General features: G+C 41.8%; 20 non-coding genes across 20 annotated transcripts; all 20 read right to left on the reverse strand.

Annotated features, from left to right (window-relative positions):
• Window positions 1–23,235: 23,235 nt before the first annotated feature.
• LOC143729996 (small nucleolar RNA U3) lies at window positions 23,236–23,448 on the reverse strand. Its single transcript, XR_013200239.1, has one exon. It is a non-coding gene; the product is annotated as a small nucleolar RNA U3 (small nucleolar RNA).
• A 978-nt stretch (window positions 23,449–24,426) lies between these two features.
• On the reverse strand, window positions 24,427–24,640 carry LOC143729954 (small nucleolar RNA U3). The gene has a single exon (XR_013200201.1). It is a non-coding gene; the product is annotated as a small nucleolar RNA U3 (small nucleolar RNA).
• A 1,469-nt stretch (window positions 24,641–26,109) lies between these two features.
• LOC143729915 (small nucleolar RNA U3) lies at window positions 26,110–26,323 on the reverse strand. Its single transcript, XR_013200166.1, has one exon. It is a non-coding gene; the product is annotated as a small nucleolar RNA U3 (small nucleolar RNA).
• A 1,466-nt stretch (window positions 26,324–27,789) lies between these two features.
• Window positions 27,790–28,003, reverse strand: LOC143730362 (small nucleolar RNA U3). Its single transcript, XR_013200566.1, has one exon. It is a non-coding gene; the product is annotated as a small nucleolar RNA U3 (small nucleolar RNA).
• A 1,456-nt stretch (window positions 28,004–29,459) lies between these two features.
• LOC143729913 (small nucleolar RNA U3) lies at window positions 29,460–29,673 on the reverse strand. Its single transcript, XR_013200164.1, has one exon. It is a non-coding gene; the product is annotated as a small nucleolar RNA U3 (small nucleolar RNA).
• Window positions 29,674–35,401: 5,728 nt separating this feature from the next.
• Window positions 35,402–35,613, reverse strand: LOC143729907 (small nucleolar RNA U3). The gene has a single exon (XR_013200159.1). It is a non-coding gene; the product is annotated as a small nucleolar RNA U3 (small nucleolar RNA).
• A 7,352-nt stretch (window positions 35,614–42,965) lies between these two features.
• LOC143730021 (small nucleolar RNA U3) lies at window positions 42,966–43,177 on the reverse strand. Its single transcript, XR_013200260.1, has one exon. It is a non-coding gene; the product is annotated as a small nucleolar RNA U3 (small nucleolar RNA).
• A 154-nt stretch (window positions 43,178–43,331) lies between these two features.
• On the reverse strand, window positions 43,332–43,546 carry LOC143729959 (small nucleolar RNA U3). Its single transcript, XR_013200205.1, has one exon. It is a non-coding gene; the product is annotated as a small nucleolar RNA U3 (small nucleolar RNA).
• Window positions 43,547–56,484: 12,938 nt separating this feature from the next.
• Window positions 56,485–56,696, reverse strand: LOC143730028 (small nucleolar RNA U3). Its single transcript, XR_013200266.1, has one exon. It is a non-coding gene; the product is annotated as a small nucleolar RNA U3 (small nucleolar RNA).
• Window positions 56,697–57,681: 985 nt separating this feature from the next.
• Window positions 57,682–57,895, reverse strand: LOC143729976 (small nucleolar RNA U3). The gene has a single exon (XR_013200221.1). It is a non-coding gene; the product is annotated as a small nucleolar RNA U3 (small nucleolar RNA).
• A 1,364-nt stretch (window positions 57,896–59,259) lies between these two features.
• Window positions 59,260–59,473, reverse strand: LOC143729878 (small nucleolar RNA U3). Its single transcript, XR_013200133.1, has one exon. It is a non-coding gene; the product is annotated as a small nucleolar RNA U3 (small nucleolar RNA).
• Window positions 59,474–60,943: 1,470 nt separating this feature from the next.
• On the reverse strand, window positions 60,944–61,157 carry LOC143729893 (small nucleolar RNA U3). The gene has a single exon (XR_013200146.1). It is a non-coding gene; the product is annotated as a small nucleolar RNA U3 (small nucleolar RNA).
• A 10,393-nt stretch (window positions 61,158–71,550) lies between these two features.
• On the reverse strand, window positions 71,551–71,766 carry LOC143730037 (small nucleolar RNA U3). Its single transcript, XR_013200273.1, has one exon. It is a non-coding gene; the product is annotated as a small nucleolar RNA U3 (small nucleolar RNA).
• Window positions 71,767–73,236: 1,470 nt separating this feature from the next.
• Window positions 73,237–73,448, reverse strand: LOC143729988 (small nucleolar RNA U3). Its single transcript, XR_013200232.1, has one exon. It is a non-coding gene; the product is annotated as a small nucleolar RNA U3 (small nucleolar RNA).
• Window positions 73,449–74,407: 959 nt separating this feature from the next.
• On the reverse strand, window positions 74,408–74,620 carry LOC143729949 (small nucleolar RNA U3). Its single transcript, XR_013200196.1, has one exon. It is a non-coding gene; the product is annotated as a small nucleolar RNA U3 (small nucleolar RNA).
• Window positions 74,621–84,941: 10,321 nt separating this feature from the next.
• On the reverse strand, window positions 84,942–85,155 carry LOC143729994 (small nucleolar RNA U3). Its single transcript, XR_013200237.1, has one exon. It is a non-coding gene; the product is annotated as a small nucleolar RNA U3 (small nucleolar RNA).
• A 985-nt stretch (window positions 85,156–86,140) lies between these two features.
• On the reverse strand, window positions 86,141–86,354 carry LOC143729920 (small nucleolar RNA U3). Its single transcript, XR_013200171.1, has one exon. It is a non-coding gene; the product is annotated as a small nucleolar RNA U3 (small nucleolar RNA).
• A 1,469-nt stretch (window positions 86,355–87,823) lies between these two features.
• Window positions 87,824–88,035, reverse strand: LOC143730017 (small nucleolar RNA U3). Its single transcript, XR_013200256.1, has one exon. It is a non-coding gene; the product is annotated as a small nucleolar RNA U3 (small nucleolar RNA).
• Window positions 88,036–88,188: 153 nt separating this feature from the next.
• Window positions 88,189–88,402, reverse strand: LOC143730168 (small nucleolar RNA U3). Its single transcript, XR_013200390.1, has one exon. It is a non-coding gene; the product is annotated as a small nucleolar RNA U3 (small nucleolar RNA).
• Window positions 88,403–107,807: 19,405 nt separating this feature from the next.
• On the reverse strand, window positions 107,808–108,019 carry LOC143729999 (small nucleolar RNA U3). Its single transcript, XR_013200242.1, has one exon. It is a non-coding gene; the product is annotated as a small nucleolar RNA U3 (small nucleolar RNA).
• Between the last annotated feature and the right edge of the window lie 16,621 nt (window positions 108,020–124,640).

The following is a 124,640-nucleotide window of genomic DNA, read 5'->3' on the forward strand; positions in this document are numbered from 1 at the left end:
TGTCGCGTTGCGCGCGCTCTCGCTTCAGTCCGCGGGAGGTCTGAGCGGAGCGAGGTATGTAATGTGTGCACTCCTGTTCAAAAGAGTGTTATAAGTGAAAATAATCCCTAATTAAGTGATTTGATTTTGTTAAAATGTAAAGGAGTATGTACAAGTATGTGATTTTCCCTTTTGAAGCTGTTTTCCCTGCATAAGTGAAAGTTTAACCGAGTGAATGCAGTATCACGTTGTTAGTATGTTAGTGTGAAAGTAGGCCTGTGAAGCGTGTCTGTTGATATCTTTTCTATGTTCAAATGTTTGACAGGAGAAGGCTGATTAAAACCACACTACATTGAATGCAACAAATAATTACTGCATTTTTCAATTCATGCAGGTATGGTTATAAATTGTTTTTGTGATTTCTTTGTGTTCAACCGTATTGGTTATATAAAATGCTGGAATGTGGGTGATTTAAAGATGTATATTTTATGAGTTTGATTAGTGTCAATGTATATTCAGAGAAATATATATATATATATATATATATATATATATATATATATATTGTATATTGTTGATACACCTGATGTTATATTAATTATTACTATTTTCTTTATATTGTTTATTACTGTAAATGAGATTGTACATTGTGAGCTCGCTTCAGTCCGCGGGAGGTCTGAGCGGAGCGAGGAGAAGGCTGATTAAAACCACACTATATTGAATGCAACAAATAATTACTGCATTTTTCAATTCATGCCGATAAAGAACCTCTGAACCAGCGTTTCGACTTCAGTCTTTATTCATCACACAACACAACACAACGCATAGGGGTAGCCGAGTCGTAATAGCAGAGACACGCGAGCCCGAACCGGCTACATTGGTGCCGTGACCCGGATATCCAGGAGGATCGAGGTCAGATTGACCGCCGGATGTTTTATGAGTACCGCATACTTTGTTCTATGGACTGGTTTGAATTCTTTTCCGGTCTAATCTGCTGGAGAGAGAGGTACAAAGACTGAGTATTATAATACACCGAAAAAAAAAAAAAAAAAAAAAACTTCTGTCATATTGTTGTAATTCTTTTTTTTTTGTGACAATGTCTTATACTTATGTTGTGGAAGATATGCAAGATGAAGTATACATTGGTGGGGGGAGAGGGCAGTTATTTAGGGATATGGCTCACACTCCTGGAGCTGCAGGTATCGCTGACTCTCCAGTGTTTTGCTCCACACGCATACAAACTGATAGACAGGCTCCATAGCCAGAAACAACTTCCGCTGATTTAAGCAACCTCATTACACAGTTAGCACATGAAATAGGACAGTCCATTTCAGCACAGTTAAAGAAGGGAAGTGAGAATGAGGAGAGAATGACTAGCAGCCAAAATGTAGGTTTAGAACCACTTTCTACTGATCCTCATTCACTAACTATGACTGGTGTAAAATTGGTGAAGCAATCTGATGTGAGAGAGCCACCAAGCTTTCGTGGCGATAGCACAGATAAACTTTCTATCCACGAGTGGGAAGAGCAGATTGACCTCTATTTAAGAAAGAGAGGTGTGCCGACAGGAGAACAGGCTCAGGAGATTATGTCAAGACTTGGAGCGAGAGCGAGAGACATAATCAAAATCACATTACGCAGTAACCCATCATTAAAATCTGGTGAAGACCCAAGATTTATTATTGATATACTAAAGCAACACTTTAGTGAACTGACGTATTCTTCAATGCCACTCGCTGATTTCTACAGCACCCTACCCACAGTGGGAGAAAACGCGATGGATTACTGGATTCGCTTGAATAAAGCTGTTGACGTGGCAGAGGAGTGTTTGAAGAGGCAGGGACGCAACCTTGAAGATCCAAGTAAAGAGGTAACCATGATGTTCGTTAAGCACTGCCCTGACCCAGCTGTTTCTGCAGTGCTCAAGTTCAAAACTGCTGACAAGTGGAAAGCTAGTGAAATTCAGGAACACCTCGATGATCACCAGACACAACTGAAGATTCAGCAGCAGCGAGCCAGACCGAAACGTTCAGGTGCTGAGAGATATGTTTCTGCAAACGTCCAGGCTGCTGCAATTGATGAATCAACTCTGGTGGGAGATTCAATGAGACCACAAAGACAAATGGACGCTGTGAGTGATGTTGGCATATCGTCTGATGATGTCAGCATTCAGAGTCTCATAGCTCAACTTGATCGTGTGTTAAAGCAGAACCATCAAGCAGCACTTAAGGCACCATACATGTCAAGCGGATTCCAGTCTTTCAAAAGCCATGCAAAGTTTGCAAAGCGACTGACCACTCTACTACCATGCATTGCAGGCGAGATGGGTTGTGTTTGTATTGCTTCAAAGCAGGACATTGGAAGAGAGAGTGTCGTAAGGCAGGATCTGGAGCCAGTGGTCCCGGTATGCATTCAAGCCAGGAACAACCACCGTTAAACTAACAAGCCTGCATATGGAAGAGGGAATGTGCGGGTGAACAAAATCAAACCCTCAACAAAAAATATGATGATGATTGGGAGCAATGGTATGAGCACACATCTCAATCAGAAGGGATTCAAGTAGTTCTGCAGAATTCACAAAGAATTTAACTATTTAGTGAATTATTCTATGCTCCAGTAATCGTGAATAAGACATTCAGAGTCAAGGGAATGTTAGACTCCGGCTCCATGGCTTGTACAGTAAACGAAGCAACAGTATCTAAGGTTATTGAAGAAAATGTAATCACTACAGGCAAGCAGTTAAAGGAGCAAGTCATTCTGATTGGCTGTGGGGGTCATCAGACTCACCCTAAATGTGTGTATGAGGTGGAGATAGAAGTGTACGGTGTACAGTGTTTCGTTCCTATTCTTGTGGTCCCAGGGCAGAAAGATGACCTCATTTTCGGATCTAACGTCATAAAGTATCTCATGCATGAAATGAAGAGCAGTGACGACTATTGGAAGGTGACCACTCAGGCCTGTGATATGTCGTTGTCTCCTGACGCTTCTCAATTTCTTGATATGATGGCAGGGTTGACAAGATGGCAGGGTGTCGATACTCCTAACAAGATCGGGACTGTGAAGTTGACACAAGCTGTAACACTCTTGGCTAGACATGAACATCTTGTATGGGGCAGACTGCCGATCAACACCCCTATGTCCCCCGGAAGTACAGTGGTTGTTGAACCTACATCTTCAAGATCCGTGCCGCGAAATATTCTGGTTGGTCGGGTGGTTACACCCATGTGGGGTGACAGATACGTCCCCATGAAGATAGTGAATCTTTCTGATCGCCCTGTGACTTTGAAGAGGAATTGCAAGTTAGCTGATGTGTCGCCCTGTATCGCTGCTGAGGATTTTAGAGTTTTCCAGAACTCCAGTCATGTTGAGGCTAGTGAACAAGTAATCAGTTATCTAGAAGCAGACAGTGAAGATTTTGGGAAGCAACTTGCAGAAGTTGGCTTGAAAGATATAGACCTCAGTTCGTGCCCAATCAGTCATTCTACCAAAAGAGAGTTAGTTCAGCTTTTAGTTAGCTATAATGACGTTTTTTCAAAACATGCATTAGATTGTGGTGAGGCGAAGGGCTTCTCTCATCATATCCGTCTGATGGATGAACGACCATTCCGCCTTCCTTACCGGAGAGTTCCACCAGCTCATTACCAAAACCTGAGGCAGGTCTTGACGGAGATGGAGAATCAAGGCATAATAAGGAAATCCATCAGTAAATTTGCATCACCATTGGTCATGGTATGGAAAAAGGATGGCAGTCTGAGAATTTGCACTGACTTTAGGTTGCTTAATGCCAGGACTCTAAAAGACACACACCCACTCCCGCATCAATCAGATTGTCTTGCAGCTCTGGGCGGAAATGTCTATTTTAGCACTATGGACTTGACCTCCGGCTTCTATAACATTCCCATGCATGAGGAGGATAAAAAATACACAGCATTCACCACCCCACTTGGATTACATGAGTACAATCTTATGCCACAAGGTCTGTGCAATAGTCCGGCTTCATGTATGCGAATGACGATGAGTAGGCTTGACGTGGTATTCCAGAGACTCCGCCAACATAATTTGAAGCTGAGTCCGAAAAAGTGTCACCTTATGCGCACCTCTGTGAGATTTTTGGGCCATATCATCGAAGGGGGTGGGGTTGCTGTAGACCCAGAAAAGGTGGATGTGATTTCTCGCATGACCAAAGATGATCTTATGGAGGAAGACGGAGTAACTCCTTCAGTAAAAAGAGTTAAATCTTTTCTGGGGATGGTCTTTTATTATCAAAATTTTATATCGTGTTGTTCCGCCATTGCCAGACCATTGTTTGCCCTCACTGCTGGTCAGAAGAGGAAGGGAAGAGGAAATGTCACAAGGAAAGCTGGTACTTTCAGAAAACTAAAGCCCTCTGACTGGACAGTGGAGTGTGATGCAAGTTTCAGTGCTTTAAAGGAGAAGCTGTTGAACTGCGCAGTCCTGGCGCATCCTGATTTTTCAAGACCCTTGATTCTGTCCATAGATGATTCTCTAGATGGTTTAGGGGCGGTATTGTCTCAAATACCTCTGGGAGAGGACAAAGCAAGGCCCATCGCTTTTGCGAGTAAAACGCTTAGTGCTTCACAGAGGCGATATCCAGCTCACCGTCTAGAATTCCTGTCCCCTAAAGTGGAGTGTCTGCGAGAAGTTTAGTCATTGGCTTAAAGGACACACATTCTCCGTCTGGATGGATAATAATCCTTTAACCTATATAATGACTAAACCGAAGCTTGATGCCTGCGAACAACGCTGGGTCGCGAAGTTAGCCCCTTATACCTTTGAGATAAGTCACATAGCGGGCAACAAGAACATTGTGGCTGATGCTCTTAGTCGAGACCCTTTTTCAAAGACAATCGGTCATAGGCTACTAAATGAACAGTATGAGAGGTTGTTGTCTGAAGCTGAGGGATTTAGTGAGGAAGGGATCCAGGATACTTTCCGACTGAAAGTTCAATGTCAGCAGCAGGGGTCGAAGACTGACACAGGAGAGATCTTTCCAGTGGCTAGCTCGGGTACTTGCTGTGTTGGCGACATTCATGCCATTTGTGAAGCTCATGACAACTGGGAGCTGGCAGTGGAGTCTAGGGCAGTGCAGTTGATCCAGTCTGTTCAGCAGTTTGTACCATCAAGTCTGGACACATTACCTGAACTCTCGCTACTAGAACTTCAACAAAGACAGGAACAGGATCCTAACATATCTGTGGTTGTTCCTTTTGTGACTCGCGGGAGAAGACCTTCCAGACGTGACAAAGCAAACCTCAACCCAAGTGCACTTTCTCTCAGCAAACAATGGGAGAGACTTACCTTCCTGGATGGCATACTCTATCGAGTGAGCAAAGACCCGTTGAGTAAGCACAGAAGACATCAATTTGTGCTCCCTCAGAGTCTTAGAGCCAAATCGTTGAGTGGTATTCATGACCTTGCTGGACATCAAGGGCAGGCAAGAACGCTTCATTTAGCGAGGCAACGATTTTACTGGCCTAAGATGGAGCAAGACATCAAGTCTTATGTTAAATGTTGTCAAAGATGCATCCTCGCTAAAACGCCTGAGCCATCCGCTAGAGCCCCGTTGGAGAGTATCAGAACTTCAGCGCCCATGGAATTGGTATGTTTGGATTTCTGGAGTGCAGAATACTCTAGGCAGAACTCTGTTGACGTGCTGGTGGTCACGGACCATTTTACAAAATTAGCTCATGCATTCCCATGTGCAAATCAGACGGCTAAGCAAGTGGCCAGAAAGCTGTGGGATCACGTTTTCTGTGTCTATGGCTTTCCTGAGCGTATACACACCGATCAGGGCGCTAATTTTGAGAGTAGTTTAATCGCAGAGCTACTTAAATTGGCAGGAGTTGCTAAGTCACATACCACAGCTTATCATCCAATGGGCAATGGAGGAACTGAACGATTTAACAGGACTTTAGGAGGTATGTTGCGTTCCTTGCCCCTCAAAGCTAAACATCAGTGGCCTCAACAAATTCAGACTCTTACATTTGCTTATAATGCCACTGTGCATGAAACAACAGGTTTCCCACCGTTTTATCTCATGTTCGGCCGTGTACCACGACTTCCAGTAGACGTGATGTTCAAACAGGTACTCCGAGATCCTGTGGTGGTTGATTATGGTAGTCACGCCAAGATGCTACTCTCTCATCTCCATGAAGCAGCAACTATCGCGCAGCAGCATGCTGTCAAAGAACAGAAAAAACAAGCTTGGGGATATAACAAAAGAGTTAAAGGCACTCACCTAAGCGTTGGAGATCGTGTGCTGATTGCTAATAAGGGAGAGCGAGGGAAGAGAAAACTTTCTGACAAGTGGGAGTCAACGGTTTATGTTGTCATCAATCGGAATCCCCAGACACATACCTATGTAGTGCAGGATGAAAAAGGATCTAAAAGGGTTGTACATCGCAATCTCTTGTTGAACATCAGTTTCTTACCTGTTCAGACAGAACTTGGAGGAGTCAGTAATCCATTTCTCGATGACTGTGATGATGGAGGGTCAGGTTTTCATCAGAAGCCCCAGGATTTTGCAGATTGGTTGGAAAGTGAAAGTTCAGAGAGACGAACAAGTCTCTGGGTGTTAGACGAAACAGAACATTCCCTGGGTCAAAGCTCACAAAGCGAAACTGGATCTGTGCAGTTCCATGCTGCGGGAGCACAGCAGAGTGAAGATGGTTATTGTTCTAAGAAGTCCTGTGATGCGGACAATCATATTACAGAGCCTTTTAATGATCAGACGGACTGTTTTAGTCTTGATTGTGAAAGAGTCAATCCCATAGTGGAGGAAAGAGTCAATCCCATAGTGGAGGAAGGAGTCAATCTCATAGTGGAGGAAAGAGACAATCCCATAGTGGAGGAAAGGGACAATCCCATAGTGGAGGAAAGGGACATGCCCAATACAGAACAGCCTAGTTCAGAGACTAGAGACCGAGACAGTCAGGGTGTAGAGAATCCTCAAGAACGAGTTACACGTGCTGGAAGAGTGGTTAAGAAGGTCAATCGTCTTATTGAATCTATGGCACAAAAACAGTTGAAGATTAAATCACTTACAAGCACATTGGGTAGAAAATCCCAGTCACTACTTACCTTGTTTTAAGAGTTATTCCATAGTCTAAGTTCATATTTTCTGATGCACTTGAGCATTATCCTTGTGGCTGTAAAGCAATTAATTTGATGTAACATAGATGTTATACATTTGACTTGAAGATTTGTTTGTTAAAACCCGGTATGGTGTAAAAGGCATCATTTTATTCTGGGAGTTTTTTAAGGCCTGATCACCCTTGAATTTCTCTCAACCTTTTAAGAAGGTAGCATTTTCAGGCTGAAATGGGTAGAGACATTTTGGAGACCCCAGTCAAGTGTATGAGTGAAGTTGGTTGAGTCTTTGGGATTTTGGTGAATTCAGAAGGGGGAGAATGTAATGGGTTGTAAGGACTGGGCTAAGTGGGTGAATCTGAATAACTAAATACATCCGGCTAAAGACCAAAAATCTCTGAATGTAAATTAACCCAAACACACACACACACAAACACACACACATTCCCCCACCAGTGAAGACCACACTCAGGACAGAGCGTGGTGTCCGATTACAAGACATTTTATGACTGATCGGAATGTCCCAAAGGAAGTGGATTCCAAAGCGAAAAGAAACTTCTTTTCTTTAAAAGACATTTAACCAGATATATTCAATGTGTTTTTATGTGTGTCCATTTGCCCATGTCACATTGGAATGACTATGATTTTATCGTAGCTTAAAGTGAATTATAAATACCTTCATTATGCATTTTAAATATAACTGTCTATTCCCATAACTTGTACACATAGTTCTGGACACCTCCAGAATGCTTTCGGTGTGATCAATCAGAATACGTACAGTAATATCCAGTAAAATATAGTTTACTATGTTTTCCATCTTTGGAGTGAAAAGAGACCAAAACTAACATCACTGGTGTTCTTAGATAACGGCGTTTACGACCCAAAGGAATGTTCACAGAACTGTGGCCCTCTCTGAATTCTAACCAAGGAGGAGAAATTAATCCTGTATTCATATATATATATATATATGCTATTATATATCCACTTGAGAATTGTATGAACAATGTATCTAAGTTCCCTATTTCATGAGTTGCCTTTTTGTGTTTTGGTCTATGTTTCTCGACAACTCTAATGCGATAATGTTTTAAACTTTGCCAACTAATGTTTAACCAAATCCATTTGTGGCAAGTTTGGTCTCGATAAACTCCAATCTTCATTCCCCATTTGTTAATTGACATTACATTTTGCTAAACTTGTGACACATTAGTATTATAAGAATTGTGAAGATTCTGCTCTTAAACACCCTAATTTCGTCGGTTTCAAATGTCTCTCTCTTATACCCCTTTTCCACCAAAAAAGAACGGGTTCGGAACTGGTGCTGGTTCAAAGTTGGTTCGGAGTTGGTTCAACTTGCGAACCTCCTCAGAACCTGTTTGTTTTTCCACTTCTAGAGCGCCCAGCGAACGACGTCGTTACGTCACTGTGTACGTCGCTTTACGTCTCAGCTAGAAACGCTTGCAAGTACAACATTACTTTGGGATTATCTCTAACTCGTGAACCAAGAAGGCTTTAAAAACAATTGAAATATGTAAGTCTTTTAATCTTTTCCTTTGATATGTAATCTTTTCTGAATAGTTATGTACACTGTCTTGTCTTTTTTTTCTCTCCGTTTATTTGTTCTATTTTGTGACTGTTTTCTTCTTTGCTTACATAATGTTTTCAATAATTTTTTTTTAAAAAAAGCTAGAAACGCTTGCGCCAACTTCAAGCATAACAATTACAATGGCGGACTACATCGTGTTTCTGCAAATGTTTCTCCTGGCTTTGCGGTCAGAAAAGATGTTTAGGACACATCTAAACCCGCCCCCAGCCCCCGACGTAAGCATGACGTGCTAAAAGAACGGTTCTCTGGTTCTAGTCCAGCAAAGAGTTGGTGCCGCTTTGGAACCAGTTTTCCTGGTCGAGAACCGGTTCTTTGGCTGTCGAAACACAAAGAACTGGTTCGCGCGCAGGCACCGGCTCCGAACCGGCTCTCAAAACGCTTTGGTGGAAAAGGGGTATTAGACAAAGAGCAATAAAAACCAAAGTCCCGCCTGTGAAATTCCAACCCTCTAATTGGCCAAGTCAACAGGAAGAGGCCGGATTTCTCCAAGGTGATAAATGACGCTTCCCCCCTCCGCTCGCTCTGTTACTTCGCCTGTCTTTGTGTCATAATGTAAGGTCTCGCCTCCGGGCGAGCTCTTCGCCTTTCTTTTATTTGTTTCTAGTTTAGTTTGTATTTTTCAGTCTTAGATAAGTCTCCGTGTTTAATTCCAATCGACGAGTGAAAAGAACACCGCATGACATATCTCTTCAGCAAATCCATCTACAAGGGACCTTTAAACGAGCGCGCGCTCGTTTTGAAGGAGAAACGCGCACGTGACCACGTGGCGAGAGACGCACACACGCTTCTTCACCAGCCATGCGAAGATGTGACGTTAACTCCGCGTGATTTCCCCGTAGAGATCTTTATTTCTTTTCTTTGTTAGTCAAAGTTTGTTTTCCGTAGTCGACTCTGTTCACTTCCACAAAGTGAAACGAACTTAGCCAAACTATTTTCCTTTGGTAATGTTACCCCAAACACTCGGAAACTCCGTTCAACACGCGCGCCAAGCAGCACCCAGTGACGCTTCCTAAATGACTCCGCTCACGCACGCGCAGGAATGCCGCTACACAGAGAGACCCAGAAACTTAAGTATATCTCTTTATAGAGCTTCTAAGAAGCATTAAGATGATGTTTTCGTGTTGTTACAGACAGGGGACTGTCAGGGGGAATGTTGCCAATGCCAATGTTGCCAATGCTCTCTCTCTCTCTCTCTCTCTCTCTCTTCCTCTTCCCCTCTCACACTTGTTTCCATTGTCCACACTCTATGCATTTCTCGTTCATCAATGCCTTATCGTGTATTGTTGTTTATTATGTTTGTAAATACATATATCCCATGTAACCGTAGTAAATACATAAGTAGTTCTGCCTTATTAAATTCATTATATTCATCTGATTGATGTACTGCTTTTTTGCTCATTTTCAAGTCCCTTAAGTGCCAAAAGATCTTATAGCAACAAGCTTGCAAATTAAAGATACTTTAAAGAGTATGTGTTTATAGGGCAGGAAACCCAATTCTTGCGGCCACAGAATTGCTTTTCCTGAAATCCTATAAAGTAAGATGATATTGTGGAGTCCCACAAATATTAGTCTGACAATTGAGCTAATTAATTTAGCCTGTTTTGTAAGACGTGGTCCGTGTAGTTAATTGCAATCAACTTGTGGTTAAGTGCAAGGATACACAGACATGCATGCAGGTAAAATGACATATCATCCCTTATCGGGAGTTTTATTAACATGTAAGACTGATCTAATCCAAACATGTATGAATAATTATTAATTACCAATTATTAATTATGATATGCAAATTCCCCACGGATTAGATCCGCCCCAGAGTCTTTACATAATTGGTGGAGAATAATGCGGGCACATTTTAAACTTGTTTTTGAGCAATTCAGAACGCAACGCGAACTCACTGGCTGACTGATTAAAGGCACAAAGCCAGGTCCATTTCAGCACATTAACAGCTGCAAAATAATGTCTAACATTCCTTTTGCCATTGTTAATAGCTAAAAGTAAAACTACAGTTTCATAGTATTAAATTTGTCCAACAAAAGACGAAGAAACCTCTTTTGAATTGTGACATTTTAATGTTAAACTCCCCTGTCCGAACGAGATTCTTCTGTCAGGGTGAAGACTAGATTTAGTGAAACGATGCTCTTTCACTATTCTTAAGAAAGGCCTGATATTATAATCGTTAGATTAACGATAAACTCCTGGTTAAACATTGACGTAGCTACTCAATTATAAAAAACCTAAAGCATATTTAATCATAAGTGCTATTTGATAATATGTCATGGGAGTCGAAAAAACAGACGAATATTTCCTGTTTTATTTTGCACGACGCAGCGAAGCAATCCCGACAGACGTGCTTGTTAAAATATAGCACCAAAAAAATCCAAAACCTAAAAACATTTTTAATCATAAGTGCTATTTGATAAATGTTATTTGGATCCGAACGACAGACGTATAATTCCTGTTGTCCATATTAGTGTGTGGACGCGAAGAAATCCTTCTGTGCACACGTGTGTCGAATAGAAAAAACCCGCCGAGGTTTAAAATTCATAAGCGAACACGTGTGAATCATAGCGCTAATTGTTGTATGTGGGAATCGAAAAACCGATGCCTAATTCCTGTTGTCCCTATGTGTGTGTGTAGAAAAAAAATCCTGCCACGCCGTTTTGTGAAATATAGCCGAAAAAAAAAAAAACCCGCTGAGATTTTATTTTGGATAAGTGTGATCTTACAAAAAACAAAGCGTCTGCACGCTCAAATTTGAATCACACATGGAAGCAGGCTGGTTGTTATTCCGCTGACAAACACTAGAGGGCAGCACTTAGGCCTAAGTGCTTGACAGTTCTCGAATTACGCACCGCCCCCTGACTTTACCCTCCATGAGCGAAATAGCGCCATCTCGTGGACACTAGTAACGAGGTCGTCTTTTCCTAAACAATCTCTCTCATCGAAATTTCAGATTTTTCCAGTGAATTTCTGAAATTGTGTTTCTAACTTTCAATGCATGTGTAGGTTCCAGTTTTACTAACATGATTTCACTCCCGACTGTGTACACTTATTTTGAATTTGGTTCAAACCACAGTTGAATTTAAAATTTAAAAGTAAGCAGTAGCAGTTTCTGATGACCACTTAGGAGGAATGCGCCCCTTGTGGCCTCCCCCCTCTACGTCAGCTCATCACTTAGTTCCTAACATCATTCTTTTCTGAAGTGGCTTTCTCCCAGTTGGTTTTATTTTGGTTATTATCATTGATACCTCACTGTAGTCGTGATCATCATCAAATATAATGCCAACCTTTAATTTCCTACACTTATTCAAATTTGGTTTGAAACAAACAAATGTCAAGATCAATTTGAATTAAGTCTCCTTTCCTGTTGGGAATGGTTTTATGGCTTTATTTCTATATTTCCTTTTTCAAATTATTTTTAATAATTTTGATTTGATACGTTACGTACTGTATTTGATATGTTATGACAACTGTATCCTTACTATTCTAGAAGTTACTTAACATCTATGCATACACTTGATTTGAATTGTATTTAAACCAGTTTGAATGCAATTTAAATCAAGTTCTCTGTCAGCCAGGTTGACCACTAAGAGGAAGTGGCCCAAGACCACTAAGGGGAAGTGGCTTCCTGCTGCACTTAATCTCTTCTCTGAATGGAGGCTAGGTTGTTCTGATAATTAACATTGTCATAATTCCCTTTTTGTTTGTACCATAATTTTAGTAAAGCCGTTGCCTTTGATTTTTCGACAAAAAATAGACACTCAATTTGATTTAGATAGAGAGAGCTTTAATTCACGTTGAGGTTCACTTGTCCTTCATCCTGTTTTGTGTTTGTAGGTAGAAATTTCTCTCGGGCTGTGGTGATTTGACAGTCATCTCTGCTTGGGGTCCAGCAAGATGGTTCGTCTGACCTGCGTCACCAGCGCTGACTGAGCACGAGTCTCGGACTTTCCTGTATTTCTCCGTTGGTGCAGCCCGCAACACGACATCACCAATTTGGCACTGCCGGTTGCGTTCAAGGTTGGGTTGCGTGAGGGCACACATCAGTACAGATATGCGGAAGGGCCCGGGACACTGCTGTCAAGTGTTTGGGGACGACAGAAAGACCAACCACAATGCTGACTCCAACCCGAATGACCTCAGTTCACCCCAGGGAAACTAGAAAAGGTATTAAATCCATCACTTAGTATTGGCCACAGAATCTAGAGATTCCCCCGGTCATTGAAGTGTTGGCTCCCTCCTACTCTCCGAGCCACAAAGCGCAGGCTTAGGCCTCCTCTTCCCCTGTAACACTTCCTGTGTACTATTAACGCCATTTCATTACAGACCTTTCCATCTTGGATGGTTGCATGTTACTTCAAACTTTGCTATCTTGCCATTGCTGTTTTCTGTTGTGCTCTGTTCCTTTCAGTTCACCTAGAGACAGAACCTATCTGAGACAACAAGGAACGCTGAATAATAGTTTGACAACCAAGCCGTTAGCATCAACAGGTGACCCCTAAGTTACCGCCCCGTTAAAAATCTTTATTCAGGCCCATGCTGACCTACCCAAATTGTCCCACCAAATGATTTAACTGTCGGCATCAGTTAACCAAATTTTCATACGCGGCATAGCCCGTATTATAGCTTGTTAAACGTAGAACGAACTGGGATTTGTCTCTCTGTGTGTGTGTTGTGTTCCTCTCGCCCACAGTGAAGCCAGTATGTTCCGGTCCTACAGTCCCACAACCCGCTGGGACAACCTGGAGACATGGCTGAGATTCATGACACCTCCATTCCTGACCAAGGTCGCCAGTGACTCAGAGCCGCCGAGCCAAGAGCATCGCAGACGTGGACAGGCTGATGGCGCACAAACCAAGCCAAAGCTCCCACAACAAAGACCGGTCAGACACGTCAACCTCACTTGCCAGCTCATCGCACAAGCACGTCTCCACGAAAGGAGCCGCATCGCCCTGGAGCACGAAGTTGCAACGCTAAGGATGCAAGCCGAGGATGACAACGACCCCGAGCTACAGAAGGAAGTGGAAAGACTTCAAACTGCCCTATCTGATCTTCATCTGCACATAGACCAAAGAGTGCAGTCAGAGAAAAGAACCAGAGAGGAACTCAACGAGAAACTCCGACAAAAGTGAAGCCCCTTGCAAAGAGCAGAGACTGAACTTAAAGAGACTCGAAAGCCACGGCCTGCGAAAGAAACTCGCAAGAGGCCCGTGCTACCATCCACAAGCTCGTTCAGCAGAGACAAGATCTCGAACACGAACTTGACACCGTTCACACAGAGTTGAAGCCCTCTTATAGACTGCAGAAGGACCGGGAAGGGGAAACGCACACCACAAAGTTTCCCTGACCAGCCAGTCCGCACCTTTCAGCCAAGAACCCAGAGCTGTACAAGGGGGTGAAAGCCCACTGTTCAAAACATCACCAGCCAGCCCACAAGAACCCCCGTCAGCAGCGAGGGGGGAAGAGCATTTCCAGGAGAGCCCCGGCCACTAACCACGGCATGGCTCCCAAAAGACTTAACAAGCTGGCCAGAAACATCCCTATGTCCACTCCGAACCATGCAGGAGGCAACAACGTGCACGGCACCCGCAGGACATTGACTTTCACTTACAAACTGTTACCAACGTCACCGCGTGGGACAGATTGTACCTGCTCAGAATCACGTCCAGTCGTGATGCGCGCAGCTTCCTCGACCGTCAACCAGAGACAGTCAAGTCGGACTACCAGCCGCTGCGGCAGGCCTTCACTAAAGAATTCTCTGATCCAGAATCAGACCAAAGACTTATCACAGCCATGGACCTCAATCAGTCTGGCATGGAGGATGATTTCAACTTCAGAACTTTGTCTCTCCGAAATCTGCAACCCACAGTGAGTCATCATCTAGACATCCTGGCCTGACCACATAGCATGACTACTCAACAGCTAAAAGAAGCTTACACAAAGCAAAAGACTGTGTCCGAAAAGACTTTGAAAAACCCCACAATCTACTCTGTCTCTGAGCCCTACTCAGAGCTGCCTCTAGAGGGCGCCCCACAACACCATAGCCCTGTTTACAGAGAGTCAAGACCGTTCCAGGCCAACAGAGGGCAGCACTACTGCGATGGTGCTCGTCCAAGACACCAGAGCGAGGGCTTTGACAGATTCTGGGACCTGCAACAACCACCCGACCACCCAAAAGGTGGAGCCACATGGGAAACCGACCAATGGCCCAGAAAGAGCCGAGCCCCATCGACCAGACCATCAAGCCCAGACAGCCCAGAGCGGAACCCCTCTTGACATGCCACTGGTAAGCACAAGTCTGAACCCACATCAGAAAAAAAAAAGTGCCGCCACATCTGAGACAGCTGAGACCCTGAAGTCGCTGAAAGAGCTTCTTCACAAAAGACTTTCCAAAGGAGACAAGAGGGACGAGACGGACATCCTATGTCTAAGCGTAAGACCTGAACCAGGCAACCAGAACACTGCTCGTCAGCCTCAGAGCACAGAGCTAACTGTCACATCACAAAATGACACCATCAGCCAGTCACCACAGCTGACAGCTGCCCAGCCTGAGCAGGACGGCACAAGTTCCCATGTTTTGGCTACCTGCCTCCGCAGCAAACCACATGAGACCGGCCCTAACCGCCCATCGATCACCACACCAGCCCCTACGCTAAGACTCCTGGGGAACCTGATCGAAAAGGGGGGTGGCCCGGAAACTCTACCTAGCCATCACTTTGGAAAATGAGGTGAGCCTGGAAGCCCTGGTAGACACCGGCTCAGACCTCACTTTAATGTCAGCTCAGCCCTTTGAAAGACTCGGCACTAAAGCTAAGAGCAAAGATCGAACTCTTATACCCCAAACGTGACAGCTGAACGTGCAGTCGTACAGCCAGACTCCAAGGTCACAGAGTTCCCAGGAACTCCAGCAGCCATCCATGGGTACACAGCCTCAGCACCAAGTCAAGATTCAAGTTCGCTACCCTGCACCTTCCAGCTCGCCAAAGACCAAGAAATGCTGCTCAACGATGCGTGAACTGAATACAGAAGGCCTCTAACACAGAAGGCCTCCTCAGAAAGGGTCCCTAAGATCCCATTGATTCCGAACTGCAAAACCAGAAGGCACACAGAATGAACACAATGCAAGACTCTGTAAAAGGGTCCCTGATCAGCATAGAACATAGAACTTGTAAAAGTTGATGAAAATGTGTGCTCAAAGAGTTGCAAAACTCTGCATTCGTAAAATTAGAATTTTACTGATTTAAAAATCTTAAATGGACGTGTAAATCTCAACGGCCAACAGACTATGAACGACTCTTTTGAAACAAACAGTTTCTAGATGCTGGTTGAATTGGCACTGCTAAACATTTCCATGACAATGAAAGGTTACAGGAAACACTAGCTCCAAATAAGGCATACGTCACCTTGACGCCATAGTGTAGGAAAACCACCTGAGTTTAAACTACTGTAAACCTACAGGTGTGCATTTGATCATTGCGATCCAAACGGAACACAACATGCGATAAGCATTTTGATCACTGGTTGCTGGCTTGTCTAAATGCAGATAAAACAATAGCTGGAATTGACATCTCTACTGTAAGTGAAAGAGTCTTAGATTTCCAACTAATATAAGTAAGTTCAGCAGTAAAGCGTAAGTCTGTTTGACAAAAAAAAAAAATCTCATCTCAGCAGCTTGTAAACTGTACCGATATCTATCCTGCTTTGGTTAAAGAAATCCAAATTGGAGTATTGCTAAACCTGTTTCTGACAAAGAAAGCTCAGGACAGTGTTATATATACGTAGACCTGGGTGATGCTCCCCTTTCTACAATGTAAAGGCCTTACAAATTATTGTTAGATTGATGTAATTCACCTAAAAATTTTAGCTGCATCTACAATCAGAGAGCTACCTAGCGATCAAAACTGTTCACTCGCTGAAGAGCCAGCGTTTATGCATGAGGGACGTAACTACATAGGCTTAGACAAGCTTTGACTTACAGCAAATCTATTTCCTTACTCTGTAAACAAATAGAATAAGTTGTGTAAAGTAAAGAGAAGAGTTCCATGAGTAAAATTAGCAAATGTCAAAACACATTTGCATTTTACTAAATGTAACATCAAGTTCTTGAAAGACTTAAAGTATAGGCGCCCCCTTTTAACCCGTTTAAACATGCATAACTCATTAAAAAGGTGCAGACATTCTTCAGGTACTGTCGAATTGTTCTGACATGCTCTGGTTCCCATGACAACGACTTGTCACAGGAAGTGCTAACTCGTGATGTCACTTTGTAAACAATCCAGCCTAGGTGGCTAAGCTAACCTAACCTAGCGACCATCCAGCTTAGGCTAAGCTAACCTAACCTAGCATCCATCCATCCAGCTTAGGCTAAGCTAACCTAACCTAGGATCCATCTAGCTTAGGCTAGGCTAACCTAACCTAACATCCATCCAGCTTAGGCTAAGCTAAATAATAACTTCTACAGTTAGCAGTTAGCATTATTTACTTGAAGCCTTAATTACAGCTGCTGTTTATACAGCCCAAAGTATTCTAGAATACTTTCTTTAACCCCAGTTAGGGTTTGTAATTCTTCACTTTCCGTACTTTCAATTCTGCTCAGTTAAAGTTCACCTTCACTAGTTTAGGCATAGTCCTTGCTGAGCACTGTAGGCTAAATCGCCAATTAAACTTAAGCTTAAGTACATGTAAAATGTGTAGCTAAAGAAGAATCTGTATAGTAATGAGAATTTTCATCAGCATGTTGACTAAACCTTTGAAGGGACACACAGAGTGGTCGTGAACACGCAACCGCTGTAACCCACCATGGAGTGTTGGTCCAAGCGAATTCAAAGTTTAGTCACTAGTGCTACTGACTATTCTCACATTCAGATCATTCCCGCTGTTTTGACCACTCACCTACGTTTTATTTTTATTTTTACTTTAATAATAATAGCAGTCAGCTATTACCTTGTCTTTTCGGTCATCTATATGATCCAATTCCATTTCCTCTCTTGTTGGAATGTGGTTCCATTTCCCATAGGGCCCAGAAAGGAAACAGAGACACCTTTATTTGTGATATTGTTTATTTTCAACAAGTGCACTCATTTTTATGACCCTGCAACACAAGTAATTTCAACGATTACTAGGGCATAACTATAGTCCTGAGGATTGATAATAAGCATAATTTGAATAGGAAAGCTGTCCTTTTTCCCCCCTATCATTCACTTCGTCAAGCCGTAGTGAACCACTACAAAAGTCCAGAGAAATAATTTAGTCATAAGAACCATCTTAAGTCATTTATTTAATCTCGGATAGGCCCTTTCCAGGAAATACTATCGGAACCAACATAAGTCTTAGCCTCCTAACATCCACAGCTAAGATAAGGATACAAGACACACTTCACTAGCTAGATACACGTGAAACGCATAGCTTTATGCTACATTCCTAGCGAACCCATTAAACCTTGGTTCTGAACTTTTAGGGTCATGCATTAGTCTCACCACAAGTGCGACAAAATGTCACAGAGCCTCTGCTTAACCTGACCTTAACGTTCCAGCTTACCAAAGACTATGACAAACAATGGACACTATGAGAAACCACCTCTCATACCCCTCCAACCACCCACGAACGCCGTCTGCACCCACCGACAACCAATGCCCCAGACAACCGACGTCAACCGGCACATGCTGCGTGCACAAGACAACATTCAGCGTTCTGCACCTGATGCCATCTCTGCGCCACAGCTTGTGGTGCCACAGTGCAAAAGGGGGGTCATGCCAATGTATGACCATGACGCACCATGTGCTGCACACCGCAGCACCAGAGACACTTGCAAGACACCGAACCAAGTGGCATACCGGCGTCCTCAAAAGCGGAAAGACTGTCCTAGCCAACCAAGGACGACACTCGCTGAAATTTTTCCTCTCTTTCTCTCTCCCTTTCACTTTTACCAGGATGCTGCTGTGCCTCAAGCCAACCAGAGGGCAGCCGCAATCGGACATCTCACCAGGTCCGGCATCAGGCATCGTCCTAACGGAACAACCAGGACTCCTTTTCTGCCGGACCCGCACTCAGAAAGTGTATGTGCCACCTGATCCTCGCAACGCCTACAGAACACAATACAGCTGGGTAGGGGCCGATGGACAGAAGACACCCTCACTCACGCTGAGGCCGATGTCGAGCACATGCTCAACGAACTTGAGAAAATGACTATCACACAAGCGGAGTTAGGTGGACACAACCACCGCTCCAAACAGTTCCGGGGAGCTTTGCCCGGAGCCGCCGCCACTCTGTTTAACACTTGTATGTCCAGTGTGAATACAGTGAACCTAGCCACCGTGAGGTGGCATGCAGCCGAAATCCAGACAGAGATTCCACAGATAAAAGAGCAACTCGCAACACAGAGTGCATCCCTGCAGACCATCGACAAGACACTAAAGGGGATTGTGGTAATTTTCAACACTCACAGCGTTCTGCTGACCCAGAGAGTGAACTCCATGAAACAGCTGTTTACTGTCTTCCAGAATGACTTTGCTCAAACTCAGCTGGTAACAGCCCTGATAATAGACACGCTGCTGGAGGTGAACTCCTCCACTGACAGCCTAGCCATGGGTAGAATTCCACCGCACCGGATACCCTTAAGCCTTGTGCAAACCGTGCTGGCTTCCGCCATCACCACGCCAGCTGTCTCTCTACAAATACACCTTGCCTACTCGCTGGGTAGTGCCAGCCCACTCTGCGTCGACCCCAAGCAGAGAGAAGTGGGTTTTGCTCCGGAACTTACCCATCATAGAGCCAAGCCGAATCTACCGCCTCAAGAACATTGTCAATGTCAGCGAATTGACATGTATCCTATCGACACAGCCCTCCAAGCTTGGTCTCAACTGCCCTACTTAACCACCACACCTGCTGTCCAATCCTGGATTGCGGCCGACCCTACGCTGGGTACCTCTATCAACCACACCCAGACGCTCGACAGTCATCCTGCGCAAAAGGCTCAACGAGGTGCGAACATCTACAGCCAAGCCCACGGGACCCTCAGGAAGAGGGTACCACGCTGGAGGCTGCGTCGAACTTGATCAAGCTGAGCCCTCAGCCTCAGCCTGAGAGCACCTGCTACCCGATCATCATGATTCACCTGTCATCCGTCCATTGTGATGATTGTTGTCCGATTAAGTCCACACAGGGACTTCATCAGACAAAAAGGGGGACTGTAAGGACTGGGCTAAGTGGGTGAATCTGAATAACTAAATACATCCGGCTAAAGACCAAAAATCTCTGAATGTAAATTAACCCAAGCACACACACACAAACACACACACATTCCCCCACCAGTGAAGACCACACTCAGGACAGAGCGTGGTGTCCGATTACAAGACATTTTATGACTGATCGGAATGTCCCAAAGGAAGTGGATTCCAAAGCGAAAAGAAACTTCTTTTCTTTAAAAGACATTTAACCAGATATATTCAATGTGTTTTTATTTGTGTCCATTTGCCCATGTCACATTGGAATGACTATGATTTTATCGCAGCTTAAAGTGAATTATAAATACCTTCATTAATCATTTTAAATATAACTGTCTATTCCCATAACTTGTACACATAGTTCTGGACACCTCCAGAATGCTTTCGGTGTGATCAATCAGAATACGTACAGTAATATCCAGTAAAATATAGTTTACTATGTTTTCCATCTTTGAAGGGAAAAGAGACCAAAACTAACATCACTGGTGTTCTTAGATAACGGCGTTTACGACCCAAAGGAATGTTCACAGAACTGTGGCCCTCTCTGAATTCTAACCAAGGAGGAGAAATGAATCCTGTATTCATATATATATATATGCTATTATATATCCACTTGAGAATTGTATGAACAATGTATCTAAGTTCCCTATTTCATGAGTTGCCTTTTTGTGGTTTGGTCTATGTTTCTCGACAACTCTAATGCGATAATGTTTTAAACTTTGCCAACTAATGTTTAACCAAATCCATTTGTGGCAAGTTTGGTCTCGATAAACTCCAATCTTCATTCCCCATTTGTTAATTGACATTACATTTTGCTAAACTTGTGACACATTAGTATTATAAGAATTGTGAAGATTCTGCTCTTAAACACCCTAATTTCGTCGGTTTCAAATGTCTCTCTCTTAGACAAAGAGCAATAAAAACCAAAGTCCCGCCTGTGAAATTCCAACCCTCTAATTGGCCAAGTCAACAGGAAGAGGCCGGATTTCTCCAAGGTGATAAATGACGCTTCCCCCCTCCGCTCGCTCTGTTACTTCGCCTGTCTTTGTGTCATAATGTAAGGTCTCGCCTCCGGGCGAGCTCTTCGCCTTTCTTTTATTTGTTTCTAGTTTAGTTTGTGTTTTTCAGTCTTAGATAAGTCTCTGTGTTTAATTCCAATCGACGAGTGAAAAGAACACCGCGTGACATATCTCTTCAGCAAATCCATCTACAAGGGACCTTTAAACGAGCGCGCGCTCGTTTTGAAGGAGAAACACGCGCACGTGACCACGTGGCGAGAGACGCACACACGCTTCTTCACCAGCCATGCGAAGATGTGACGTTAACTCCGCGTGATTTCCCCGTAGAGATCTTTATTTCTTTTCTTTGTTAGTCAAAGTTTTGTTTTCCGTAGTTGACTCTGTTCACTTCCACAAAGTGAAACGAACTTAGCCGAACTATTTTCCTTTGGTAATGTCACCCCAAAGACTTGGAAACTCAGCACCCAGTGACGCTTCCTAAAGGACTCCGCTCACGCACGCGCAGGAATGCCGCGACACAGAGAGACCCAGAAACTTAAGTATATCTCTTTATAGAGCTTCTAAGAAGCATTAAGATGATGTTTTCGTGTTGTTACAGACAGGGGACTGTCAGGGGGAATGTTGCCAATGCTCTCTCTCTCTCTCTCTCTCTTCCTCTTCCGCTCTCACACGTGTTTCCATTGTCCACACTCTATGCATTTCTCGTTCATCGATGCCTTATCGTGTATTGTTGTTTATTATGTTTGTAAATACATATATCCCATGTAACCGTAGTAAATACATAAGTAGTTCTGCCTTATTAAATTCATTATATTCATCTGATTGATGTACTGCCTTTTTGCTCATTTTCAAGTCCCTTAAGTGCCAAAAGATCTTATAGCAACAAGCTTACAAATTAAAGATACTTTAAAGAGTATGTGTTTATAGGGCAGGAAACCCAATTCTTGTGGCCACAGAATTGCTTTTCCTGAAATCCTATAAAGTAAGATGATATTGTGGAGTCTCACAAATATTAGTCTGACAATTGAGCTAATTAATTTAGCCTGTTTTGTAAGACGTGGTCCGTGTAGTTAATTGCAATCAACTTGTGGTTAAGTGCAAGGATACACAGACATGCATGCAGGTAAAACGACATATCATCCCTTATCGGGAGTTTTATTAACATGTAAGACTGATCTAATCCAAACATGTATGAATAATTATTAATTAACCAATTATTAATTATGATATGCAAATTCCCCACGGATTAGATCCGCCCCAGAGTCTTTACAAGGTATTAATTATAACTTGTGTTTTAAATTTAAATTCACACAAAATCCTAATTGTCCTGTTACATATGTATGTAAGAGAAGAAAATAATTAATTTTCTATATATATCTGAGTTTTGCGTTCGTCGCAGTTGTGACGTCATTGTCGCGTTGCGCGCGCTCTCGCTTCAGTCCGCGGGATGTCTGAGCGGAGCGAGGTATGTAATGTGTGCACTCCTGTTCAAAAGAGTGTTATAAGTGAAAATAATCCCTAATTAAGTGATTTGATTTTCTTAAAATGTAAAGGAGTATGTACAAGTATGTGATTTTCCCTTTTGAAGCTGTTTTCCCTGCATGAGTGAAAGTTTAACCCAGTGAATGCAGTATCACGTTGTTAGTATGTTAGTGTGAAAGTAGGCCTGTGAAGCGTGTCTGTTGATATCTTTTCTATGTTCAAATGTTTGAGAGGAGAAGGCTGATTAAAACCACACTACATTGAATGCAACAAATAATTACTGCATTTTTCAATTCATGCAGGTATGGTTATAAATTGTTTTTGTGATTTCTTTGTGTTCAACCGTATTGTTATATAAAATGCTGGAATGTGGGTGATTTAAAGATGTATATTTTATGAGTTTGATTGGTGTCAATGTATATTCAGAGAAATATATATATATATATATATATATATATATATATATATATATGTAAATATATATATATATATATATATAGTATATTGTTGATACACCTGATGTTATATTAATTATTACTATTTTCTTTATATTTTTTATTACTGTAAATGAGATTGTACATTGTGAGCTCGCTTCAGTCCGCGGGAGGTCTGAGCGGAGCGAGGAGAAGGCTGATTAAAACCACACTACATTGAATGCAACAAATAATTACTGCATTTTTCAATTCATGCAGATAAAGAACCTCTGAACCAGCGTTTCGACTTCAGTCTTTATTCATCACACAACACAACACAACACAACGCAGAGGGGTAGCCGAGTCGTAATAGCAGAGACACGCAAGCCCGAACCGGCTACACAAACACCACTCAGAACATACTCCTTTCTTCAATATTGCAAAAAGCAATACAGAACACTCATCAACGACACAGAGCTCACAACCAAAGTCACTGCTTTGTGCCCAATTCATGCTCAGAAACGAGCATCATGACTCTTCTTAAGAGGTTGGGAGACAAGCATTTCGGAACACATTTCCAAACAAGGAACTATAGAAATGATCCCTGAAAATATACTCTTAACAGTTTATAGAAACTCAATTGGCATTCCATTCTGCTGCGCTTCTCCTCTAAAATGGTTTTGCATAGTTGAATTTTGTAGGCGCTAAAGTTTACATGACATTTTAGCAGACACATCGAGGCCAAAAGCAGAAAGGACTTCCACAATCTCTTTGAAGCCGACTGTTAAGATATGTGAAATACAAACAACAATCCATAATGTCTTACTTTTTTGCAGCATAGCTACCCGTTTCATGCTTTGTAGTTCATTCGTTGAAGCCAAATTTAGAAAACCTTTAATAGAAGTCACACACACACATTAACAATTCTTTATGTAGACATTTAACTCTTCAGCTGGTTTCTCTCTTGGCCAACGTGTGCTTCAGCACCTCATACTGAAGAATTCTGTCCTTCAAACCATCTAACCTTGAGTGTAGCAGAGTTCTCAATTTTATGGTGACCTCCATTAGGCCATCATTGCCTACAGCTGTGGGTGGTTCCAGGTTCGGAGTGTGAGTAGGTGGAAATGTTCATGATTGATTTCTTTTCCTAGCCGTGAGCTTCTCCATTGGTCCTGGGCTCCTCTTTCCAATATTGGACTGCCACAAAGCATTCCAGAAAAGCTTCTAAAACAATCCACTTTCTCAAAAGGCACAAATGTCAAACAACGCTCAGATCATACCCCTTTCTTCAACTTCGACAACAGCAACACAGAAACTTCATCAACGACACAGAGCTGACGTCCAACGAAAAAGTAAAAAACCTACCAACAATTGCTAACTTATGCATTTCAGAAACTTGACATTGATTGCATTCTTAGAAAACTTGCAATGGCTGACCTTGAATTGGGCACGTATCCAAAGCACTCTTTACTCTAAAACCCACTTTTTGCAACTGCTGTCATAGACAACACACAGTTCCGCATTTCAACAAAGTTTGCTACATAGGACCTACAGATGCAAAAACAAAACAATTACAAAATGAGACTTAAATACCAAACACCACTCAGAACATACTCCTTTCTTCAATATTGCAAAAAGCAATAAAGAACGCTCATCAACGACACAGAGCTCACAGCCAAAGTCACTGCTCTGCACCCAATTCATGTTCAGAAAGGAGCATCATGACTCTTCATCGTGGGTTGGGAGACAAACACTTTCGAAACACATTTCCATGCAAAGAACTATAGAAATGATCCCTGAAAATATAATCTTATCGGTTTATAGAAACTCAATTGGTATTCCATTCTGCTGCGCTTCTCCTCTAAAATGGTTTTGCGTAGTTGAATTTTGTAGGCGCTAAAGTTTACGTGACATTTTAGCGCACACATCGGAGCCAAAAGTAGAAAGGACTTCCACAATATCTTTGAAGCCGACTGTTAAGATAAGTGGAATACAAACAACAATCCATAATGTCATACTTTTTTGCAGCATAGCTACCCGTTTCATGCTTTGTAGTTCATTCGTTGAAGCTAAATTTAGAAAATCTTTTAATAGATGTCACACACACATTAACAATTCTTTATGTAGACATTTCAGAAACCTGACGTAATTTGAGCACTTAGAAAACATGCTATGACTGACATCGAAATGTGAAATGAACCCGTGTCAGGCCCGTTTTTTCAATAACACCTGATTTTCATATCTGCTGTCTTATCCGAGATGCAATACCACATCGCTGGAAACATTTCAAGTTTTTGCAGTGATATTGTATTGTATCTTGGATGAGACAACGTATGCCTTATACAAAGGATAATGTGATTCGGGCCCCAAGACGAGGAGAGGTTTAAACTGCCGCAAAACACAACCACAAGAGAGATGGGAGCCGGGTTAACAGAAATGATCTTTCATTTAGCCAAGAACTTAGGAATTTAAACTGGTACTTAGGTTCCTCCCGGGCTGTGGTATGAACAAACCGGGCTTTGTTCCACACATCTGTTACAACGCTAGGCCACTTTAAAAGGGGAAGACAGAACTGAAGAAAGGCAACATCATTTAAGAAGATTTTGCAAGTCTAACTCTGTCTTCTTACTCTTCAGCTGGTTTCTCTCTTGGCCAACGTGTGCTTCAGCACCTCATACTGAAGAATTCTGTCCTTCAAACCATCTAACCTTGAGTGTAGCAGAGTTCTCAATTTTATGGTGACCTCCATTAGGCCATCATTGCCTACAGCTGTGGGTGGTTCCAAGTTTGGAGTGTGAGTAGGTGGAAATGTTCATGATTGATGTCTTTTCCTAGCCGTGAGCTTCTCCATTGGTCCTGGGCTCCTCTTTCCAATATTGGACTGCCACAAAGCGTTCCAGAAAAGCTTCTAAAACAATCCACTTTCTCAAAAGGCACAAATGTCAAACAGCGCTCAGATCATACCCATTTCTTCAACATCGACAACAGCAACACAGAAACTTCATCAACGACACAGAGCTGACGTCCAACGAAAAAGTCAAAAACCTACCAACAATTGCTAACTTAAGCATTTCAGAAACTTGACATTGATTGCATTCTTAGAAAACTTGCAATGGCTGACCTTGAATTGGGCACGTATCCAAAGCACTCTTTACTCTAAAACCCACTTTTTGCAACTGCTGTCATAGACAACACACAGTTCCACATTTCAACAAAGTTTGCTGCATAGGACCTACAGATGCAAAACAAAACAATTCCAAAATGAGACTTAAATACCAAACACCCCTCAGAACATACTCCTTTCTTCAATATTGCAAAAAGCAATAAAGAACGCTCATCAACGACACAGAGCTCACAACCAAAGTCACTGCTCTGTGCCCAATTCATGCTCAGAAAGGAGCATCATGACTCTTCATCGTGGGTTGGGAGAAAAGCACTTTCAAAACACATTTCCAAGCAAAGAACTATAGAAATGATCCCTGAAAATATAGTCTTGTTGGTTTATAGAAACTCAATTGGCATTCCATTCTGCTGCGCTTCTCCTCTCAAATGGTTTTGCGTAGTTGAATTTTGTAGGCGCTAAAGTTTATGTGACATTTTAGCGCACACATCGGAGCCAAAAGCAGAAAGGACTTCCGAAATCTCTTTGAAGCCGACTGTTAAGATATGTGGAATACAAACAACAATCCATAATGTCATACTTTTTTGCAGCATAGCTACCCGTTTCATGGTTTGTAGTTCATTCGTTGAAGCTAAATTTAGAAAATCTTTTAATAGAAGTCACACACACATTAACAATTCTTTATGTAGACATTTCAGAAACCTGACGTCATTTGAGCACTTAGAAAACATGCTATGACTGACATCGAAATGTGAAATGAACCCGTGTCAGGCCCGTTTTTTCAATAACATCTGATGTTCATATCTGCTGTCTTATCCGAGATGCAATACCACATCGCTGGAAACATTTCAAGTTTTTGCAGTGATATTGTATTGTATCTTGGATGAGACAACGTTTGCTTTATACAAAGGATGCTGTGACACGGGCCCCAAGACGAGGAGAGGTTTAAGCTGCAACAAAACACAACCACAAGAGAGACGGGAGCCGGGTTAACAGAAATTATCTTTTATTTAGCCAAGAACTTAGGAATTTAAACTGGTACTTAGGTTCCTCACGGGCTGCGGTATCAACAAACCGGGCTTTGTTCCACACATCTGTTACAACGCTAGGCCACCTTAAAAGGGGAAGACAGAACTGAAGAAAGGCAACATCATTAAAGAAGATTTTGCAAGTCTAACTCTGTCTTCTTACTCTTCAGCTGGTTTCTCTCTTGGCCAACGTGTGCTTCAGCACCTCTGAAGGATTCTGTCCTTCGAACCATCTAACCTTGAGTGTAGCAGAGTTCTCAATTTTATGGTGACCTCCATTAGGCCATCATTGCCTACAGCTGTGGGTGGTTCCATGTTTGGAGTGTGAGTAGGTGGAAATGTTCATGATTGATTTCTTTTCCTAGCCGTGAACTTCTCCATTGGTCCTGGGCTCCTCTTTCCAATATTGGACTGCCACAAAGCATTCCAGAAAAGCTTCTAAAACAATCCACTTTCTCAAAAGGCACAAATGTCAAACAACGCTCAGATCATACCCCTTTCTTCAACTTCGACAACAGCAACACAGAAACTTCATCAACGACACAGAGCTGACGTCCAACGAAAAAGTCATAAACCTACCAACAATTGCTAACTTATGCACTTCAGAAACTTGACATTGATTGCATTCTTAGAAAACTTGCAATGGCTGACCTTGAATTGGGCACGTATCCAAAGCACTCTTTACTCTAAAACCCACTTTTTGCAACTGCTGTCATAGACAACACACAGTTCCACATTTCAACAAAGTTTGCTGCATATGACCTACAGATGCAAAAACAAAACAATTACAAAATTAGACTTAAATACCAAACACCACTCAGAACATACTCCTTTCTTCAATATTGCAAAAAGCAATAAAGAACGCTCATCAACGACACAGAGCTCACAACCAAAGTCACTGCTCTGTGCCCAATTCATGCTCAGAAAGGAGCATCATGACTCTTCATCGTGGGTTGGGAGACAAGCACTTTCAAAACACATTTCCAAGCAAAGAACTATAGAAATGATCCCTGAAAATATAGTCTTGTTGGTTTATAGAAACTCAATTGGCATTCCATTCTTCTGCGCTTCTCCTCTAAAATGGTTTTGCGTAGTTGAATTTTGTAGGCGCTAAAGTTTATGTGACATTTTAGCGCACACATCGGAGCCAAAAGCAGAAAGGACTTCCGAAATCTCTTTGAAGCCGACTGTTAAGATATGTGGAATACAAACAACAATCCATAATGTCATACTTCTTTGCAGCATAGCTACCCGTTTCATGCTTTGTAGTTCATTCGTTGAAGCTAAATTTAGAAAATCTTTTAATAGAAGTCACACACACATTAACAATTCTTTATGTAGACATTTCAGAAACCTGACGTCATTTGAGCACTTAGAAAACATGCTATGACTGACATCGAAATGTGAAATGAACCCGTGTCAGGCCCGTTTTTTCAATAACATCTGATTTTCATATCTGCTGTCTTATCCGAGATGCAATACCACATCGCTGGAAACATTTCAAGTTTTTGCAGTGATATTGTATTGTATCTTGGATGAGACAACGTTTGCTTTATACAAAGGATGCTGTGACACGGGCCCCAAGACGAGGAGAGGTTTAAGCTGCAACAAAACACAACCACAAGAGAGACGGGAGCCGGGTTAACAGAAATGATCTTTTATTTAGCCAAGAACTTAGGAATTTAAACTGGTACTTAGGTTCCTCCCGGGCTGCGGTATCAACAAACCGGGCTTTGTTCCACACATCTTTTACAACGCTAGGCCACCTTAAAAGGGGAAGACAGAACTGAAGAAAGGCAACATCATTAAAGAAGATTTTGCAAGCCTAACTCTGTCTTCTTACTCTTCAGCTGGTTTCTCTCTTGGCCAACGTGTGCTTCAGCACCTCTGAAGGATTCTGTCCTTCGAACCATCTAACCTTGAGTGTAGCAGAGTTCTCAATTTTATGGTGACCTCCATTAGGCCATCATTGCCTACAGCTGTGGGTGGTTCCATGTTTGGAGTGTGAGTAGGTGGAAATTTTCATGATTGATGTCTTTTCCTAGCCGTGAGCTGCTCCATTGGTCTGGGCTCCTCTTTCCAATATTGGATTGCCAGAAAGCGTTCCAGAAAAGCTTCTAAAACAATCCACTTTCTCAAAAGGCACAAATGTCAAACAACGCTCAGATCGTACCCCTTTCTTCAACAGCAACACAGAAACTTCTTCAACTGCAGAGAGCTGACGTCCAACGAAAAAGTCACAAACCTACCAACAATTGCTAACTTAGGCATTTCAGAAACTTGACATTGATAGTATTTAAAGAAAATTTGCAAAGGCTGACCTCGAACTGGGCACATATCCGAAGCACTCTTTACTCTAAAATCCACTTTTTGCAACCTCTGTCTTAGACAACACACAGTTCCACATTTCAATAACGTTTGCTGCATATGACCTACAGATGCAAAAACAAAACAATTCCAAAATGAGACTTAAATACCAAACACCACTCAGAACATACTCCTTTCTTCCATATTGCGAAAAGCAATACAGAACGCTCATCAACGACACAGAGCTCACAACCAAAGTCACTGCTCTGCACCAAATTCATACTCAGAAAGGAGCATCATGTCTCTTCATCGTGGGTTGGGAGACAAGCACTTTCAAAGCACATTTCCAAGCAAAGAACTATAGAAATGATCCCTGAAAATATAGTCTTAAGGGTTTATAGAAACTCAATCGCCATTCCATTCTGCTGCGCTTCTCCTCTAAAATGGTTTTGCGTAGTTTAATTTTGTAGGCGCTAAAGTTTCCGTGAAATTTTAGCGCACACATCGGAGCCAAAAGCAGAAAGGGCTTCCACAATCTCTTTGAAGCCATATTGTTAAGATATGTGGAATACAAACAACAATCCATAATGTCATACTTTTTTGCAGCATAGCTACCCGTTTCATGCTTTGTAATTCATTCGTTGAAGCCAAATTTAGAAAATCTTTTAACACTAGAACTACCGGAATTCCATAACTACTAGAACGACCATTGCGGTCAATCTGACCGCTCATACTTTGACGTTCATATTGCCGTACTAAACGTCATTTTCGTCATGCCACAACTACATTTGAACCTTCTCTTTAAGTTTTCCGTTTGTGGCAGGATGGGTTAGCACCCCTCCCACTTGTTTTAGGTTTGACCAATGGCCAGGGTTCCGGTGCGTATAAGAGCATGAGCTACTAGTTCCTTGGCATGCGTCATTATCCGGGGTCGTGACATCATCTATGCGCCCTGCTGCTTTCTGCTGGGTTCAGCGTAACGTGCTGCTCGTAAAATTTGCCAAAGCTGTTTATCCACTGTCGGTGCTGTTGGCAGGTCTATGGGCTTGGTTGGAGGGTTGAATGTGGACATTTGAGACAGTGTACGATTTATCGGTGCTTCATGCCAACGAGCATGTCGGAGACATTCGCCTCCATCTATCACATAGTCTGGGGATGGTGATTCTGGGACAGCGTGCTTGGTTGCATGCGACAAGGACGATACCTACTTTCTGTATGAGTATTATCTGCCCTGTGTTTCGCTATACGACTTTGTTTGCGCTGTGCCTCATCAACTGCTGTTCTGTTTGGGTTCTGTTTTGTGTGTGTTGTTTTGTTGCGAGTGAGTCGTCTCGAGTGGCCGATCAAGTGAACCATTCATGTGAACCATTTCAAGTGAACCGTCCTAAGCGGGCCATTCAAGTGAGCCATTTCAAGTGAATCGTTCTAAGTGAGCCAATCAATGAGCCATTTCAAGTGAACGGTTTTCAGCGAGGGATGACTCTGTATTTGTGATATGTTTTGAGTTTGTTTCTTTTTTTTGGTTTATTTCTTTAACTAGTCGAGACCGAGTATTTTTGAAAATGATTGTATCAGTGAATTTTTATATTTTTTTGGGGGTTGAATTGTATTGCTGAATTTATGTGATTTTTTGTTATTTTTTTGTATAACACTGCTCTTTAATGTCCTTTTTTTTCTGTTGTTTGTTGTCAGGGCATGGGCATCCGGGGGCAGATGAGGGGGCAATTAGGTGGTAGGGTCCTCACTGTGTGTCGTGGTCTTTTCTGACCTGAGTCGTGGAGTGTGTGCTGTGCTGGTGTGTGTGCACTGAATAGAATATTCTTCATAGATGTGATACCTCGAGACTGCCCTAGGGTATGCCCAGGTTTCCCTGTCGCCCACTCTAGAACCTAGTGAATTGAAGAGAGTGATTGCTGGTCAACGCCTTTTATAGGAAAAGAACTGTCTTTTAACAATTAATAAAATATATATGTTTTCAATCACCTATGTCTCTGACTCCAACTGTGGTTAGGATCCGTGCGTGCCTTAGCTTAGATGTCATATTAAATTCTTGGGGCGAAATTCCCCAAGTGGCGTAGTCGGAAATAATAAACTGAATTGAGCGTGGGTATAAATTGTTGTTACGCCCAATGTCATATAGAACAGAGCTGCCGCTCCCACACCACTCTGCAACACGATGAAACATTTAATTCCTGTCATCATGTTATGACGTCATCGCCATTAAAACCGCTTAAAACAAACACGAAAGAAAGATTGTCCCGACACGTGCTGCCTCTCTATGTGAGGAATGTTTTGCGTCAAAAAATGTTTTTTTCACCGCACTTACCACATGAGTAGACATGCAAAAATTTAGGAAACGTCAAAGCTGTTTAGTACAGCCCTGTTTGTAAATAAGTTCAATAATCAATAATAAATCTAAAACTAAATGGATTTACAATGTTACGATAGGTAATAATAAAGATCAGGACACAACATTTAAATTCAAATGAATGTGAACATTTAATTTCCAGCCTAATTGATAAATATTTTCTTATTTTCTTAGTACAATAAAAACAAATCTTATGATACAATAACTTATAACATATATACAATAACAAAAACACTACCTACATTTGAAAACACTGTAAAAAACTTTCATGGACAGTATGCAGCACAATACAGTACACAAAAACAGGTTAAGAAAAAATGAACATTCGCTAAAAAAGAAAACTGCTTTAGAACTATTAGTTTCAGTAAACAAAAAAAATAAATAAAAAACTTAACGAACAAAATCAGGTTGAAAAGTTTTCCCCAAAGCTCATTTGAACGGCGCAAACACCCCGCATCATTCACTGATGCTTATGCACAGTCCACACAGGTAAACACCGCCTTTCGTGTGCAGCTCCCACACACCACTTTGCGACATTTGGCACATGTCTCTTTGGTTTTATTTTGTTTGCAGTACCTCCTTACTTGGCACTGCCGCCTTTTCTCCATCTGCTGCTGCTCCTGCCCGGGTCCTGGCTCTCGCACTACCAGTTGTGAGGTTTTTGATCCCATGTGGTCGGAGCGAAGTTCGCTCGCCAGTCGCATGATGAAGTCCCTCCGTGAAACTTGCTCATTTGTGCACTACTTGAACAATATGTGTGCGTTGATTGCAGCCAGGTCGAGGATGTTGTAGAAAACAGCTACTGGTCATCTACGGGAGGGAGCTTTTACTGAATATTTTCTAGCCATTTGATCTACAATGTCTACTCCTACCTTGGTCTTGTTGTAGTATGTTACCGTCTCTGGCTTTCTTTTCTGGCCACTTGTGATGCCAACAGCTGTGTGGACAGTGCTGAGGATGCAGACATTCTTTTTTTTTGCCCTGATACACGGTTAGTGTTGCATCGCCACTTTTCAGCACCTCTGTGCTGAACAGCGGCATTTGCGCCTTTATGCACGGGGGGAGCTCTCGTCTGCTCTTGTTTACCGTGCCAACCAAGCTGGTTTTCTTGGCCTGAAGTGCCTTTGCCAATTCAAAAGAAGTAAAAAATTGTCGGTGGTGACGTTTCTTCCCTTCCCCAGGTATGGCTCGACCATTTTCAGCACCACACTGTCTGCAAGTCGTTGACCTGGCCTCCTCGTCTTGTCTTTGCCCAGATAAGGCGCACCGTTTACCATATATTTGGTGTCGACATCGGCAGCAAGCCAGAATTTGATTCCGAATTTGTCCGGTTTGTTTGCAATATACTGTTTGAAACTGCACCTTGATTTTGTAGGGAATAGCTGCTCATCCACAGTGATGTCGGCACCAGGCTTGTAGCAGGCGATGCCGTTTTGGACAAATTTATCCCAAACATCACTCATAAGGGCAAACTTGTTGTCTCGCAGGCGTGTGCGTCGGGTTTCCCTTCTGTCGAAACGAAGGATTTGCATTATTTCCTGAAACCTGTTTCAGGACATGGTCTCCTTGAAAAAAGCGCAGCCCCACTCGGCTGACCAAAAAGTAGCCAAATCCATTCCTTTTTCACCTTGCGCACCACAAAACTAAATTAAACTAATGAAGGCTTTTAGCTCTTCAACTGTCATGTCCCATAGGTTGTCCTCCTTGACTCGATGGGCCTCAGCCACAGTGCAGTCCCTGATGTGTTTCAGCATGCCATCATCCACCAAACACAAAAAGGCTGTAAGGGCACCTTCAATATTGCGCTTGGCGTGCGCTGTGGGGCCTGCCGCTTCTGTTATTACATTTTGGCATTGTCGCCTTCCTCTGTCTTCACCCAACTTTACATAGGTCCACACTGTGCCGTCTTTCGCCGTTTCATGCCTTTGGGCTGAAAATGGGTTTATTGGGCCAGGCTCGTCATCTTGTGGCGGACTGCATTGTCTTGGCACAGAAGGCACATTTGATGGATCAGGATTTTGCACTATTGCCAAAAAAAAAAAAGATAAAGAAAAAAAAAAAGAACAGAACAGACTAATTATTTTTTAGTTCATGAAATCATAATCTTGATAGGACTAATTAGCCCATATGATTTCTAATAGCTTAACAAATAATAATAGCAATAGAATAATAATAATGAAAAGGTGTGTGTGCTGGTGGAGGTGTGTGCTGGACTGGATCGGTCATCAGGAAAGTTTCGTGTTTGCGTTGGTAACAGTGGTGGGTGTGTGAGGGGAAAATGAATATGATAACCGGTCCGATCGGTAAAGCTATAGCCTACATTAGGTAGTTAGAGATGGATAACTTTACTTTGAAGTTACGTTACAACGATTATTGAGCTAGTCTGCCTCGCAAAGTATAAAAAGATAGCGAAGAGAAATATACCTGGAATATTATCCGATGGAACAAGGTCAGTTCCAGGATCAGAGATGTCCAGCCGGCTCTTTTTTCGACGGAGAATGAATTCATTATCTGAATCACTCTCAGCGCTGGATGAACTGTCCAGGGACCAAGAGACGAGCCCGTTCTCATCCTTTGGCGGCATATGTGACGCCATATGACAAAACGGCGAAATACTACGCACATGGCACCCTTTAGCGTGAATATAACACGCGAACCCAAGGCGTCATAAAGTTGACTGGCATCCTTTAGCGTGAATATGAGACGCAGACCCTACCCCACACCTAAACCTACCCATCACAGTGCGTGTTATATTGACGATAAAGGGTGCCATGTGCGTAGTATTTCGCCGTTTTGTCATATGGCGTCACATATGCCGCCAAAGGATGAGAATGCGTTGAAGAGACATCGCTGTCCCTATCCGTATCTGCTCCTCCATCCGACTCCTCATCGTCAAGCATTCTAAGCATGGCTTAAACCTCTGTGGCTGTCATTGTTCTTTTTGATGACATTTTGTTAGCTCAATTGTATAATATTTATTAGCGTCGGAATAGCGTGAACAAAAAAAGCCAAATCGTTGCTATGCAACGGGGACACTCATTACAGAGGCGGGAAATGTAGCGGAAGTTTATGATATCTAATGCGTGCGGTCAAAGTGACCGCCATGGCCATTCTAGGTAGAAATACTCAGAACTGTTTTGTGTTTTCTGATTTTAATAAAATAACAGTGTCAGAATAAAATATACATATATTTAGGAAAAGTCAGAGTCATACAGCCACATGTATTTTATTTTAACAAAGTTATTACACTGTACAATTCAAAAACGGTCAAAATGACCGCCTTGGTAGTTCTAGTGTTAATATAAGTCACACACACATTAACAATTCTTTATGTATTACAATTCTTCTGGGCTCCTCTTTCCAATATTGGACTGCCACAAAGCGTTCCAGAAAAGCTTCTAAAACAATCCACTTTCTCAAAAGGCACAAATGTCAAACAACGCTCAGATCATACCCCTTTCTTCAACATCGACAACAGCAACACAGAAACTTCATCAACGACACAGAGCTGACGTCCAACAAAAAAGTCAAAAACCTACCAACAATTGCTAACTTAGGCATTTCAGAAACTTGACGTTGATTGCATTCTTAAAAAACTTGCGATGTCTGACCTCGAACTGGGGACATATCCAAAGCTCTCTTTACTCTAAAACCCACTTTTTGCAACTGCTGTCTTAGACAAAGTTTGCTGCATAGGACCTACAGATGCAAAAACAAAACAATACCAAAATGAGACTTAAATACCAAACACCACTCAGAACATACTCCTTTCTTCAATATTGCAAAAAGCAATACAGAACACTCATCAACGACAGAGCTCACAACCAAAGCCACTGCTCTGCGCCCAATTCATGCTCAGAAAGGAGCATCATGACTCTTCATCGTGGTTTGGGAGACAAGCACTTTCGAAACACATTTCCAAGCAAAGAACTATAGAAATGATCCCTGCAAATATAGTCTTAACAGTTTATAGAAACTCAATCGGCATTCCTTTCTGCTGCGCTTCTCCTCTAAAATGGTTTTGCGTAGTTGAATTTTGTAGGCGCTAAAGTTTACGTGACATTTTAGCGGACACATCGAGGCCAAAAGCAGAAAGGACTTCCACAATCTCTTTGAAGCCTACTGTTAGGATATGTGGAATCCAAACAACAATCCATTATGTCTTACTTTTTTGCAGCATACCTACCCGTTTCATGCTTTGTAGTTCATTCGTTGAAGCCAAATTTAGAAAATCTTTTAATAGAAGTCACACACACATTAAAAATTCTTTATGTAGACATTTCAGAAACCTGACATCATTTGAGCACTTAGGCCGTGTGTCCACCAAAGCGTTTTCAGCCGTCTAAAAACGCTAGGCGCTCTGCTGAAAACGCCCAGCTGTGGGCGCTTGAGAGCGTTTTGGCAGCGCAGCGTTTTTTTCAGTTGAGACGCTTCGTTGCTATGATACAGAATATCCGCGGCACAGTTAACTTGTAACTGATTTCACGGATAATTTGTTTCACACTTAAAATGTCGACACAAAGTAGAGTACTTGCTCTGGCCCTTGCTTTGGATGAACCACGTAGAAGGAGAGGACGGACACGCCGGTCTATGTGGGTTCATGAGATTTTGAGAGCGAGAAAACATCTCGGCGAGTACCATCGTTTGGTTCAAGAACTAAAGTTGGACGGTAGTCGGTTCAATGAGTATTTTCGGATGAGCAGGACACAGTTTGAAATGTTGTTCCGTAGAATTGGACCGTCTATTTCGAAGAGAGACACAAACTACCGGGAGGCCATCAGCTCGGAAGAACGTCTCTGCATTTGTCTGAGGTATAGTGCATTGGTAAATGTAGGCTATTCCGAATTTATTTAAGTGATATTTTGTGTTATTAAGTTGAAAATGCAAAGTATTTTGTAAGTAAATGCAGTGAAGTAAAAAAAATCAGTATTTGTCTCTTTCATTTAGTGAATTAGAAATAAAGTTGTCAGAAAATAAAAAAAGCTCAAATAAAGCAACGTTACAAGTGCCTCAAAATTGTATTCTAGTAGGCTACATGTAGCCTACTTAGTTACATTCATCACTGCATATGAGGTACAACGTAGCTTATTTTACTTTTTGTTACCTTATTTTAAGGTATTTATGATTCAGTGATAGCTACTGAAGATATTTTACACATCTAAACACATTTATAATTTAATATACTTTTATATAATTAAAGCATAATATAAATAGGCTAGATGTCTTATTGCATTTATACCTGATGAAAGTATGATTTAAATAGATGTTTTATTTAACTTATAACTAATGGCCCTTTGCAACTTTTTCTGTATTTATTTCAGGTATCTGTCAACAGGAGACTCGTTCAGGTCAATAGCTTTTAGCTACAGGGTGGGTTACTGCACAGTGGCAAGGGTGGTAAAAGAAGTGTGTGAGGCAATATGGTCTCTCATGGTCCAGGAATACATGCCCTTCCCTAAACAACACCACTGGACGAGGATCGCTGAAGACTTCCATAGGCTGTGGAACTTCCCCAACTGTCTAGGAGCAATCGATGGGAAGCATGTTACAATACAGGCCCCATCTTCAACAGGGTCCATGTATTTTAACTACAAAGGGAGCTTCTCCATCGTCCTCCTAGCAGTGGTTGATGCCCGGTACCTTTTCCGGATGGTGGATGTGGGGGCATACGGGAAAAGCAGTGACGGTGGGACCCTCTGTGCCTCCAACTTTGGCAAGGCCCTCCACCAGGGAACCCTCGACCTGCCAGAGGATGCACCTTTACCAGGAGCAGAAGACCTCCAGCCTCTGCCACATGTGTTTGTGGGTGACGAGGCTTTTCCTCTGAAGAGGCACCTTCTCCGTCCCTACCCAGGAAAACACCTCGACAGAGAGAAGCGTGTGTTTAATTACCGTCTTTCCCGTGCAAGGCGGATGGTGGAGTGTACATTTGGGATACTTGCTGCCCAATGGAGACTCTACCACAGAGTGCTTGGTGTCTCACCAAAAGTGGCAGATGCAGTGGTGAAGGCCACTTGCATCCTTCACAATTTCCTACGTTATGAGGATGCTGATGAAGAGGAAGGAAGTTGTGTCCCCCTGCCATCAGAGCCACAGTTTGCCATGCAGCCCATCCAGCGAGCAGGTAGCAACAATGCCTCTAGGGAAGCACTGGAAATAAGGCAAAGGTACACCACCTACTTTTCCTCTCCAGCAGGTGAAGTTGCATGGCAGCAATCTGTCATCTAAGGCCTCATAATTACTCCCATCACCATCAGGACCACTGCCATCAGTACCATCCAGGACCACCACCAATTTAAAATAAAAAAAGGCTCTTTTAAGAGCCACCCATAACCTTAGAAAATGAGCATATTTCCTTTCACTAACAAGCTACACATTACGAATAAAATAAAATAGTAGTCTAAAAATCAAAAGAGGAAAATAAATGACTGGAAAAGATGAATGCTTTTAATAATTATTTTAATGATCACTTTGTAGTACAGATTCATAAATGCATAAAACTGCCAAATAAAAAATAAAATTATTGATTGTTACATGTAGTAATTTGGTGAGTCTATTAGGCCATGTTTGTGTGTGTCTTGTCTGTATGTTTGTTTATGTGTGCATGGTAGTGTTTTATTGATTGTTAAATTCTGCTTCATGTAATATTTGTTGAAATTTGATTTTAACTTCAGATCGACTGCGTAGAGGAAGGCGTCTCAAAGCACCAACTAAACTTAAAAGAAAATGCTCTTCCTCATCTGGTTTGTTACTGATGGCGTTCAGCACACAGCGCTGATAGTCAGTTATATCTTGCTCAGCCCTTCTCTTTGGAGCAAGAGTACGGCGAGAAAGTTCAGGTGTGCAGAGTGGTGGCACATTAGGGGAGTCAGGAGATCCGGGCTGTGTGGTATTGGCCTGGGTTTGGGTCAGGGACTGTGTGCTCTCATCTGATGTCTGTGGGGGACAAATCAGAAAATGTATTTAAAAAATATATATATATACACACACACACAGATAAAGTGTATAGCCAACTACTAATAATAATAGTAATTCCTTCCTTTGACATAAATAATAATTCCTTCCTTTAAAATAAATAATAAGAGCCTTTCATTTAACATCATTTATAACAAATCCTATAATTCTTTATACAGATATTGCAGCACTTACTACACAATTAAAACAGATGTAGCAGCACATAACATTGAGGTTCACGTAGTATGCTACACTACCTCCACTGGTGTTACAATAGACTCAAGGAGAGCCACTACACTGATATCCTCATCACAAGATGTATTCAAATTGCTAGAGGTGTCCCTGTTTGTGATGTATGGTTCCAGGAAGTTGAGGATGGACATATTATTTCCACCTCCGATTGCCTCCTGCTGTCCCTGAACCTGACTTCTTTCTCTCTTTCTCTTCATTTTTCTCTCTTTTGAAAGTGTCCCTCAGGTATTTCCACTTTTTACGACATTGTTCTACTGAAATTTGTATGAACAAAAAGATTAGAGATTTTGTGAAACTTAAAACAATTAGAATATTCCGATTACCGGGCGTTATTTATAGAAATGTATCTAAAAAAAAAATAGCTTTGACGGTTTGCAAGCTAACGTTACGCTAATGTAAACACCGATCAGCTGTCTGACTGCTTACCTGATAGACCGATCGCCGATGAAATGTTCCTCCAAGCATTATTTTTTAAATTCACATTGTGGTAATCCGGGGATGTCATCTGGTATAAAGACGTATGTTCGGAGACCAGCAATATTAATTTTTCATCCATTTTGGTCAGCTCTGCTGTTTGATGTCCTTGTACACAAAGAATGTTGAATGACAGTTGGTCGGTGTGATAATAGTCCCGCCCCTCCTCCACTGTGATTGGACGGTTGGTTAAAAGTGACAGTGATGAGCACTGCGTTTTATCCAAAAGTTGAACATTTTTCAACTCTCGGCGACCAGTAAAAACGCCGGGCGCTCAGCGCTTCAGCGTGAAAAAAACGCCGAACGCTCAGCGCTTGAGCGTTAAATAGTCGCTCAGCGCCTCGCTACGCTCATGGCGTTTAAAAAACGCGGCGCTCCCATTGAAAACAATTAGAATTTTACGCCAGGAGCGTGAAAAAACGCTTTGGTGGACACACGGCCTTAGAAAACATGCTATGGCTGACATCGAAATGTGAAATGAACCCGTGTCAGGCCCGTTTTTTCAATAACACCTGATTTTCATATCTGCTGTCTTATCCGAGATGCAATACCACATCGCTGGAAACATTTCAAGTTTTTGCAGTGATCTGGTATTGTATCTTGGATGAGACAACGTTTGCTTTATACAAAGGACGCTGTGACACGGGCCCCAAGACGAGGAGAGGTTTAAGCTGCCACAAAACACAACCACAAGAGAGACTGGAGCCGGGTTAACAGAAATGATATTTTATTTAGCCAAGAACTTAGGAATTTAAACTGGTACTTAGGTTCCTCCCGGGCTGTGGTATCAACAAACCGGGCTTTGTTCCACATATCTGTTACAACGCTAGGCCACCTTAAAAGGTGAAGACAGAACTGAAGAAAGGCAACATCATTAAAGAAGATTTAGCAAGTCTAACTCTGTCTTCTTACTCTTCAGCTGGTTTCTCTCTTGGCCAACGTGTGCTTCAGCACCTCATACTGAAGGATTCTGTCCTTCAAACCATCTAACCTTGAGTGTAGCAGAGTTCTCAATTTTATGGTGACCTCCATTAGGCCATCATTGCCTACAGCTGTGGGTGGTTCCAAGTTTGGAGTGCGAGTAGGTGGAAATGTTCATGATTGATGTCTTTTCCTAGCCGTGAGCTTTTCCATTGGTCCTGGGCTCCTCTTTCCAATTTTGAACTGCCACAAAGCGTTCCAGAAAAGCTTCTAAAACAATCCACTTTCTCAAAAGGCACAAATGTCAAACAACGCTCAGATCATACCCCTTTCTTCAACATCGACAACAGCAACATAGAAACTTCATCAACGACACAGAGATGACGTCCAACGAAAAAGTCAAAAACTTACCAACAATTTCTAACTTAGGCATTTCAGAAACTTGACGTTGATTTTATTCTTAAAAAACTTGCGATGGCTGACCTCGAACTGGGGACATATCCAAAGCTCTCTTTACTCTAAAACCCACTTTTTGCAACTGCTGTCTTAGACAACACACAGTTCTGCATTTCAACAAAGTTTACTGCATACACTCTCAGAAAAAAAGGTACGAAAGCTGTCACTGGGGCTGTACCTTTTCAAAAGGTACACTTTAGTACCTAAAGGGTGCATATTGGTATCTTAATGGTACATATTAGCACCTGAAATCAGGGGTGGGTAATCCAGGGGTCAGAAAGTAAAAGTCCTGCCATAGTTTATTCCACCCATTAACTCAGTCAGCTGATTTCACTAATTAGTTATATCTCCTGTCTGAATTAGCAAATCCAGGTCAAGTGATTGGAACAAAATACTAAGGAGGACTTTTACTTTCTGAACCTGGACTTTACACCTCTGCATAGCAATGCCACATGTCAGCCAAGAGCAAAGAAATAAACCAGAACTGGACCTTATCGTAGCCAATAATAAACAACTCCACAAACAGCATTACCAGCTTCACTTATTACTAACCAGACTGACTTTATTTCTGTCAGATGTCTACACAAGTTTTTTGTTGAGAATTAACAGAGGTTTAACTCTGTTTTTCATTTGAAGTCACCATAACAGTGATTCGTGTTTCCATTAGTTGGCCTCATAATTCTTATTGTATATTTTGTTTTTTTTTGGCTGCTGTGACAGTGTGTTTGTCAAACACATTTGGAGCAGCAAAGAAAGCAAAAGTGAAATGAGATCAGGTGATGATGGTTACCTGTTGATGGTTTTATAATCTTCATGAAACAGACTGATTCACTGAGATATTTTAATCTAACAATTATTTTTTTCACATCACATACCTTGTGTTACTGCAGCATGAGATCAATGAATAATATAACAATAAGTTAGAAGACCTTAACGAACATGAGCACAAAAAAGTCAGTTTATAATGACACACACAGACATAAACAATCAGCGTATAAATCTCAACAATGGTGACAATCAAAAGTACTATGCTGCAATGCGTGCTGGATACCACCATAGTACAAAACTCCCAGCATGCATTGCAACATGAATAATGCTGAATTGTCCTATAATTTTGTTTGATTCTAAATATTTGCTATTATTTTTTTCTGTTGTTTTTGTTGTGAATTAGTAGCTTTTCAGTGATGTTCTGAATTAATCTGTTTATCTAAATATTTGTGACTGTCACCATTGTTGAGATTCATGTGCTGGTTGTTGATATCTGTGTGTGTCAGCGTAAGCCAAATTTTTTTTAATTCATTTTTGGTAAAATGTCTAAACTGACTGTTACATTGCTGGACCTCTTGCTGCAGTAATACAGGGTTTGTGATGTGATTATATTAGTGGAACAAGATAATTGATAGATTATAAAAATCTCAGTAAATCAGTCTACTTCATGATGATTATTAAACCATCACTAGGTAACCATCATCACCTGATCTTATTTCACTTTAGCTTCCTTAGCTGTTGCAGATGTGTTTAACAAACACACTATCACAGCAGCCAAAAAAGACAAAATATATAATGAGTTAAGAGCCCAACTAATGGAAACACTAATCACTGTTATGGTGACTTCAAATGAAACAGAGTTAAACCTCTGTTAATTCTCAATAAAACTTCTGTAGAAGTCTGACAGAAATAAAGTCAATCTGGTTAGTAATAAGGGAAGCTGGTAATGCTGTTTGTGTAGTTGTTTAATCCTCCTCTGCTGAGATCTTCACAGATTTAATGTCTTCTTTTCTCTTCCAGTTGATTTCATCTGAGGCTGTAGCTGAAATTACTCCATATTTAATATACACATATGTTTTGGCTACGATAAGGTCCAGTTCTGGTTTATTTCTTTGCTCTTGGCTGACATGTGGCATTGCTATGCAGAGGTGTAAAGTCCAGGTTCAGAAAGTAAAGTAGTATTATAATTTTATTCCAATCACCTGGATTTGCTAATTCATACAGGAGATGGAACTAATTAGTGAAATCAGCTGATGGGTGGAATAAACATATGGCAGGACTTTTACTTTCTGACCCCTAGATTACCCACCTCTGATTTCAGGTGCTAATATGTACCATTAAGGTACCAATATGCAACCTTTAGGTACTAAAATGTACCTTTTGAAAAGGTACAGCCCCAGTGACAGCTTCCGTACCTTTTTTTCTGAGAGTGTAGGACCTACAGATGCAAAAACAAAACAATTCCAAAATGAACCTTAAATACCAAACACCACTCGGAACATACTCCTTTCTTCAATATTGCAAAAAGCAATACAGAACACTCATCAACGACAGAGCTCACAACCAAAGCCACTGCTCTGCGCCCAATTCATGCTCAGAAACGAGCATCATGACTCTTCTTCACAGGTTGGGAGACAAGCACTTTCGGAACACATTTCCAAGCAAGGAACAATAAAAATGATCCCTGAAAATATACTCTTAACAGTTTATAGAAAATCAATTGGCATTCCATTCTGCTGCGCTTCTCCTCTAAAATGGTTTTGTGTAGTTGAATTTTGTTGAAACAAAGTTTGCTGCATAGGACATACAGATGCAAAAACAAAACAATTCCAAAATGAGACTTAAATACCAAACACCACTCAGAACATACTCCTTTCTTCAATATTAGAAAAAAGCAATAAAAAACGCTCATCAACGACACAGAGCTCACAACCAAAGTCACTGCTCTGTACCCAATTCATGCTCAGAAAGGAGCATTATGACTCTTCATCGTGGGTTGGGAGACAAGCACTTTCAAAACACATTTCCAAGCAAAGAACTATAAAAATGATCCCTGAAAATATAGTCTTATCGGTTTATAAAAACTCAATCGGCATTCCATTCTGCTGCGCTTCTCCTCTAAAATGCTTTTGCGTAGTTGAATTTTGTAGGCGCTAAAGTTTACGTGACATTTTAGCGCACACATCGGAGCCAAAAGCAGAAAGGACTTCCACAATCTCTTTGAAGCCGACTGTTAAGATATGTGGAATACAAACAACAATCCATAATGTCATACTTTTTTGCAGCATAGCTATCCGTTTCATGCTTTGTAGTTCATTCGTTGAAGCTAAATTTAGAAAATCTTTTAATAGAAGGGTAGCGACAATGAGTCTTACATTAAATTAGCTCAAATTATATATAGGGAATTTAATAATTAATCATGAATGATTAATATATTGCACATTACAGTTAAATTATCGAAGCTGAAAATAGATCGATTGTATATATGAATGATCACCATAATGGGTTATGGTTCGTCATTAATATATCAATAGTCGTATTACAGATCGATTATATGAGATAACCTTAAATGGAATTAATTTAGTTATCGAACAATCTGTTTGTCCAGCAAACGGCCGTAAGATTCACTCATCAACTTCCCAATAAAAGTTATCACTTCTTATAAACTCCAAGAAATATTAATTTTCTGGCCGTGAACATTAAATTTCCTGTGTTTATAAAATTAAACTAGCCTACTCAACGTAGTAAATAATAAAGCTTTTGTAGCTAAAGGGTCGAACATTTCATTGACTTTGTAAAAATGAGCATTTTAGACAGAAAGCAATCAAGAATATAATGGTTTTAATAATTGGAATAATAATACATTGAACTACAATTCACACATAATATATATGTATATACAACCAGGGCAGACAGAACGGAAGACATTACAAACACGAATTTACAATAGGATGAGAGAGGGAGAGAAAACGAGAGAGAGAGAGAGAGAGAGATATATATATATAGAGAGAGAGAGATAGAGGATGAGAAAGTGAAACTAACGGTCAGGTGATCGCAGCATGGCAAAAATCACAGACAACGTAACCCTTAGAGAGGCAACAAGAAATCACTGCAATCAAATCAATAACCTATACTTGCGTATGGTTCTCTTTGTGTGAGCTGAAGAACGCAGAGTCGTATGCGTGTTTGTCCTTCGGCGCTATAGGCTTGTTCTCTCGTGTCTTCCGGGGCGAGCAGACTTGCGGGAAGTTTTAAAGGTTCACCGAACGTGAAGTTACCAAGGAAATAGTTCAGAGTTCATCTCCCTCGGGAGGGAGAGGCGAAAAATGAAAATAAAACTTAGTAAAGAAAGAAAAAGAAAAGAAACGCGTTGTAAAGCTCCCTAAGGAGCCATGGGACCGGAAACCTCTCACAGGGAAAGTGCTCTCTGAGAAACTTCTGTGTCAGTCTCTTATAGAGAGGAGGGGTTCACGCCTGCTTCGCGTATGTGAACCAATCATCTTAGAGCATCTCGAGCGGGAAAAGTTCTTCTTTGTCTTGTCAGGATAATTTATGATGGTATAACATTTTGTCATTTCTAGCCAGAAAGATTGTACACACAGAACAATACATTTTACTGTAATATCCTATGTATGACTTGTTTAGTCAGAACAAGACGGTCAAACAGGTACCAAGAATGGCCGGAAAGAGTAGAAGAAACATGAAGTTACATTCATATGCAGAATTACACACATTTAATGTTCACTCACATGACTATAAAGCCATAATACCGGCTACCATGACCTAGGAAAGATCAAATTCATGTTTATACATTTCTTAAGTGGTTATACTTATAGAAAATATATAATTGCAGAGTCTATTCCTCTTTCTTTATCAGAATTCAAGTGGGAGCTGTGATTCCCTTGGAATTCCTTTTGGGGGTCATAAAGTTTTATGACCTAGCAAGAGGGAGAGTTACAGAAGATGATCCTGTTAGGTAATCTTTCTTTAGAAATACACTTAAGATTTGAAGTTACAGACCAGTCTCCAATTACATCTATAGAATAAGACAAAACTAATTAGATATGCATGCATACAGGAAGGTCAGATACAATACTGTGTTATATACATTAAGGACATTCCTATCCTAAGTTGCACACAAAGGACGTTTGTGTGCGGGTATGTGTGGTGTGTGTGTGTGTGTGTATCCTTAGGTATACTGTCCATCCGTGGTGTGCACCACGTGAGGGTTTCGAGAACAACGGGGACCTGTTTCTTGATTGCGCAATGCGTCATTAATGGTTAATCAATGACCTGCTGGCAGACATTGGGGCACCATTTCACATGATTCAAGTTTTGTGAATTAAACATATATGTGACCCGCTCTGGCGAAATGAGTCGGAAGTCGCTACGTTCTATTTTGAGATATGGCCGCTTACAGTTATTAACATTGAAAATATAGATTTTTTTTTTTTTTTACCTTATATGAAAGAAAAGGTCTTCAAAATGAATCTCCCAAAGTTTCATCACCACAGTAATTGCGAAAATGCACTTAAATGGCTGTTTAAGTTGACTTGCAACTCTTAATCTCACAAAGAATATCTCGAATAACGCTGTTTTAACAGCCGGCTCAACCGAGGATTTCGCACAAGGATTTTCCTATGTTTTGGTATTCCCTGAAACGTCATGATCTCAGTTATCCAAATATTATGTGAAAACGTCAGTCCCTTAACCTATCAAAATGTTCAGAGTCTCCTCAGTTGCCAATAGGAAGCCCTGTTTACAGCCTTGTGCAACGCGATTGGTCCACCTACCATCCTGTCAGATTTTCTCCAAAATATCTCCTTAAAAAGTTTGCGTTTCACTTAATACTTTGTATTCAACCTTGTCATTTTTATAGTGTAGTGTGCCATACCGTGTGTTTAATGTTTAGGGTCATGTCGTCTAAAGAAAGTGAAATAGCTAAAGCATTAAACTCCGTTGACGCCTCCAATTTGCGCTCTGCTGCTGGCCAGAAAGACTGGATAAAGCTGGTGAATGACTACTTTGGATGTAGTGATGTGCCATCTGATGACACTGACAGCGATGAAGAGAGTGAAGACAGTGACTTTGACTCACAACCGACTTTGGAGCCTGCTACCCATACTGCCCTACAAAGGCAAAAGACCTTAAGTCGCTAGAGTGTGGAACTGAGAAAAATGACTTTAAAGTTTTTTAGTTGTCCAGCCAAATGAATTATAGGTAGGAATCTGAAAATCTGGCAATTTAATGTTTTAGTAATGAAAATTATCTACATAAAAAATTATTTATCTCAAACTTGACCTTTGACCCCAATTTTGAAGTTACTGTACTCTGCCTTTGTATTGTCTGCAAAACGTGAGAAGTCATGCCAAGGCAAAGGGCAGTAACTTACACATTATCAATATTTGGTTGCTGATCACCATTAACAAAATCTTTATAGTAACACCAGTATTGTGTTTTATGGTTTGTTTGTGTATATGTTATGTAAGGTTGGTTCTGTAAAGCACTTTGATCAACTTTTTTTGTTTTAAAATGTGCTTTAGAAATAAAACGATTGATTGATTGATAATGTTGGATGATTTACAATTACTCTTAGCCATTATTGCTATCATCTGATTTGGTTGCATCCTGATGGCATTATTAATTAATTAGACATGACTAGGGGAAACTCCATAAGAGCATCAAGCGTGGTGTCAGGTGTGCTGCAGAACAGCTCATCAGAACCAAACTCTGGGAAACTAATATCCAAACAACTACCAAGAACTGTCCATGTTTTTGATTTGGGTGCTGGATCACAATCAATATCGCCATAAGTAACTGAAATGAACAGAACAATTTTACAATGGAGACATGCATGGAAAAATATGGAACATGAACATGAAATATTTGAAGAATATTTGATTAATTAATGTCAATGTTATGAAAATGCCTACCACTGTCCAGAACGATCATTTTTTTTGTTTGTGGTGCATCCGGACCACAAGGAATATCAACACAAGGAACTGAAAGGAATAGAGCAAATTTAATAATACTAAAAATAATAATAACAATAATGATAATAATAAAATAATAATAAGGCATTGAGGGAAATTTGAATAGGAAATAATATTTTATATTCAATACACGTAGGTCCAGCAAACATTTGTTTTTACCAATAGGCTATTTGATTAATCAATGTCTACTTTAACAAAGTATCAGGCATAGGCCTACAAGTTAGTGCAACTGGTTAATCAAGGGTTAAGTTTGGCTCGCTGACTGGTGGATTAATCTCAAATGCGTGAAGTGATTTGAATATTGTTTTTCTGACGTAACTGACTACCAGACAAAAAAGCTATAGCCCGTACATGCGGGTGGATACAGTTTTGCAACCAATTATTATTTATTGCAACGTAAAAGGAATTGCCTTTACATCTAATTGAATGTTAATCGCCTGACTTGTGGATTGATGTGAACGCCAGCTATGGAATAATGCTCAGAATGCTTGTGGATTAAACATCTCTGATGACGTTCATTGCCATGGATTTTATCATGTTACAAGAAAAGGTAGGATATGGATCTGTTTCTATACTGTTTTTATGTGTGATCATACACTAACGTTAACTGCATTCGACTCGCACTCGTGTCGTGCAACTAGTCTGTTGTCTAACGTGACAGTACGTGTCACTGACAGGCTAGCTGGCTCTGAGTGAATTACCATTATGAAAAAAAAAACATTTATTTGAGATTATATACGGTTAAATTACTTATTGCTGGTAAGTTATTTAGTCTCTGCTTGTTTACAGTGCTTATATGGAGCAGTTTGGTAGCCTATTCATAACTGACTAACTTTAGCCTTATGCTAGGCTGCTGTTAGCTAGTTAAATTAAGTAAATCGCGATCTTAAGTTTGTCTAATGCACATTTTGTGTTTCACAATTTCTTACCTTCACAATGATGTCTGCGTTTCAAAGCCATCTCAACCATCATTTTCCCTCGAGAGTAATGGGCCATCCTTACGCTATAATAAAACAACCACTCAACAATATTGTTTTACCTACTCTTTTATTCAGGTATTGTGTGTGTCAGAAGTGCTTCAATGACAGTATGACAGTAACACAGGCTACACCGTAACATAAACGCGGCAAACTTTAATGGACAGTAAAACAAAGGCAGAATACCGTAACTCCTGGCCGGCACAGTAACTTCATATTGACGCGCGGCGATACAAAGGCAGAGTGCCGTAACTCAATTTGAGCATTCCAAAACAAAGCCAAACAGCGGTAACTGGTGTTACGGTCTTCTGCCTTGGTTTCTCCTTTGCTTTTTGGAAGTTACTGTTAAGACAACCCATCATTTTTAGAAAAAACAACAGAATTGACGCAAGATACTTATCCACATGATAAAGGGGGTCTTGAATTTGCCAAAAATATCAATAACTCATTTTCGACCTAAAACGAAGTTACGGTGTTTTGCCTTTGCACGGCAGCATACTGGCGATGACAACGACGTCGACGACAACATTGAGGACTTCTCGAGCGAGCAGCCTGTCACTGACATAGGCGAGGTGGAGAGGGCTATGTCCACCTGTGAAGCAGTGTGTGTGGGTACGGTGAATGAAAACCGAGAAGATGAGATCACAAAAATTTGTGTGTTTTCTTGCAAAGGTTGTAAACTAAACAATGGGCAAGAGTGTTTTAAATCTTTCGAGGAGGACTTCGTTTTCGACCTTCGATTATCCATGGCGTCTCTTTCTGAATACGAGAAAGACCTAATTCTTCTGGGGAAGATCAGCTGTCACTTCCAGAATGATAAATTCACGTGTTCGACGAAGAAAATCCAGCGAGAGCGTCAACATCAAAGGTCGGAATATTACTTGGATGGAAAAAGAATTTGCCGTGAAACATTCAAGTTCCTACATTGGTAAGTAGGCCTAGCTTTACAACCATTACACTTATGCGACTGACCAGAAGTATGTTCTTGATTTTACTGACAGTAGCTTACGTGATGTTCCCGTTAAATTTCAGCATCAGCCAGAATAAACTGACAGCTCTGCTGAAACACTACAAGGAACACGGCTTGAGCCCACGAGTTAAAATGTCTGGAGGTCGCCAGAGAAGAGATCAGAGACTGCTCACACATGACGACATCTGCCGTGTTGTTTCGTTCATCGTGACCTTCGCAGAGCTTCACGCATTGGTTCTCCCTGGTCGCATTCCAGGGTATAAACGTTTCGATGTGAAGTTGCTGCCATCTCATCACACCAAGGCGACAGTTTTCCGTGCTTATGAAAGCGCAATTAAGGCAAGAGGTAGGTGTTGTCCAATGTCGTAGTGGTACAATAAGAGGGGGGTAAATGTAGTAGGCTATGCAGAATCAGATGTTTAAAAAGACATGCAGAACATGTTTGATGATGGAAGCTTATTGCTGTGATATTAATCCTGTAAGGCCTGTATACTTGTAAACTTACTCTTAATCATAGTCTGATGGTTTCCAGGACTTAGCGGGTTCAATCTTAAATCAGGATCCAAGTGGGATTTGGCAATGTTAATAGTTGCATTTGAAATTATGTAAATAAGCCTACACTGCAAATAAGCCTATGCTGAAAAAACATAAGTAGATCTACCTTTACTGATTACAACAGCATTAAAAAAAACTGAGATGTTGAAAACAGTGCATTGATACAGAAATTAAGCAAGCCTTTCCCTACTTTGTTTTATCAGAACATCGTGTGGTGAGTCTTGTGACCTTTCGACGCCTGTGGAAGACCCTTGTGCCCTACATTGTGCGTACAAACCCAATGACTGACTTGTGTTGGCAATGCCAAAAGAACAACTCCATCATTTACAAGTCCGCTAACCTGACTGAGGCAGAGAAATCCAGTCGCTGCAGAAAACAGGAGGATCACCTTGTGAAAGTCACCCTAGAACGTTCACTCTATCAAGAGATGGTCCAGAAAGCTAGGGATACCGTGAAAAACAATGCCATTCATGAACTCTGCCCATGTGATCCATGCTCCCAAGACATCACGATGCATTATTCCTTCGATTATGCACAGCAGGTGCATTATCCCTCTGACCCTCTTCAGCCTGGTCCCATGTATTTTTTGACACCCCGCAAGTGTGGCTTGTTTGGCATCAACTGTGAGGCCATTCCCAGACAAGTGAATTACCTTATTGATGAATGTGTATGCACCACAAAAGGAGCGAATGCTGTGGTGTCATTCATTGACCACTTTTTCAAGCATTATGGCATGGGTGAAAAGGATGTGGAGCTGCATTGTGACAACTGTACAGGACAAAACAAGAACAACACTGTGCTGCAATACCTGCTGTGGAGAGTGCTTCATGGTTTGCATGAAACAATCACATTAAATTTTCTCATAGCAGGACATACAAAGTTTGCACCAGATTGGGCATTCGGGCTGGTAAAACAAACGTATCGCAGGAAGATGGTTTCCTGTCTGAATGACATTGTAGATGCTGTTAGAAGTAGCACACAGACTGGAGTCAACATCGCACAACTTGCCGGGGGAGAAGATGGGAAAGTCGTTGTGAATCAGCGTGACTGGAAGTCATTCCTCAAGCCATTCTTCCGACCTCTCCCTGGTATAACCAAACACCAGCATTACAGGTATGTAGATTACATCAATAACGTGCTGATATATGTAGGTAATTGTTAAAGTGTGTGCGTGTGTGTGTGTGTGTGTGTGTGTGTGTGTGTGTGTGTTTGTAAGAATGGAGGATTTACTCTTTTTTTTTCTCAATCTTCTGTATTTTCAGAATGAGCAAAGACTATCCTGGCTGGGTGTTCTACAAGGAATTTGCCAATTCTGAGGAACGTGGAATATGTCTGCTCAAAGAGGATGCACCACCAATGCAGAGACCCCCTGCTGTCAAGCCTCCTGGTTTGGATTTGAAACGTCAGGACTATCTTTACCAACACATTCGTGAGTTTTGCACTGACAATACAAAGGACATTACATGCCCAAAACCAGCTCGGGAGGTGAGCTGTTTCACTGAGAAAGAAATATGATGTCTGTGTTTATGCCACACACACTCTCTCACTAACTCACTGACTCTCTCTCAGTCTCCCTCTCTCTCTCTCTCTCTCTATGTAGATACATGTATATAGTCAATGTCTCTCTGCCACACACACACACACACACACACTGAACAGTCACTCACTGACGTTTTGCCACTCTCTCAAAGGCTTTAAAGCGAAAAAATGTAGTATGTCTGTACTGACTCTCTCTCAGTCTCCCTCTCTCTCTCTCTCTATGTAGATACATGTATATATAGTCAACGTCTCTCTGCCACACACACACACACACACACACACACACACACACTGACATTTTGCCACTGTCTCAAAGGCATTAAAGCAAAAATTTAGTATGTCTGTACGGACTCTCTCTCAGTCACTCTTTCTCTCAGTCTCCCTTTCTCTCTCTCTCTCTCACACACACACGCACACACACACACACACACACACACACACACACACACACACACACAGACATTTTGGCACTGTCTCAAAGGCTTGAAAGCGAAAATATTGTATGTTTGTAAAATCTTTGGAGGTATTCATCAATGTTCCTGTTACACATCCAGAATACTGTATTTTAGTGTATTTTAGCTACACTACTGTAGCTAAAATGTCTGTATGTTTGTATGTGATATTTGATCTGCTTATGTTTTTATTGTCCTTTTTAATATATATATCTGTTCTGTCTTTTGTGGTTTTGGACATGAGTCTGTCAAATCAGCTGAATTGAATTGTATTGAATTTAAATGAATTGAATCTCTGTAAAAAGCGCCTTAAATTATTATTGAATTATTTGATAAATATTGAATAATATGTAATAAATATTTTTAAATAATTGATGTTTCAGTCTGATTTAATAGTTTTTTTTAAGTATCTAAATGCCTTTAGTAAAATCATGTTGTAAAAAGACTGGATGCAGCTCTGGATGCCAAGGATTACTGAAGAGGTCATCAAAAAACGGACGGAAAACTTTAAATGCGATTATCTCGGGTTTTCAGTTGGAAAAAGGTGCTGCCACGCCATAATTCAAATGAATGTAACTTCATAACCATTTAAGATAGGACTTTGACCAATACATCATTTTAAAGCTTATGTTCTCATCTTTCCAAAGATAGCAATATCTCAATTTTGAGTTCTTGGTCACTGTGACTCATTTTGCTGGATCAGGTCACATATGTGTTCATATTTGTTCAGTAGTGAAAGGAAAACAGGATTCGGTCAGTCGCTACAGAAGTCACACAATTCAATTCAAATTTATTTGTATAGCGCTTTTCACAATACACATTGTCTCAAAGCAGCTTTACAGAAAGTGCATTTCGGAAATGTACATAGAAAATACAGTTAGTTAATCAAGTAGTAATTTATGGCATAACATATTGCCGGCTTTGAGTCGTCTCTTCACAGGCGTCGAGTCGTCTCTTCACAGGCGTTGGGGCATCTGAAGTCTCCGTGAGAGGCTGGATACAAACTGGAGTTGACGAACGCTATTTACCTCGGGACTAGCGTCCCGAGATAACAGCAGAAAGGCAGATGGGAAATAATTAGCATAGCTGATGTTCATAATGTTAATGCATTCGAACTGATTCAGCAGTAGTATTAAAGGTTAAGCATTAAGTGAATGCTTGGTTAAAGAGATGCGTCTTTAATCTAGTTTTAAACTGGGACAGCGAGTCTGAGTCTCGAACAATATCAGGAAGGCTATTCCAGAGTTTAGGAGCTAAATGTGAGAACGCCCTCCCTCCTTTAGTGGACTTAGATATCCTAGGAATGACCAGAAGCCTCGAATTTAGTGATCTTAAAGAGCGCGATGGATTGTATGGCGATAGAAGGTCTGTTAAATACACAGGAGCTAAACCATTTAGGGCTTTATGGGTCAGTAGGAATACTTTGTAATTGATACGTAACTTAATAGGTAACCAGTGTAGAGATGATAAAATAGGTGTTATATGATCATATTTTCTTGATCTAGTAAGAACTCTAGCGGCTGCATTTTGCACTAACTGTAGCGTGTTTATTGAGGATGCAGGACAACCAGCTAATAAAGCATTACAGTAATCTAGTCTCGAGGTCATGAATGCATGAACTAACTTTTCTGCATCAGAAACAGATAGCATGTTACGTAGCTTAGCAATGTTTCTAAGGTGGACAAAGGCTGTTCTTGTAATATAGTCATTTGGTTTAAGCCAGGTTTCAGTAAGGCAAAGTACATCGAAACTATTATCTGTGACCATTTCATTTACAATGACCGCCTTAGGTGTGAGCGATCTAATGTTTAGAAGACCTAGCTTTAGAAATTGTTTTTGTTCACTGATATTTAGATTTTCTGGTTTAATTACAATAAGATTTTTGCTAGATCCTACACTAGATTTATTGTTTGGCCTCACTAAGCAAGGAATAGACACAGTTTCTATATAATGTTCAACACTACTTATATCAATTAAGTTGGGACAGCAAAGACTGTGATTTGGACTTTGACTTACTAGTCATATGGTGTGTAACGTCTTGGAGATGTTGTCTGACAGAACAGCCGCTCCGATTCTGCTGGGGTGCAGGCCATCAGCACGGTAGAGCCTAGGTCGCTCCCAGAACAGATTCCAATTATTTACAAAGAGCAGTTTCTGTTCATCACACCATGACATTAACCATTCATTTAGAGCAAATAATCTACTGAACCTTTCTTGTCCTAGTCGGTACGTGGGAAGCGGTCCAGACACGATGATCGTTGCTTCAGGCGATGTGCTGCGTACCGTCTCGATCAGGCTTCTGTAGTCCTTCTTCAGAACCTCCTGTCTGCCGCAGCCTGATGTCGTTCGTTCCCGCGTGTAGCACCACAGCACCGACGCGCTCGTCACCGTTCAGGATCTCGGGAATCTGTGCAGCGACATCAAGAACACGAGCACCAGGAAAGCAGTGAGTGCGCACCTTACGCTTACCTGAGGTAGCACGGACATGACTGACCATGGAAGTGCCAATGATCACGGCGGCGTCACGTTCCGACTCGCGAAGAGGGGAGAAGCGGTTCCGGGTGGAGATCTCGAAGACCGGGAGGGGCGGGGAGGTCCTTGGTCTGGTCCTGGCTCGTGTCTTCCGCTGTGGGATCACCCAGGGTCCATGGTGTTGCCTCGGTGCCGGAGTGAGTGAAGGCAGAGATGATCGCGTCCTCCTGGGCAGAGAAACGCACGGAGTAGACGAAGTCGGAGTCCAAAAGTTACTAACCACTGACTTGTGAGCATCGGCGCGTGATGTTTCAAGCGCTGATCGCCGATCTCGCAGCTCGGCTTGCTTCACCAGCAGAACACGGATCTGCTTCTCCACCGGCTCCAGCTCCAATCGTACCGAAAACAGCTCGAATGTGTCCTCACCTGCACTCAGAGGTAACGTTAGACACACATCCGATATGTTCGCCATTATAACAGATGAACAGTAAATTAGTAGTGATAGTACCAATATCACTACTAATTTAGGACTGAAATGATGGATATAACCCGTATCCTTTCAGTGAAACGGGTGTAAAATGAGAGGGTCGATAGGCGCAAGGCCACGCGTGAAATGCTAGCGGGCTAAAGGCTAGTAGCCGAGATTCGGAAAGTTGGATCTAAGTAGCGATATCAAAGCAATCCGATTGTTTTTTATAAGGAATAGTGTCGAGGATAAGTTCACATGATATAAAAATAGAAAGTGCTTGTTTATAAATGAGTGGTAAAGAAGAAAATCAGAGATTAATTAATCAATTCAACGGAGCTCCAAACACAAACACAGACCGCACGCGCATGCGCAGAAAAAGAAAAAGTCCATTTCAATAACACAAACATTAACAATTATTTATGTAGACATTTCAGAAACCTGACGTCATTTGAGCACTTAGAAAACATGCTATGACTGACATCGAAATGTGAAATGAACCCGTGTCAGGCCCGTTTTTTCAATAACACCTGATTTTCATATCTGCGGTCTTATCCGAGATGCAATACCACATCGCTGGAAACATTTCAAGTTTTTGCAGTGATGTGGTATTGTATCTTGGATGAGACAATGTTTTCTTTATACAAAGGATGCTGTGACACGGGCCCCAAGACGAGGAGAGGTTTAAGCTGCCACAAAACACAACCACAAGAGAGACGGGAGCCGGGTTAACAGAAATTATCTTTTATTTAGCCAAGAACTTAGGAATTTAAACTGGTACTTAGGTTCCTCCCGGGCTGTTGTATCAACAAACCGGGCTTTGTTCCACACATCTGTTACAACACTAGGCCACCTTAAAAGGGGAAGACAGAACTGAAGAAAGGCAACATCATTAAAGAAGATTTAGCAAGTCTAACTCTGTCTTCTTACTCTTCAGCTGGTTTCTCTCTTGGCCAACGTGTGCTTCAGCACCTCATACTGAAGGATTCTGTCCTTCAAACCATCTAACCTTGAGTGTAGCAGAGTTCTCAATTTTATGGTGACCTCCATTAGGCCATCATTGCCTACAGCTGTGGGTGGTTCCAAGTTTGGAGTGTGAGTAGGTGGAAATGTTCATGATTGATGTCTTTTCCTAGCCGTGAGCTTCTCCATTGGTCCTGGGCTCCTCTTTCCAATATTGGACTGCCACAAAGCGTTCCAGAAAAGCTTCTAAAACAATCCACTTTCTCAAAAGGCACAAATGTCAAACAACGCTCAGATCATACCCCTTTCTTCCACATCGACAACAGCAACACAGAAACTTCATCAACGACACAGAGCTGACGTCCAACGAAAAAGTCAAAAACCTACCAACAAAAGCTAAATTAGGCATTTCAGAAACTTGACGTTGATTACATTTTTAGAAAACTTGCAATGGCTGACCTCAAACTGGGCACGTATCCAAAGCACTCTTTACTCTAAAACCCACTTTTTGCAACTGCTGTCATAGACAACACACAGTTCCGCATTTCAACAAAGTTTGCTGCATAGTACCTACAGATGCAAAAACAAAACAATTACAAAATGAGACTTAAATACCAAACACCACTCAGAACATACTCCTTTCTTCAATATTGCAAAAAGCAATGCAGAACACTCATCAACGACAGAGCTCATAACCAAAGCCACTGCTCTGCGCTCAATTCATGCTCAGAAACGAGCATCATGACTCTTCTCCACAGGTTGAGAGACAAGCACTTTCGGAACACATTTCCAAACAAGGAACTATGAAAATGATCCCTGAAAATATACTCTTAACAGTTTATAGAAACTCAATTGGCATTCCATTCTGCTGCGCTTCTCCTCTAAAATGGTTTTGCGTAGTTGAATTTTGTAGGTGCTAAAGTTTACGTGACATTTTAGCAGACATATCGAGGCCAAAAGCAGAAAGGACTTCCACAATCTCTTTGAAGCCTACTGTTAAGATGTGTGAAATACAAACAACAATCCATAATGTCTTACTTTTTTGCAGCATAGCTACCCGTTTCATGCTTTGTAGTTCATTCGTTGAAGCCAAATTTAGAAAACCTTTAATAGAAGTCACACACACATTAACAATTCTTTATGTAGACATTTAACTCTTCTTACTCTTCAGCTGGTTTCTCTCTTGGCCAACGTGTGCTTCAGCACCTCATACTGAAGAATTCTGTCCTTCGAACCATCTAACCTTGAGTGTAGCAGAGTTCTCAATTTTATGGTGACCTCCATTAGGCCATCATTGCCTACAGCTGTGGGTGGTTCCAAGTTTGGAGTGTGAGTAGGTGGAAATGTTCATGATTGATGTCTTTTCCTAGCCTAGAGCTTCTCCATTGGTCCTGGGCTCCTCTTTCCAATATTTGACTGCCACAAAGCGTTCCAGAAAATCTTCTAAAACAATCCACTTTCTCAAAAGGCACAAATGTCAAACAACGCTCAGATCATACCCCTTTCTTCAACATCGACAACAGCAACACAGAAACTTCATCAACGACACAGAGCTGACGTCCAACGAAAAAGTCAAAAACCTACCAACAATTGCTAACTTAGGCATTTCAGAAACTTGACGTTGATTGCATTCTTAGAAAACTTGCGATGGCTGACCTCGAATTGGGGACATATCCAAAGCTCTCTTTACTCTAAAACCCACTATTTACAACTGCTGTCTTAGACAACAGACAGTTCTGCATTTCAACAAAGTTTACTGCATAGGACCTACAGATGCAAAAACAAAACAATTCCAAAATGAAACTTAAATACCAAACACCACTCAAAACATACTCCTTTCTTCAATATTGCAAAAAGTAATACAGAACACTCATCAACGACACAGAGCTCACAACCAAAGTCACTGCTCTGTGCCCAATTCATGCTCAGAAACGAGCATCATGACTCTTCATCGTGGGTTGGGAGACAAGCACTTTTGAAACACATTTCCAAGCAAAGAACTATAGAAATTATCCCTGAAAAAATAGTCTTAACAGTTTATAGAAACTCAATCGGCATTCCATTCTGCTGCGCTTCTCCTCTAAAATGGTTTTGCGTAGTTGAATTTTGTAGGCTCTAAAGTTTACGTGACATTTTAGCGGACACATCGAGGCCAAAAGCAGAAGGGACTTCCACCATCTCTTTGAAGCCTACTGTTAAGATATGTGGACTACAAACAACAATCCATAATGTCTTATTTTTTTGCAGCATAGCTACCCGTTTCATGCTTTGTAATTCATTCGTTGAAGCCAAATTTAGAAAATCTTTTAATAGAAGTCACACACACACATTAACAATTCTTTATGTAGACATTTCAGAAACCTGACGTCATTTGAGCACTTAGAAAACATGCTATGACTGACATCGAAATGTGAAATGAACCCGTGTCAGGCCCGTTTTTTCAATAACACCTGATTTTCATATCTGCTGTCACTCGGGCCCCAAGAGGAGGAGAGGTTTAAGCTGCCACAAAACACAACCACAAGAGAGACGGGAGCCGGGTTAACAGAAATGATCTTCTATTTAGCCAAGAACCTAGGAATTTAAACTGGCACTTAGGTTCCTTCCGGGCTGTGGTATCAACAAACCGGGCTTTGTTCCACACATCTGTTACAACGCTAGGCCACCTTAAAAGGGGAAGACAGAACTGAAGAAAGGCAACATCATTAAAGAAGATTTTGCAAGTCTAACTCTGTCTTCTTACTCTTCAGCTGGTTTCTCTCTTGGCCAACGTGTGCTTCAGCACCTCATACTGAAGGATTCTGTCCTTCAAACCATCTAACCTTGAGTGTAGCAGAGTTCTCAATTTTATGGTGACCTCCATTAGGCCATCATTGCCTACAGCTGTGGGTGGTTCCAAGTTTGGAGTGTGAGTAGGTGGAAATGTTCATGATTGATGTCTTTTCCTAGCCGTGAGCTTCTCCATTGGTCCTGGGCTCCTCTTTCCAATATTGGACTGCCACAAAGCGTTCCAGAAAAGCTTCTAAAACAATCCACTTTCTCAAAAGGCACAAATGTCAAACAACGCTCAGATCATACCCCTTTCTTCCACATCGACAACAGCAACACAGAAACTTCATCAACGACACAGAGCTGACGTCCAACGAAAAAGTCAAAAACCTACCAACAAAAGCTAAATTAGGCATTTCAGAAACTTGACGTTGATTACATTTTTAGAAAACTTGCAATGGCTGACCTCAAACTGGGCACGTATCCAAAGCACTCTTTACTCTAAAACCCACTTTTTGCAACTGCTGTCATAGACAACACACAGTTCCGCATTTCAACAAAGTTTGCTGCATAGTACCTACAGATGCAAAAACAAATAATTACAAAATGAGACTTAAATACCAAACACCACTCAGAACATACTCCTTTCTTCAGTATTGCAAAAAGCAATAAAGAACACTCATCAACAACACAGAGCTCACAACCAAAGTCACTGCTCTGTGCCCAATTCATGCTCAGAAAGGAGTATCAGGACTCTTCATCATGGGTTGGGAGACAAGCAATTTCGAAACACATTTCCAAGCAAAGCACTATAGAAATGATTCCTGAAAATATAGTCTTATCGGTTTATAGAAACTCAATCGGCATTCCATTCTGCTGCGCTTCTCCTCTAAAATGGTTTTGCGTAGTTGAATTTTGTAGGCGCTAAAGTTTACGTGACATTTTAGCGCACACATCGGAGCCAAAAGCAGAAAGGACTTCCACAATCTCTTTGAAGCCGACTGTTAAGATATGTGGAATAAAAACAACAATCCATAATGTCATACTTTTTTGCAGCATAGCTACCCGTTTCATGCTTTGTAGTTCATTCGTTGAAGCTAAATTTATAAAATCTTTTAATAGAAGTCACACACACATTAACAATTCTTTATGTAGACAATTCAGAAACCTGACGTCATTTGAGCACTTAGAAAACATGCTATGACTGACATTGAAATGTGAAATGAACCTGTGTCAGGCCCGTTTTTTCAATAACACCTGATTTTCATATCTGCTGTCTTATCCGAGATGCAATACCACATCGCTGGAAACATTTCAAGTTTTTGCAGTGATGTGGTATGGTATCTTGGATGAGACAACGTTTGCTTTATACAAAGGATAATTTGACTCAGGCCCCAAGAGGAGGAGAGGTTTAAGCTGCCACAAAACACAACCACAAGAGAGACGCGAGCCGGGTTAACAGAAATGATCTTCTATTTAGCCAAGAACCTAGGAATTTAAACTGGCACTTAGGTTCCTTCCGGGCTGTGGTATAAACAAACCGGGCTTTGTTCCACACATCTGTTACAACGCTAGGCCACCTTAAAAGGGGAAGACAGAACTGAAGAAAGGCAACATCATTAAAGAAGATTTTGCAAGTCTGACTCTGTCTTCTTACTCTTCAGCTGGTTTCTCTCTTGGCCAACGTGTGCTTCAGCACCTCATACTGAAGGATACTGTCCTTCAAACCATCTAACCTTGAGTGTAGCAGAGTTCTCAAATTTATGGTGACCTCCATTAGGCCATCATTGCCTACAGCTGTGGGTGGTTCCAAGTTTGGAGTGTGAGTAGGTGGAAATGTTCATGATTGATGTCTTTTCCTAGCCGTGAGCTTCTCCATTGGTCCTGGGCTCCTCTTTCCAATATTGGACTGCCACAATGCGTTCCAGACAAGCTTCTAAAACAATCCACTTTCTCAAAAGGCACAAATGTCAAACAACGCTCAGATCATACCCCTTTCTTCCACATCGACAACAGCAACACAGAAACTTCATCAACGACACAGAGCTGACGTCTAACGAAAAAGTCAAAAACCTACCAACAATAGCTAAATTAGGCATTTCAGAAACTTGACGTTGATTTCATTTTTAGAAAACTTGCAATGGCTGACCTCAAACTGGGCACGTATCCAAAGCACTCTTTACTCTAAAACCCACTTTTTGCAACTGCTGTCATAGACAACACACAGTTCTGCATTTCAACAAAGTTTGCTGCATAGTACCTACAGATGCAAAAACAAAACAATTCCAAAATGAGACTTAAATACCAAACACCACTCAGAACATACTCCTTTCTTCAATATTGCAAAAAGCAATAAAGAACGCTCATCAACAACACAGAGCTCACAACCAAAGTCACTGCTCTGTGCCCAATTCATGCTCAGAAAGGAGTATCATGACTCTTCATCATGGGTTGGGAGACAAGCACTTTCGAAACACATTTCCAAGCAAAGAACTATAGAAATGATTCCTGAAAATATAGTCTTATCGGTTTATAGAAACTCAATCGGCATTCCATTCTGCTGCGCTTCTCCTCTAAAATGGTTTTGCGTAGTTGAATTTTGTAGGCGCTAAACTTTACGTGACATTTTAGTACACATCGGAGCCAAAAGCAGAAAGGACTTCCACAATCTCTTTGAAGCCGACTGTTAAGATATGTGGAATACAAACAACAATCCATAATGTCATACTTTTTTGCAGCATAGCTACCCGTTTCATGCTTTGTAGTTCATTCGTTGAAGCTAAATTTATAAAATCTTTTAATAGAAGTCACACACACATTAACAATTCTTTATGTAGACAATTCAGAAACCTGACGTCATTTGAGCACTTAGAAAACATGCTATGACTGACATTGAAATGTGAAATGAACCTGTGTCAGGCCCGTTTTTTCAATAACACCTGATTTTCATATCTGCTGTCTTATCCGAGATGCAATACCACATCGCTGGAAACATTTCAAGTTTTTGCAGTGATGTGGTATGGTATCTTGGATGAGACAACGTTTGCTGTATACAAAGGATGCTGTGACACGGGCGTGTGTGTGCGAATGTGTGCGCGTGTGCCTCACAAAGTGCATTTTTTTACAGTAGGGCTTCAATCTTCAGCTGGCTGGCAGGAGCCGCCACTGGCATGTCACACGACCTGTCAGTGGCTGGCTGGCAGCTGCCATTCTGAGTCTGGAATGTCACGTGACCTGTCAGTGGCTGGCTGGCAGCTGCAAGTCTGATTCTAGCATGTCACGTGACCTGTCAGTGGCTGGCTAGTTGCCTTGCAGTCTGCCTTTGGCAAGTTTCAGAAACCATTGATTTTTGACAGTTTTTTTTTGTTTTCTGTTCCTCCCTTTCTAGCTCATTTATTATGCATCTGTTGATATGATTATGTTCTTTAGTATGATTGATGTTTTGGGGACTGTTGTTATCCCAATATAACCAGTCAAATGGCCGTGATCAGACTGGAATCTTACAGAGCTTGCTGGACGCTCATCCAGTCAGCCGCGGCTGATACTGCGAGTATAACGCGTTGCCTGACACTCTCGCTACAAGGAAATAAATTGTTTTCTTATTATGAATATAATGTCATGCCTTTATTCTTGTGTATGATTGATGTTTTCGGGACTGTTATCCCTATTAAACCAGTAAAATGTGCCATGATCAGACTGGCAGCTTACTGACGCTTTGCTCGAGTCGCTCGAGGCTCATGAGTCAGCCGCAGCTGATCAGCGAGTATAACGCGTTGCCTGACAATTGCTGCAAGGAAATAATTTGTTTTCTTATTATGAATATAATCTCAAGCATTTATTATTTTGTATGATTGGTGTTTTGGGAACTGTTATCCCTATTAAACCAGTAAAATGTGCCATGATCAGACTGGCAGCTTACTGACGCTTTGTTGGACGCATGGAGTCAGCCGCGGCTTAATTGGGATAACAGTCCCCAAAACATAAATTCTAATAATAGATGCATGAGATTATTCTTAATAAGAAAACAATTAATTTCCGTGCAGCGATAGTGTCAGGCAACGCATTATACTCGCTGATCAGCCGCGGCTGACTCATGAGCCTCGAGCACTCGAGCAATGCGTCAGTAGCTGCCAGTCTGATCATGGCACATTTGACTGATTTAACAGGGATAACAGTCCCCAAAACATAAATTATACTAAAGAATAGATGCATGCCATTATATGCTTAATAAGAAAACAGTTAATTTACGTGCAGCAAGAGTGTCAGCCAATGCGTTATACTCGCTGGTCAGCCGCGGCTGACCCATGACGGTACTGATCCACTTGTCCGTGCGACACTCCAGTCGTGCCGCACTCTGCTTTACGGTACTGATCCAATTGTCCGTGCGACACTTCAGTCGCGCCGCACTCCGCTTTATTCCTACGGGTGACGTCACGCGACTCTAACGCGCCCGCAAAGCATTCCGGGCAGGCGGCGCTTCATTTGGAAAAATGCTGCGCGTCAAAAAGCTGGCTGATGCCCATCTTTATGCAAATGAATCCGTCAAACGCGACGCGTCTATCCAATAGAAGTAGTCTCTCGAGGGGCCTTTGTTCTAGACTGGCCGCTGGGTCAAAACCACGCCCATGGCGGTAAACTTGAGGAACGCCCATCAACTTACAAATGTGGAGAGACGTGCGACACCACGCTTCAGTCGTGTCTCAAAAGTGGATCAGTACCGTCATTCCTATGGGTGACGTCCCACGACTTTAAACCGCCTGCAAAGCATTCCGGGAAGGCGGCGCTTCATTTGGAAAAATGCTGCACGTCAAAAAGCTGGCCGATGCCCACCATTATGCAAATTAATCCGTCAAACGCGACGCGTCTATCCAATAGAAGTAGTCTCTCGAGGGGCCTTTGTTCTAGACTGGCCGCTGGGTCAAAACCACGCCCATAGCGGTAAACTTGAGGAACGCCCATCAACTTACAAATGTGGAGAGGCGTGCGACACCACGCTTCAGTCATGTCGCAAAAGCGGATCAGTACCCTGAGCCTCGGGCGACTCGAGCAAAGCGTCAGTAGCTGCCAGTCTGATCATGGCACATTTGACTGGTTTAATAGGGATAACAATCCCCAAAACATCAATTATACAAAAGAATAGATGCATGACATTATATGCTTGATAAGAAAACTATTAATTTCCGTGCAGCGAGAGTGTCAGGCAACGCGATATACTTGCTGATCAGCCGCGGCTGACTCATGAGCCTCGAGCGACTCATGCAAAGCGTCAGTAGCTGCCAGTATGATCATGGCACATTTGACTGGTTTAATAGGGATAACAGTCCCCAAAACATCAATTATACTAAAGAATAGATGCATGACATTATATGCTTAATAAGAAAACAATTAATTTCCGTGCAGCAAGAGTGTCAGGCAACGCGTTACACTCACTGATCAGCCGCGGCTGACTCATGAGCCTCGAGCGACTCGAGCAAAGCGTCAGTAGCTGCCAGTCTGATCATGGCACATTTGACTGCTTTAATAGGGATAACAGTCCCCGAAACATCAATTATACTAAAGAATAGATGCATGACATTATATGCTTAATAAGAAAACAATTAATTTCCGTGCAGCCAGAGTGTCAGGCAACGCGTTATACTCGCTGATCAGCCACACTGACTCATGAGCGTCGAGCAAAGCGTCAGTAAGCTGCCAGTCTGATCATGGCCATTTGACTGGTTTAATTGGGATAACAGTCCCCAAAACATAAATCATACTTAAGAACATAATCATATTAACAGTTGCATAATAAATAAGCTAGAAAGGGAGGAACACAAAAAACAAAAACTGCTAAAAACCAATGGATTTGAAACTTGGCAAAGGCAGTGTAGGGACAATGAGTCTTACATTAAATTAGCTCAAATTATATATAGGGAATTTAATAATTAATCATGAATGATTAATATATTGCATATTACAGTTAAATTATCGAAGCTGAAAATAGATCGATTGTATATATGAATGATCACCATAATGGGTTATGGTTCGTCATTAATATATCAATAGTCTTATTACAGATCGATTATATGAGATAACCTTAAATGGAATTAATTTAGTTATCGAACAATCTGTTTGTCCAGCAAACGGCCGTAAGATTAACTTATCAATTTTCAACAAAAATTATCTCTTTCTTATAATTCCAAAAAGCTATTTTCTGGCCATGAAAAATCACCTTCTTGTTATCATAAAATTTAGGCTACTGAAATAGTAACGAATTGTAAAGCTTTGTAGCAAAAGGGTCGAACACTTCATTGACTTTGTAAAAATGAGAACTTTAGACAATTAGCAATCAAGAATATAATGGTTTTAATAAAATGAAACTACGGATACAGAATTCTACATTTAAACCCGGGATACATGTATGTACAATAAACAGTAAAACTAACGAGACAAACGAATAACAACGGGAGTGAGAGAGAGAGAGATTGATTGAGAGAGAGAGAGAGTGAAATATATATATATATATATATATAGAGAGAGAGAGAGAGAGAGATAGAGGATGAGAAAGTGAAACTAACGGTCAGGATGAGAGAGATCACCGGGGTGATCGCAGCATGGCAAAAATCACAGACAATAACCCTTAGAGAGGCAACAAGAAATCACATCAATCAAATCAAATCAAATCAATAACCTATACTTGCGTATATGGTTCTCTTTGTGTGAGCTGAAGAACGCAGAGTCGTGTGCGTGTTTGTCCTTCGGCGCTATAGGCTTGTTCTCTCGTGTCTTCCGGGGCGAGCAGACTCGCGGGAAGTTTTAAAGGTTCACCAAACGTGAAGTTACCAAGGAAATAGTTCAGAGTTCATCTCCCTCGGGAGGGAGAGGCGAAGAATGAAAATAAAACTTAGTAAAGAAAGGAAAAGAAAAGAAACGCGGTGTAATGCTCCCTAAGGAGCCATGGGACCGGACACCTCTCACAGGGAAAGTGCTCTCCTTTTTTTTTTGAGAAACTCCTGTGTCAGTTTCTTATAGAGAGGAGGGGTTCATGCCTGCTTCGCGTATGTGAACCAATCATCTTAGAGCATCTCGAGCGGGAAAAGTTCTTCTTTGTCTTGTCAGGATAATTGATGATGCTATAAAATTTTGTCATTTCTAGCCAGAAAGATTGTACACACAGAACAATACATTTTACTGTAATATCCTATGTATGACTGGTTTAGTCAAAACAAGACGGTCAAACAGGTACCAAGAATGGCCGGAAAGAGTAGAAGAAACATGAAGTTACATTCATATGCAGAATTACACACATTTAATGTTCACTCACACGACTATAAAGCCATAATACCGGCTACCATGACCTAGGAAAGATCAAATTCATGTTTATACATTTCTTAAGTGGTTATACTTATAGAAAATATATAATTGCAGAGTCTATTCCTCTTTCTTTATCAGAATTCAAGTGGGAGCTGTGATTCCCTTGGAATTTCTTTTGGGGGTCATAAAGTTTTATGACCTAGCAAGAGGGAGAGTTTACAGAAGATGATACTGTTAGGTAATCTTTCTTTAGAAATACACTTAAGATTTTAAGTTACAGACCAGTCTCCAATTACATCTATAGAATAAGACAAAACTAATTAGATATGCATGCATACAGGAAGGTTAGATACAATTCTGTGTTATATACATTAAGGACATTCCTATCCTAAGTTGCACACAAAGGACGTTTGTGTGCGGGTATGTGTGGTGTGTGTGTGTGTATCCTTAGGGCATATTGTCCATCCGTGGTGTGCACCACGTGAGGGTTTCGAGAACAACGGGGAACTGTTTCTTGATTGCGCAATGCATCATAAATGGAGTTAATCAATGACCTGCTGGCAGACATTGGGGCACCATTTCACATGATTCAAGGTTTTGTGAATTAAACATATATGTGTTCATATTTGTTCAGTAGTGAAAGGAAAACAGGATTCGGTCAGTCGCTACAGCAGACTGCCAGGCAACTAGCCAGCCACTGACAGGTCATGTGACATGCTAGAATCAGACTGGCAGCTGCCAGCCAGCCAATGACAGGTCACGTGACATGCCAGTGGCGGCTCCTGCCAGCCAGGTGAAGATTGAACCCCCACTCTTTCTATGAGTATGCACATTTTGTGCTTCTGTTTACATTTCTTTTATAACTTGAATGTATAGGAAGAAAGAAATATACTTTCTATTACAGTTACATGCACTTTAGAGGTGTTAATAAAGCACCTGTTTGTTAGAGTTGTGGTTTGTATTCAACACATGTACTATATTGTACAGTTTGTTCTGCTAAATAAACCACGACAGGAAACATGCTGGGGTCAATTTGTTATTAAACATTGGTAATACTACACACATTTTTTAAAAATATAGGCTACTCAGGTACTTAATTTATTTGTGTATTTACTGATTATTGAATCGATATCGAAGCTAATAAATCAATATCTAATCGAAATCGAATCGAAGCCTCAAGAATCGAAATCAAATCGAATTGTGAAATTCCTAACAATACCCAGCCCTAAACATATCCAAAGCTCTCTTTACTATAAAACTCACTTTTTGCAACTGTTGTCTTAACATATCCATATCCAAAAGGATATGGATATGGATATGCACCCACATTGCCTACAGCTGTGGGTGGTTCCAAGTTTGGACTGTGAGTAGGTGGAAATGTTCATGATTGATGTCTTTTCCTAGCCTTGAGCTGCTCCATTGGTCCTGGGCTCCTCTTTCCAATATTGGATTGCCAGAAAGCGTTCCAGAAAAGCTTCTAAAACAATCCACTTTCTCAAAAGGCACAAATGTCAAACAACACTCAGATCATACCCCTTTCTTCAACATCAACAACAGCAACACAGAAACTTCATCAACGACACAGAGCTGACGTCCAACGGAAAAGTCAAAAACCTACCAACAAGTCCTGAATTAGGCATTTCAGAAACTTGACGTTGATTGCATTTTTAGAAAACTTGCAATGGCTGACCTCGAAGTGGGCACGTATCCAAAGCACTCTTTACTCTAAAACCCACTTTTTGCAACTGCTGTCATAGACAACACACAGTTCCGCATTTCAACAAAGTTTGCTGCATAGGAAGTACAGATGCAAAAACAAAACAATTCCAAAATGAGACTTAAATACCAAACACCACTCAGAACATACTCCTTTCTTCCTCGCGGCCTCGTGTCACCAAGGTCAGATAAATCCCATCACATAGCGGCTCTTTCACCTAGATATCATCATATAGAGACTGTGTCTGTTCCCCGGATTTGGAAATCCAAAAAACGTCCAAACCGATCTAAGGTTAAAAATGTAATTGATATTCAACAAATAAAAAATAGATATAATACAGATGAGCAAACGATAAAGCTTTGGTTGCTGAATATTCGATCCCTTACTTCAAAAGCGCTCATAGTTAATGATATGATTTCAGATTATAACCTAGATGTGCTGTGTATTACAGAAACCTGGCTAAAACCAGACAATTACATTACTTTAAATGAGTCCACCCCTCATGATTACTGTTATAAACATGAACCTCGCCTGAAAGGAAAAGGGGGAGGTGTTGCTGTAATTTATAGTAATATTTTCAAAACCACTAAAAAATCTAGTTTAAAATATATTTCTTTTGAAGTTTTGGTGCTTAATGTAAAAATATATAATGTAAACGATAAATCAAGTTTGAGAATTCTGCTGGCAACTGTATACAGGCCACCAGGGCACCATAAAGATTTTATCAAATAATTTGCTGACTTTCTATCAGAATTAGTAATGCCTGCAGATAAAGTCCTAATTATTGGTGATTTTAATATACATGTAGATAATGGAAAAGATGGATTGGGATTGGCTTTTAAAGACATTCTTAACTCTATTGGAGTTAGACAACACGTGTCAGGACCTATTCATTGTCGTAATCATACTCTAGATCTAATATTATCACTTGGAATCAATGTTGATGCTTTTGAAATTCTGCAGCAGAGCGACGACATCTCAGATCATTATCTAGTCTCATGTAAATTACATTTAGCCAAGGCTGCAAAGCCAACTCCGTGTTACAAGTATGTTAGACCTATCACTTCTGCCACTAAAGATTGCTTTATCAATAATCTTCCTAATCAGTTTCATCGTCTCAGCATCCCAGATAGCTTAGAAGAACTTGATATTGCAACAGAAACTTTTAACTCTCTCCTTTCCAGCACTTTAGATACAGTTGCTCCGTTGCGCTTAAAGAAGATTAAAGAAAATAGTCCAACACCGTGGTACAATGAGCACACCCGGGCCCTTAAGAGAGCAGCCAGAAAAATGGAGCGCAACTGGAAGAAAACAAAACTAGAGGTATTTCGGATTTCATGGAAGGAGAGCTCGATTGCTTACAGAGAGGATTTAAAAGCTGCTAGATCTGCTTATTTTTCAACCCTATTAAAAGAAAATAAACATAATCCAAGGTATTTATTTGAAAAAGTGGCTACACTTACGTAAAAGAAAGCTTCAAGCCCAGAAGTTTCCAAGAAACACAGCAGTAATGACTTTATGAACTTCTTCACTTATAAGATTGATAATATTAGGGACAAAATTATAACTATGCAACCGTCTACTACAGTATCGCATCAGGGAGTGCATTATAGTCTCCCCGAGGTAAAATTTGATTCATTTTCTGCCATAGGAGAGGAAGAATTTTGCAAACTCGTTAATTCATCTAAATCGACAACATATATGTTAGACCCTATACCGACTAAACTACTGAAAGAGATGCTTCCAGAAGTCATAGATCCTCTTCTTAACATCATTAATTCATCTTTGTCTCTAGGATACGTACCAAAAACCTTTAAGCTGGCTATGATTAAACCGCTTGTTAAAAAAACGCAACTTGATCCTACAGAATTAGTAAATTACAGGCCGATCTCAAATCTACCTTTTCTGTCAAAGATACTAGAAAAGGCAGTATCCTCACAACTGTGTTCCTTTCTTAAAAGAAATGGTATCTGCGAGGATTTCCAGTCCGGATTTAGACAGTACCATAGAACTGAGACAGCTCTCATTAGAGTCACAAATGATTTGCTCTTATCATCCGATCGTGGTTGTATCTCTCTATTAGTGTTACTTGATCTTAGTGCTGCATTTGACACCATTGACCACAACATTCTCTTAAATAGACTAGAAAACTATGTTGTCCTTAGTGGAATTGCATTAGCATGGTTTAAATCATATTTATCTGACCGCTATCAGTTTGTAGCAGTAAATGAAGAGATGTCTTATCGATCACAAGTTCAGTATGGCGTACCACAAGGCTCAGTACTAGGACCGCTGCTGTTCACTCTGTACATGCTACCTTTAGGAGATATCATTAGGAAACATGGAATTAGCTTTCACTGTTATGCTGATGATACTCAGCTCTATATTTCTTCCAAACCTAACGAAACTCACCAATTCACAAAATTATCGGAATGCATAGTTGATATCAAAAATTGGATGACTAGTAATTTCCTACTACTAAATTCTGAAAAAAACAGAGATTCTAATTATTGGACAAAAAACTTCCACACGTAATAACCTAGAATACCGTCTAACACTTGATGGCTGCTCTGTTAAGTCTTCGTCGTCAGTTAGGAACCTGGGTGTGCTCTTTGATACCAATCTTTCATTTGAAAGTCATGTGTCTAGTGTCTGTAAAACCGCATTTTTCCATCTTAAAAATATATCTAAATTACGTCATATGCTCTCATTGACAAATGCGGAACAACTAGTTCATGCGTTCATGACATCAAGGCTAGATTATTGTAATGCTCTACTGGGTGGTTGCCCTGCACGCTTAATAAACAAACTACAGCTAGTTCAAAACGCAGCCGCTAGATTTCTTACCAGAACCAGGAAGTACGACCATATTAGCCCGGTTCTGTCAACACTGAATTGGCTCCCTATTAAACATCGTATAAATTTTAAAATATTGCTGATTACTTACAAAGCACTAAATGGTTTAGCTCCCCAGTTCTTGAGCGAGCTCTTAATGCATTATAGTCCTTCACGTCTATTGCGATCTCAAAACTCCGGCCAGTTGATAATACCTAGAATATATAAATCGACTGCTGGCGGTAGATCCTTTTCCTATTTAGCACCAAAACTTTGGAACAATCTTCCTAACATTGTCCGGGAAGCAGCCACAGTCTGTCAGTTCAAAGCTAGACTAAAAACACATCTCTTTGACCTAGCATTCACATAACACTCTATAGCCTTCTATAATTCAATATTAGGCTGCTTAGATTAGGTCAGCCGGAACTGGGAACACTTCCCTCATATCCTGATGTACTCGTTACATCATAAGAAGAATGGCATCTACGCTAATTTTAGTGTCTTTGTTTATCCCGAGGTTTTCCCGCAGCCTGCTGGATCCAGGCCGTATCCAGATCTGACAAAGGACTTTCGCCTGGACCCGATGACAATGCATTGCTGAAGTGCCAACTAGCCTCTCCCTATGTAGGATCCCTATACCACTCTACAGATAAAGCGTTGTGGAATTTTTCGGTTCGCGTACCTACCCAAAGTGATAAGATAAAATAAAAATTCTGCATCAAAATTTATAGACAAGTAGTTTGTTTAGGCATGGTTTGTAAGGAATTACAAACCTGCGCACATATATTCAAACGCACATAACTATAGAATCAATTCTTAATGCGTATGTGAACGCCATCAGCGTCTATCACAGGTTCACGTTTAAAGTCTGTTTAGAGAGAACAGTGTCGTCTTAGCGGCCCCTAATTTAATAACAAATGATCATTTAGACGGAAGTGAATCAATCAAAACTAACTTTAGCTGGAAAAAACATTTTTCAAGAGCCACTATAAAACCAAACCAATCTCTGTTACGTTAAATTATATGTTTATCTCTGTAAAGCTGCTTTGAAACAATCTACATTGTTAAAAGCGCTATATAAATGAGGATGACTTGACTCCAATATTGCAAAAAGCAATAAAGAACGCTCATCAACGACACAGGGCTCACAACCAAAGTCACTGCTCTGTGCCCAATTCATGCTCAGAAAGGAGCATCATGACTCTTCGTCATGGGTTGGGAAACAAGCACTTTCGAAACACATTTCTAAGCAAAGAACTATAGAAATGATCCCTGAAAATATATTCTTATCGGTTAATAGAAACTCAATCGGCATTCCATTCTGCTGCGTTTCTCCTCTAAAATGGTTTTGCATAGTTGAATTTTGTAGGCGCTAAAGTTTACGTGACATTTTAGCGCACACATCGGAGCCAAAAGCAGAAAGGACTTAAACAATCTCTTTGAAGCCGACTGTTAAGATAAGTGGACTACAAACAACAATCCATAATGTCATACTTTTTTGCAGCATAGCTACCCGTTTCATGCTTTGTAGTTCATTCGTTGAAGCTACATTTAGAAAATCTTTTAATAGAAGTCACACACACATTAACAATTATTTATCTAGACATTTCAGAAACCTGACGTCATTTGAGCACTTAGAAAACATGCTATGACTGACATCGAAATGTGAAATGAACCCGTGTCAGGCCCGTTTTTTCAATAACACCTGATTTTCATATCTGCGGTCTTATCCGAGATGCAATACCACATCGCTGGAAACATTTCAAGTTTTTGCAGTGATGTGGTATTGTATCTTGGATGAGACAACGTTTGCTTTATACAAAGGATGCTGTGACTCGGGCCCCAAGACGAGGAGAGGTTTAAGCTGCCACAAAACACAACCACAAGAGAGACGGGAGCCGGGTTAACAGAAATGATCTTTTATTTAGCCAAGAACTTAGGAATTTAAACTGGTACTTAGGTTCCTCCCGGGCTGTGGTATCAACAAACCGGGTTTTTTTCCACACATCTGTTACAACGCTAGGCCACCTTAAAAGGGGAAGACAGAACTGAAGCAAGCCAACATCATTAAAGAAGATTTTGCAAGTCTAACTCTGTTTTCTTACTCTTCAGCTGGTTTCTCTCTTGGCCAACATGTGCGTCAGCACCTCATACTGAAGGATTCTGTCCTTCAAACCATCTAACCTTGAGTGTAGCAGAGTTCTCAATTTTATGGTGACCTCCATTAGGCCATCATTGCCTACAGCTGTGGGTGGTTCCAAGTTTGGAGTGTGAGTAGGTGGAAATGTTCATGATTTATGTCTTTTCCTAGCCGTGAGCTTTTCCATTGGTCCTGGGCTCCTCTTTCCAATATTGAACTGCCACAAAGCGTTCCAGAAAAGCTTCTAAAACAATCCACTTTCTCAAAAGGCACAAATGTCAAACAACTCTCAGATCATACCCCTTTCTTCAACATCGACAACAGCAACACAGAAACTTCATCAACGACACAGAGTTGACGTCCAACGAAAAAGTCAAAAACCTACCAACAATTGCTAACTTAGGCATTTCAGAAACTTGACGTTGATTGCATTCTTAAAAAAATTGCGATGGCTGACCTCGAACTGGGGACATATCCAAAGCTCTCTTTACTATAAAACCCACTTTTTGCAACTGCTGTCTTAGACAACACACAGTTCTGCATTTCAACAAAGTTTGCTGCATAGGACCTACAGATGCAAAAACAAAACAATTCCAAAATGAGACTTAAATACCAAACACCACTCAGAACATACTCCTTTCTTCAATATTGCAAAAAGCAATACAGAACACTCATCAACGACAGAGCTCACAACCAAAGCCACTGCTCTGCGCCCAATTCATGCTCAGAAACGAGCATCATGACTCTTCTTCACAGCTTGGGAGACAAGCACTTTCGGAACACATTTCCAAGCAAGGAACTATAGAAATGATCCCTGATAATATACTCTTAACAGTTTATAGAAACTCAGTTGGCATTCCATTCTGCTGCGCTTCTCCTATAAAATGGTTTTGCGTAGTTGAATTTTGTAGTCGCTAAAGTTTACGTGACATTTCAGCGGACACGTCGAGGCCAAAAGCAGAAAGGACTTCCACAATCTCTTTGAAGCCGACTGTCAAGATATGTGGAATACAAACAACAATTCATAATGTCTTACTTTTTGCAGCATAGCTACCCGTTTCATTCTTTGTAGTTCATTCGTTGAAGCCAAATTTAGAAAATCTTTTAATAGAAGTCACACACACATTAACAATTCTTTATGTAGACATTTAACTCTTCTTACTCTTCAGCTGGTTTCTCTCTTGGCCAACGTGTGCTTCAGCACCTCATACTGAAGGATTCTGTCCTTCAAACCATCTAACCTTGAGTGTAGCAGAGTTCTCAATTTTATGGTGACCTACATTAGGCCATCATTGCCTACAGCTGTGGGTGGTTCCAAGTTTGGAGTGTGAGTAGGTGGAAAGCCGTGAGCTGCTCCATTGGTCCGGGGCTCCTCTTTCCAATATTGGATTGCCAGAAAGCGTTCCAGAAAAGCTTCTAAAACAATCCACTTTCTCAAAAGGCACAAATGTCAAACAACGCTCAGATCATACCCCTTTATTCAACATCGACAACAGCAACACAGAAACTTCATCAACGGCAGAGAGCTGATGTCCAACGAAAAAGTCACAAACCTACCAACAATTGCTAACTTAGGCATTTCAGAAACTTGACATTGATAGTATTTAAAGAAAATTTGCAATAGCTGACCTCGAACTGGGCACATATCCGAAGCACTCTTTACTCTAAAATCCACTTTTTGCAACCTCTGTCTCAGACAACACACAGTTCCATATTTCAACAAAGTTTGCTGCATAGGACCTACAGATGCAAAAACAAACAATTCCAAAATGAGACTTAAATACCAAACACCACTCAGAACATACTCCTTTCTTCAATATTGCGAAAAGCAATACAGAACCTCATCAACGACACAGAGCTCACAACCAAAGTCACTGCTCTGCACCCAATTCATACTCAGAAAGGAGCATCATGACTCTTCATCGTGGGTTGGGAGACAAGCACTTTCAAAGCACATTTCCAAGCAAAGAACTATAGAAATGATCCCTGAAAATATAGTCTTAAGGGTTTATAGAAACTCAATCGGCATTCCATTGTAAGGGGTATACAGTTAAAGACCCAGAACCAGATATGAAGAATGAAGACCCAGAGTCAGAATTATAAAAAATTAAAGAAAATATTTACTGAAGATAGTTTGCAGTTTCATCAGCAGAAGTCAGCTTCAATACTCGCACAGGAGTTCGTAGGCCGCCCCGCTTACAGTTACAAAGATCACAGCAGTTATACGATTTCCAAGGTCTAAGCTACGTCATTGCTTACAGGATGAATGATTCTCATTGGCTATGAAATAGATAAACACAGTAATTTTCCACAGATATACAGATAGACTGAAGCATATCTCCATCGATTATGCAGCTGAAGTTAGGCACGTCATGACCTTCCAGGTCGCAGATTTGGGTTGCTGGGCGCCAGCATGTCCAGAACAACAACTCAGTCAATCTCCAATAATGCCAGTGGTTCCTTAACCTGTAACCAAGAAGACTAACACACACACCAACACACAGCTTTTCCAAGGTTGGATTTGGCCAGGCTCTCACTATAAACAGGAGAGTCCTCTCAAAACATCAAGATAATGCGTTCTTTCTCTCAAGGATAGCTAAACTTTAGTCTAACTGGAAAGAAAGGCTTTAACAAAGAAATGGCCCCTTAAACTATTGGCTTCAATGACCCCTATATGTTTTAACACATTGAAGACCTTTCTCAAACACAAAACAAGTCTCTATTTCATTTCTGGAAGCTGGGTTAAACAAGCAAGCACTCCATTCAGATATCAAATACAGACATTAAAGAATACATGAAAAGAACATTTTAGTAATCACACTGGTAACTTATATAAATAAAGTAAAATCTCCAGAGAAGTCATTTAACTCATTTGATATTTAGAAGGAAAAATATTGATTAATACCTTAATTATAATCAATCATTACATATACATTGAAGCAGCAGTAGATTCCAATCCACCCCCTTCACCATTCTGCTGCGCTTCTCCTCTAAAATGGTTTTGCGTAGTTTAATTTTGTAGGCGCTAAAGTTTACGTGACATTTTAGCATACACATCGGAGGCAAAAGCAGAAAGGACTTCCACAATCTCTTTGAAGCCTACTGTTAAGATATGTGGAATACAAAAAACAATCCATAATGTCATACTTTTTTGCAGCATAGCTACCCGTTTCATGCTTTGTAGTTCATTCGTCGAAGCCAAATTTAGAAAATCTTTTAACACTAGAACTACCGGAATTCCATAACTACTAGAACGACAATTGCGGTCATTCTGACTGCTCATACTTTGACGTTCATATTGCCGTACTAAACGTCATTTTCGTCATGCCACAACTACATTTGAACCTTCTCTTTAAGTTTTCCGATTGTGGCAGGATGGGTTAGCACCCCTCCCACTTGTTTTAGGTTTGACCAATGGCCAGGGTTCCGGTGCGTATAAGAGCATGAGCTACTAGTTCCTTGGCATGCGTCATTATCCGGGGTCGTGACGTCATCTATGCGCCCTGCTGCTTTCTGCTGGGTTCAGCGTAACGTGTTGCTCGTAAAATTTGCCGAAGCTGTTTATCCACTGTCGGTGCTGTTGGCGGGTCTATGGGCTTGGTTGGAGGGCTGAATGTGGACATTTGAGACAGTGTACTATTTATCGGTGCTTCATGCCAACGAGCATGTCGGAGACATTCGCCTCCATCTATCGCATAGTCTGGGGATGGTATTCTGGGACAGCGTGCTTGGTTGCATGCGACAAGGACGATACCTACTTCTGAATGAGTATTATCTGCCCTGTGTTTCGCTATACGACTTTGTTTGCGCTGTGCCTCATCAACTGCTGTTCTGTTTGGGTTCTGTTTTGTGTGTGTTGTTTTGTTGCGAGTGAGTCGTCTCGATTGGCCGTTCAAGTGAACCGTTCAGGTGAACCATTTCAAGTGAACCGTCCTAAGCGGGCCATTCAAGTGAGCCATTTCAAGTGAATCGTTCTAAGTGAGCCATTCAATGAGCCATTTCAAGTGAACGGTTTTCAGCGAGGGATGACTCTGTATTTGTGATATATTTTGAGTTTGTTTATTTTTTTTGGTTTATTTCTTTAACTAGTCGAGGCCGAGTATTTTTGAAAATTATTGTATTAGTGAATTTATATATATTTTTTGTGGTTGAATTGTATTGCTGAATTTATGTGATTTGTTGTTATTTTTTTGTATAACACTGCTCTTTAATGTCCTTTTTTTTCTGTTGTTTGTTGGCAGGGCATGGGCATCCGGGGGCAGATGAGGGGGCAATTAGGTGGTAGGGGTCCTAACTGTGTGTTGTGGTCTTTTCTGACCTGAGTCGTGGAGTGTGTGCTGTGCTGGTGTGTGTGCACTGAATAGAGTATTCTTCATAGATGTGATACCTCGAGACTGCCCTTGGGTATGCCCAGGTTTCCCTGTCGCCCACTCTAGAACCTAGTGAATTGAAGAGAGTGATTGCTGGTCAACGCCTTTTATAGAAAAAGAACTGTCTTTTAACAATTAATAAAATATATATGTTTTCAATCACCTATGTCTCTCACTCCAACTGTGGTTAGGATCTGTGCGTGCCTTTGCTTAGATGTGATATTAAATTCTTGGGGCGAAATTCCCCAAGTGGCGTAGTCGGAAATAATAAACTGAATTGAGCGTGGGTATAAATTGTTGTAACGCCCAATGTCATATAGAATAGAGCTGCCGCTCCCGCACCACTCTGCCACACGATGAAACATTTAATTCCTGTCGTCATGTTATGACGTCATCGCCATTAAAACCGCTTAAAACAAACACGAAAGAAAGATTGTCCCGACACGTGCTGCCTCTCTATGTGAGGAAAGTTTTGCGTCAAAAAATGTTTTTTTCACCGCACTTACCACATGAATAGACATGCAAAAAGTCAAAACTGTTTAGTACAGCCCAGTTTGTAAATAAGTTCAATAATCAATAATAAATCTAAAACTAAATGGATTTACAATGTTACGATAGGTAATAATAAAGATCAGGACACAACATTTAAATTCAAATGAATGTGAACATTTATTTTCCAGCCTAATTGATAAATATTTTCTTATTTTCTTTGTACAATAAAAACAAATCTTATGATACAATAACTTATAACATATATACAATAACAAAAACACTACCTACATTTGAAAACACTGTAAAAAAACTTTCATGGACAGTATGCAGCACAATACAGTACACGAAAACAGGTTTAGAAAAAATGAACATTCGCTAAAAAAGAAAACTGCTTTAGAACTATTAGTTTCAGTAAACAAAAAAAATAAATAAAAAACTTAACGAACAAAATCAGGTTGAAAAGTTTTCCCCAAAGCTCATTTGAACGGTGCAAACACCCCGCAATATTCACTGACGTTTATGCACAGTCCACACAGGTAAACACCGCCTTTCGTGTGCAGCTCCCACACACCACTTTACGACATTTGGCACATGTCTCTTTGGTTTTATTTTGTTTGCAGTACCTCCTTACTTGGCACTGCCGCCTTTTCTCCATCTGCTGCTGCTCCTGCCCGGGTCCTGGCTCTCGCACTACCAGCTGTGAGGTTTTTGATCCCATGTGGTCGGAGCGAAGTTCGCTCCCAGTCGCATGATGAAGTCCCTCCGTGAAACTTGCTCATTTGTGCACTTCTTGAACAATATGTGTGCGTTGATTGCAGCCAGGTCGAGGATGTTATAGAAAACAGCTACTGGCCATCTACGGGAGGGTGCTTTTACTGAATATTTTCTAGCCATTTGATCTACAACGTCTACTCCTACCTTGGTCTTGTTGTAGTATGTTAACGTCTCTGGCTTTCTTTTCTGGCCACTTGTGATGCCAACAGCTGTGTGGACAGTGCTGAGGATGCAGACATTCTTTTTTTTTTTTGCCCTGATACACGTACAGTGTTGCATCGCCACTTTTCAGCACCTCTGTGCTGAACAGCGGCATTTGCGCCTTTATGCACGGGGGGAGCTCTCGTCTGCTCTTGTTTACCGTGTCAACCAAGCTGGTTTTCTTGGCCTGAAGTGCCTTTGCCCATTCAAAAGAAGTAAAAAATTGTCGGTGGTGACGTTTCTTCCCTTCCCCAGGTATGGCTCGACCATTTTCAGCACCACACTGTCTGCAAGTCGTTGACCTGGCCTTCTCTTCTCGTCTTTGCCCAGATAAGGCGCACCGTTTACCATATATTTGGTGTCGACATCGGCAGCAAGCCAGAATTTGATTCCGAATTTGTCCGGTTTGTTTGCAATATACTGTATGAAACTGCACCTTGATTTTGTAGGGAATAGCTGCTCATCCACAGTGATGTCGGCACCAGGCTTGTAGCAGGCGATGCAGTTTTGGACAAATTTATCCCAAACATCACTCATAAGGGCAAACTTGTCTCGCAGGCGTGTGCGTCGGGTTTCCCTTCTGTCGAAACGAAGGAATCGCATTATTTCCTGAAACCTGTTTCGGGACATGGTCTCCTTGAAAAAAGCGCAGCCCCACTCGGCTGACCAAAAAGTCGCCAAATCCATCCCTTTTACACCTTGCGCACCACGAATGTAAATTAAACTAATGAAGGCTTTTAGCTCTTCAACTGTCATGTCCCATAGGTTGTCCTCCTTGACTCGATGGGCCTCAGCTACAGTGCAGTCCCTGATGTGTTTCAGCATGCCATCATCCACCAAACACAAAAAAGCTGTAAGGGCATCTTCAATATTGCGCTTGGCGTGCGCTGTGGGGCCTGCCGCTTCTGTTATTACATTTTGGCATTGTCGCCTTCCTCTGTCTTCACCCAACTTTAAATAGGTCCACACTGTGCCGTCTCTCGCCGTTTCATGCCTTTGGGCTGAAAGTGGGTTTATTGGGCCAGGCTCGTCATCTCGTGGTGGACTGCGTTGTCTTGGCACAGAAGGCACATTTGATGGATCAGGATTTTGCACTATTGCCCAAAAAAAAAGATATAGAAAAAAAAAAGAACAGAACAGACTAATTATTTTTTAGTTCATGAAATCATAATCATGATAGGAATAATTATCCCATATGATTTCTAATAGCCTGACAAATAATAATAGCAATAGAATAATAATAATGAAAAGGTGTGTGTGCCGGTGGAGGTGTGTGCCTGACGTAAAAATGTGAATGACTGGATCGGTCATCAGGAAAGTTGCGTGTTTGCGTTGGTAACAGTGGTGGGTGTGTGAGGGGAAAATGAATATGATAACCGATCCGATCGGTAAAGCTATAGCCTACATTAGGTAGTTAGAGATGGATAACTTTACTTTGAAGTTACGTTACAACGATTATTGAGCTAGTCTGCCTCGCAAAGTATAAAAAGATAGCGAAGAGAAATATACCTGGAATATTATCCGATGGAACAAGGTCAGTTCCAGGATCGGAGATGTCCAGCCGGCTCTTTTTTCGACGGGGAATGAATTCATTATCTGAATCACTCTCAGCGCTGGATCAACTGTCCAGGGACCAAGAGACATCGCTGTCCCTATCCGTATCTGCTCCTCCATCAGACTCCTCATCGTCAAGCATTCTAAGCATGGCTAAAACCTCTGTGGCTGTCATTGTTCTTTTTGATGACATTTTGTTAGCTCAAATGTATAATATTTATTAGCGTCGGAATAGCGTGAACAAAAAAAGCCAAATCGTTGCTATGCAACGGGGACACTCATTACAGAGGCGGGAAATGTAGCGGAAGTTTTATGATATCTAATGCGTGCGGTCAAAATGACCACCATGGCCATTCAAGGTAGAAGAGACAGACGGCATCGTAGACGACGCCACATGTCACCTCCGATAAATATTTATATTATTCGATGACAGATTTATCAATTTTCTTACCGTTTTTTCCAGCAGAAAGCTAACGAGCTAGCCATCACGTCTTGGATATTGTCTTTGGTGTCTTTCTAGCCTTTACAGAAGGTTTTCTATCCAGCCTGGAACTTGTGCATCCTTTCGGAGTTTTTCAGCAATAAATCCAAACGTTTATTTCCAACTTTGATACACGTGAAGTCCATAATTTATAAATATTCCGTCATTTTTGCCGCTAACTCGATGCGAGCTGCCATTTTGGATAACACGTGATGGTTTTTGACCAATTACAGGCTGAGCCGTCTTAAACATTGGTGTGCGTCATTATGCACGAACCAAGCTCTGATATAGTGGAGAGAGAGAGATGCACGGAGACGCGCGTTTCACAGAGAAACACAGAGAAATGGATGTAAATCGAGCGCTGGCCTTTTTTGATGCCATGCAGGATGATGGATTTTCAGGAGAACAGAGCTTTTTGACAGATGAGAAACTAGATTACCAGGATAGACCCAGCTGAAGTGCCATTTATTTATTTACTGTAAAAAATTATTATAGTAGTATAAATGTAATATAAAAGTATAAAAAGAATATAATAAATAAAATAGAAATGCAAAGCCTGTGATGTGGCCCTCTTTGTGATTGCTGATAGGAACTGTTTTGAGGATTGGGACCAGTGAATTTCATGAGGCCCAAAACGCCTGGACTTCTTTTGGAAAAATGTAAATAGCTTTGGTTCTGTACAAGTTATAATGTTTATTCCTGTGCTCCAGGACTCCAAAGACATGAACAAACTGTTTTCCAGAGGAAATTTGATTAGCTTTTATTTATTTGTGTGTGATTTCAATAAATATTTGAGTGATTCAATTTCCGATTTATTTTTTCATTTGTCTTTATGGTCCCATAACTTATTTTACATTCAGGTGACATCAGTGTAAAACAAATATGCTGAAAGTTCAAAGTACCAGTGATGTGGTATTGTATCTTGGATGAGACAACGTTTGCTTTATACAAAGGACGCTGTGACACGGGCCCCAAGACGAGGAGAGGTTTAAGCTGCCACAAAACACAACCACAAGAGAGACGGGAGCCGGGTTAACAGAAATGATCTTTTATTTAGCCAAGAACTTAGGAATTTAAACTAGTACTTAGGTTCCTCCCGGGCTGTGGTATCAACAAACCGGGCTTTGTTCACCACATCTGTTACAACGCTAGGCCACCTTAAAGGGGGAAGACAGAACTGAAGAAAGGCAACATCATTAAAGAAGATTTTGCAAGTATAACTTTGTTTGCTTACTCTTCAGTTGGTTTCTCTCTTGGCCAACGTGTGCTTCAGCACCTCATACTGAAGGATTCTGTCCTTCAAACCATCTAACCTTGAGTGAAAAGGGTATCTTCCATGGCCACAGAAGAATAATTATTTCTTCGCCTGTACACAGAAGAATAATTATTTCTTCGCCTGTACAGTACTTTGAGCCAGTAGCAAAAACCGTGATCGTAAAGTGACTTGTATTGCAAACAAAACAGAACCAAATACATATTATGTACAAGTTTTATTAACTAAATATAGATATTTATATGAATATAAATAAACTAAACAACATACACACATGAATACATAAATAGGGTAGTGATAGGATGAAATTGGAAACCGGAAGAGGGTCTATGAGAAGAACCATCAGAATTTCATTTTCACATTTCATTGAATTGAATACTTAGATTTGTAGTGGTAACAATTCTTGAAGTTGTTGAAAATTTAAGTCGTTGATGGTTCCGGCAGTGTCAAGTGGAAGTTGGTTGAGGGTTCTCTTTCTCCAGGAACGCACGACTGGTTTGGTCAGGGCCTGGGGCCCTGTTGAGGCCATGGCGAGCACCCAGGAGAAGTGAGGAAGTCGGAAGAGTGGGTGATTGGAGTCGTTGTTGGTTGGAGTCTTTGTTCCAAAACTCCTGAGATTGTCCTTGGTTCTTTGTGAGAGAGTCTTCTCTCTCCTGTCTGAGCCCATATCTGGTTGGATCGAGGCCTGCCGGGCCCTGGGGCCCCCGTGGAGGGGGAGGGGGTTCCCCAGGATCACCAGAGCAGTGTTGCGGCTGGATGAAAGAACTAAGAGAGAGAGGTCACATGTGGACTGTCTCTAATAAGGCCTGGAAAAGATCCTCCCCTAAGGGTTGAACTCGACCAATCAGAAAGGTGACATGTCTGAGAGGGAAAGTGGCTCTTAGTTGATTTACGGATCTTTGTCCCTAGCATGATTATACCTTCATTAATGCTCAGATAGCTATAACACATCCACACTGCATTCTAGAAGAAGGTGATGTACATCAAAGTGTGAGTCATTAAATGAGGATTAATTAGGTAGGAGGCATGATACAGGTGAGGTTACATTGATTGTTAGTTGGTTGTATACCAGGATACATACCATAATATATACCTAATAGTACACGAGACAGTAAACCATTTACACTTTGTGTACACTTTGTTTCTTTCACAGTTTTATGCATGTTCATTTATAGATCAGTTAGTCTATGATTAATGCAGCAAAGTCTGTTTTAAAGAGGGTTTCTGTTTCATAGTCTCTCTCTTGAGTATGTGGCCACATTCCTCGGAGGTCGTAAAATCTCCTTATCATGCCCTGTAACATGACACTGTTTCTGCCCTTGTGTTTGTTAATTTGGGCTGTGTGAGGAGTTTCATAAACCTTTGTATATAATGAATAATTAGTATGTGTCTGATTGGTCCATACCCTACACTCTAAAACCCACTTTTTGCAACTGCTGTCTTAGACAACATGCTGTTCTGCATTTCAACAAAGTTTGCTGCATAGGACCTACAGATAGGGATGGCTGACGCGAAACAGTCGTTCCGAAGCTTTGCGAGATCCCGAAGCGCAGATGTTTCGAAACACTGATTCGAAGCGTGATTCAAAACACCCATGTCACGTGACTATGGCCAATCGAAGCCTCGAAGTGTTTCACTAAATGTTTCATCAGGTGTGATCCGCCGAATCAGCGTTTGATTGACACGGTCGGAAACAGACCACACAATCGCACATCTGTATAAAAGTGAAATCAACGCATATTGACCTCGTGGGGTTTTGTGAGAGGAGTTTGATTTTGAGATAGTGGATTTTTGGTGATATAGTGACATTTATAGTGCGATTTGTTTAGTTATATTTAGGCTTACATTTAAATTTACACAACACATTGACTGATAGGCTAGAGACACAGAGTATACATATAGTGACACATTAATAGATACATAGATATAAATATATATAGACAGCTAGATTAATAGATAGATAGATAGATAGATAGATAGATAGATAGATAGATAGATAGATAGATAGATAGATAGATTAAAGATAGCCTACATATATAAATACATATATTATAGATACATTTATAGATACATGTCTAAATACATATATTATAGATACATATTATATATATACATATCTAAATGATAGATTGTAGATACATATATCTAATTACATAGATAGATTAGAGATACATATCTAGATAGATTTGGATAGATAAATAAAATGGAGGCTCCCCAGAAGAGATGCCGTACATCTGTGGTGTGGGAGCATTTCCATTTAGAAACCCCAAATAAAGTGAGATGTGTGTATTGTGATCGGCAGCTCGCCTACTGCAACAATACATCATCCATGATGTGCCATTTGAGGAGCACTCATTCTGCCATTTTGCAGGGTGCAGAGGATGGCATTCCCCCTGTACCTAGGCCTGCTACTGACACTGCTGGGCCATCTAAGCAAGGTATGCATAGATGTATCCATCACCATCAACATCATCACCATCACCATCAACACCAGTAGAAACACAGGGCATTTTATGGGAACTTTTTGATACTCGTATCCATCCAACCCAGATGATGCACAATGCTACAGCTGATGCCACAGTGGAAGTAAAAAAATACATCAACGATGCGTATTTGCCCAGAACTCATGATCCACTAATTTACTTGAAAGAGAGAGCAGTAATCTTTCCTCATTTGTATGTCCTAGCTAAAAAAATATCTTTGCATGCCAGCAACAAGTGTCCCTTGTGAGAGGATTTTTTCAAAGGCTGGAGAAATTATCTGTAAAAAAAGAAGTAGGCGAAGTCCTTCCACAGCAGAAAATTTAATATTTTTGAATAAAAATATGTAAAAAAGTGAGACATTGTGGCTTGATTTATTTTATTAATATTCATTTTGCAGGACCAAAATAACATTATGCACAGGGAGGAGCCTATAGGTTACAAGATTCACATATTAGAAAAGTACAATAATAAAAAAACAACACATTTTCATGGCTCGTCAAGGTTGTTTCAGATCAACACCTGCAAGTGACCACTAGGTGTCACCGTTGAGACGGGTGTCAGATTGATTCGAAGCCTCGAAACAATGTGGACCATTTGGTTCAACTGTTTCATTGCTTCACGAAGCCTCGATCTGCCCATCACTACCTACAGATGCAAAAACAAAACAATTCCAATATGAGAGTTAAATACCAAACACAACTCAGAACATACTCCTTTCTTCAATATTGCAAAAAGCAATACAGAACACTCATCAACGACACAGAGCTCACAACCAAAGTCACTGCTCTGTGCCCAATTCATGCTCAGAAACGAGCATCATGACTCTTCTTCACAGGTTGGGAGACAAGCACTTTCGGAACACATTTCCAAACAAGGAACTATAAAAATGATCCCTGAAAATATACTCTTAACAGTTTATAGAAACTCAATTGGCATTCCATTCTGCTGCGCTTCTCCTCTAAAATGGTTTTGCGTAGTTGAATTTTGTAGGCGCTAAAGTTTACGTGACATTTTAGCAGACACATCGAGGCCAAAAGCAGAAAGGACTTCCACAATCTCTTTGAAGCCTACTGTTAAGATATGTGAAATACAAACAACAATCCATAATGTCTTACTTTTTTGCAGCATAGCTACCCGTATCATGCTTTGTAGTTCATTCGTTGAAGCCAAATTTAGAAAACCTTTAATAGAAGTCACACACACATTAACAATTCTTTATGTAGACATTTAACTCTTCTTACTCTTCAGCTGGTTTCTCTCTTGGCCAACGTGTGCTTCAGCAACTCATACTGAAGAATTCTGTCCTTCGAACCATCTAACCTTGAGTGTAGCAGAGTTCTCAATTTTATGGTGACCTCCATTAGGCCATCATTGCCTACAGCTGTGGGTGGTTCCAAGTTTGGAGTGTGAGTAGGTGGAAATGTTCATGATTGATGTATTTTCCTAGCCTAGAGCTTCTCCATTGGTCCTGGGCTCCTCTTTCCAATATTTGACTGCCACAAAGCGTTCCAGAAAAGCTTCTAAAACAATCCACTTTCTCAAAAGGCACAAATGTCAAACAACGCTCAGATCATACCCCTTTCTTCAACATCGACAACAGCAACACAGAAACTTCAACAACGACACAGAGCTGAGGTCCAACGAAAAAGTCAAAAACCTACCAACAATTGCTAACTTAGGCATTTCAGAAACTTGATGTTGATTGCATTCTTAGAAAACTTGCGATGGCTGACCTCGAACTGGGGACATATCCAAAGCTCTCTTTACTCTAAAACCCACTATTTGCAACTGCTGTCTTAGACAACACACAGTTCTGCATTTCAACAAAGTTTACTGCATAGGACCTACAGATACAAAAACAAAACAATTCCAAAATGAAACTTAAATACCAAACACCACTCAGAACATACTCCTTTCTTCAATATTGCAAAAAGCAATACAAAACACTCATCAACGACACAGAGCTCACAACCAAAGTCACTGCTCTGTGCCCAATTCATGCTCAGAAACGAGCATCATGACTCTTCATCGTGGGTTGAGAGACAAGCACTTTTGAAACACATTTCCAAGCAAAGAACTATAGAAATTATCCCTGAAAATATAGTCTTAACAATTTATAGAAACTCAATCGGCATTCCATTCTACTGCGCTTCTCCTCTAAAATGGTTTTGCGTAGTTGAATTTTGTAGGCTCTAAAGTTTACGTGACATTTTAGCGGACACATCGAGGCCAAAAGCAGAAGGGACTTCCACCATCTCTTTGAAGCCTACTGTTAGATATGTGGACTACAAACAACAATCCATAATGTGTTACTTTTTTGCAGCATAGCTACCCGTTTCATGCTTTGTAATTCATTCGTTGAAGCCAAATTTAGAAAATCTTTTAATAGAAGTCACACACACACATTAACAATTCTTTATGTAGACATTTCAGAAACCTGACGTCATTTGAGCACTTAGAAAACATGCTATGACTGACATCGAAATGTGAAATGAACCCGGGCTCGTTTTTTCAATAACACCTGATTTTCATATCTGCTGTCCTATCCGAGATGCAATACCACATCGCTGGAAACATTTCAAGTGTTTGCAGTGATATTGTATTGGATCTTGGTTGAGACAACGTTTGCTTTATACAAAGGATAATGTGACTCGGGCTCCAAGACGAGGAGAGGTTTAAGCTGCCACAAAACACAACCACAAGAGAGACTGGAGCCGGGTTAACATAAATGATATTTTATTTAGCCAAGAACTTAGGAATTTAAACTGGTACTTAGGTTCCTCCCGGGCTGTGGTATCAACAAACCGGTCTTTGTTCCACATATCTGTTACAACGCTAGGCCACCTTAAAAGGTGAAGACAGAACTGAAGAAAGGCAACATCATTAAAGAAGATTTTGCAAGTCTAACTCTGTCTTCTTACTCTTCAGCCAATTTCTCTCTTGGCCAACATGTGCTTCTTCAGCACCTCATACTGAAGGATTCTGTCCTTCAAACCATCTAACCTTGAGTGTAGCAGAGTTCTCAATTTTATGGTGACCTCCATTAGGCCATCATTGCCTACAGCTGTGGGTGGTTCCAAGTTTGGAGTGTGAGTAGGCGGAAATGTTCATGATTGATGTCTTTTCCTAGCCGTGAGCTTCTCCTTTGGTCCTGGGCTCCTCTTTCCAATATTGGACTGCCACAAAGCGTTCCAGAAAAGCTTCTAAAACAATCCACTTTCTCAAAAGGCACAAATGTCAAACAACGCTCAGATCATACCCCTTTCTTCAACATCGACAACAGCAACACAGAAACTTCATCAACGACACAGAGCTGACGTCCAACAAAAAAGTCAAAAACCTACCAACAATTGCTAACTTAGGCATTTCAGAAACTTGACGTTGATTGCATTCTTAAAAAACTTGCGATGTCTGACCTCGAACTGGGGACATATCCAAAGCTCTCTTTACTCTAAAACCCACTTTTTGCAACTGCTGTCTTAGACAACACACAGTTCTGCATTTCAACAAAGTTTGCTGCATAGGACCTACAGATGCAAAAACAAAACAATTCCAAAATGAGACTTAAATACCAAACACCACTCGGAACATACTCCTTTCTTCAATATTGCAAAAAGCAATACAGAACACTCATCAACGACAAAGCTCACAACCAAAGCCACAGCTCTGCGCCCAATTCATGCTCAGAAACGAGCATCATGACTCTTCTTCACAGGTTGGGAGACAAGCACTTTCGGAACACATTTCCAAGCAAGGAACAATAAAAATGATCCCTGAAAATATACTCTTAACAGTTTATAGAAACTCAATTGGCATTCCATTCTGCTGCGCTTCTCCTCTAAAATGGTTTTGTGTAGTTGAATTTTGTTGAAACAAAGTTTGCTGCATGGGACATACAGATGCAAAAACAAATAATTACAAAATGAGACTTAAATACCAAACACCACTCAGAACATACTCCTTTCTTCAATATTGCAAAAAGCAATAAAAAACGCTCATCAACGACACAGAGCTCACAACCAAAGTCACTGCTCTGTGCCCAATTCATGCTCAGAAAGGAGCATCATGACTCTTCATCGTGGGTTGGGAGACAAGCACTTTCAAAACACATTTCCAAGCAAAGAACTATAGAAATGATCCCTGAAAATATAGTCTTATCGGTTTATAGAAACTCAATCGGCATTCCATTCTGCTGCGCTTCTCCTCTAAAATGCTTTTGCGTAGTTGAATTTTGTAGGCGCTAAAGTTTACGTGACATTTTAGCGCACACATCGGAGCCAAAAGCAGAAAGGACTTCCACACTCTCTTTGAAGCCGACTGTTAAGATATGTGGAATACAAACAACAATCCATAATGTCATACTTTTTTGCAGCATAGCTATCCGTTTCATGCTTTGTAGTTCATTCGTTGAAGCTAAATTTAGAAAATCTTTTAATAGAAGTGTAGCGACAATGAGTCTTACATTAAATTAGCTCAAATTATATATAGGGAATTTAATAATTAATCATGAATGATTAATATATTGCACATTACAGTTAAATTATCGAAGCTGAAAATAGATCGATTGTATATATGAATGATCACCATAATGGCTTATGGTTCGTCATTAATATATCAATAGTCGTATTACAGATCGATTATATGAGATAACCTTAAATGGAATTAATTTAGTTATCGAACAATCTGTTTGTCCAGCAAACGGCCATAAGATTCACTCATCAACTTCCCAATAAAAGTTATCACTTCTTATAAACTCCAAGAAATATTAATTTTCTGGCCGTGAACATTAAATTTCCTGTGTTTATAAAATTAAACTAGCCTACTCAACGTAGTAAATAATAAAGCTTTTGTAGCTAAAGGGTCGAACATTTCATTGACTTTGTAAAAATGAGCATTTTAGACAGAAAGAAATCAAGAATATAATGGTTTTAATAATTGGAATAATAATACATTGAACTACAATTCACACATAATATATATGTATATACAACCAGGGCAGACAGAACGGAAGACATTACAAACACGAATTTACAATAGGATGAGAGAGGGAGAGAAAACGAGAGAGAGAGAGAAATATATATATATAGAGAGAGAGAGATAGAGGATGAGAAAGTCAAACTAACGGTCAGGTGATCGCAGCATGGCAAAAATCACAGACAACGTAACCCTTAGAGAGGCAACAAGAAATCACATCAATCAAATCAAATCAATAACCTATACTTGCGTATGGTTCTCTTTGTGTGAGCTGAAGAACGCAGAGTCGTATGCGTGTTTGTCCTTCGGCGCTATAGGCTTGTTCTCTCGTGTCTTCCGGGGCGAGCAGACTTGCGGGAAGTTTTAAAGGTTCACCGAACGTGAAGTTACCAAGGAAATAGTTCAGAGTTCATCTCCCTCGGGAGGGAGAGGCGAAAAATGAAAATAAAACTTAGTAAAGAAAGAAAAAGAAAAGAAACGCGGTGTAAAGCTCCCTAAGGAGCCATGGGACCGGAAACCTCTCACAGGGAAAGTGCTCTCTGAGAAACTTCTGTGTCAGTCTCTTATAGAGAGGAAGGGTTCACGCCTGCTTCGCGTATGTGAACCAATCATCTTAGAGCATCTCGAGCGGGAAAAGTTCTTCTTTGTCTTGTCAGGATAATTTATGATGGTATAACATTTTGTCATTTCTAGCCAGAAAGATTGTACACACAGAACAATACATTTTACTGTAATATCCTATGTATGACTTGTTTAGTCAAAACAAGACGGTCAAACAGGTACCAAGAATGGCCGGAAAGAGTAGAAGAAACATGAAGTTACATTCATATGCAGAATTACACACATTTAATGTTCACTCACATGACTATAAAGCCATAATACCGGCTACCATGACCTAGGAAAGATCAAATTCATGTTTATACATTTCTTAAGTGGTTATACTTATAGAAAATATATAATTGCAGAGTCTATTCCTCTTTCTTTATCAGAATTCAAGTGGGAGCTGTGATTCCCTTGCAATTCCTTTTGGGGGTCATAAAGTTTTATGACCTAGCAAGAGGGAGAGTTACAGAAGATGATCCTGTTAGGTAATCTTTCTTTAGAAATACACTTAAGATTTGAAGTTACAGACCAGTCTCCAATTACATCTATAGAATAAGACAAAACTAATTAGATATGCATGCATACAGGAAGGTCAGACACAATACTGTGTTATATACATTAAGGACATTCCTATCCTAAGTTGCACACAAAGGACGTTTGTGTGCGGGTATGTGTGGTGTGTGTGTGTGTGTGTATCCTTAGGTATACTGTCCATCCGTGGTGTGCACCACGTGAGGGTTTCGAGAACAACGGGGACCTGTTTCTTGATTGCGCAATGCGTCATTAATGGTTAATCAATGACCTGCTGGCAGACATTGGGGCACCATTTCACATGATTCAAGGTTTTGTGAATTAAACATATATGTGACCCGCTCTGGCGAAATGAGTCGGAAGTCGCTACGTTCTATTTTGAGATATGGCCGCTTACAGTTATTAACATTGAAAATATAGATTTTTTTATATTTTATATATTAGATATTTTTTTTTACCTTATATGAAAGAAAAGGTCTTCAACATGAATCTCCCAAAGTGTCATCACCACAGTAATTGCGAAAATGCACTTAAATGGCTGTTTAAGTTGACTTGCAACTCTTAATCTCACAAAGAATATCTCGAATAACGCTGTTTTAACAGCCGGCTCAACCGAGGATTTCGCACAAGGATTTTCCAATGTTTTGGTATTCCCTGAAACGTCATGATCTCAGTTATCCAAATATGGTGTGAAAACGTCAGTCCCTTAACCTATCAAAATGTTCAGAGTCTCCTCAGTTGCCAATAGGAAGCCCTGTTTACAGCCTTGTGCAACGCGATTGGTCCACCTACCATCCTGTCAGATTTTCTCCAAAATATCTCCTTAAAAAGTTTGCGTTTCACTTAATACTTTGTATTCAACCTTGTCATTTTTATAGTGTAGTGTGCCATACCGTGTGTTTAATGTTTAGGGTAATGTCGTCTAAAGAAAGTGAAATAGCTAAAGCATTAAACTCCGTTGACGCCTCCAATTTGCGCTCTGCTGCTGGCCAGAAAGACTGGATAAAGCTGGTGAATGACTACTTTGGATGTAGTGATGTGCCATCTGATGACACTGACAGCGATGAAGACAGTGAAGACAGTGACTTTGACTCACAACCGACTTTGGAGCCTGCTACCCATACTGGCGATGACAACGACGTCGACGACAACATTGAGGACTTCTCGAGCGAGCAGCCTGTCACTGACATAGGCGAGGTGGAGAGGGTTATGTCCACCTGTGAAGCAGTGTGTGTGGGTACGGTGAATGAAAACCGAGAAGATGAGATCACAAAAATTTGTGCGTTTTCTTGCAAAGGTTGTAAACTAAACAATGGGCAAGAGTGTTTTAAATCTTTCGAGGAGGACTTCGTTTTCGACCTTCGATTATCCTTGGCGTCTCTTTCTGAATACGAGAAAGACCTAATTCTTCTGGGGAAGATCAGCTGTCACTTCCAGAATGATAAATTCACGTGTTCGACGAAGAAAATCCAGCGAGAGCGTCAACATCAAAGGTCGGAATATTACTTGGATGGAAAAAGAATTTGCCGTGAAACATTCAAGTTCCTACATTGGTAAGTAGGCCTAGCTTTACAACCATTACACTTATGCGACTGACCAGAAGTATGTTCTTGATTTTACTGACAGTAGCTTACGTGATGTTCCCGTTAAATTTCAGCATCAGCCAGAATAAACTGACAGCTCTGCTGAAACACTACAAGGAACACGGCTTGAGCCCACGAGTTAAAATGTCTGGAGGTCGCCAGAGAAGAGATCAGAGACTGCTCACACATGACGACATCTGCCGTGTTGTTTCGTTCATCGTGTACTTCGCAGAGCTTCACGCATTGGTTCTCCCTGGTCGCATTCCCGGGTATAACGTTTCGATGTGAAGTTGCTGCCATCTCATCACACCAAGGCGACAGTTTTCCGTGCTTATGAAAGCGCAATTAAGGCAAGAGGTAGGTGTTATCCAATGTCGTAGTGGTACAATAAGAGGGGGGTAAATGTAGTAGGCTATGCAGAATCAGATGTTTAAAAAGACATGCAGAACATGTTTGATGATGGAAGCTTATTGCTGTGATATTAATCCTGTAAGGCCTGTATACTTGTAAACTTACTCTTAATCATAGTCTGATGGTTTCCAGGACTTAGCGGGTTCAATCTTAAATCAGGATCCAAGTGGGATTTGGCAATGTTAATAGTTGCATTTGAAATTATGTAAATAAGCCTACACTGCAAATAAGCCTATGCTGAAAAAACATAAGTAGATCTACCTTTACTGATTACAACAGCATTAAAAAAACTGAGATGTTGAAAACAGTGCATTGATACAGAAATTAAGCAAGCCTTTCCCTACTTTGTTTTATCAGAACATCGTGTGGTGAGTCTTGTGACCTTTCGACGCCTGTGGAAGACCCTTGTGCCCTACATTGTGCGTACAAAGCCAATGACTGACTTGTGTTGGCAATGCCAAAAGAACAACTCCATCATTTACAAGTCCGCTAACCTGACTGAGGCAGAGAAATCCAGTCGCTGCAGAAAACAGGAGGATCACCTTGTGAAAGTCACCCTAGAACGTTCACTCTATCAAGAGATGGTCCAGAAAGCTAGGGATACCGTGAAAAACAATGCCATTCATGAACTCTGCCCATGTGATCCATGCTCCCAAGACATCACGATGCATAATTCCTTCGATTATGCACAGCAGGTGCATTATCCCTCTGACCCTCTTCAGCCTGGTCCCATGTATTTTTTGACACCCCGCAAGTGTGGCTTGTTTGGCATCAACTGTTAGGCCATTCCCAGACAAGTGAATTACCTTATTGATGAATGTGTATGCACCACAAAAGGAGCGAATGCTGTGGTGTCATTCATTGACCACTTTTTCAAGCATTATGGCATGGGTGAAAAGGATGTGGAGCTGCATTGTGACAACTGTACAGGACAAAACAAGAACAACACTGTGTTGCAATACCTGCTGTGGAGAGTGCTTCATGGTTTGCATGAAACAATCACATTAAATTTTCTCATAGCAGGACATACAAAGTTTGCACCAGATTGGGCATTCGGGCTGGTAAAACAAACGTATCGCAGGAAGATGGTTTCCTGTCTGAATGACATTGTAGATGCTGTTAGAAGTAGCACACAGACTGGAGTCAACATCGCACAACTTGTCGGGGGAGAAGATGGGAAAGTCGTTGTGAATCAGCGTGACTGGAAGTCATTCCTCAAGCCATTCTTCCGACCTCTCCCTGGTATAACCAAACACCAGCATTACAGGTATGTAGATTACATCAATAACGTGCTGATATATGTAGGTAATTGTTAAAGTGTGTGCGCGTGTGTGTGTGTGTGTGTTTGTAAGAATGAAGGATTTACTCTTTTTTTTTTTCTCAATCTTCTGTATTTTCAGAATGAGCAAAGACTATCCTGGCTGGGTGTTCTACAAGGAATTTGCCAATTCTGAGGAACGTGGAATATGTCTGCTCAAAGAGGATGCACCACCAATGCAGAGACCCCCTGCTGTCAAGCCTCCTGGTTTGGATTTGAAACGTCAGGACTATCTTTACCAACACATTCGTGAGTTTTGCACTGACAATACAAATGAAGTTTTATTAACTAAGTTCGGGAGGAGCACGTTCAGATAATTAACACGAGTGGACAGCAATCAGCAATCAATGATAAGAGGGTACATATAGACTCAGCAGTCTTACCTCGATCCATTGACAGTTTGCAGCATTTAGTATTCGCTTCTTTGCTCAGCTACTTGCAACTATGTCTCCTACGAGCTCCTCTTCCGACGAAGAAATCACCAGGGGTGCATCTTCTCACTCCGTCGATCCCACGGTCATCCCTCCTACGCCGGTCGGCGCACTTGAGCCCCGGCCTCTCCTCGCGGCCGCACACCGGCCCGATCAGCCCGGCGCTCATCAAGACGCCATGACCAGTCTTCGCCGCCCCCGGCAAGACTTCCATCTTCTTCCCCAGCTTCCTCCTGCCGCTCGGCCGTCCCGACAATCCCACCCATCGGGAAATGGACTGTAGCTGGATTGAGGCAAGCGCTGGGTAACTCCGATTTACAAGCTTCAAGGAAAATGAATAAAGCGGAGCTGTATGATTTGTATGTCTCCTTAAAGTCAACTCCTAAGACGACCCACAGGCACAGCAAAGCCCGCAGGGCTCAAAATTCGCCTGCCCAGTCACCACCCTCGTCTCCCTGCACAGGACGCGGCTCGCTTCGCCCATCGAGCCGCCGCAGCAACAGGCCCTCAGCGAGCCAGGGCCGCGCTCCAGTTTTCATTACGGCAGGTCCACTACCACCTTTTGACGAGGCCCAGCCCTCCACCTCTGCTTCCGCCGCCACAGCACCACGTACAGCCGGGCCCAGCGGCCTCCCCGCAGCCGCTCAGTTATATTCTCCTGCTGTACATAACCCTTTTCCTTTTCAGTGGCCTCCAGCTCCAGTTACAGACACTAGCGCGAAGCTATCGCCGCTAGCATCACAGACCCAACAATGTCAACAGTTCTACCCAACAGGTTACAACCCCGCCCACTTCCAGTGGCCTGCAGCACAAGTAACTCAAACAAGTGCGGGCCCGCCTCCGCTCGCAGCCCAAGCTCACACTGCTTTCTATCATCCCTCACTTCCTCCGACTAACTTTTCTTCTCAATTTACAGCAGGTCATCCAATCACAAGGGCACCGCTGACATTCGCAGCTCCGGATTATACCCTTCCCAGCTCTATCATACAAACTAAATCACCATATTCTCTTTTCACAGCCACTCCGATGCCCGTGCCGCCCAACGCAGTTGCTATGGAACCCCCACCAGTTTCTCAATCCATCCGCGCTCAGATCCTCTCAGGTACGGATGTAGACCTCTCTTCTCTGTTGTCTCTCCTCCCTGCAGCTGAATCAGACCGCCAAGTGGATTGCGGTGATTTTTCAGTTACCCTGAAAAACACAAACACGCACTCATCTCGCGTCCTTTCATTTCCCGAATCCACGATCGCTTTTTCACGTTTCACTGAAATCATCTGTTCAGCCTTCCCCCACAGGCGGCGCGAACTGAACGATTATCAAGCAATCATTGCCGAACTCGCGCTGTCCTATGGGGGCGGGCATTTCTACACCTACCACAAACTTTTTTCTGCAAAAAGTGCCGTGCGAGTCGCACAATGGAATCAGTGCACATACTGGGGTGCACTTGACTCGGATCTCCACAGCAGGGTATTTTTAGGTTGCAAATACATTACCTGTGGAGTTTGCAGGTCAGTGGCGCACTCAACCGCATCGTGCCCACAGGTTAACCCATCCTCTCTTCCCTACGTGGGAACAAGCCATGCTAAATCCATTAGCTATGTGCCGTGCGCAGCAACCACCAGCGCAATGCAGGACTCTGCTTTTGATGAAAGCAGGCAGCCTTGTAATCATTTCAACGCGGGCAGATGTCAAAGAGCGCGCTGCCGGTTTATGCACATCTGCAGCTTTTGTGGCGGCGCCCATGCTCGCATTGTATGTCCAGTCTTCAAGTCTGTGAATAAAAAATCAAAAAAAAATTATTTGGCGACTCCTGTGAATATTTCGCGCATGCACTTCGAACTAGCTCATCACCCGGATGCCGAATTTACCGATTATCTGCTGTCAGGCCTAAAAAACGGCTTTAAACCCGGCTTAGAATGCCCGCTTTCCCAAAACATCATATGTAATAATCTCCAATCCGCCCTTATAGAACCTGAAGTTGTAGACAAACTGATCAAAAAAAGAAGTTGAGTCAGGCTTTATGATCGGTCCGTTCGACAATCCTCCATTTAATCTGTTTCGTATCAGCCCCATTGGAGTGGCTACAAGGAAGTTCTCGGGTAAAAAATGCCTAATAATCGACCTGTCAGCCCCGCACAATTCTCCGTTCCCAAGCATAAACAGATTGATCCCTCTCGATGAATTTTCACTCAAATACCACGACATAGATCAGGCTATCGACATGATCAAAATCGCAGGTCGGGGTGCTTGGCTTGCAAAAATCGACGTTACAGCTGCTTTCAAAGTAATGCCTATCCATCCAGGTTCATGGCACCTATTTGGTTTCGCTGGCTCGGGAAATATTACTTCGCAGTACGTTTAACATTCGGATGCAAAAGCAGCCCTAAAATATTTGACATGCTATCAGAAGCCGTTTGCTGGATCTTGTCGAACAACTACGCCATTCCTTACCTCATTCACCTGCTAGACGATTTTCTAATAATCTCGCCTCCCGATGCTATTCCAGCTGCGCACATCCTTACGGTACAAAACGTCTTCTCTGAGCTAGGAATTCCTATAGCACAGGAAAAAACCATGGGCCCTGCAACATCCATCGAATTCCTAGGAATTAATTTGGATTCAGACAAATTCCAAGCATCCCTCCCCAAAGAAAAAATCAACCGAATAATCCTCGTCTCTTCTACTTTCCTTGAAAAATCAAATTTTTCAAAACGCGAACTCCTGTCCCTGCTCGGACATCTAAACTTCGCAATACGCATCATCCCGCAGGGCCGCCCCTTCATCTCACATCTCCTCTTACTCGCGTCCTCAGTCGCTAGAAGACCGCATTTCTATAACTCAAGTATGTCGCGACGAACTCAGGCTATGGTTAACATTTCTAAAACAGTGGAACGGCCTATCCTTTTTCTACAACAACCTTGTTTCATCCCCCACTGACATCCAATTGTTCACAGACGCCGCCCCCTCAATCGGGTTCGGGGGATTTTATCAAGGTCGTTGGTTCGCGGCTCCGTGGCCACCACAGCTCCAGGACAAAACACAATCCTCAGCTCTATTCAAGCTTTACCCTCTCGTAGTAGCAGCTTTCCTGTGGGGAAAAGAATGGGCCACTAGCAGCGTTTTAGTGCATTGCGACAATAACGCAACAGTGCATTGCATTAACAAAGGCCGTTCCCATTCACCTGCTCTAATGCCACTCTTAAGGCGTCTCACCTGGATTTCAGCTTGCGACCAATTCATTATCATTGCTAAACACATCCCTGGGTCAAAAAACCAAATTGCTGACTCTCTGTCTCGTTTTCTGTTTCAGAAATTCAGGATGCTGGCTCCAGAGGCGGATCAATTCCCAACTCTAGTTCCTCGCTATTCAGAACTAATATTCCCGTAACCCACCCATTAAAACCCCTGCTTGACGCATCACTCGACAGTATCCTCCAAGCAGTATCTCCCAGGACCCTTCAATCCTACGTTACTGCTTGGAGATGTTTTAAAACATTCCATGTCTCTTATAACTTGCCTTTCCCTGATTTTTCTCTTCTTTCAATCGCCTCTTTTATCTCCTACCTTAATATCATTAAGGGCCTACAAGTCGGGTCCATCGAAGGTTATTTGAGCGGCATCCAGTTTTTCCATAAATTGATGTACGGCGCTCCTTCCGCAGAGATAAACAATTCACAAACCTCCCTTCAGATCAAAGGGATTCAACGATCCCAGCCAACCCGTCCCGACACCAGACAACCCTTAACATTAGATATTCTCACTAAATGTATTTACACCCTCCGCACAGGCTTTCAGTCCCTCAATACTGCCCGCACACTAGACGCCATGTTCATTTTAGCTTTTTTCGGTTTTCTCAGATGTTCCGAACTCGCTATCACTTCCAAATTCGACCCATCAATCCACCCCACCATCTCAGATCTATCAGTTCTAGATAGCGAAACAATCTCATTTTTGATCAAACAAAGCAAAACAGATCAAACTAGGAAAGGTCATTTCATTTACATTTTCAACCTCGCATCACCAATCCAACCATACCAGTCTGTTTTGGCATATCTTCAATGGAGAACTTCTCAGGTCAAATCCCATCTCGAACCCCTGTTCATAGATGACTCCAACAAACCCGTAACACGCTTCTGGTTCCAGAGCCACCTCAAACTAGTTCTCCAACAGTCAGGCATCGCAGCCAAAAACTTCTCAAGCCACTCCTTCCGTATCGGGGCAGCAACCTCCGCAGCTCAAAAAGGTCTCTCTCAACAGCAGATCCAAGCCCTCGGAAGATGGTCCTCAGATGCCTTTCAAACTTACATAAGGACCAACCAGTTCCACATTAAAAAAGCACACCAAACCCTCATTGATTAAAAAAAAAAAAAAAAAAAAAAAAAACTCTCCCGTCCAGCGAGCATCGGTCTCCCAGCGGACGTACCATGTACTTATCTCCAAACTCTCTAGTCCAGCGAGCATCAGTTTCCCAGCGGACGTACTACATACTTACCTCTATCACTCTCCCGTCCAGCGAGCATCAGTCTCCCAGCGGACATACTATGTACTTTCTCTAAATCTCTCCCGTCCAGCGAGCACTGGTCTCCCAGCGGACGTACTATGTACTTTTCTCTAAAATATCTCCCGTCCAGCGAGCACTGGTCTCCCAGCGGACGTACTATGTACTTATCTCCAAAACTCTAGTCCAGCGAGCATCAGTCTCCCAGCGGACGTACTACATACTTACCTCTATCACTCTCCCGTCCAGCGAGCATCAGTCTCCCAGCGGACATACTATGTACTTTCTCTAAATCTCTCCCGTCCAGCGAGCACTGGTCTCCCAGCGGACGTACTATGTACTTTTCTCTAAAATATCTCCCGTCCAGCGAGCACTGGTCTCCCAGCGGACGTACTATGTACTTATCTCCAAAACTCTAGTCCAGCGAGCATCAGTCTCCCAGCGGACGTACTACATACTTACCTATATCACTCTCCCGTCCAGCGAGCATCAGTCTCCCAGCGGACATACTATGTACTTTCTCTAAATCTCTCCTGTCCAGCGAGCACTGGTCTCCCAGCAGACGTACTATGTACTTTTCTCTAAAATATCTCCCGTCCAGCGAGCACTGGTCTCCCAGCGGACGTACTATGTACTTATCTCCAAAACTCTAGTCCAGCGAGCATCAGTCTCCCAGCGGACGTACTACATACTTACCTCTATCACGCTCCCGTCCAGCGAGCATCAGTCTCCCAGCGGACATACTATGTACTTTCTCTAAATCTCTCCCGTCCAGCGAGCACTGGTCTCCCAGCGGACGTACTATGTACTTTTCTCGTAATCTCTCCCGTCCAGCGAGCATTGGTCTCACAGCGGACGGAGTGAGAACTTTCCCAGTAGAGCACTTACGTTTTCTCTTTCATCCAGCGAGCATTTGGTCTCACAGCGGATGCAGTGTGAAAAAATCTCCTGGGCAAGCACTCATTTTTCCTCTTTCAATTTCCTCTTTCTGTCCAGCGAGCATTGGTCTCACAGCGGACGGAGTGAGAACTTTCCCAGTAGAGCACTTACGTTTTCTCTTTCATCCAGCGAGCACTTGGTCTCACAGCGGATGCAGTGTGAGAAAATCTCCTGGGCAAGCACTCATTTTTCTCTTTTTAGTTTTCCTCTTTCCATCCAGCGAGCATTGGTCTCACAGCGGACGGAACGAGAACGTTCCCGGTAGAGCACTCACGTTTTCTCTTTCATTTCAGCGAGCATTTGGTCTCACGGCGGATGCAGTGAGAAAACCTCCTGGACAAGTACACTACAACCGCTCCTCGTTCGCAGACAAACAGGGGCCGTCAGTCCAGGCAGTGAACCACCATCACGGGCCTCCCCGATTAAGCATCCAGGCCCCTTCTCGAGATGCCAGCCCGCCAATCTCGGCACTCATTTGGGGGTCTTTAGTCCGGCGGCTGTCCTCTGCTCTTTAGCCTATTGGGGGGAGTACTCTGGGTTCGGGCTGAATTCCGAGCTCGGAGCCCTCCCTCCGGACAGCACGCCAAATACGCATTAAATCTTACTCCCTCAAAATTATATGTAAGTGTGAACTCGTGAAATGAAGTTTTATTAACTAAGTTCGGGAGGAGCACGTTCAGATAATTAACACGAGTGGACAGCAATCAGCAATCAATGATAAGAGGGTACATATAGACTCAGCAGTCTTACCTTGATCCATTGACAGTTTGCAGCATCCCCCCTCCACCCCTTCTCCACACTCCTAGTTCTCCACACTCCTAGTTCTAAAAATCACTTACATACGGGGGGAGTACTCTGGGTTCGGGCTGAATTCCGAGCTCGGAGCCCTCCCTCCGGACAGCACGCCAAATACGCATTAAATCTTACTCCCTCAAAATTATATGTAAGTGTGAACTCGTGAAAGGACATTACATGCCCAAAACCAGCTGGGGAGGTGAGCTGTTTCACTGAGAAAGAAATATGATTTCTGTGTTTATGATTTCTGTGTTCACACACACTCTCTCACTAACTCACTGACTCTCTCTCAGTCTCCCTCTCTCTCTCTCTCTCTCTCTCTCTCTCTCTCTCTCTCTCTCTCTATGTAGATACATGTATATAGTCAATGTCTCTCTGCCACACACACAGACACACACACACACACACACACACACTGAACAGTCACTCACTGACGTTTTGCCACTCTCTCAAAGGCTTTAAAGCGAAAAAATGTAGTATGTCTGTACTGACTCTCTCTCAGTCTCCCTCTCTCTCTCTCTCTATGTAGATACATGTATATATAGTCAACGTCTCTCTGCCACACACACACACACACACACACACACAGACATTTTGCCACTGTCTCAAAGGCTTTAAAGCAAAAATTTAGTATGTCTGTACGGACTCTCTCTCAGTCACTCTTTCTCTCAGTCTCCCTTTCACTCTCTCTCTCTCACACACACACACACACACACGCACACACACACACACACACACACACACACACACACACACACACACACACACACACACACACACACACACTGACATTGTGGCACTGTCTCAAAGGCTTGAAAGCGAAAATATTGTATGTTTGTAAAATCTTTGGAGGTATTCATCAATGTTCCTGTTACACATCCAGAATACTGTATTTTAGTGTATTTTAGCTACACTACTGTAGCTAAAATGTCTGTATGTTTGTATGTGATATTTGATCTGCTTATGTTTTTATTGTCCTTTTTAATATATATATCTGTTCTGTCTTTTGTGGTTTTGGACATGAGTCTGTCAAATCAGCTGAATTGAATTGTATTGAATTTAAATGAATTGAATCTCTGTAAAAAGCGCCTTAAATTATTATTGAATTATTTGATAAATATTGAATAATATGTAATAAATATTTTTAAATAATTGATGTTTCAGTCTGATTTAATAGTTTTTTTTAAGTATCTAAATGCCTTTAGTAAAATCATGTTGTAAAAAGACTGGATGCAGCTCTGGATGCCAAGGATTACTGAAGAGGTCATCAAAAAACGGACGGAAAACTTTAAATGCGATTATCTCGGGTTTTCAGTTGGAAAAAGGTGCTGCCACGCCATAATTCAAATGAATGTAACTTCATAACCATTTAAGATAGGACTTTGACCAATACATCATTTTAAAGCTTATGTTCTCATCTTTCCAAAGATAGCAATATCTCAATTTTGAGTTCTTGGTCACTGTGACTCATTTTGCTGGATCAGGTCACATATGTGTTCATATTTGTTCAGTAGTGAAAGGAAAACAGGATTCGGTCAGTCGCTACAGAAGTCACACAATTCAATTCAATTCAATTCAAATTTATTTGTATAGCGCTTTTCACAATACACATTGTCTCAAAGCAGCTTTACAGAAAGTGCATTTCGGAAATGTACATAGAAAATACAGTTAGTTAATCAAGTAGTAATTTATGGCATAACATATTGCCGGCTTTGAGTCGTGTCTTCACAGGCGTCGAGTCATCTCTTCACAGGCGTTGGGGCATCTGAAGTCTCCGTGAGAGGCTGGATACAAACTGGAGCTGACGAACGCTCTTTACCTCGGGACTAGCGTCCCGAGATAACAGCAGAAAGGCAGATGGGAAATAATTAGCATAGCTGATGTTCATAATGTTAATGCATTCGAACTGATTCAGCAGTAGTATTAAAGGTTAAGCATTAAGTGAATGCTTGGTTAAAGAGATGCGTCTTTAATCTAGTTTTAAACTGGGACAGCGAGTCTGAGTCTCGAACAATATCAGGAAGGCTATTCCAGAGTTTAGGAGCTAAATGTGAGAACGCCCTCCCTCCTTTAGTGGACTTAGATATCCTAGGAATGACCAGAAGCCTCGAATTTAGTGATCTTAAAGAGCGCGATGGATTGTATGGCGATAGAAGGTCTGTTAAATACACAGGAGCTAAACCATTTAGGGCTTTATGGGTCAGTAGGAATACTTTGTAATTGATACGTAACTTAATAGGTAACCAGTGTAGAGATGATAAAATAGGTGTTATATGATCATATTTTCTTGATCTAGTAAGAACTCTAGCGGCTGCATTTTGCACTAACTGTAGCGTGTTTGAGGATACAGGACAACCAGCTAATAAAGCATTACAGTAATCTAGTATAGAGGTCATGAGTGCATGAACTAACTTTTCTGCATCAGAAACAGATAGCATGTTACGTAGCTTAGCAATGTTTCTAAGGTGGACAAAGGCTGTTCTTGTAATATATGAAATATGATTTTCGAAAGTCAAGTTCCGGTCTAGTATAACACCCAGGTCTTTTACTGTAGTGGATAAAGTAACAGGACATCCTTCTAAATTAAAGTTGTATTGTAAGGGATTTTGTGGGTAGTTTTTTGGACCAATAAGTAGTACCTCCGTTTTATCTGAATTTAATAGCAGGACATTACACGTCATCCAGCATTTTATATCATTTAGACACTCTGTCAATTTAGATAAGTTAGTGTTTTCATCTGGTCGTGATGAGATATATAATTGAGTGTCATCAGCATAACAGTGGAAATTAATTCCATGTTTTCTTATAATATTACCAAGTGGCAGCATGTATATTGAGAAAAGCAGAGGGCCTAACACCGATCCTTGCGGCACTCCATAGTCTACTGACGTTATCTTTGATTTTTCCCCATTTAAACAGACAAAATGGTAACGGTCTGATAAGTACGATCTAAACCAGCTTAATGCCTGTCCCTGAACACCAGTGTAGTTTTGTAGTCGACCCAAGAGTATTTTATGATCTATAGTGTCGAACGCAGCGCTAAGATCGAGTAGAACTAGTATTGAGATACAGCCTTGGTCAGAAGCTAGAAGTAAATCATTTGTAATTTTAACTGGCGCAGTTTCTGTGCTATGATGCGGTCTGAATCCCGACTGGAATTTTTCATAGATATCATTTTCTTGCAAGAAAGAACACAATTGAGCGGACACAACTTTTTCTAGTATTTTAGACATAAATTGATGATTTGAGATGGGTCTGTAATTTGCTAAGTTATTTGGATCTAATTGCGGTTTCTTAATGAGAGGTTTTATTACCGCCAGCTTGAATATTTTTGGAACATGACCTAAAAATAAAGATGAGTTAATAATATTAAGAAGAGGCTCTTCCACTACAGGTAACACTTCTTTCAGTAGTTTAGTGGGTATTGGATCTAATAAACATGTTGTTGGTTTAGATGCAATGATAAGTTTATTAAGCTCTTCCTGTCCTATATTTGTAAAGCGGTGTAGTTGTTCTAGAGGGGCCATAATTGAGGCTGAATCATAAGACATCATAGAGGATTGTATATTTACAATTGTGTTTCGGATGCTTTCTATTTTCTCATTGAAGTAATTCATAAAATCATTACTACTATATTGTAACGGAATATTTTGCTCTGGTGATGTTTGTTTATTTGTTAGTCTAGCCACGGTGTTGAATAAAAACCTTGGATTATTTTGGTTATTTTCTATTAGTTTGCGGAGATGCTCAGCCCTGGCTGCTTTTAGAGCCTTTTTATAACGTGACATACTGTCTTTCCACGCGATTCTAAAGACCTCTAAATTAGTTTGTTTCCATTTACGCTCTAAGTTACGAGTTTCTCTCTTGATTGCATGCGTAGCATTGTTGTACCATGGTGCTTTAGTTTTCTCTCTAACCTTTTTTAATCTAATTGGTGCAACAATATCTAGTGTACTAGAGAACATGGTGCTCAAACTGCTAGTCATTTCCTCTAGTTCATCTGTTTGTTTGGGTGCACTGAGCAGCTGAGATAGATCAGGTAAGCTATTTGAGAATCTATCTATAGTGGTTGGAAGGATTGTTCTGCCTGGTCGATAACGTGGCGCAACATTACAAATTTCAGCAGTACGTATTACGCAAGATACCATGTAATGATCAGTGAGATCGTCACTTTGCGGTATAATATTTATATCAGTTGGATTGGTTCCATATGATATAATTAAATCTAGTGTATGATTCAGACGATGAGTGGGACCACTGACGTTTTGCGTGACCCCAAAGGAGTTTAATAAATCTGTAACCGCAGCCCCTAACGCATCATTTGTATTATCTACGTGTATGTTAAAGGTCCAACAATTATTGCTTTATCGACATTGACCAATAGATCTGAGAGAAAGTATGCAAACTCTTTTAGGAAGTCAGCATAGGGCCCTGGAGGTCTATATAGGGTAGCCAAGGCTAGAGATAATATGGATTTGTTTCTTACATCTAAGAGCGTAACATTTAGCACAAACTTCAAACGAATTAAACCTGTGACCTGTTTTCTGAGTAAGATTAAGAATATCTCTATAGATTGTTGCAACACCGCCGCCACGACCGATCAGACGGGGCTCATGCTTATAACAGTATCCTGGTGGAGTAGACTCATTTAGACCGAAATAATCATTTGGTTTAAGCCAGGTTTCAGTAAGGCAAAGTACATCGAAACTATTATCTGTGACCATTTCATTTACAATGACCGCCTTAGGTGTGAGCGATCTAATGTTTAGAAGACCTAGCTTTAGAAATTGTTTTTGTTCACTGATATTTAGATTTTCTGGTTTAATTACAATAAGATTTTTGCTAGATCCTACACTAGATTTATTGTTTGGCCTCACTAAGCAAGGAATAGACACAGTTTCTATATAATGTTCAACACTACTTATATCAATTAAGTTGGGACAGCAAAGACTGTGATTTGGACTTTGACTTACTAGTCATATGGTGTGTAACGTCTTGGAGATGTTGTCCGACAGAACAGCCGCTCCGATTCTGCTGGGGTGCAGGCCATCAGCACGGTAGAGCCTAGGTCGCTCCCAGAACAGATTCCAATTATTTACAAAGAGCAGTTTTTTGTTCATCACACCATGACATTAACCATTCATTTAGAGCAAATAATCTACTGAACCTTTCTTGTCCTAGTCGGTACGTGGGAAGCGGTCCAGACACGATGATTGTTGCTTCAGGCGATGTGCTGCGAACCGTCTCGATCAGGCTTCTGTAGTCCTTCTTCAGAACCTCCGTCTGCCGCAGCCTGATGTCGTTCGTTCCCGCGTGTAGCACCACAGCACCGACGCGCTCGTCACCGTTCAGGATCTCGGGAATCTGTGCAGCGACATCAAGAACACGAGCACCAGGAAAGCAGTGAGTGCGCACCTTACGCTTACCTGAGGTAGCACGGACATGACGGACCATGGAAGTGCCGATGATCACGGCGGCGTCACGTTCCGACTCGCGAAGACGGGAGAAGCGGTTCCGGGTGGAGATCTCGAAGACCGGGAGGGGCGGGGAGGTCCTTGGTCTGGTCCTGGCTCGTGTCTTCCGCTGTGGGATCACCCAGGGTCCATGGTGTTGCCTCGGTGCCAGAGTGAGTGAAGGCAGAGATGATCGCGTCCTCCTGGGCAGAGAAACGCACGGAGTAGACGAAGTCGGAGTCCAAAAGTTACTAACCACTGACTTGTGAGCATCGGCGCGTGATGTTTCAAGCGCTGATCGCCGATCTCGCAGCTCGGCTTGCTTCACCAGCAGAACACGGATCTGCTTCTCCACCGGCTCCAGCTCCAATCGTACCGAAAACAGCTCGAATGTGTCCTCACCTGCACTCAGAGGTAACGTTAGACACACATCCGCTATGTTCGCCATTATAACAGATGAACAGTAAATTAGTAGTGATAGTACCAATATCACTACTAATTTAGGACTGAAATGATGGATATAACCCGTATCCTTTCAGTGAAACGAGTATAAAATGAGAGGGTCGATAGGCGCAAAGCCACGCGTGAAATGCTAGCGGGCTAAAGGCTAGTAGCCGAGATTCGGAAAGTTGGATCTAAGTAGCGATATCAAAGCAATCCGATTGTTTTTTATAAGGAATAGTGTCGAGGAGAAGTTCACATAATATAAAAATAGAAAGTGCTTGTTTATAAATGAGTGGTAAAGAAGAAAATCAGAGATTAATGAATCAATTCAACGGAGCTCCAAACACAAACACAGACCGCACACGCATGCGCAGAAAAAGAAAAAGTCCATTTCAGTAACACAAACATTAACAATTATTTATGTAGACATTTCAGAAACCTGACATCATTTGAGCACTTAGAAAACATGCTATGACTGACATCGAAATGTGAAATGAACCCGTGTCAGGCCCGTTTTTTCAATAACACCTGATTTTCATATCTGCGGTCTTATCCGAGATGCAATACCACATCGCTGGAAACATTTCAAGTTTTTGCAGTGATGTGGTATTGTATCTTGAATGAGACAATGTTTTCTTTATACAAAGGATGCTGTGACACGGGCCCCAAGACGAGGAGAGGTTTAAGCTGCCACAAAACACAACCACAAGAGAGACGGGAGCCGGGTTAACAGAAATTATCTTTTATTTAGCCAAGAACTTAGGAATTTAAACTGGTACTTAGGTTCCTCCCGGGCTGTTGTATCAACAAACCGGGCTTTGTTCCACACATCCGTTACAACGCTAGGCCACCATAAAAAGGCAAAATAGAACTGAAGAAGGGCAACATCATTAAAGAAGATTTTGCAAGTCTAACTCTGTCTTCTTACTCTTCAGCTGGTTTCTCTCTTGGCCAACATGTGCTTCAGCACCTCATACTGAAGGATTCTGTCCTTCAAACCATCTAACCTTGAGTGTAGCAGAGTTCTCAATTTTATGGTGACCTCCATTAGGCCATCATTGCCTACAGCTGTGGGTGGTTCCAAGTTTGGAGTGTGAGTAGGTTGAAATGTTCATGATTCATGTCTTCTCCTAGCCGTGAGCTTTTCCATTGGTCCTGGGCTCCTCTTTCCAATATTGAACTGTCACAAAGCGTTCCAGAAAAGCTTCTAAAACAATCCACTTTCTCAAAAGGCACAAATGTCAAACAACGCTCAGATCATACCCCTTTCTTCAACATCGACAACAGCAACACAGAAACTTCATCAACGACACAGAGCTGATGTCCAACGAAAAAGTCAAAAACCTACCAACAATTGCTAACTTAGGCATTTCAGAAACTTGACGTTGATTGCATTCTTAAAAAACTTGCGATGGCTGACCTCGAACTGGGGACATATCCAAAGCTCTCTTTACTCTAAAACCCACTTCTTGCAACTGCTGTCTTAGACAACACACAGTTCTGCATTTCAACAAAGTTTGCTGCATAGGACCTACAGATGCAAAAACAAAACAATTCCAAAATGAGACTTAAATACCAAACACCACTCAGAACATACTCCTTTCTTCAATATTGCAAAAAGCAATGCAGAACACTCATCAACGACAGAGCTCATAACCAAAGCCACTGCTCTGCGCTCAATTCATGCTCAGAAACGAGCATCATGACTCTTCTCCACAGGTTGGGAGACAAGCACTTTCGAAACACATTTCCAAGCAAAGAACTATAGAAATGATTCCTGAAAATATAGTCTTATCGGTTTATAGAAACTCAATCGGCATTCCATTCTGCTGCGCTTCTCCTCTAAAATGGTTTTGCGTAGTTGAATTTTGTAGGCGCTAAACGTTACGTGACATTTTAGCGCACACATCGGAGCCAAAAGCAGAAAGGACTTCCACAATCTCTTTGAAGCCGACTGTTAAGATATGTGGAATACAAACAACAATCCATAATGTCATACTTTTTTGCAGCATAGCTACCCGTTTCATGCTTTGTAGTTCATTAGTTGAAGCTAAATTTAGAAAATCTTTTAATAGAAGTCACACACACATTAACAATTCTTTATGTAGACAATTCAGAAACCTGACGTCATTTGAGCACTTAGAAAACATGCTATGACTGACATTGAAATGTGAAATGAACCTGTGTCAGGCCCGTTTTTTCAATAACACCTGATTTTCATATCTGCTGTCTTATCCGAGATGCAATATCACATCGCTGGAAACATTTCAAGTTTTTGCAGTGATGTGGTATGGTATCTTGGATGAGACAACGTTTGCTTTATACAAAGGATAATTTGACTCGGGCCCCAAGAGGAGGAGAGGTTTAAGCTGCCACAAAACACAACCACAAGAGAGACGCGAGCCGTGTTAACAGAAATGATCTTCTATTTAGCCAAGAACCTAGGAATTTAAACTGGCACTTAGGTTCCTTCCGAGCTGTGGTATCAACAAACCGGGCTTTGTTCCACACATCTGTTACAATGCTAGGCCACCTTAAAAGGGGAAGACAGAACTGAAGAAAGGCAACATCATTAAAGAAGATTTTGCAAGTCTAACTCTGTCTTCTTACTCTTCAGCTGGTTTCTCTCTTGGCCAACGTGTGCTTCAGCACCTCATACTGAAGGATTCTGTCCTTCAAACCATCTAACCTTGAGTGTAGCAGAGTTCTCAAATTTATGGTGACCTCCATTAGGCCATCATTGCCTACAGCTGTGGGTGGTTCCAAGTTTGGAGTGTGAGTAGGTGGAAATGTTCATGATTGATGTCTTTTCCTAGCCGTGAGCTTCTCCATTGGTCCTGGGCTCCTCTTTCCAATATTGGACTGCCACAAAGCGTTCCAGAAAAGCTTCTAAAACAATCCACTTTCTGAAAAGGCACAAATATCAAACAACGCTCAGATCATACCCCTTTCTTCCACATCGACAACAGCAACACAGAAACTTCATCAACGACACAGAGCTGACGTCCAACGAAAAAGTCAAAAACCTACCAACAATAGCTAACTTAGGCATTTCAGAAACTTGACGTTGATTGCATTCTTAGAAAACTTGCGATGGCTGACCTCAGTTTGCAGGCGACCGAAAGTTCTATTAAAGTCTCCTCTAGCGATTTGGGTGCAGACAACATGCACGACTATCATAAACAAGGTAGTGATCCAGAAGGATTTATGATGGTGGAGGAAGAATTTCCGTGTCTCCCTTAAACTCCCTGTAAATCGCCAGCCTCCAAACAACGCAGAATTGGGGATAAAGATACATCGGTCATCCTATCGCAGATCTCGGACCTCTCTCGGCTGGTGCAGGATAGATCGGATGCTCTAGAGAAGTTGGTGGAAAGAAATTCACAGGTAATAAATGAAATGAAAACAGAAGTCAGTGTCAACACAAAACAAATCTCCGAGTTAAAAGAAACGATTTAGTTTATCTGCACAGACGTCAATGCCATGAAACCTCGACTGAAACAAGCTGAAAAGTGTGCCGAAGAGCATGAAAGACGTCTGACGTTGTTGGAGGGCTATTCCCGCAGATGGAATTTAAGAATTCAGGGGATCCAAGAGAAAAATGGAGAAGATGTCCGTCACAAGGTCATCAAAATATGTCAATGCCTCTTACCGCTGCACAAAGATAAACTACCTGACGTCGTGGATGTTGCACATCGCCTCGGTCGTTTCAAACCTGGAAGCAGCTCTCCTAGAGCAGTTATATTTCAGTTCACTTCACGTTTTTTCAGGGATGCTGTCTGGCGTGCTGCCAAAGATGCAGACTTTCTGAAGAACAACCACCTGAGGATCTCTGAGGACTTGTCTCCTGCCGATAGAGAAATGAGACTGAAATTATGGCCTGCTGTCGAAAAAGCACGTAAGGAAAACAAGAAAGCTTTCTTCGTTGGTGGCCGTGCTTTTGTAGACGGCGTTGAGATTCATCCACCCACTTAAACTACAAGGGATGCTCTACTGTAATTAAGGTGAATGAAACTGGAAGAAAATATCTACTGTCGAAGATGTCAGTACAAAGGTACTTTCCTTTTTTTTGGTTAAAGTCTCGAGTGAGATTGAGACTCCAGTTCAAGTATTTTGTTTGCTAAATTTATAAAAGAGGCAATAATACAAAAAAAATAAATAAAAAAATTCTCTGTTTTGAAAAAGGAGATACTCTTTTCCGTATATTGTTTAAAGACTTGAATGAGACTGAGACTCTAGTTCAATTGTTTTGGTTTGTACATTTATAAAAGAGGCAATAATACTTAAAAAGCAGAAGAGAAGAGTGTGAATAAAAATAATTCTTTGCATTAAAAAGGGATTGCTGTTCTCATCCCGGTATTCACCTGTTGTAACCGTTTAAGATTAGCTATAATTTTTTATAGGAATCTTCTGGATTTAACTTTGTATTTTCTATAGACTTTTGGTTTATGTCTTTATCTATTGTTTCTCTTAATTGTAGAGGGTTACGTAACATTGTTAAGAGGAAAGCTATTTTTTTGTATTTGAAGCGCTTTAATACAGATTTTTGTTTTTTGCAAGAGTGCCATTCGGATAGTCAAGATGTTAATTTCTGGAGGTCGCAATGGGGACTAGATTTATGGTTATCTCACGGCACTACTCATTCTGCTGGGGTTTGTATCTTGAAGAATCGTTTTAAAGGGAAAATATTAAGTTCTGAGTGTGATAAGTCGGGACACTACATTTTACTTGCCCTTGAAACTTTAAATTCAACCTGTATTGTCATTAATGTATATGGTTTCAACTTACAAAGAGAAAATACTGCCTTTTTTGACAGATTAGGTGATCGAGTGACTCGTATGTTAGCCTTATATCCTAACTCTTATCTGATCTTTGGAGGCGATTTCAATGTCGTCCTGGACAACAGGTTAGATAGATGGCCTCCTCAGGCTGGAAATCTAAGTCCTGATTATGTAATTACGTTTATGGAGAAATTTTCTTTAATTGATACATGGAGAAAATCTCACCCAACACAACAATGCTTTACTTGGAGTAATAACTCCTTATCTAGTCAGTCCAGGATTGATTATTGGATTACGTCTAAGGATTTGGTTAATATTGTTACTGATATAATACCATCTCCATTCTCGGATCACAAGGCTATTTCAATCAGTATTCCCTTTAGTTCTTCTGTAAATTTAACTCAAAAGTCTGGATATTGGAAATTAAATAATTCAGTACTTCAACATAAAGAAGTAATCACTGGAATAGAAAAACTTATTTTAATTTATTGGAATAAAGCAAAAATTGAAAAAAAATATTGTAGTAATTGGGAACTTCTCAAATTCGAAGTGGGAATTTTTTTTAGGAGGCACTGTAGCGAGCTTGCTAAAAAGAGAAAAGCTGACGAGGATGACATTTTACTTAAAATTTCTACTTTAGTATCCAAAAGAATAGAAGAATTATCAGAAGTCGATAAAGCAGAACTTACTGCACAGAAGCTTAAACTAGAGGAGATTTACAAACAAAAGGCCGAAGGAGCGTTTGTTAGGTCTCGAAGGAAGTGGCTTGAAGAGGTCGAAAAGAGCTCTGCTTATTTTTTTAGACTTGAGAGGCAACAAGCTAAAAATAATCACATTGAAAAATTAAGGATTAAGGATAATATTGTGGAGGACCCTAAAATTATTGCAAATTTTTGTGCTGAATTTTATAGTAATTTGTATGCTTCTAATTTCTGTCAACAATCTACTACTGAGTTTTTAGAGTCCTTACATAATATGAAGCAGATTAATAATGAAGAGTTCAACATATGTGAAGCCTCTCTTTGTTTACAAGAAATTACTGATGCAATTAACTCTTTGAAAAATAATAAGTCTCCAGGAACAGACAGATTAACGGCTGAGTTTTATAAAGCTTTTAACAAACTTTTATCCCCTTTTTTGCTTGAAGTTTTTAAAGAGAGTATAGAAAGAGCCCTGTTTCCTCCGACTTTGTGTCAAGGACTTATAACTTTAATTTCAAAACCTAATAAAGATCCCTTGTTAATTGATAATTGGCGGCCAATTACATTGTTGAATAACGATTATAAAATTATTGCTTTGGTTTTATCAAAAAGATTAAAATGTGTTTTAAATAATTTAATTGATGAATGTCAATCTGGCTTTTTACAAAATAGGCACATCTTTAATAATATACGTCTGGTTTTAGACATTCTAGATTATTCTGAATTCTGATTATTCTCTTCTTAGACTATTATAAAGCCTTTGATTCCCTGGAGCATGAATTTTTGTTGCAGACTCTTCGCAAGGTGGGATCTGGTGACTTCTTTTGTAGATCTATTAAAATGCTCTATACTAATTGCAATAGCTCTATAAAACTCAGCAGTGGTACCTCTCCTAGATTTACTCTGAATCGGGGAGTCAGACAGGGATGCCCAATCTCCCCATATCTGTTTCTGATAGCTACCGAACTTCTAAATTTGCATATCAGAGAAAGCCCTTTAAAAGGAATAACTGTTGATGACACTGAAGTGGTAATGAGTCAGTTAGCTGATGACACCGTTTTGTTTTTAAAGGATACCTCGCAGGTTGCGGTAGCACTAGAGACTCTTGAGCCCTTCTCAGGTCTTCGCCTTAACATAAACAAATGTGAGTTACTCCCAGTTGGTAATTGTCTAGAGTCCTTAATTTGTAATATTCCTGTGAGAGAGAGTGTTACTTATTTGGGAGTTAAAATAATCAAAGATGATAAAATTAGATGCCCTTCCAATTTTCTTCCGATTATTGAAAAGACACGTAAGGTATTGAACCATTGGTTGTTAAGAGATTTATCACTTAAAGGCAGAGTTCTGCTTACTAAAGCAGGGGGCATTTCTCGATTATCATATGCCGCTCAATCGATCTCTGTTGACAAACACACACGTAAACTAATTGACGGTATATTGACAAAATTCCTGTGGAAAAACAAAATTCATTATATAAAAAAATCAGTAATACTGAATTCATATGACAAAGGCGGGTTGAATTTTATTGATTTTAGTTCTCTAAACAGTTACTTTAAAATAAATTGGATAAGACAATACCTTCAAAACTCTTCATCTATTTGGAATATAATTCCTCGGTTTATCTTTTCTCATGTGGGTGGCCTAGAATTTCTTTTGATGTGTAATTACAAAATTGGAAAACTACCAATCAAACTTTCTAAGTTTCACCAACAAGTACTCGCTAATTGGAGTCTTATTTATAAACACAACTTCTCCCCTCATAGTTTTCTTATTTGGAATAATGCCAACATTTTGAATAGAAATAAGTCTTTATTTTTTCATAATTGGTTTAGTAATGGGTTGTTATTAGTGAATCAGTTATTTAATAATGAAGGGAATTTATTTACGTTTGCAGATTTTATCTCAATGTACAACATACCTATTACATTAAAAGAATTCAAGGTGCTTACTAAGGCAATACCTGCAGGTGTACAGATGCTGTTCAAAAGCAGTATATATACATCCACACTATCTGTCTGTCCTCCTAGACCTGAACATACTTATGTCGGCAATATTTGTTTCTCTGGGTTAAAGCCTAACAATTACAAAATTAGATCCTTGTTTTTAAGAGAGATTATTTCTACGCCTTATGTTATTTTCTACTGGAACAGTTTCTTCAGTAATGTAAATTGGACTCAAGTGTGGTCATTACCTCAAAAATTCCTCCTTACAAATAAGGTTAAGGAAATCTCATATAAATTAATTCATAGAGTGTATCCTACAAAGGTATTCCTACAAAGATTTAAAATTAATATTGATTTAAAATGTTCTTTCTGTGAATGCTCCTCTGAAACAATCTCTCATTTGTTTTGGTCTTGCCAATATACCCAGTATTTTTGGAATAATGTGGAGATTTTCATTGCTGATAATATTTTAAAAACATTTAAATTATCGTACAAACATGTGATTTTGGGCTATTATATTAAGGATCGCTCTTTAAAGGATGTTGGTTTTATTATAAATTTTATTTTATTTCTATGTAAATTTCACATTCATAAATGCAAGTTTACAAAAGGCAAACCTCTTTTTATGGTGCTTGGGAAAGAGATTAAAATGTATGTTGACATGATGTCAAAATCAAAAAATAGTAAAGCAATTAAATTGATTAATATATGCGCCTCCTTTAACATTTTCACATAATATAAAAATATAAAATATAATGAATGGTGCTGATCTGTAAAGTATATTATATGTATTTAAATTGCATTGGAATACCCTGTGGAATTGTTAAATGTATAATGTATATCTATTTGTAAACTGATGCTTATGTAGCCTACCCTCTCATCTTTTTATTTTATTTTTATTATTATTTTTTTTTTCTTCTTGTTGAGGCATGTGAATTATTTGTTTGTTATATGAGATATGACACTGTACATGCTACCTGTTGTTGACAATAAAAGCGTAAAAACCTACAGATGCAAAAACAAAACAATTCCAAAATGAAACTTAAATACCAAATGTAACGGGTATTAATCATAACTTGTGTTTTAAATTTAAATTCACACAAAATCCTAATTTTCCTGTTACATATGTATGTAAGAGAAGAAAATAATTAATTTTCTATATATATCTGAGTTTTGCGTTCGTCGCAGTTGTGACGTCATTGTCGCGTTGCGCGCGCTCTCGCTTCAGTCCGCGGGAGGTCTGAGCGGAGCGAGGTATGTAATGTGTGCACTCCTGTTCAAAAGAGTGTTATAAGTGAAAATAATCCCTAATTAAGTGATTTGATTTTGTTAAAATGTAAAGGAGTATGTACAAGTATGTGATTTTCCCTTTTGAAGCTGTTTTCCCTGCATAAGTGAAAGTTTAACCGAGTGAATGCAGTATCACGTTGTTAGTATGTTAGTGTGAAAGTAGGCCTGTGAAGCCTGTCTGTTGATATCTTTTCTATGTTCAAATGTTTGACAGGAGAAGGCTGATTAAAACCACACTACATTGAATGCAACAAATAATTACTGCATTTTTCAATTCATGCAGGTATGGTTATAAATTGTTTTTGTGATTTCTTTGTGTTCAACCGTATTGGTTATATAAAATGCTGGAATGTGGGTGATTTAAAGATGTATATTTTATGAGTTTGATTAGTGTCAATGTATATTCAGAGAAATATATATATATGTAAATATATATATATGTAAATATATATATATATATATATATATATATATATATTGTATATTGTTGATACACCTGATGTTATATTAATTATTACTATTTTCTTTATATTTTTTATTACTGTAAATTAGATTGTACATTGTGAGCTCACTTCAGTCCGCGGGAGGTCTGAGCGGAGCGATGAGAAGGCTGATTAAAACCACACTATATATGAATGCAACAAATAATTACTGCATTTTTCAATTCATGCAGATAAAGAACCTCTGAACCAGCGATTCGACTTCAGTCTTTATTCATCACACAACACAACGCAGAGGGGTAGCCGAGTCGTAATAGCAGAGACACGCGAGCCCGAACCGGCTACATTGGTGCCGTGACCCGGATATCCAGGAGGATCGAGGTCAGATTGACCGCCGGATGTTTTATGAGTACCGCATACTTTGTTCCCTTTCAGTTGAGAACGTCAGACGTAGTCGACGGTCGACTGAATTGGGAGATCGCTAGAGAGCCTGTCTTCTTCGAGTACTATTGAACGAGCCAATGTAATTGGCGTGCGTGATTCGCATCACACACTCCGCCCCCGCGGCGCGGGTATAAATACGGAAGTGGATGCACGCACTAGTTGCCTTTCGCTTCGGAGCCGATCGTTTGATGTCTCTGAGAGTGCTGTTGTCTACAACGAGCGAGTGTGTCGGTGTTCTTCAGGAAGACTCTCCCAGTGCTGGTGTTCTACAGCGCGAGTGCAGCGGTGATCGCGAGCTTTGAGCTCTCAACTGCTGTTTTAACAGCAACAAATTTCTAAATGTTTGTGTGTGTTGATGGCTGGTTAGAGCGCGGAAAAGTGAGTGCTTCACTGTTTCAGTTCTCTGTTCAGTGTTGCCGCGGTCATTCCCCTGTGTGCTCCGGCACTGGTGACGGTCCTATTTTCTGAAAGAGCAACACGGGTGCGTTTGCGTCTTTTTCAAGATGTCATTCCGCCCGTGCGTTTCTGGGTGCGGTCGTTCCCTGTCTCTCTCTGATGGTCACAACTGTTGTGTCACGTGTTTGGCTTCCAGCACGCTGAGACAGCTTTTGTGGACAGCTCATGTTTTCACTGTGGGAACATGACTGTCGCAGTGTTGAGGGCGAGACTCGCCTTCGTTCGCGGAGAGCGAGTCCCCATTACCATGCCCCACCCTCGGGTGCTGTGTGGGATGGGTGACCGGAGGATAGTGTTGGATGTCCCGCCCGGTAACCATTCCCTGTGGGCTCCTCACTCCTCCCTTCCACTGCAACCACTGGAGCCTCCTGTGTTGTCTGCTGGTCCATCTGTAATGGGTGGGCCAGCGGTTTCACTCGGGGCTCCCCTGGAGGACAGGACGCCGATTGCAGCGTCGGAGGGTGAGCTGACTTCTAGAGATGATGACTCGGCTGCATTGTCTCCCTCCGGGAGTTCAATGTTGCCCGAGCCGGATCCAGAATTATCAGCTATGCTGAAACGGGCCGCCGAGGCTGCCGGGCTCGAGTGGAACCTCCACCGTGTCCCGTTCAGTCTCGGTTGGAATCTGGAGTTTGGTATCTTGGGGCGGGCCGCGCTGGTTCTCAGCTCACCGCCCCAGTGCCTTTCTTTCCCGAAATGCATGGAAAGCTTATCAGGTGGTGAACAGCATCTTTCTCTGCCAGAAACTGCCTGAATAGCTTTTCCCCCTCATTGCCCTTGATGGAGGAACGGTGAAGGGTTGCGAGGTGTCCCTCCATTGGAGCTGTCTGTCGACACAGGTGCACCTGTGTCCGGCGGCCGCTGCCTTTTGGGGGGATCCTCGTCTCCCCCCTAAGGCCTGTGAGTTTCGTCCGTTCCGACGGGCAGAGCTTACAAAGCCTGTGGGCAAGCCCCTTCCTCTTGCGTGCCATGGCGTTGCTGCAGGCTAGGGCACCCATGGCATGCACGAGGGTAATCCAGACCGTGCGCTCATAGGTGAGCACCGCACTGCATCCGACCTCACCCTCCGGGGTACGGGTGTCGTAGCGTGCGTGATCGGTCTGGCGATGTCTACCTTGGTGGTCCAGTAGCGCCTTCGTTGGCTCAGCCTGGTTGGTATGGCGGATGCGGACAAGGTTCGGTTCCTGGTCTCCCCAATTTCCCAGGTTGGGCTGGTCGGCGACGCGGTGGAGAACTGCATCAAACAGTTCTCTGCCGCTCAAGCGCAGACGGAGGTCATCCGGCACATCCTGCCCCGGTGGCCAGCTGTTGCCTCCACCCGCCGCCGGTGGCAGCTCCTCCGCCTGCTCGTCGCCGTGGGCGTTCTCCGGCCGCCGCTCCTGCTGGCCCTCCGCAGCAGCCTCCACCCAGGCCTCAGCAGGGAGCCGGCCGCAGTAGAGACGCCCAGCCCGCTCCAGGCGCTGCCAAGCCAGGTGGCAAGCGACAGCGAAAGCATTCCGGAGCGGGCCGCCCAGGAATGGATGAGATGCTCTCGGAGTGGCACGATCACTCCCTCCCCCCGGGTGAGGGCCGGGTGGAGCCTTTGTTTGTGTGTGTGTCTGTTCCGCCGCTGGCTCCCTAAAAAAAAAAAAAAAAAAAAAAAAAGCGGAGCAAGCGGTACCCACACTTCAAAGAGAGAGCATTTCATCTGTCCCTGGGTCCCAAGAGGGCCAGTCTGGCGGGTGTGACCCTGTATAGCCTTACACCCCTCAGCTCCCCCTTGGTCGCCAGCAGGCAGCTTGGTGCGTTCGAGGACCCGGTCATCCGCCTTCTCACGCGCCCCCTGCCGCTTATGGAGACAGGTAAGTGTTGCACAGCACACTAACACCACTCTCTCTACTTTGCTGCCCCACCTCAGGCTCGGCTACCCCGCTCAAGTCAGTGATAGTCATCACATTAGGTGTTGAGCAGACGTGCTCCTGAAAATTCAGTGATATTCATCACACCGAGTGTTGAGCAGTGCTCCTGACTTGTGCGTGCTTATCTTATCCTGCTGGCGAAGGATTTGATATAGCCGCTCCTCCAGCCGGTACGAAGGCCAGTTGTAAACTCGTTCTTCGTGCTACTAGGGGGTGGGTCGTGACCATCTTGGCCCAAGATTGGTCTGCAGCTTTGACCTGAAAGACAGGTGCTTCAGATCTCTACCTCCCGCACCGCAGGCCATCCTGTGTGTTGCGTCTAAGGGTGGAGTATCAGTACAGTGTCCTTCCCCTCGAGTGCTCCAGAGCCCGTTGGGTCTTCAGGTCAACTGGAAGAGAGTAATCTCGCCCACGGGCTGAGTATCTCTTTTCTAGTTTTGGAGAGGTACTCGGTCCAACATGTCTCTCCAATGAGAATGTGTTCAGCTGGTGTTGAAGTGAGAAAGGGTCCCACTGAAAGAACTTTCAGAGGCTCCTGGGGTATATGGTAGTCGCAGCCTTTGGCTCCCTCCATATTTGACCGCTTCAGCGCTAGCTTCACGATCGAGTCCCGAGGTGACCGTGGCAGAGCAGCTCACCCTGTGTGACTATAGTTCATCCCGGTCTGCTGCCAAACCCTCTTCAACAGAGGGGCCATGTACAAGGGGCGTGTTTTAACGGGGGCCTGGGCGACCCCCGACTACACGGGCATTCGTGCCTCGAGTTGTTAGACATTGCGACCGTTGCGCAAGCTTCCCCTGCATGTCACAAACTCACCCGTCACCTCCTCCTTGGAGTCAGACGCTTCTGAGGGCGCCTTGTTCCACTCCTCCCGCTTACTCAATCGTGCCGCCATCGAGCCTCACGACAGTTATAGCCAGGGCAAGTGGAGACTCCATCCCCTGGGTCCGGCTGGGTCATGACCATTCCGGGGCCGCTCAGTTGCCCGCCCGGTTTTATTTTTCCGCCAGTGTTTGGGTAAACCGAGTGGACTACCCTTGGACAAACACTGGGACTCAGCTGCCCCAGGGGCCCGCAGAAATGCGTTTAACCCCAGTGAGCCTTCTAAAAGTGACGGCGACTCATGGTCGCCTTGCGCCTGCAAGTCAGTGAAATCATCACTCTTCATGTTGAGCAGAATTGCTCCTGAAACTCAGTGAAGTTCATCGCACTCAGGTGTTGAGCAGCAATGCTCCTGTAGCTCAGTGAGTCCATCACAGGTAGCTCAGTGAATTCATCACACGCAGTGCTGAGCAGAAATGCTCCTGGTGCTCAGTGAAGTTCCTCGCACTCAAGTGTTGAGCAGAAATGCTCCTGAAGCTCAGTGAGTTTATCACACTCAGGTGTTGAGCAGTAATGCTCCTGAAGCTCAGTGAACTTGTCACACTCAAGTGCTGAGCAGAAATGCTCCTGTCGCTCAGTGAAATTCTTCGCACTCAAGTGTTGAGCAGAAATGCTCCTGAAACTCAGTGAGTTTATCACACTCAGGTGTTGAGCAGGAATGCTCCTGAAGTTCAGTGAACTTGTCACACTCAAGTGCTGAGCAGAAATGCTCCTGTCGCTCAGTGAGGTTCTTCGTACTCAAGTGTTGAGCAGAAATGCTCCTGAAGCTCGGTGAGTTTATCACACTCAGGTGTTGAGCAGGAATGCTCCTGAAGCTCAGTGAACTTGTCACACCCAAGTGCTGAGCAGAAAATGCTCCTGAAGCCCAGTGATCTTCACATGTTGTGTTGAGCAATGCTCCTGTCTTTTGCGCCCGTCGCTTGCACCTACGTGCCAAGTCAGGAGAGGAACAGGTCTTCATAGTTGCCCCTTATTGGCCCAACTAGACCTGGTTCCCTTCAACAGCCTTCCTGACTTCCCCTGAGAACTCTTTCGGGGACGGGGCACGATGGCACACGCGTTCTTCCCCCGGAGATTCCGGGTGGTCTTACATCTGAACGCGGAGGTTCAGGTGGCTATCACAAGAACATGTGATAGTTACCATCACTTCTGCGTGCACCCCCTAGAATTGGGTAGCGTGCTTACGCCTTTAGAAGTGGAACCTAGTCGTTGAGTGCGTCTTCTCTCCAGAGGAGATCCTGAAAGCTTTCGATCACTTCAGTGCTCTCTTTCCTGCAAAATGGGTTGCAGTAGGCTGTTTTCCTTCACCCTCAAAATGATGTTGCCTCGGTGTTTAAACGACGCTCATCGTGTTGCAGAAGTATGCAGAAGCACGTTCTGATCGTCAGGTTCCTGAGGAGCAAGGTCTTGTAAATCCTTGTGTCCCTCTTTATCCTCTTGGGCCTTGTCCCTGGTGCGACTGCACTGCAGAGACCGCCCCTGAGCCACTGCAGGCAGTGAGTTAAAAATTCTGTTATATCAGTTCTCCTGCTCGCGTGGTCTCTACTAGAGGGTAGGGACTTGCTCGCTTTCGGTCAACGTATTGTGCCTGGAGTCTGGGCCGGCTAACTCTCACAAGCTGAGACCCCGGCTCGGATTGTGCCCAAGGTTCCTACCTCTCCCGTAATAGGAGCAGGTGGTGAGCCTGCAAGCGCTGCCCTGGAGGAGGCAGATCCAGCCCTGGCTTCTCTGTCCGTTCGCTTGGATGTGTACAGAATGCAAGTCATAGACCTCAGACCAGCTCTTCAAGTATCTGTTGGAATTCAGCAGAGAGGGAAGGCTGTTTCCATGCGAAGTTGCACTTAGTGCTTGCCTTCATTTCGGCAAAGATCCGAGATGCAACATGTCCACTTAGGTGTTGAGCTCCTCTATGATGAGTGTAAAGTGCTCCGCCTGGGCGTTGACGATATACTTTGCTAAACAGATTCTAGAGTTGGGGGCTGGACGACACCTAGTTGAACCGCTGCTTCCCGTGGGCTCCCTTCTCATGAAGCCAGTTTCACCGTGAGCCCGGTTCAAGTGTCGGCTTGCTGCGCCATTCCCCTCCTATGGACTGGATACGTGCGCCTTTCTACTCCAGTTGAGTTCCCTTAAAATTGAACCCTGTTGAGTTCTTCCACACCCCTCCGACGTCGGACGTGCGGAACGTCTGGTGTTAGGCCTACCACTCGTAAGCAGTGTGGAACCTGTGTTAGGCTGGCTCCATATGTTGCGGTCCCTTCGGTGACCCCATATGTGTATTCTTCCACGGTACGGCTCCCTGCGGTGAGCCCGTGTCTTCCCTCGGCAGAGTCTCTCTGCCGTCACTGTCCGGTGTGTCTCCCCCCGTCTTAGGCTGGAGCCACCCCAGTGACATTCCATATGTTAGACTGCCCGGTTTCCGCCCAGTTCATATGTGTATTCTCCACATTACCTCCCTCTGGGTTGGATGTGGCTTCCGCAGCGTCCCTTCCTTCCAACGTACGGGGAACGCTTTCCCAGTGGTCCTGTAGGAACAGCAGTGACTTCCCTGGCCTAAGCCCTGTCCTTCCCCGCCTTAAGTTTCCGGGGGCATCAGGAGGCTTTGGTTTAGGCACTGGAAGGTGGCAGCGTTAGTGGCGTGTTCAATGGGTGATCCCAATTCAGTCGACCGTCGACTACGTCTGACGTTCTCGACTGAAAGGGAACGTCCTGGTTGCGTATGCAACCCACCGTTCCCTGAAGGAGGGAACGGAGGGCGTAGTCCCCTTGCCACTACCGCTGGACCACCGCTGACCCCGGGTTACTCTCGGCTCCTCAGCGAAAAGCAACTAGTGCGTGCATCCACTTCCGTATTTATACCCGCGCCGCGGGGGCGGAGTGTGTGATGCGAATCACACACGCCAATTACATTGGCTCGTTCAATAGTACTCGAAGAAGACAGGCTCTCTAGCGATCTCCCAATTCAGTCGACCGTCGACTACGTCCTCCGTTCCCTCCTTCAGGGAACGGTGGGTTGCATACGCAACCAGGACGTTCTATGGACTGGTTTGAATTCTTTTCCGGTCTAATCTGCTGGAGAGAGAGGTACAAAGACTGAGTATTATAATACACTGAGAAAAAAAAAAAAAGAAAAAAAAAACTTCTGTCATATTGTTGTAATTCTTTTTTTTTTTTGTGACAATGTCTTATACTTATGTTGTGGAAGATATGCAAGATGAAGTATACATTGGTGGGGGGAGAGGGCAGTTCTTTAGGGATATGGCTCACACTCCTGGAGCTGCAGGTATCGCTGACTCTCCAGTGTTTTGCTCCACACGCATACAAACTGATAGACAGGCTCCATAGCCAGAAACAACTTCCGCTGATTTAAGCAACCTCATTACACAGTTAGCACATGAAATAGGACAGTCCATTTCAGCACAGTTAAAGAAGGGAAGTGAGAATGAGGAGAGAATGACTAGCAGCCAAAATGTAGGTTTAGAACCACTTTCTACTGATCCTCATTCACTAACTATGACTGGTGTAAAATTGAAGCAATCTGATGTGAGAGAGCCACCAAGCTTTCGTGGCGATAGCACAGATAAACTTTCTATCCACGAGTGGGAAGAGCAGATTGACCTCTATTTAAGAAAGAGAGGTGTGCCGACAGGAGAACAGGCTCAGGAGATTATGTCAAGACTTGGAGCGAGAGCGAGAGACATAATCAAAATCACATTACGCAGTAACCCATCATTAAAATCTGGTGAAGACCCAAGAGTTATTATTGATATACTAAAGCAACACTTTATTGAACTGACGTATTCTTCAATGCCACTCGCTGATTTCTACAGCACCCTACCCACAGTGGGAGAAAACGCGATGGATTACTGGATTCGCTTGAATAAAGCTGTTGACGTGGCAGAGGAGTGTTTGAAGAGGCAGGGACGCAACCTTGAAGATCCAAGTAAAGAGGTAACCATGATGTTCGTTAAGCACTGCCCTGACCCAGCTCTTTCTGCAGTGCTCAAGTTCAAAACTGCTGACAAGTGGAAAGCTAGTGAAATTCAGGAATGCCTCGATGATCACCAGACACAACTGAAGATTCAGCAGCAGCGAGCCAGATCGAAACGTTCAGGTGCTGAGAGATATGTTTCTGCAAACGTCCAGGCTGCTGCAATTGATGAATCAACTCTGGTGGGAGATTCAATGAGACCACAAAGCCAAATGGACGCTGTGAGTGATGTTGGCATATCGTCTGATGATGTCAGCATTCAGAGTCTCATAGCTCAACTTGATCGTGTGTTAAAGCAGAACCATCAAGCAGCACTTAAGGCACCATACATGTCAAGCGGATTCCAGTCTTTCGAAAGCCATGCAAAGTTTGCAAAGCGACTGACCACTCTACTACCATGCATTGCAGGCGAGATGGGTTGTGTTTGTATTGCTTCAAAGCAGGACATTGGAAGAGAGAGTGTCGTAAGGCAGGATCTGGAGCCATGGTCCCGGTATGCATTCAAGCCAGGAACAACCACCGTTAAACTAACAAGCCTGCATATGGAAGAGGGAATGTGCGGGTGAACAAAATCAAACCCTCAACAAAAAATATGATGATGTTTGGGAGCAATGGTATGAGCACACATCTCAATCAGAAGGGATTCAAGTAGTTCTGCAGAATTCACAAAGAATTTAACTATTTAGTGAATTATTCTATGCTCCAGTAATCGTGAATAAGTCATTTAGAGTCAAGGGAATGTTAGACTCCGGCTCCATGGCTTGTACAGTAAACGAAGCAACAGTATCTAAGGTTATTGAAGAAAATGTAATCACTACAGGCAAGCAGTTAAAGGAGCAAGTCATTCTGATTGGCTGTGGGGGTCATCAGACTCACCCTAAATGTGTGTATGAGGTGGAGATAGAAGTGTACGGTGTACAGTGTTTCGTTCCTATTCTTGTGGTCCCAGGGCAGAAAGATGACCTCATTCTCGGATCTAACGTCATAAAGTATCTCATGCATGAAATGAAGAGCAGTGACGACTATTGGAAGGTGACCACTCAGGCCTGTGATATGTCGTTGTCTCCTGACGCTTCTCAATTTCTTGATATGATGGCAGGGTTGACAAGATGGCAGGGTGTCGATACTCCTAACAAGATCGGGACTGTGAAGTTGACTCAAGCTGTAACACTCTTGGCTAGACATGAACATCTTGTATGGGGCAGACTGCCGATCAACACCCCTATGTCCCCCGGAAGTACAGTGGTTGTTGAACCTACATCTTCAAGATCCGTGCCGCGAAATATTCTGGTTGGTCGGGTGGTTACACCCATGTGGGGTGACAGATACGTCCCCATGAAGATAGTGAATCTTTCTGATCGCCCTGTGACTTTGAAGAGGAATTGCAAGTTAGCTGATGTGTCGCCCTGTATCGCTGCTGAGGATTTTAGAGTTTTCCAGAACTCCAGTCATGTTGAGGCTAGTCAACAAGTAATCAGTTATCTAGAAGCAGACAGTGAAGATTTTGGGAAGCAACTTGCAGAAGTTGGCTTGAAAGATATAGACCTCAGTTCGTGCCCAATCAGTCATTCTACCAAAAGAGAGTTAG

The sequence above is a fragment of the Siphateles boraxobius genome, unplaced genomic scaffold (assembly GCF_051911475.1).
Source record: "Siphateles boraxobius isolate OS27281-9 unplaced genomic scaffold, OSU_SipBor_1 8, whole genome shotgun sequence".
NCBI classification, from domain to species: domain Eukaryota; kingdom Metazoa; phylum Chordata; class Actinopteri; order Cypriniformes; family Leuciscidae; genus Siphateles; species Siphateles boraxobius.